Source organism: Sphaeramia orbicularis, chromosome 16, assembly GCF_902148855.1.
Source record: "Sphaeramia orbicularis chromosome 16, fSphaOr1.1, whole genome shotgun sequence".
Taxonomy (NCBI): domain Eukaryota; kingdom Metazoa; phylum Chordata; class Actinopteri; order Kurtiformes; family Apogonidae; genus Sphaeramia; species Sphaeramia orbicularis.
Window position 1 is genome coordinate 33,115,391 of NC_043972.1, and position 139,604 is coordinate 33,254,994.

The 139,604-nt window shown below is 37.9% G+C and overlaps 16 protein-coding genes across 25 annotated transcripts in view; 6 read left to right on the forward strand and 10 right to left on the reverse strand.

Moving 5' to 3' along the window:
• Positions 1-68, forward strand: part of zbtb32 (zinc finger and BTB domain containing 32) — a 13,175-nt gene extending 13,107 nt beyond the window's left edge. The window contains exon 5 of the mRNA XM_030157163.1: positions 1-68. This exon is cut by the window's left edge and continues 966 nt beyond it. The gene's annotated coding sequence lies outside the window, so the exon portion shown is untranslated.
• Positions 69-5,233: 5,165 nt separating this feature from the next.
• On the reverse strand, positions 5,234-11,593 carry kcnj20 (potassium inwardly rectifying channel subfamily J member 20). 3 transcript variants are annotated; one of them, XM_030157162.1, is made up of 4 exons: positions 11,455-11,593; positions 9,515-9,800; positions 8,095-9,121; positions 5,234-5,732 (listed from the first exon to the last, which is right to left on the reverse strand). In XM_030157162.1, the coding sequence occupies exons 1-4, from the start codon at positions 11,478-11,480 to the stop codon at positions 5,350-5,352; spliced, it is 1,722 nt and encodes a 573-aa protein (XP_030013022.1). In that variant the 5' UTR covers positions 11,481-11,593; the 3' UTR covers positions 5,234-5,349. The 3 variants fall into 3 exon arrangements, with proteins under 3 accessions (XP_030013022.1, XP_030013020.1, XP_030013021.1); XM_030157160.1 differs by having other exon boundaries at positions 7,897-9,121; XM_030157161.1 differs by lacking the exon at positions 11,455-11,593 and adding an exon at positions 9,964-10,044 and having other exon boundaries at positions 7,897-9,121.
• A 3,263-nt stretch (positions 11,594-14,856) lies between these two features.
• igflr1 (IGF-like family receptor 1) lies at positions 14,857-22,585 on the forward strand. 4 transcript variants are annotated; one of them, XM_030157175.1, is made up of 8 exons: positions 14,857-14,998; positions 15,081-15,279; positions 15,449-15,473; positions 15,568-15,615; positions 17,370-17,433; positions 17,519-17,599; positions 19,720-19,824; positions 22,024-22,585. In XM_030157175.1, exons 1-8 carry the CDS (start codon positions 14,917-14,919, stop codon positions 22,347-22,349), a joined length of 930 nt encoding a protein of 309 aa, XP_030013035.1. In that variant the 5' UTR covers positions 14,857-14,916; the 3' UTR covers positions 22,350-22,585. The 4 variants fall into 4 exon arrangements, with proteins under 4 accessions (XP_030013035.1, XP_030013036.1, XP_030013037.1 ...); XM_030157176.1 differs by having other exon boundaries at positions 17,370-17,424; XM_030157177.1 differs by lacking the exon at positions 17,370-17,433 and having other exon boundaries at positions 15,549-15,615.
• A 3,199-nt stretch (positions 22,586-25,784) lies between these two features.
• Positions 25,785-49,612, reverse strand: kmt2bb (lysine (K)-specific methyltransferase 2Bb). 2 transcript variants are annotated; one of them, XM_030157149.1, is made up of 36 exons: positions 49,251-49,612; positions 47,420-47,492; positions 43,770-47,309; positions 43,475-43,653; positions 43,195-43,311; positions 42,886-43,072; positions 42,115-42,346; positions 41,902-41,969; positions 41,555-41,812; positions 40,756-40,862; positions 39,135-39,245; positions 38,578-38,691; positions 38,277-38,423; positions 38,106-38,198; positions 37,901-38,018; positions 37,681-37,794; positions 37,053-37,237; positions 36,814-36,915; positions 36,468-36,578; positions 36,158-36,234; positions 35,673-35,890; positions 35,458-35,561; positions 35,181-35,318; positions 34,488-34,646; positions 34,276-34,393; positions 34,104-34,182; positions 33,853-34,013; positions 33,585-33,749; positions 30,324-33,498; positions 30,036-30,136; positions 29,796-29,933; positions 29,413-29,665; positions 29,166-29,273; positions 28,974-29,057; positions 26,841-26,970; positions 25,785-26,724 (listed from the first exon to the last, which is right to left on the reverse strand). In XM_030157149.1, the coding sequence occupies exons 1-36, from the start codon at positions 49,554-49,556 to the stop codon at positions 26,449-26,451; spliced, it is 11,646 nt and encodes a 3,881-aa protein (XP_030013009.1). In that variant the 5' UTR covers positions 49,557-49,612; the 3' UTR covers positions 25,785-26,448. The 2 variants fall into 2 exon arrangements, with proteins under 2 accessions (XP_030013009.1, XP_030013008.1); XM_030157148.1 differs by having other exon boundaries at positions 49,227-49,612.
• A 1,265-nt stretch (positions 49,613-50,877) lies between these two features.
• psenen (presenilin enhancer, gamma-secretase subunit) lies at positions 50,878-52,751 on the forward strand. Of its 2 annotated transcripts, none has more exons than XM_030157184.1 (4): positions 50,878-50,956; positions 51,338-51,426; positions 51,676-51,780; positions 52,205-52,751. In XM_030157184.1, the coding sequence occupies exons 2-4, from the start codon at positions 51,366-51,368 to the stop codon at positions 52,342-52,344; spliced, it is 306 nt and encodes a 101-aa protein (XP_030013044.1). In that variant the 5' UTR covers positions 50,878-50,956; positions 51,338-51,365; the 3' UTR covers positions 52,345-52,751. The 2 variants fall into 2 exon arrangements, with proteins under 2 accessions (XP_030013044.1, XP_030013043.1); XM_030157183.1 differs by having other exon boundaries at positions 50,893-50,956; positions 51,319-51,426.
• Positions 52,752-53,528: 777 nt separating this feature from the next.
• hspb6 (heat shock protein, alpha-crystallin-related, b6) lies at positions 53,529-55,391 on the forward strand. Its single transcript, XM_030157182.1, has 4 exons — positions 53,529-54,073; positions 54,154-54,316; positions 54,739-54,861; positions 54,958-55,391. The coding sequence occupies exons 2-4, from the start codon at positions 54,161-54,163 to the stop codon at positions 55,114-55,116; spliced, it is 438 nt and encodes a 145-aa protein (XP_030013042.1). The 5' UTR covers positions 53,529-54,073; positions 54,154-54,160; the 3' UTR covers positions 55,117-55,391.
• Positions 55,392-55,476: 85 nt separating this feature from the next.
• On the reverse strand, positions 55,477-61,346 carry proser3 (proline and serine rich 3). The gene is made up of 13 exons (XM_030157158.1): positions 60,842-61,346; positions 60,657-60,765; positions 60,304-60,551; positions 59,376-59,506; positions 59,149-59,252; positions 58,565-58,650; positions 58,349-58,485; positions 57,969-58,198; positions 56,845-57,329; positions 56,629-56,749; positions 56,102-56,273; positions 55,798-55,879; positions 55,477-55,624 (listed from the first exon to the last, which is right to left on the reverse strand). Exons 1-13 carry the CDS (start codon positions 60,850-60,852, stop codon positions 55,573-55,575), a joined length of 1,968 nt encoding a protein of 655 aa, XP_030013018.1. The 5' UTR covers positions 60,853-61,346; the 3' UTR covers positions 55,477-55,572.
• Positions 61,347-61,363: 17 nt separating this feature from the next.
• On the forward strand, positions 61,364-65,287 carry lin37 (lin-37 DREAM MuvB core complex component). 2 transcript variants are annotated; one of them, XM_030157180.1, is made up of 9 exons: positions 61,364-61,816; positions 61,993-62,068; positions 62,146-62,196; positions 62,328-62,357; positions 62,499-62,584; positions 62,730-62,890; positions 63,408-63,542; positions 63,626-63,699; positions 64,901-65,287. In XM_030157180.1, exons 1-9 carry the CDS (start codon positions 61,783-61,785, stop codon positions 64,986-64,988), a joined length of 735 nt encoding a protein of 244 aa, XP_030013040.1. In that variant the 5' UTR covers positions 61,364-61,782; the 3' UTR covers positions 64,989-65,287. The 2 variants fall into 2 exon arrangements, with proteins under 2 accessions (XP_030013040.1, XP_030013041.1); XM_030157181.1 differs by having other exon boundaries at positions 61,368-61,816; positions 63,411-63,542.
• Positions 64,897-67,692, reverse strand: LOC115435005 (chemokine-like receptor 1). The gene is made up of 2 exons (XM_030157172.1): positions 67,587-67,692; positions 64,897-67,109 (listed from the first exon to the last, which is right to left on the reverse strand). Exons 1-2 carry the CDS (start codon positions 67,594-67,596, stop codon positions 66,031-66,033), a joined length of 1,089 nt encoding a protein of 362 aa, XP_030013032.1. The 5' UTR covers positions 67,597-67,692; the 3' UTR covers positions 64,897-66,030.
• Positions 67,693-70,006: 2,314 nt separating this feature from the next.
• Positions 70,007-71,886, reverse strand: LOC115435006 (chemokine-like receptor 1). Its single transcript, XM_030157173.1, has 2 exons — positions 71,818-71,886; positions 70,007-71,497 (listed from the first exon to the last, which is right to left on the reverse strand). Exons 1-2 carry the CDS (start codon positions 71,825-71,827, stop codon positions 70,419-70,421), a joined length of 1,089 nt encoding a protein of 362 aa, XP_030013033.1. The 5' UTR covers positions 71,828-71,886; the 3' UTR covers positions 70,007-70,418.
• A 3,793-nt stretch (positions 71,887-75,679) lies between these two features.
• LOC115435004 (chemokine-like receptor 1) lies at positions 75,680-77,775 on the reverse strand. Its single transcript, XM_030157171.1, has 2 exons — positions 77,718-77,775; positions 75,680-77,166 (listed from the first exon to the last, which is right to left on the reverse strand). The coding sequence occupies exons 1-2, from the start codon at positions 77,725-77,727 to the stop codon at positions 76,088-76,090; spliced, it is 1,089 nt and encodes a 362-aa protein (XP_030013031.1). The 5' UTR covers positions 77,728-77,775; the 3' UTR covers positions 75,680-76,087.
• Positions 77,776-91,802: 14,027 nt separating this feature from the next.
• Positions 91,803-94,298, reverse strand: LOC115435010 (chymotrypsin-like protease CTRL-1). The gene is made up of 7 exons (XM_030157179.1): positions 94,231-94,298; positions 93,985-94,088; positions 93,808-93,887; positions 93,203-93,284; positions 92,900-93,080; positions 92,623-92,753; positions 91,803-92,154 (listed from the first exon to the last, which is right to left on the reverse strand). Exons 1-7 carry the CDS (start codon positions 94,274-94,276, stop codon positions 91,993-91,995), a joined length of 786 nt encoding a protein of 261 aa, XP_030013039.1. The 5' UTR covers positions 94,277-94,298; the 3' UTR covers positions 91,803-91,992.
• Positions 94,299-98,253: 3,955 nt separating this feature from the next.
• LOC115434996 (heat shock cognate 70 kDa protein-like) lies at positions 98,254-102,991 on the reverse strand. Its single transcript, XM_030157159.1, has 9 exons — positions 102,397-102,991; positions 100,879-101,083; positions 100,572-100,777; positions 100,268-100,420; positions 99,632-100,187; positions 99,315-99,517; positions 99,016-99,214; positions 98,685-98,917; positions 98,254-98,487 (listed from the first exon to the last, which is right to left on the reverse strand). The coding sequence occupies exons 2-9, from the start codon at positions 101,081-101,083 to the stop codon at positions 98,293-98,295; spliced, it is 1,950 nt and encodes a 649-aa protein (XP_030013019.1). The 5' UTR covers positions 102,397-102,991; the 3' UTR covers positions 98,254-98,292.
• A 277-nt stretch (positions 102,992-103,268) lies between these two features.
• On the reverse strand, positions 103,269-115,102 carry LOC115435000 (TBC1 domain family member 15). 2 transcript variants are annotated; one of them, XM_030157166.1, is made up of 10 exons: positions 114,612-115,102; positions 110,203-110,388; positions 108,960-109,075; positions 108,094-108,197; positions 105,241-105,308; positions 105,008-105,154; positions 104,603-104,693; positions 104,345-104,493; positions 104,102-104,243; positions 103,269-104,023 (listed from the first exon to the last, which is right to left on the reverse strand). In XM_030157166.1, exons 1-10 carry the CDS (start codon positions 114,820-114,822, stop codon positions 103,861-103,863), a joined length of 1,377 nt encoding a protein of 458 aa, XP_030013026.1. In that variant the 5' UTR covers positions 114,823-115,102; the 3' UTR covers positions 103,269-103,860. The 2 variants fall into 2 exon arrangements, with proteins under 2 accessions (XP_030013026.1, XP_030013025.1); XM_030157165.1 differs by having other exon boundaries at positions 108,960-109,078; positions 114,612-115,101.
• Positions 114,765-118,950, forward strand: LOC115435007 (uncharacterized). The gene is made up of 9 exons (XM_030157174.1): positions 114,765-114,843; positions 115,698-115,873; positions 115,959-116,327; positions 116,418-116,444; positions 116,541-116,582; positions 116,682-116,778; positions 116,933-116,998; positions 118,236-118,317; positions 118,398-118,950. Exons 1-9 carry the CDS (start codon positions 114,821-114,823, stop codon positions 118,470-118,472), a joined length of 957 nt encoding a protein of 318 aa, XP_030013034.1. The 5' UTR covers positions 114,765-114,820; the 3' UTR covers positions 118,473-118,950.
• A 6,979-nt stretch (positions 118,951-125,929) lies between these two features.
• Positions 125,930-136,472, reverse strand: LOC115434999 (sialoadhesin). The gene is made up of 10 exons (XM_030157164.1): positions 136,365-136,472; positions 135,133-135,202; positions 134,630-134,983; positions 133,105-133,395; positions 129,878-130,129; positions 129,483-129,743; positions 129,315-129,402; positions 127,134-127,223; positions 126,929-126,998; positions 125,930-126,844 (listed from the first exon to the last, which is right to left on the reverse strand). The coding sequence occupies exons 2-10, from the start codon at positions 135,179-135,181 to the stop codon at positions 126,800-126,802; spliced, it is 1,500 nt and encodes a 499-aa protein (XP_030013024.1). The 5' UTR covers positions 135,182-135,202; positions 136,365-136,472; the 3' UTR covers positions 125,930-126,799.
• Between the last annotated feature and the right edge of the window lie 3,132 nt (positions 136,473-139,604).

Sequence of the window (139,604 nt, forward strand, 5' to 3'; positions counted from 1 at the left end):
TGTAAAAAAAAAAAAAAAAAAAAAAAAAAAAAAAAAAAAAAAATTAAATTATAAAAAATTTTTAAAAAGACTATCTATGAACTGTTACAGAGAAATTACTCTTTATTTGTAATGTACCTATATCAGTATGGACCACCACAAGTTGTATATAACACTGTGTTAGTATTAAATACATTAAATAAATCATTGTGATTATATCTGACTTGTTATTTTAAAGAATAAGTCAACATTTTGGGTGATGCATAAATGGTAAAGAGTCGTCCATGTGTTACTATGGCAGCCTGTCCAAGTGTTACCACATTCTCATGTCAATAAAACAGAGACTTTTCAGTATTTTACTCCAAATTTATTTTCAGCATAGTTGAACATAATATCCAAAAGGTTTTGTCCTACTTGATATCAATTTCTGTCGAGAACCGCATGTTTTGAATGTTTGCGTAAAGCTTAAAAAATTTAAGTCCACATGTTACCAAACAGTAATTTGACATTTTTCACCTAAAAATTTTATCTCCCCAAATTTTGTTATACATAATGTTAAAGTGCTTATAAATACCTACTCAAATATGTATAATACATTCATATAAGTTACTCTGCTTACATGACAGAGACTGTTGAACACCAAATGTGTCCAGGTGTTATCGCTTGATCGGACCCTGTTGTGGATTTCACAGGAGACGTGAGCTCAGGCCTGTTGGCGTTTAACTCAGACAAAAGCAGATGCAGCAGAGTGGAAAAAGAAGAGTTTTCTACAGCTGACTTTGGCTCCCAACAGGGTAGAAATATCAAGTTAGGCTAAAGGAGGGGTGTCAAACTCATTTTAGTTCAGGGGCCACATTCAACTAAATTTGATCTGAAATGGACCGAATCAGTAAAATAATAACATAACAATATATAATTAATATCAACTCCAAACTTTTCTCTATGTTTTAGAGAGAAAAAAGTAAATTTACATTATGAAAAGGTTAATATCTACAAACTATCCTTTCAAAAGATGTGAATAACATGAACAAACTGAAAAAAATAAGTGTAATTTTAACAATATTCTGCCTCCGTTTATCATTTACACGTGTTCATTATAACTTATAGATACAGTGGATCTACAAATACGCAAAACATTTAATATCAGGCAGAATATTGGTAAAATTGTACTTACTTCTCTTAAGACATTTCAGGTTATTCATATTTGTTCAGGTTATTCACATTTTTGCAAAACTATACTTTGTTTTAGTGTAAATACATGAAAATATTTACATTTACAAAGAGGGAAATTTGGAGTTGTCATTATTTATATGTATTTTACTGAATCCTGCCCACTTGAGGTTGAATTGGTCTGAATGTGGAACCTGAAATAAAAGGATTGTTCATATCCTCTCTCTTTAACCCCAACTGGTCAAGGCACATGGCCATCTTCCAGGAGTCTGGGTCTGCTCGAGGTTTCTGCTGTTAAAGGGAAGTTTTTCCTCGCCACTGTCACCAGCCACAAGTGTTTGCTCCTGGAGGATTCCGTTGGGTTTGTCGTGGAAATTTACCGTTCAACTGTTACTCACACAAAGAAAAAGGGAGAAAGTTAGAGTTAAAATAATAAATGCATTTATTGAGAAATCAATCACAGACAAAGCTCTGTAAATGAAGTCTGCCTAAACAAGAGAAAACTAAAGATTATATAGAACCAAATCCAACCCCCTCAAACTATGCTGTCATTCCTTACGTACATCGTACCACCCCATACTACTCCTTCTCTGCTCCGTGAAGAGGTCATGAGGACCTCTTCACTCTAACCTTGCTTGAATACAGGCGCCATCCTCTATCTACACATTCAGACATTTAGGTGTTTGGGTTTCAACTCAAGGTAAGAACTTCGTCCCCAAGTCGGGGTTGCTACAGAGTGGTAAACATCACACATAACAATGACTCAGCATGTACTTAACAGTATAACATATTAAAAGAGTATAAAATATAAAAAGTAAATTTTTCCACCACAGGTTTCTGTAAATTGGCTTAGAGTCTGGTTCTGACCAACTCTATAAGTAAATTGTCATGAGATAACTTTTGTTGTAATCTGGCGCTATGTAAATAAAATTTGATTGATTGATTGATTTGATTAGTTTTCCCCTGTAAGTCGCTTTGGAAAAAAGCGTTTGCCAAATGCATAAATGCAAATGTAATGTAAAATGTAATGTAATGTAAAATCTTAGTGTAATTTTTGCATTTCACAAATTCATCCCAAGGGCCAGACTGGACCCTTTGGCAGGCCGGATTTGGCCCCCGAGCCACATGTTTGACACCTGTGGGCTAAAGTGTGCTTATTTGCATCACTCATAATAGGGATGATTGTGGGTGGGCAGTAAAGAGACAAAGGCAAAGACAGTGGAAACAGTGGAGCCTTTTCAGTTCTAACTATATAAGAACTTTCCTGCTACTTTTCTTTTAAACCTACTTTTCTTTAATATTCTCAGTAAATTTCATGCAAACCAATGCCTTCAGTTTAAAGGCGTAGTGTATGGATATATGCCAGGGGTCACCAATCCTGGTCCTCAAGGGCTGGTATCCTGCCTATTTTAGATGTTTCCCTCTTCCAGTACACCTGATTCAAATGATAAGCCTATCATAAAGTTCTGCAGAAGCCTGATAATGACTGTCTGGTGTGATGGAAGAAGGAAATATCTAAAAACATGCAGGATACTGGCCCTCGAGGACAAGGATTGGTGACACCTGATACATAGAGTTGCAGAAAAAAATTATTAGACCATCAAAAGTCATCAAAAACAATGGTTATGCAATCAAGTACTAACTCCTGTGTGTATCAAGAGACTAAAACTGACAGAAAAGAAAACATGGAATCCCTTAAAGTACTGTTTTTGTCAGTACAATGCCATAGATATTGATGTAAGAACTTAAATGATTTTAGTTATTATCAAGAAAACATGGAAAATGGATAGAAATCAGCTCTGAAATTAAACTCTTATGAGCTATTTTTGTTGTTATCATTATATTTGTCCAAACAAATGTACCTTTAGTTGTACCAGACATTAAAATGAACAAGAAATTGAAGAAAACAAGGGTGGTCTAAAAAAAAAAAATTCCCGCAGTTGTATATAAATAAATAAACATATATATTAAAGGTTCATATGAAGCTGTATCAAGCTATATATATTTGAAAAAAACACCACAAAAATATATTACTGATTTCCTTTCAGTCCTTATATTTATATATGTGTGTATGGTTACATGTTGCTTTCTAGAGAGGCTTTCAGCAGCTTTGGGGATAAAGGGAGAAAGCTATCTGTTGATTTGTACAGCATTACGTTAATGTTCACAGGATATAAAATAAATAAATAAATGCTTAACACATCCTTCATGGGCTCATCTTTCATTAAAGGCTTTAATGGCTCGATATACCATGTTGTAGACGGCTAATGCACCAAGTATTAAACTACAAATGTTGGCCATTGTTTGTTATTTCGACACTAACAGGGATTGTAAAGGTAGTGAAGAGGATTATAGACACTTTCTCTTTTTTCTTTTAACATTTTTTTCTTACCCGAATTAGATAAATACCCAGAACTTATATTTACTTAACAAAATTTGCAGTTTTTCCTACTTTTTTTTTTTTTTTTAATCATTCATGATGGTCAATGTAAGCCAAGTGAAGCAAAGAAGAAACATCTTGACGATTTTATTAGAGCTGTGTGTTGCAAAGTCTGACATACATATAATGTATACAGTAATCACACATAATCTGATCCATCAGTAACATACATTCCTATAACTCCATGAGTCAGCCCCAGCAGGTTTTGTCCTTCTGAACAGGAGGACATGGCCGGTGGGTTTCAGGTACAAGGATCCCTTGAAAGTACATTTCATTGTACTGAACCAGGAGTCAGAGTTACATTTCTGATCCCTGTTTGAGCTGAGGAGGTGTGTTAAGTTGTGTGTATTGGGATTTCTGTGTCTGCACATGATCAGTATATATGTCACAGAGAGCGGTAATCCACTTTGACAGTAATCTATTTAGGCATTTATCAAGAACCTGTTATGTAATAAACAGGCTTGGACTCAGTGGTGTTATATAAATAAGAACATTGTACTTTAGTGAACATTTGAGGTGCTTGTACTTTGCTTGAGTATTTCTGTTTTGTGCTACTCGACTTCATGTTAAAGGTAAATATTGTACTTTTTACTTCACTACACTGACAGTCTTATATATCAGTTACATTTTACATTTCAGTGCTTAATCACTGTCCTGTCCACTGTCCAGTATCTTCACAGTGACTTATTAGTTTAGTTCAGTAAAGTATCCGAGTACTGCAACATGTCACATATTTTGACATGGTAGTGGGAAAATCACACATTTACATTGTCCTGGTTGAATAAATAAATCTATTGTAATGTACATCAGTGAGTATATTAACCCTCAAAGACCTCAACAGTCGCCAGCGACTAAAAGCATCTACTGATCTAAAATGTTTAACTTTTCAAACACTAATCCTTTCAATAACTTGAAATAATACCAGTACAATGTAGTTTTGCGGTTTTTCACTGGCATCAGAACATTTAGACATTTAGACATCCAGAGACTCCACAATAAACATAGAAACACCATCATCTTCGGCAACATCCACTCATGTAGTTTGACAAACAGCTTTGGTACACACTTGTTTTTACATTCAATAAAAAAGTCACTTTTTCTTTAGTTTTCTACATTTTGACATAATAACCTATCAAATTTCTCTGACCTTGTATAAACAGCTGCATAATCAGTGAATTAAATACAGGAAAATACCACATTTTTACTGGAAAAATTGCAAAATGCAGAAGATAATATGATTTTGAAAAAGGTGATAAATAATTTAGAGAAATTTATCACAGAAGTCGCCACAAACTAAAGTAGTTCCAGGTCTTTGAGGGTTAAATCCAACAACAAAGGCGCTAATGAGAGTCATTATTAAGTATTAGTAACACGTCTTATATACTGTGATGTGTCCAAATATCCTCCTGAGACCCAGTACATAAAAGATTTCACTTTTTACATTAAATAATTGCCTTGATTGGAAACAGCATGTTCCAACAGGTTTTCAGACATGTTATTTATTTATGTATTTATTGATTGATTGATTGATTGATTGATTGATTGATTGATTGATTGATTGATTGATTGATTGATTGATTGATTGATTGATTGATTTAATGGAATGTTTTTGCAATGGACAAGTTTTTTTTGTTTTTTTTTTTCAAGTGAAGTTGTGAAACTCTTGTCCACTACAGAGGCCCAAAATGCCTTGCTGGGTCTCAGGAGGATATCTTGTGTACAAAGTACACCCATAAATTCTTTGTAGATGAATTTAAGAATTATTTCAAACAACTACTGTCTGCTGTGATGAGGAGTTTTGTCTGCACTTCCTCACTTTCACTCCCATCTCTCTCCTCCTCAATATTATCAAAAGGGAATCCCACAAAAGACCGTTGCTTGTCTTTGTCCTCCTCTTCTGCTCCCTCTGCCCAGTTTCTCCAGTCATTGCAGGCTTTGGGGTCTTGGAGTTTACAGTCTACCAGAGACATGAACCGCTGTGTCTGGCTGGCGCTGCAGGAGGGCAGTGGAACCTGGTATGTGGCGTGGAAACGACGCAGGTCCACTCTGAATGCACCCTTCTCCAGCGTCATGCAGGGTTCGAAACGAGCACCCCACTCAATCTCTGTCTCAATATAGGATGTTTTGGCTTGACACATCATACCTGTGAATGAAAGGATCAGACAGAAGTAGATGTTAGTACGGATGCAGTACTCAACTTTTACACAGGGTGTCGCTATTATCCTCAGCCCATCAAGGACAATGGAAATGCACTCAGTATATTAACTATATTTGGAGAGATTACTGGATCAACATCATAATCACAACTGAAAAATGATCTACAATTTAGTTTTTGGGGATCGCTGAGTAAGGAAAACAGGAAGCTGACAAGGGAAGGAGGCATGTGTGTAAAAACTGGTCTTCACAAAGAAAAGGAAAACAGCTGTTTCCTGAACTTTTTTTTTTTTTTTTTAAAGTCACTGAGTTTTGGGGTTTTTTTTTTGCTGAACTGCCTTTTTCTTCCTCTCTTTTTTCTGATTTGTTTAAGCAGTAATATTTGCAAGGTTGCAGTGTCCAGTGTCGTTGTGCTCCATAGGGTCACATTAATCTCTTCAGAATCTTCTAAAGTTGATCCAAACAGGATATAGGTGTGACGCAGCGCCCTCAGCAGTGCTAGTAATTTATGTTTGTTGGTTTCACTCATTTCCTGTTTTACTGTGGTGAGGGGTTTTATTCGTTTGTGTGCATTGTGTCAGTCTTATCTGCGTCCTTCCTGATTGTCTTCACCTGGGGCTCATTACCTCTCTACCCTTTACATACCCTCCTCTCCTTGTGTCTGTTGTCAGTGCGTCATTTATGCCATGCCAAGACAAGTGCTCCCTTGACCTTCTCCCATTCCTCTGTGCTGCTTTGGAAGATTTTTTAATTCCACATTTTGCGAAGATCTTTTTGTTATATTTTTTGATACCTCATTTGAGAAGATTTTTGTGTTGATTTTTGATACCATGTTCATGAAGACCTTTTAGTTAGATTTTTTGATGCCTCATTGGAGAAGACCTTTTTGTTAATGTTTTGATTCCACGTTTGTGAAGAACTTTGTTAGATTTTTTTTTTGATACCTCGATTGAGAAGATTTTTGTGTTAATTTTTTATTCCACTGTTGTGAAGATATTTTTGTTCCTTTATTTTTGAGTGATAAATACTCAAACTAAGTTGCTGAGTCTGTCTCGTGCATTTGGGTCGAAGCCTTGTGATTTCGTAACAATAGGATAAAAGACACTTCCTAGTTTTTTTTTTGGCCTTGTGGTCTGAGAGGAAGTGTCCTGCTTATCCTTTTAACTCTGTTTACAGGGTGAAGAAAGTTTAGGCCATGACAGAACATTTGAGAGGATTTTGGCTAATTGCAGTGTCTTTTACATAGATAAGGGGATTAAACATGCGACTGACAGCTTTAATTTCTGATCGCTGTTTGGCTGTTCTTCACAGTGGCAGAACCAACTTGGCTGTTCCTGTAACAGAAATGTTTTGGTTTGGCTTTTTCATAGTGGCTCCAGGTCATCAAGGGTTATATGAAGTCTTTTTATTTGAAGACAGCTGCAGAAGCAAAATGTGTATTTTCTAATTCTGGTGAAGCACTTTGGGTCTATTTTTAAAAAATAAATATTTACTGAGATAAAAGAAACTTTTTCAGATAAAACACATTTTTAGGTCATTTTTATATTATTTTTATACAAGAATCCATGTATAACATGGTAAAAAGGACACAAAAATTATGTGCTACTATTTTATGAATATCTTTTTATTCTCTCACATGGGAATTGAACTAATTATGCAAGGCAGAGTGTTTCACAAAAATGACCGCTGTTCCAAAATCACTTGCGATTTGTGTTTAAATGGGTAGGATCTGCACGTAACACCAGTGGACAAGATGGGTTATCTGCAAAACCTGGAATGAGAATGCTGATTCATGAAAAAACTGCATGTCTGGATTAGAAAATTCACTAGGATCGTCACATTTACCACAGTGTCTTTATAACAGTATATAAGACCATTTCAAGCCATGTGTTCCAGATCAAATGCGCTGACACCCAGGTAGCTTTTCCTGTCCAAGTTTTGGCCCCAATATTTAATTAAAAATTCATTAATTTTGAAATGGCTCAGAGCAAGAATATAATTTTTTGGCATTCATCTGAGGTCCCCATTAGGTACATCCCGGGGGGAAATATGTCTAAATTTCTCTTTTATTATTGGGTCTAAAAAGCCAGCAAAGTGCCAGGTACCAAATTGAACCCAGTTTCATAGAAGCGCCCATATATATTATTACTCACCTGTGGCCTCCACAACTCCTTCTAAGATAACAATTATTTCAAACTGTTGTCGTCTAAGCTGTTCAGGCCCCAGTTCCCAAAGAGGACTGTTAGAGTCAATGTTGTGCTGAATGACTTGAGGCTCCACCAAGAAGAGTCGGTCTGACCCGGATTCATAACCGAGGTTGATTTCCGTCTGCTCCAAAGGCAGGAACTCACCCTCAGCAGTTTGGCGAGACTTGATTAACTTTGCACGGACCTTTGCATCGACCATGTGACTTTCTCTCAGATCCCCCAGACGGAACATTAAACACAGCTGGTCATCACGGTTGGAAATGACACATGTGCGACTGAAAAGCAGTGTCTGTGCTCGCTTTTTAGGTCGGGATATTTTGACAAACATGCAACCCACCATGAGTGCATCGATCATGGACCCTACTATACACTGCACCATGACCAGCAACACACCCTCGTGGCAGGTGGGGGACACAGTGCGTGATCCATAACCAATTGTACGCTGAGTCTCCACTGAGAAGAGCAGAGCTGATATGAAGCCATCTATACCTATATAACAGGTCCTTTGGTTTAGATGATCTGATGTGGGGTGTTCCTCTAGGTCTAGGTCACCTCGGAACAAAGCATTTAAGAAGTAAAGCAAAGCAAACAATAACCAGGTGGTGATGTAGCACATCATGAATACGAACAGAAACCAGCGATACTGGAGATCCACAAAAGAGGTGAAGATGTCAGACAGGAAGCGGCTCCTCTCGGAAATGTGACACAAGTTGACACGACACTTTCCATCCTTGGAGACGTAACGAAGCTGTTCTCGAGTTTCTGGGGGAATGGTGGGGGTTTGGTCATAGTCACTCTCCAGGAGTTTACTCCGGGCCTTGGCCAACCTCTCCATCTCCCTAGCGGGGCTGGTAATATTGCTATGTACAGGTGAGAGTGGGGTGCTGTGAAGTGGGCTGCTGTTGAGGAGACAAAGTGGGCTGGTGTTGCCCATGTTAGGCACACTGAGGGCATGACGAGCATAGCGTGAGACCGAGGGAGGATCTCTGAGTGAGCAACGGCGCAACAAGGATTGATCTGGATCTGTAAGGCCCATGGCAGACGGTGGAAGCAAGCTAAGGTTTCCCCTGAAAGGAATATCTGTTGTACTTTTATGACGTTTCTTGGCTGTTGGGAGTTCAGAAAAAGTCCCTGGTATGAAGTCTGAAGAAAGGGTGGAGTCTGTGGTTGTCTGGGAATGGGAGAGAAAAGAGTCCCTTAGAAAACTCCTTCCAAAAGCATTTTCTGAAGTATGAGTAATCCACATGATGTCTGAACTTCAGGAAGAAGGTTACATGAGGTCTTTAACCTTCTTGTGTTCAATGATTCTATTATTTCTATTTGCTTACCATTTGATTAAATATCTTAAACATCTGCCTGCATTACATTAGCTTACAACCATTGCAAATATGAACTTTAGAGGCTAAACCAAACACCATCATAGTGTTATTATCATTTGCTGTATAATACAATCAATCAATCAATCACCATTAGGACTGTTTCCAGTGTTAAAAATATTACATTAATACGTTACATTAATGTTAAGGAAATAAATATTCCTTTGAAATTAAACTCACCACCTTACATTTATAACATAGCTTTCACACTGAACGTTCTCTCCAGTGGGGGTGGAATGGACAACCATGATAGATTTCGGTTGACTCTGAATTGACGTTCTTCGACTTCTTGTCACATCCTGGGTGGATCCTGGAGGTTCCATGGCTCCAGATGATCCGGGGGGCCCTCTGTTGTCGAAGTCCATTCTAGTACCAGGATGCATTAGTGGAGACGTGGCATCAGAAAAACAAAGACAACACACTAGAAGCAGAGAATGGGCACCGCAGGCCTCATAGCTCGTCAACTGATGGGACCTGAGGAGACAGATTATATCAGACCCATAAATAAATATACAAATATAATAATAATAATAATAATAATAATAATAATAATAATAATAATAATAATAATAATAATAATAATGATAATATTGTAATTATTGCACTATTGTGACACCTGCTGTTGTTACTGTCATATCTGATGCTGTTCTGATCCATTATTCACTTCATAACCGTTACTGTTTTGCACTACCGCTGCTATTTTAAATAGACTTATACAGGTTGTATTTAAAAAAAAAAACTATATATTTTGAAAAATTACCCCCAGTTCTGCATTTAATAATTTTAGGAATTTTCTTTTATGGGCGTCGGTAGGTAGGGGATTGGTGGATATTTGTCCAAATTTGCAGACCCAGGTTTTCATGCATGAGTGAGCAGGGGCAAATTGTGCAATCCAAGTTAAAACTGGTTTGTGCAAAGTAGCGGTGGGATTTAAATCCAATCAAAGGTCATTGGAGGGGCCAATGGGCATCCATCTTGTTTTCCACAAAGTTTCCAGGTTACAGCATTAATACTTTGGCCACCATGTCAATTCCATTTCTTTACCCATGGCAGCTGTTCCTGCCTTTCAAAGTTAATTCAACTTGTTTAGGCCTGAAAATGTCACTGAGGACAGACTAAGTTAGGGTTAGGGTTAGGGTTAACCTTAACCCATGACATGGTGGCCAAAGTGCTGTAACCTGGCAGTTTTGTGGAAAACAAGCCCATTGTCCCCTCCCATGACCTTTGATTGGATTTAAATCCCACCGCTACTTTGCACAAACCAGTTTTAACTTGGATTGCACAATTTGCCCCAGCTTACTCATGCATGAAAACCTAGGTGTGTAAATTTGGACAAATATCCACCAATCCACCACCTACTGACGTCCATAAAAGAAAATTCCAAAAATTACCAAATGCGGAACTGGGGGTAATTTTTCAAAAAATTTTTTATACACTTTATATTCTATTATAGTTTATTCTTTATACCACCTATTTATTCTTATTCTATATTTCCTTTCCTTGTTTTTTTTTTTTTTTTTGCATGGCTTTTTAATTACCAGGTGAGAGAGAAACAATTTGTCAGTTCTCTGTATGTCCTGTGCATCTATTGAATTGACAAAATAAAAATTTTTTTTAAATACAGTCAGGAATGTATTATTAAAACAACAGAAGTTCATTGTAGCCGAATGTATTAACTACATGTAAAATGAAACATGTTAACCTTTACATTTGTTTGTAGTGAGTTAATCGAAGTAGAAAATGCACTATATTGCATTGTGTTTTTTTTTTAGTTTCAGTCACGTATTTACAAGTTATAAACTATATAACCCCTATGGATTGGTAAAGTCTATTTTTATTAATTAAATAACACAACTTTCCACATGGTAACAAAATTGTGGAACAAACACAATATGTGGAAGTTAAATGGGGTATGAATCAGACAATGACAATGAGTTATCATCAAATGCTGTGACACAAGACTGAAAATACCACATGTTCCTTTTATTCATTTGGCCAATAATTTGCGTCAAATAGAGAACAAAGATGAATGACCTCAATATCATGGGAGTACTTGCCAAAAATTTAGGTTTTAACCAATGTGCCACATAAGCAAGACAAAGAAGAAGAAAGTCTGAGATGAACTAACCTGAATGCATGGTCATATTCCTTCATTCCACACCACACAAATCACCGATAACATAATATTAATGAAAAGATGTTAGCCTTCATACTGAAGCAGGAGCTGAGCAGCCAGCACTACAAGAGAAAGATTTAATGGAGATTTTCTCTGTGGAACTAAGCTCCATCATCCTGCTGCATCAGCAGAACAGGCACCGTATCCTGTGGAGTACAATAGACTTAGCTGCTCTTACAACTGCCGTTAAGATGTAAGGTTGTATAAATACGGAAAGTATAATACTGGCAAGGTCTGCAAACAGGCCACATGTACTATGTGATTTATGAAGACCTGAAATACATCTTGTACTTAACCCATAAAGACCCAAACCTCCACCGTTCACCAAAAGCATCTGCTGATCTAAACTGTTTAATACCTGTTGATCCACTAATCCTATCAATACATGTAAATAATTGATGTAAAATACAGTTTGTTATCTTTTCATGACATGGCTCAGACTGAAGGGTTGGCAGTTGGAATCCCGCTGGGTCCATGTGCTGCTGTGTCCTTGGGCAAGGCACTTCACCCTCCTTGCCTCCAGTGCTGCTACTCACACTGGTGTATGAATGCGTATGAATGTTTCATGGTGGTCGGAGGGGCCGTAGGCGCAGATTGGCAGCCACGCTTCCGTCAGTCTGCCCCAGGGCAGCTGTGACTACAGATGTAGTTTACCACCACCAGAGGGGGAATGTGAGAGCGAACGAATAATGGATCCTCTGTACGTGCTTTGAGTATGCGTTCATAGAAAAGCGCTATGTAACTCTAATCCATTATTATTGTTATTCATCAGATATGACCCATTTGGCCATTCAGAGGCTCTGTAGTGAATGTGGAAACACCGTCATCTTCTACAACATTGATTCACCAGTAAAACCCATGGAGTTTGATCAATGACAGTGGATGGGCATACTCGGTTTATGTTCAGTTATTGATATCTTTGGTGCAAAACTCACTTACCTTTAATAACCTTTGAATTAACGCTGAGTTTTCATGACTATCTAAATCAAATAAGGGAAACTAAATATTGGAAAATACGCGATTTACAGTGAAAAATGCAAAATATAGAGTGATAGTATAATAAATGGTTATAAATCACTTAAGAAAGGTTAAATAGAGAGAAAAATTCATCTGGGAACTTCCACAAAAGTAGTACTTGGTCTTTATTTTTTAATTTAAGAAGAATTATCTTATCTCAGCATAATTTGAATCTCTAAATGAAGTCATGTAGAGCTGCAGAAGATGGTTTATTTGTGAAATTCAACATGAATCCATTAAACAAGTGGTTAAATTGAAGAGCGTCACAGAACAGTATTTAAACCTTCACGTCTTACTTTATTGAATATCTGGTTATACTTTGTGAAATCAACAATAGAAATAACAATGCTGCATTTCTTTTCTCCCACTTCTTTAAAATAAGATGAGTAACAAAGGGAGGAGACGAAGACATTTAGACAACTGCATTGTCTATGTTTCTGTCTGCACTTTGTTGTAGTTACAGGATTTAGTGTTATGTCCAAGACACAAAGATGATGATTTTGTTGGCAGTACAAAATATGCAACAGTAATATGATAAATGATATGTGGAGTCATTTTCATTCATTAAAACACAAGAAGAATGCTCTCTGAAAGACTATAAAATATGGACCAAGACAAAAACGATGCAATACTACTACTACTATAGTGGTGGCTGCTCGTCTTTTAAGAGAGGGAAAGCTCATTGTCGGCTTACATCAAAAAAATGTCAAGTTATTTAAACATAAATTCGGCCCTCCGTTCCTTTTTGAGAAAATTCTAAGTGACCTCATCGTGCCAAGTAAACAAGAAAACGCTGAAATTATGTTAAATTGAAACAAGGAAGTACAATGAGTGTGTTTTATTTACAGTGCAAGAAATGAATGTGTAATTTCGTAGTGGTTTCTCTCTCGATTTCACAGCAGAATGTGCGATGGTATTAAACTGAACTGTGTCAAGTGAAGGAGTAGATCTCAAAATAGCTGTCAATCAAACGGGATTCAGCCTTTCAACTGATCCTCCAATCAGCATGCGGAAGGCTGGCGTCCAGCCCAGCCGAGCTCCGCCCACAGCTCCATTCACCCCAGAGACGCTGAGCGTCCGGGGGCGGGACAACATCATGGCATTCATCCAATTACCGTCCAGTTTTGAGGCAATGACAAAAACTGTTCCACTCAGTCCCACTGAAGTGCATGGACGCTGAGCGTCTACGGGCAAATGCACTGAGCAGAGATTGAATGAGAAAACAGCGCAACGGGAATATATGAGAAGTGAACAACATCGAGTCCGTTAATTTGTGATAACGCTGATTCTGAACGAACTCGTCTGGGAGATGAACGTGTTCTAACACATTTGTAGTCAATGAAATGTCAACACAACCGTACATATTTAACCATTTAATTTTCATGATTTTAGGGGAAGCTGAGCTTCACTTGCAGTCTTTGAGAAATCGCCACTGTACTATTATTACTACTACTACTACTACTACTACTATTACTATTACTAATATTAATATTGATAATAATAATAATAATAATAATAATAATAATAATAATAATAATAATAATAATAATAATAATAATAATAATGATAATGAAAGTAAGAGTAAAATTACTCTGCATTGCGATGTCTCTTTTATACTGCGCCTTGTTCATTTTATACTATAGATTTTGTACTGAGTTTGCTCTATTTTTTTGTAACTGTGTATTTATTCCTGTTCTTTATACTAGGATTTTTTTTTTACCTTGTTAGTTTTCTTTATATCACCACACTTCATTGCACACAACTGTGTGATGACAATAAAAGTCTATTCAATTCAGTTCAATTCAATTCAGTTCTATTCTATTCTATTCTATTCTATTCTGTGGCAGCATTATTAGGTGTAAGTTATGAATGAAGACGGTTGATATTACCCAAGTGGAAGCAACCACATCAGGTGATGTTATCAATATGTGCGTTCAATGAAAATGTGCTATCAAGAACAACAGCCAGATTCTTGACCTGAGGGAAAGGAGGAACTATATCGTGAAATATATAAAATCCTTTTTTGAGGAGGTCTTAAGTTGACAAAGCTTGAGAACCACTCTGCTCTAGATCATATCACTGCATGATGCAGGGATGGTGTTTATTAAATTACACACACACACACACACGTATATATATATATATATATATATATATATATATATATATATATATATATATATATATATATATATATATATATATATATATATATATGTATATATATATACATATATATAGCCTTCTTTTCATATGAAAAGTGTCCACCAAAGAGTAGGCAGGGGGAGGTTTTTGGGGTTTTTTTCAGGAAACTACTGTTGGTGCACTTCCTTTCGTAGGAGGTACTGCTGTTCACTTACTGTGAACTTCATTAGTCTGTAAAGGAGTTCAGCAGCGATGGGGTACTCTCAAAAATGTCCTGACCAGACGACCTATTTTGATCAGAGAAGTGGAAAATGTCTGGCCTGTGCCAAACCAGGTTATGTTATTCTATTTTATTCTCTTCTATTGGAACTGTCATTATTAGTAGTAGCAGCAGTATTTACCATTATTGTCTTTAGATAAGGGACGGGAACTTTCTCCAAACTGTGGAAGGAGTGACACAGGAGGGAAGCATGAGCCGTCGACAAGACCCTGTCCTCACAAAACCTTTAATGATGGCAAGTATTTAATGTGCCAGACGTGCACTCAATGTCAGACAGGTTTCATCACTGTCAGCAACTGCACGACAACTGCTGACACCAGGTGCTTGGATCTGAGGTAAGAACAGCTGATAGATCCTGTTTATAGACACATCTACTTTATCTGATTATGGACCAGTGCAACAATAAAAGGGAAATGGAGGAAACGGCAGCTGTTATGAAAAACTTCAAGAATTTATCTATACTTTTACTTAATTATTTTTTCTTTTTGTTAATATATTTTGTAGAAAGACAACCCAAGTGCCTGTGACAGTGAGTAACCTTCCCAAATGTAGTCTTTTGTAACTTTAGAGATAAAATTCACATTAAATAAACTTCATTTCTTAGAGGCTTATTTTCATTCCAGGAAGCAACAGATGCTCAAGATGTGTCAGCCTTCACCAAACCATCAACGGTAATTTAGATTACATCACTTAATTACATCACTTAAAGAACATTTTTTTGTGTCAACTCTACAGCAAAGTCAGACAGGAAATTAACCTGTAAAATCCCCCACCTCCAACCCCTACTTGAGTTTAGTCATGAGTTGAATGCTGTTATATGATAAATTGACAAGTGATATATTATGATAAAACACTGCAAAAGCAAAGAGTTAAAGGGGTCATATTTTGCTAAACTCACTTTTATAAGTCTTTGGTACATTTATTTGTGTATTTGGACCCTAACAGAGGTGATTTCTCAAAGACTGCAAGTGAAGCTCAGCTTCCCCAAAATTATGAAAATTAAATGGTTAGATATGTTCGGTTGTGTTGACATTTCATTGACTACAAATGTGTTAGAACACGTTCATCTCAAAGACGAGTTTGTTCAGAATCAGCTTTATCACAAATCAACGGACTTGATGTTGTTCACTTCTCATATATTCCCGTTGCGCTGTTTTCTCATTCAATCTCTGCTCAGTGCATTTGCCCGTAGACGCTCAGTGTCCATGCACTTCAATGGGACTGAGTGGAACAGTTTTTGTCATTGCCTCAAAATTGGACGGTAATTGGATAAATGCCACGATGTTGTCCCGCCCCCAGATGCTCAGTGTCTCTGGGGGTGAATGGAGCTGTGGGTGGAGCTCGGCTGAGCTGGACGCTGGGCTTCCATGTGCTGATTGGAGGATCAGTCAAAAGGCTGAATCCTGTTTGACTGACAGCTATTTTGAGATCTACTCCTTCACTTGACACAGTTCAGTTTAATACCGTCGCACATTCTGCTGTGAAATCGAGAGAGAAACCACTATGAAATTACACGTTCATTTCTTGCACTGTAAATAAAACACACTCATTGTACTTCCTTGTTTCAATTTAACATAACTTCAACGTTTTCTTGTTTCAGTTACAAAATTTAATCATTTCTTTAAGTTTAATATTGTTTTGTAGATAGTTAAATCAGTCATACTGTTGGCTAGGCTGGAGTGAACTAGCTATCTAGCAGGGTGCACATGATGGCAGATAATGCTAATGGAACGGAGAGCCGAATTTATATTTGAATAACTTGACAATTTTTTTGATGTAAGCCAACAATGAGCCTCCCCTCTCTGAAAGACGAGCAGCCGCCACTGGACCCTAATAGTTCAAAAAGTTTAAATTTGAACCCTCCACGTGTTGCAAATCTATCTTTATATTCATTCCGGCAAAAATCAAGTGGATTTCTCCAACCCGTTTCAATTCCTGCTTAATTTGTTATGTTTTATAACTAGTTACGTCATGACATTTGCACATATAAGGTCCAGACTTCTGACGAACATTTCTCTGAGTACGACATAACTGTTTGTCAGCAGCAGCGGTTGTAGTTCATAGTGGCTGAACAGGACAGAGCAGCACAGTCAACAACCTGGAGGAGGTGGGGCATGGAGTGGCTAATTTGCATTTAAAGGGCCAGCGCTTAAAACGACCTTTCTGGTGTCATTACTCAGAAATAGGTTTGAAGATGGACCTGTGGAGTTAAATTAATGAAGAATTCAGACCCAAGCATAGCATTTACAGTTTATGTAGACCTCAGGGAAATGTCTTAAAATGCATAATTCCATTTAAAAAATGCAAAATATCACTCCTTAAAGATTAACATATTTGTAGCAGAATAAAATTAAAGGTACAGTTTTACAAAGTAAGTGCAGAGTGATCATGAAGTTGTACTGTTTTCACTCACTGTTCATTTTAGGTTTGGACACCTCTGGCATCTGACACATTACCAACGGCCCCCCACCCATATCTAAGTAATACATGTACGTGAAATACTCACTTGATCAGAGGAAAAAGGCTTATCGACTCGAAATGTGACTTAGAGTTTCCTGATCTTTGTTTAAACAGGGATGGTGCCTTTAATCCTTGTAATCTGCATGCTGCTTGTTGTGCTGTCCACTTGGCTAATCTGCAGGAGGAGGAAAAGAGGTTTGCATGATGAGATTAACACAACAGTAAAGCCTACAATAGTCATAAAAAGTTTTTGGACACCATTAAAATTTTACACAATCTCAAATATCATCATGAAATATTTGCAGAAAAATCTTTTTTGTGTTTCAAAAGGTGTGATTGTATCCGACACATACAAATGCTTATTAATTTTGTTTATTGTTAAGAAGAAAAAATAGCAAAACTAAATTATTGACAGTTTCAACATGTCATGCCCTGGATGTGTTTCCTTATCTGCTGAAACATCCAGTTTTAACTTCTATGGAACAGAGCATGTGCAGTAGCATGTAGGTTTGGAGAATGGAACAACACTTGGCAGAGTTCAATGACTGAAGAGGGATTCTTAAGGAAATATATGTGGAGCGGATGGGTGTTGATGTGGGTGTGTAGTCTGTTACATGTTTTAATGCAGTCTTATTAATTGGACTGATGGGGGAGTTCCCAAGGGCCATTTCATGGAAGATAATAATAATAATAATAATAATAATAATAATAATAATAATAATAATAATAATAATAATAATAATAATAATAATAATAATAATAATACATTTTATTTGTATAGCGCTTTTCATAGAACTCAAAGACACTTTACATACAGCAGATAAAAACAGAAACCAAACACATTAAAAACAGATAAAAGCAGGTGCAAAAGGCAGGTATATGAATATAAAACAATTAAACATTAAGATTAAACATTAAAAGCAATCTTACATAGATGACTTTTTAAAAGGGATTTAAAGGTGTTGAGGCTGGAGATGTCAGGTTGTTGTAACAAACTGTATGAATGTCAGCTAAAATCATCTACATGTTCTACCCTCTGTCTCCCTATGTTCACAGTACAGTTTCACATGTTGTGTATTATCATTTTTATGTTCACTTATGTTATAATAAGAAGATATGGGGTGAAGTTACTTTCAAAACATCTGTGTATGTACATGTAAAAAATATACATGCACTAAAAACATGTGCATGTTAGTTTACAGTTGTCCATAAATAAAAAATTTTGTAAACTCTTCTTTAATCAAAGCATAGAGTATATAGTGTATATTTTCTCTGTGAGAATACAACTCATAAAGTTACAATTTTACTGAATTACAAATACAGATTGCAGGTTTATGGGTGTGTTTTCTCCGTTATGGACATGAATCTGACAACTGTGACATCACTGTCAAAACTATATTTTATATAATATGGTGTTTATTGTTTTTGGGTTTTTTTTTAATGAATGTAAACACATTTTATAGTGATTAACAACAGCACAGGTGTCAAACATGTGGCCCGGGGGCCAAATCTGACCTGCCAAAGGGTTCAGTCAGGCCTGCGGGATGAATTTGTGAAATGCAAAAATTACATTTTAATTCAGGTTCCACATACAGACCAATTAGATTTCAAGTGGGTCAGAACCAGTAAAATATTATCATAATAACCTATAAATAATGACAGTCTCAAATTTTCTCTTTGTTTTTTGGTGTAAGAAAGTAAAATTACATGAAAATGTTTACATTACCAAACTATACTTTTACAAAAAATGTGAATAATCTGAACAAATATGAACAAATGGAACTGTCTTAAGAAAAGTAAATGGAATTTTATCACTATTCTGCCTGGTACTAAATCTTTTGTGCGATTGTAATGCGCATGTGGAAATGATAAACTGATAAACCAAGTCATAATATTGTTAAAATTGCACTTGTTTTTCTCAAGACAATTCAAGTTGTTCATGTTATTCAGATTTTTAAGGAAACTTTGTAGATGTAAACCTGATCATAATATAATTTTACTTTTTTCACTGTTATTATTTCACTGGTCCGGCCCACTGGAGATCAAATTGGGCTGAATGTGGCCCCTGAACTAAAATGAGTTTGACACCCCTAAACAACCGTAATGTTATTTGTCTGTGATGCAACACTCAATACAATCTAACACTGCTGAAGAGTTAAAATAATATCCACTTCAGTCTATTTTAACTCTGAGGGTGTTATATTTGTGATTTCTGACTGCTGTCAAGTCTCCTAACATGACAGATTATAATTTTCCAGTTGGATTAATATACTTAACTAGTTTGTTTTTTTTTCTTTCTTGTTTTGGGTGAGCAGGACAAAACATGGTGTTGAATTTTGTCAGAAGATCATCACTCATGAGTGCAGGGTTCTCTCCCCTCTCTGCTCCAGCTGCTAACAATGATCTAGAGGACTTTCTGAGTGAGTGGAAGTGTTCACTGCTTCTTCTAACTATACCAGACATTTTCTTTAGTTCAATACATTTAACTTACAATAGTGTTTAACTGACAGCAAGAGAATAGTAATAAATCTGCAATTCCTCAAAAAATTGTTTGTATTTTCTATGTTTTAACGATCGTCTGTGTAACTGGGTAAAATTACCTTTCCTACAATAATCATCAGTTTATTTTGTGAGGTCTTTGTGCCAAGTGTCCAAACAGGTGCGAAAAATAATGCATGTTTAGCCCTTTCATGCGTAGTGGTCACTACAGTGGACAGCTGTTCAAAGGTGTTCTCGTCATATTCATGGATTTTGTTGTTTTAGTTCCATATCAACCAACACAGGGGATGCGTATGCATTATTCTTTTGTTGTTTAATTGCACCCATTTTATGTACAGCACTTTGTGATTTTTAGCTGTGAAAAGTGCTTTATAAATAAACTTTACTTACATCAGATTAGCTGCTTTAAAAATGTTTTTATATCATAGTTTTCACACAATATATCAGTAAATACTTGTTTCTTTGCTTCTAAAATTAAGCAAATGGTGTTCAGCTGAGTGGACATTTTTGTAACTCCGTGAAAAATTAGTTCATAAAAAATTCAATCACATTGTTTTTTTTTCATGCCTAAAGAGGAATAAAAACACTCAGGAAAAAGAATCTCAGTGAAGGTTCTCATAATTCATGCATGAAAGGGTTAAAGTCCCCAGACACTTGATTCATATCCTCCTGAGACCCAGCAATGTATTTTTGTCTTCTGTAGGGGACAAGAGTTTTACAGCTTTACTTTACTTAGAGGAGACTGTTTTATTGCATTCAGACACCCATCATTAAGGCCTGTTCTGATTAGTACAAAAATTAAAAGTACGGTAGGCTACCATGCAAAAGTCTTTGGAGCCTTTAGATTTGTTGTTTTTGCAGAGTTGTAATGGGTGTGTGTCTTCCCTTCTTACAGGAAATCTGCATTAAATATGTGCACAGTATTGAAACAAACAAAACCAGACCTATAGAGCTTCTGCAGATAAAGTCAGTATTTAATGTGACCTCCATTTGGATTCAGTAAATCTCCAACTCACTTGAGTCGACTGTCGGGATGTTTTCTTAAATAATCTTGTGTTATATTAGACACCTTCAGAATGTCCTGGAGGTTTTCAGTCTTTAATCCTCCTCTCTGTCCAGATGAACCCATACAGCTTCTACAATAGTTACATATCTGAAATGCATTGTGAAGGAAAATCAGTTCACTAGCAAACATGTTAAACTGTCACTAAACGATTGGCATCTTAAAGACTGTTAGTTATCATTTTTAAACATTCAGCTGCTTGCTGTCAATCACTTTACTGCTGAAGACTGAAAAAGAATGCTGAAAAATGCATCTGTCCGTGCTCATTGTAAAGGTCAAACCAGATTTACTACCATCATGTAACCTTTGTAGAATGTATTTAAGCTGGACTTCAGCCAGCCCAGTTTAGATGATTTACAAGGTTGCTCTGAGTGCTTGTGTATTGTCTCACTTTGATTCTTGCAAGAAAAACAAAGTATTTTTTGTGATCCCTCAAATCAGAGTGTAGTGTTTTTCTTTGTCTAAGAGTGCTATTGAATCCATTACAGCATAACCACACATATTCATTTATCAGTCTTTGTAGTAATATTATGCAAAAATGGAATATGAAGCAAATATGTAAACAGTATTAAAAACAAAAATAACATCTCAGGAAAAAATCTAAATATTAGAGAAGTCATATGGGATCATCTGGACAGAGACGAGGACAAAAGACCATGAAAGCCTGTTAAATTTTGCACATTTCCTGCATATTTCTTAAGACACTAAAGACAAGTGTCCATTATGAAAATGCAAAAAACAGCAAATCGAAAAATTGCATAAGATTTCTGCACAGTACTATACCTTCCTCCAGCCTGAACTGAACCTTACAGGTTTGATATCAGTGTAAAGTTTGTATGCAGTTTTATGCAATATTTTATGCAGTAATATTTAATATTTAAAATAAGAGTACAATGATCTGAACAGAGAGCAAAATATAGTTATCCACTGTCATCGCATATTAAAATAGACAGTAAATCATTGTATAGAATCACCGAGCTCTGAAACATTACCAATAGAGATAAAAACACTATACCTGCCAAACACTTGATAACAGCCACTATCCTTTTATCTTTAGGTCCGAATATATTTTCAGCCCCATTGCAGTCCGTGTTGGACAACCTTGACGTCCTGGAAGAGCTGGTCATTTTGTTGGACCCCGAGACCCAGGGTGTGAAGAACACCAAACATTTGGCCTCCCTCTGCTCCTTCCCCTTCACTTGGATTACATACACCTACTCAATGAGGGAAAGCAAGAGCCCTCTGAAGGCTGTTCTGGAGGGCGTCACCAGTAGACACCCTGAGTGGACAGTGGGACATCTGGCAAAGCTGCTCTGGCAAATGGAGCGCAATGATGCCATCAATGTTCTCACTAAACTGAAACAAAATGAAACAGATGCATAATATTCCTTTCACCTTCAGTGCTGAGCCTGCAATTGCAATTTGCACAATATAAAAGTTTGTCTCTGCAAAATGTAGATTTCAAATGTGTTAGAGTGAACACTGGAAAATGTGCACTTCCTAGTTCACAGGTGTCAAACTCATTTTAGTTCAGGGGCCAGATTCAGATAAATTTGATCTGAAATGGGCCGGACCAGTAAAATAATAACATAATAATATATAAATAATGTCAACTCCAAACTTTTCTCTATGTTTTAGAGCAAAAAAAGTTAATGAACATTATGAACAGGTTTACATCTACAAACTATCCTTTCAAAAGATTTGAATAACATGAACAAACTGAAAAAAATAAGTGTAATTTTAACAATATTCTGCCTCAGTTTATCATTTACACATGTACATTATAACTTACAGATCACAGTGGATCAACAAATGCAGAAAACATTTAGTAACAGACAAAATATTGTTAAAATTGTACTTGCTTCTCTTAAGACATTTAAGGTTATTCACATTTTTTGCAAAATTATACTTTGTTTTAATGTAAATACATGAAAATATTTACATTTACAAAGAGAAACATTTGGAGTTAGAATTATTTATGTTATTATGGTAGTATTTTACTGAATCCTGCTCACTTGAGATTGAATCGGTCTGAATGTGAAACCTGAACTAAAGGATTGTTAATATCTTAGTATAATTTTGCATTTCACAAATTCATCCCGAGGGCCGTACTGGACCCTTTGACGGGCCGGATTTGGCCCCTGGGCCGCATGTTTGACACCTGTGTCCTAGTTGAGCAAGAAAGTACAAAAATAATCTAAGAATAATCACAAGGGGGGAGGGGAGACACAGTGGTGCAGTGAATAGCACTCATGCCTCACAGTAAGAAGGTCCTGGGTTCGACTCCAACATCAGTCAATGGGAGTGGGATCTTTCTGTGTGGAGTTTGCAGGTTCTCTCTGGGTACTCCAGCTTCTTCCCACTATCCAAAGACATGTGCTGTTAATCTAAATTGCCCATAGGTGTGAATGTGACTGATTAGTTGTTTGTATCTATATGTCAGCCCTGCAATGAACTGGTGCCATGTCCAGGGTGTGCCCCACCTTCACCCATAAGTTGCTGGGATAGGCCCCTGCGACCCTTGTGAGGATAAAACAGGTTCAGATAATGAATAAATGACCACAAAGAGCAGGAAAAAACATTAGGCCTGGCAGGGTGGTGCTGCTCTATTTTTCTTCCACAGGTTTATGTTGGAGGTGATGTAACAAAACCTGCCAGCCTAAGCATGTTTATTTGAAGTTTGACATCTTGCGAGACAGACATAGTATGCTTTCCTTTGTTGCGAAGTCCATTTGCTTGCAGCTATCCAAGTTTAGTCTATCGTATGTTACCGATATTATCCAAGTGTCAAGAAAACAAGACTATGCCTGTATTCCAGAGGAGTATGGGCACTGGTGCATATTCATTTCACCTAACATCTGGTTGTGCAATCCTCAGGTTTGTTTATGCTGAGATTTTGTTCCTCTTTAACTAGTTTGTCATGAAATACTGAATAACTTCACATTCTAAAATGTAAAAAAAAATAAAAAAAATAAAACCTGTTAAACGTTCCAGTCAATGTCTATTTTTTCATGAACATTACGTATACAATAAAGAATGGAATTCCTTTGAACATCTTAACATCTTTATTAAGCAAATAACATTATAAATAAAAAAAGTGCATAGAAAAATTAAACAGGTTTAGAAATATGTATACAAATATTTACAAACCCAAGGTTTATTTGTACATGGTAACAAAGACGTATATTTAAAGATCACATATTTTCTCATTTTTATACTTTACACTTATTTTAAAATAACCCTACTTTATATATATATATATATATTTATATATATATATGTATTTATTTTTATATGTGTGTATATATAACATACAGCTTTCTGAACAGATTCTGGGAGAGATGGTCGTGATAACTTCAGGTTGTGACTAGTACTTTGCATCCTTCATTGCAAACACACCCACAAAAAAAGACGCACTCACAAACACATACATACACACATATATACACACACATTCACATGCACACACCAGCTCTGTAGGACATTAAAACCAAGCTACTCTTAAATTATCAACATCCTCTCTTTTTGCATCAGTATTCCCAAACATCTGTCTAAACAGCTGAGGTAGAATCCTTGCAAGGAGTTGGGAGTGACTCTGTTCTTGTTGTCAGCAAGGTGATTGACACAAGTGTATCTGGGCTCCATCCCAGTGATTGGACATGCAAGAAGGAAGGGGAGGGGTTAAGATTAAGACAAAATAAGATCCTATTTGCTCTGGTGAATTTGGGAGACGGGGGGGAAAACAATAATGGGCTTGGGGAGGCCAAACAGTGTCATTCCTGCGGCGGACTCGTAAGACGGTCAGTTACCTGCCATAACAAAAAATAAAATGATTTGTTAAAAATACCTGCTTTGGAACAACTTCTGTCATTAAAGGCATAAATGAAAGACAACTGCCCGGGAGGGAATTCAAGTAAATAAAAGAAACACAGGGCAGGACTTGTAAACAAAATAAAATAATATGAAGGGGAGATCTCCTAATATACTAGACCACCACCGTTTGTACAAAGCACAACCGTTTACCATTATTAATATAAATCAAACAGGAATAAATATAACTACCAATCTAAACAGTGTGTAAATTTGATTAACCTCATTAATGACAGCACTGAACATTGACTAAGAACAACATCAAACATTATTTTAAGGTGCCGAGTGCATTCTCTCAGCTCCGTTTCTAGCACGACACCCTGCAACCACATTTAGAAACAAGCCTGGTGCAGAAGCTGAATGCACACACACTCAGTGGCGATGCTTTTTAACAAGTGCTCTCCCTGATTAAGAGATTAACTGTAGCAGATTTCACAAAACGAACAGAATCATATGTTTCTTGGTTATGTGCAACTGCAGTCTTATTGCAATAGACAGAGCATCTGCCATAAGAGTAATAAAATATATATTTTAAAAAACTGTTATCCACCATTTCAACTCTTTGTGTTTGGCTTGGGTAGTGTTTGCTACATACACTGTACATCAAGCAAAAAAAAAAGGAAGAAAAACAAACTGCTGAAAGACACACATCTGTCTATAAATATGACACTATTAGTAATTAACTGAAACCATTACATCACTATAATGTATTTTGGATCAACGTGGAAAGAGGGAAGTGAAAAATAGACTAAGATATCAAGTGTGAAACTAGCAGACACTGACATTAAGAGTACTGCTTGAATGCATAAATTGAAGATGCATGTTCTCAGCAGGGTGAATAAACAGCTAAACGGTTCCTGATGTGCAGGACGTCTAAGTCCAACTAAAGACATCAAAGACCTTGCAAAGCTTAGCACCATGGTTGTCTTGTTATTTAGATTAAAAAAAAATTAAAAAGAAAAAAAAAAGAAAACACCACATGAGCAGTTCAATAAAATATAAAATAATAAAGGTTGGGGTGAATGTATGGCTCAAGATCAGACTGCACAGATGGGGCTAAAGGTTCCCATCACTGGAGGATGGAGCAATCGTGACGAGTGTACTACTACAGCAACCTGTACCCAGAAATAAATGAAAATGTACGGAATCTCTCAAAGCCTAGTAAGAGGGTTTTTAGCAATGATTCAAACAGGTAAGGCTTGACGTGTGTATCAAAGAAATGTTGTTGGTGTCATCCAAATAGATCCAGGACCTCTCCACAACTTCTACAAATGGTTTAACAGTTTCTTACTTCCTCTTCAGCATTTACTCTTGTGGTGACGTTACTGTGCCAGCTATACATTGGTACTCTAGAGGAAACAGTACCTTGTGAACATATAAACTTCTCAAAAGTTCGCAAATTTTTGTGCAGGATTTTCTCTTCTTCTTACTCGCTGTTCCAACCTTGTCCACCTATCCTTTCTGACCAGCCAAGTGTTATTAACCATTCTTATAGTGGCGAAATCCCCCATTTTTTTATGGACTTTCAGCCACCTCCCCAAGCCCAACTCAGTGCCACCTTAATTTAAGGCTTACTAGTAAACAGATTTATCCCCTTTTCAAGAGGGATCTCTCAGTTGAGGAAGCGCCGACATCTCCGGGCCCCACAGTTACAGCTGAGTTTGTTGCTGGCATCTTCAATGGGAAACTTGTAGTCATACGTGAGCTCCTCCCCCCTGTAGATCTTCCTTAGAGCAAAGATAACGATATGCTTGCGACCCTCCACGTTGATCACTCTTGAGTAGCAGTTGGGTTCACAAGAGTGATTGATGAATCTTGCTGCATTTCCATGCATGGTGGCGTCCACCACGTCAAAGTCATCAATGCGGAACATGTAACAGCCAATACCCTATGGAAGAAAACATTTAACACATCAATATCTTTAATACTTGAATTTTCAAAACTTAATCCCTCTTACTGTGGATGATTAGATGAAAATGTGTAAAAAAGACAGAACAAACCAACCTTGCCATCGTAGTACTTTTCTCTTTTGTCAGTGAGCACTGAACGGATAACAATGCCTGCATATTCAATAACCATCTCCCCTGCTTCAATGTTCCTCTTGCAGAAAAGGCCACGCCCATGGATAGCAGACCTACAACACATGTACACAGGTCAATGTTGTACAGTGAAAAATCAGGGTTCTTACACCAGTAAACTCAAAACACCAACAGTGATAGATTAGTCAGCAGTGTGATGGCGGCACACATTCTCTAGATCTAAGGGTAAAACTTGAAGGTGCTTTTGTGACCAATTTTTCATCAAATCTGTAAAACCTCAGTCATAGCCTAAATATCACAAATCTGGAAGTCTTTCTGTGATTACTCACCTGAATCTCATGCATCACAGTGAACAATTTTGAAGTGTCATCCACCATAAACAATCCATGTGTTTACAAACAGAGCCGGGAGGTAACTCGGGCATCTTTGGAATTTTGTCGCAATGTGCATTGTGGGACACAGAGGTTCGTGCAACCGCGCAACCATATGCTATTATATGGATGAAACAAACATGATGCAGAAATGGCTGAAACGCGGAAACGGCTGGAGGAATATGCATAGAGGGAAGGGAGCTTCTGCCATTTCCGCATCATGTCTGTAGCAGCTGCCGCTGCGCGAACCTCCATTTCCCACAATACACATCACAACAAAATTCCGAAGATAGCCGAGTTACCTCCCGGCTCTGTTTGTAAACACACAGTTTGTTTATGGCGGATGGCACTTCGAAATTGTTCACTGTGATGCAAGAGATTCAGGTGAGTAATCACAGAAAGACTTACAGATTCGTGATACTTAGGCTATGACTGAGGTTCGACAGATTTGATGAAAAATTGGTCACCAAAGTCTCCCGCAGCTTTAATAAACTTCCCTCAAAAAGCTTCCTATGATGAAACGATGATATTACAGTTTCAAAACTTCTGGATGACTACATTTATTAAGTTTTCACTGCATTTCCTCTTTGCTTGAACATCATCCCCTACATCCAATAATGACCAATTATGGGCAGTTTGCTCTGTCATGTACATTTGGCAACTATTCCTGTGTACTCTTACGATTTTTTCACATGCAGTCTTGAGTAACTTAAAGGTTACTGGTATGTTTCCTATTCAACTTTGGTTCTTTTTTGGGGGTGGTTCACAAACAAGAATCAAGACAGAATACTAACACACCCTTTACCCTTATTTGTTGAATATCTTTCATGTTTTTGCATTTATGGGTTACATAAAATCACCTCCAACACATAAGCACAATTTTAGGAGCAATTTTATACTTTACTTCAATTCAACAGAAATATCCTATGAAACTATCTTATTCATGTGTGTAGTACCAGTTGAACATGTTGACCATGGTAAAGGGGCTGTGTTAACACTCCTGTTGTTTACAGCTTGTCATTGCTGTCTGGCAATTACCAGCTGTTTCTTTCCCACAGTATTTTACATAAATCTGCACCTGGGAGACAGCTGTGATGCAAAAAGTACCATGTTTCAGTTTTTTTTGTCATACAAAAGAATTAATTTATCTATGAACCCCTGCTAGGTTATCTTAGGTCTAATCAAATTTATTTAACCTTTATTTATTCAGAAAAGACTCATTGAGATTAAAAATCTTGCAAATTATAAAGAGCGTCCTAAGCAAGATAATCGGCAATAAAATTTACTAAGTTACACACAGGGTAGTTAATTTGATTGAGGTTTTGCTTTCTGCAAATTGTAGACAAAAGCCTATATCATAAAATGTAAGATTATTCCTCAGGAGAACTTTATGGCTGAACAAAAACTCCAAATGCAATGTTGTAATATTGCTATTTTAATGTTTTAAAAAAACATATTTTGTGTAATATACACAAAATATTGGGATTATGTCAGCCAACTGTAGGTCAGCTCTCCTGAATGGACAAAAACTAGTTTTGTTCAAGTAGAATTCTTTGGTCAAATTATATCAAATTATTCAGATGAATCACCTTATAGAATTACAACACAAATGTCTCTGAGATGGTTTCTTCCTTTTTCCTGAGAAACTTTCTATCATAGGTTTGTCAGTTCCGTGAAGATAAGAGTGTAAACATTGCACAAATGGTTCTGAGTAACTCTGTGCAAACCTGTACACGCCAACAGCCTCCTTGGAAGTTCTTTCAAGATGTCTAAACCGCATAGCCATGGGCAACTCCAAACTAGTAGCCCGCCTAAAAGAAAGAGGTGATATTTATTCACTGTCTTGTTCCATAAAAAGCACAAAACTGGAGAACGGCATCTGCATGACAAGAAAAAAGTGACACTGAGTGAAGCCCAACCTTGTTGACTTCAAAAGAACCTCATCTTCTTCATCATCATAAGGTCCAATGTCAGGAAGCTGTCGATGCTGAGATGCCAGGAAGTTAAATATATCAAATGTTGACTTTCTGTTAAAGACAAAAACATACAAAAATTATGAGTAAACACAGAAACACCAACACCTGTAGTCTCTCCAGCAGTGTTTAACCAAACAAACCCTGGAACAGCATAATAATAACAATGATAAACAGTTCTTGGTATTTATACCTAAGGTAGAGCTCAGAGCGGGCACAGCCACTGGGGTTGACAGGTAGGTCATCTTCCTGGGAAAACTGTTTGAAGAACCGGAAGGTGTGGCGTTGACAGCGGTGTGCTCCTTGAAGTTGCTCCAGCAGAAACACCACTGTATCATGGACCAGCCCCAGCATACGGTCACCAGTGATCCTTTGAAAGGTAAGAGGCCTCAGCCTTGCAATTGCTCGTGCTTCCTGCACCCCATCTATAACTGCTTTCCAAGCAACTGAACAGAGATAATAAGAAAAAAAATTAACAGAAAAGCCAGCGCAAGAGGAAGTGTAATAATTTGGTGAATATGTCAGATAAATTGCATTTTAAGGAAAAATTTATTTTTAACATAATGTCCAGCTCACCTTCAATACTGTCGGCCTCCACACTGAAACCATCGTCGCTGGTTATTTCAAATTTTAAATGTGGCTGGTCCCTGCTACTGGGATATTCAACATCCTCATCTGATAGTGGTGGTTCATCATCTGAGGTAGATGCAGCGCCTAAGAAAAACAAATATTGAATTTTTTAAATTAACTTAGTCACTTAATTGTCACTTAATACTTGTAATTTCATGCCATTCAAATAATGTAGCTGAAGAATACCAGAGTATTTCTTCCAGTCAGTCAGAGTACTGTGTCCCACAGGTTCCCAAGCCTGCTGTTTGCCTTGTTCACCTCGAGACATATAATCCCAAGGCTCAGACCTGAGAAAGATTAGTAGTAGAAGAGCAATGTTATTAACAATGTCACTTCATGCAGGGATTTTAAAATCCTGTCTTGATGACACAAAGGTGATTTTGCTATATGAAATATTTTTGTTGTTTTTGTGTGCAATGCTTATGTTAATACAAATGAACTTGAACTGAGAATACTTGTTTTATAAAATCTTACCCTGAGCTACCAGAATCACTGAAATGGTCCTCCTTTATGTCATCCAAGTTCAACACTCCTTTCACAGTTGGTGTCTTGATGCGAACTCCTGAGGCCCTGCTAGAGATGCTTGGAAAGGTAGGTCTACGGTGCTCTTCAATTTCACTGATGGGTTCTGGTTGCAAGAAGTCAACTTTAGATTTCTTGGTGACAATGCGGTCTGACAGTGAAGATACTCTCTTCATACGGACGTGGGTACGAGGGCGAGTTACAGGTACAGGGGTGGATGCTGGTGCTGGTGCAGGTGTTGGGGAGGGAGGTGACACCGATGGTTCTGGCTCAATTAACAGTCCAGGAGGCAAAACCAGCGAGGATGGGCTAAGTGTCCGAAGCCCACTCCACTTTGGGGTGTAGTTACTTGCCATGGCCTGATTGATAATTGCTTGTGCACTTTCAGCTGGAGTCATGGGTGGATTCTCTGTTGACAGAGAAGGCAGCCCTGTGGCCTTGGCTGACTTGGATTTTCTTGATGAACTGGATTCCTTCTTTTTCTTTGTTTTTTTCGACTCTGGAACAGGTTCATCTTTTGACGCTTTTGTATTCTTTCTTGGCTTCTTCACATTAACTGATGCCACTGCACCATTGTTATTGTGTGTAAGGAGCTGTGTAATTGTGGTGGGATTCTGAACTGCAGGTGTGACAGATGGAGGAGCTGCTGTTGCCACGTTGGCCCCAGGGGAAGGGGCAGACATGTTACCAGCTGCTGCTAATGTGGCTGACAGTGCATTACTTTGCAAAAGGCTGGCAATTTGCGTAACACAGTTATAGGAGGGTGAGTTAGGAGTGGGAAGTTGGAAAGTGTTGCTCTCTGGGTTCTTTACAAAGATCTGCCCAAGACGATTGACCAGAAGGACATGTGGCGTAGGATCTACATTTGGACCTCCCACCTCTTTCACTGTTAGAATGGCATGGCCAGGTAAAGCCTGGGGTACCACTGGCTGTTGAGGTTCCAAAGCGGGCCTGGGTGCAGAAAAGTTTATGGAGATTGTATGACCAGATGTAGCATCTTTCTGCAAAGATGTGGAGTTGTAACCATTTAAAATGACAGGGGCTGAAGTTGTCTGGACTGACACCGGAGCTGCTGAGCACTGTGTTACCAGTCCAGAAAGCGAAGATACTGAGGCAGATGAGGAAACGATGGTGACAGCTGCAGAACCCAATGGTTGTGTCTGAGGGGAGTACACTGGTACAGAGATAGTACCAGTAGTTCCTGCAGTGGGAAAAGTGCCTGATGTTGCTGAGAGCACAGGGTCATTTTGAGGGGGAACATTGATTAGTGCTTGTGTTATGTCTCCAACAGGAGTGAGGGTGGTTAGTTTAGTAGACAAAGGGTCTGATAGAGGAAAGGTTGTAGACTCTTGTGTGGTTGTTACTGGCTGAAGTGTGATGCTTGTTAAAGGAGGCTGACTGAAACCTGGCAAACAGGAATACATCTGCAGAGAGTTTACAAGGCCTGGAGAAGGGTTTTGTGCATCAGGAGGTATTAAAGGGGAGGGCTGAAGGAGATCCAGGAGGGGACCCTGACTACTATCAGCAGAGGTGGCCAATGAAGGCTCTATTTCATTCACTGTTAAGTGGTTCATTAAGAGACCAGATCCCTCAGCTGATGTGACAAAGTGACCACTGTCAGGTTCTGAGTTCATAGTTTTTGTCAATGTCCCAACATCAGACTGTTGGGTCTCTAGTGATGAATCTGCGAGCAATGGAACAATCTCAGCTAAATGGGAATTGGTGTCACATCTTTCAAGAACAAGAGGTGTTCCAGAAGCAAAACCCAAACTGGAACCCTGGAATAGCTCCTCTGAATGTGATGTCTCAGGCACCTTTGTGAGTACGTTAGGCAGAATATCTAGAGTAGGAAGCACAGACTCCTGATCAAGTAAAGGAGTTGCAGACTTTTGCTCTTTCATTGGTAAATTTGTGGAATGTTTTGGAGAGACTAATTCCATACTGGCCACATTTGAATGCTCATAGGACTTCCGTATATCTTGATGTGAAGATTCTATCGTTCTGCTGGCTGCTGAGAGGGTACCTGATAGAGAATCGGTGTGTTTATCATTGGAAGATGTGTTAGGGCTGATACTTGGAACAGTCTGTGTGCCATTTTCAGATTCAGGGCCTTTTTTATTGAGCTGGTTTTTGGCTTGTATTGAAGTTTGATTATTGCCCTCAACTTTCTGAGCATCGTCACTGGTGGCTATACTTGCATCGCTCTCTGTGCCATCATCCACACCGTCCAGTTGAGCCATAGGTCGGGAAGAAGGAGAGGAGGGAGACTTGCAATGATCTTTTGCTCCTGGGCGGCTTACAATTGTCCGTGAAAAGTCAAAATAGTGCTCCATATCATCGTCAGAGGAGGTGTTTCCCAAATCATCTCTGGTTGAGGCTGCAGACCGAGGAAGGTTAGCAACTAGAGTCTTTCTCTTGTGTACCTCTTGGGATCTTTCCCAAAACTCCTCCTGATCATCGCCTTCCACCACTATTTGGCCCCCACAGTTCATTGCCACACCTTCATTAAGGAGTGTCTCTTCGATCTCCAGTTCTGTCCTCATCTCTTGGCCTAGAGAAATATTAGAATCCTTGTGGAATGAATTGAAGGAAAATTCATCTTCCTTCTGTTGGTCCCCCTGTGGTGATGTACCATTCGCAGGTGAGACATCTTCAGGCTCTGGTGAAGCCAAGAAATTGTGTGGTACCTCAACTGAGTCTGACTGGCTCAGATCAAATGATAACCGGTTTCTGGGCAAATGCTGTATAGATGAAGAAAAAGACAGACTTGGAGATGAAAAACTTCCTTCACTATCCTGCCAGGGGGACTGAGAGAAGAAAGATGAGGTACAATGAGTCATTGTATTTCCGTGGCATCGGACTGAGGAAGCACTTCTACCTCCAACTGGGCGGGACGATGGAGAATTTATTAGGTTTTCTGTAGCACCAAGCGGAAACAGTGGGGAAGTAGGTAGGGGACTTTTTCCAGCACGTAAAGGGACTGGTCCGGCCAGAGGGCCCAGTGGAGGCGGCGACATGTGACTGCGGAGGCCTGTTGTCTGTGAATGTGGACTGTGGCGACGGACCCTTCGAGTCTCCTCCAGATCGCTTATGGTTAAAATGTGGTGGGGTTTTAACTGGGCAATACCTAGAAAAAAATTAAATCAACTTTTTAAGATCTATGCACTCTACATTGGAACCTTTTTTAGGACAAAAATTCAGGGTCTTATTTACCTGGGGATGGCAGAGGTCTGGACAAGCCTCCAGCTGGCCTTCTGGCTTGGGGATAACTGGGAATCTTTGGCCTTGCTCCGTGATCTGACTTGAGGGGTTGGACTGGTACAAACGTTTCCTCCAAGTGGGGCTGCGAGTCTGTATCAGTCTCTTGATCTTCAGATTCTGATAAATATAGGTTTGTGAGATAATTACAATTTGCATCTTTCAGGTTATCAAGGTTAATGACATCCCAATGCTTTTCTGTTTTCAACAGCAGGACACTTACCAGGTGGTGGACAGGGGCTGTGGACAATAGTTTGATTGTCTCCTTGGTTTGGCATCTCTTCAACTGGCTTCTCAGGGACAAGGGGTCGAACTTCTCGGACAGTGCAAGTGTATTTACAACGGCGCAAGGGATTCACTGTGCTCCAGTACCAGCGAGACGATCTATAGAAGACACATCCAAATTTTATCAATATTTCATTTAAAGTTCATAATGCTGTTTATGATCTGAAAAGAAGGTAAAGTACAACTTACTGAAACCCCACAGGAAATAATTTTCCTTTTCTAGCTGAAACTTCTGTCAGCACACCAAGTTTGTCAATCTGTAGGGAACCTGTAGTCACAACATGGATGCCTGTTATTAATTTACCTTAAGTAAATATTGCTAAGTGAAAAAAAAAAAAAAAAGAAAAAAAAAGGTTCTTACCAATCATCACATTGATTAATTCTGGTTCTACTCCGGTCAAGAACTTTCTACGGAGACTGATTCCCTCAAAATCCACATACACCCTGCGGTTGACTTCAAACTCCTGACCAGTTATCATCTTAACAAAAAAATTGAACGTTCATAAGTAATTTTACAGCTTTGAATCAAATCAACTACCACACCTTTTAAGAAGTAGAAAAAGGCAAATTTACCCTGCCACTGATGAGATGTCTGTGTTTGTAGCAATAGACCTTCTTGTCATCCTGGAATACACACTGACGAGAGCGGGCGCACATGAAGTGATAGTTGCTTTGACATGAAGTCAGGCAGCAGCCCACTGTGGCCCCCGTCTGGTTGCAACGTTCACAGCGCTGACAGGGGAAAAAGTTGGTGAAATAAGAACCAAACCGAAAATGAAACGAAAAATAATAATACACATAAAATATTTTTAGACATAAATTATAGGAATTGATTATTACCCTCTGAGATTATTGGATCCAATAACTTTTTTTACACCATTTTCAGTATTATTTTGAAAAAAAAAAAAAAAAAGAAAAAGTAAATCTATCTATATTATAAATATATCAATATATTTATAGTAGTAAGAAATGCTGCTGTTCAAAAATGTAAAAAAAAAAAAAAAAAAGTGTCAATCTTAGTAATCTTTTATTCTAAATTGTGCTTGAACACATTTTAATATTTTGGGTTGGAGTTTTTGTCACAGCAAATTTTGATACCTAGACTTTCCCCATTTACTGTAAGTGTACATCACATTCAAACATTGGATATCAGGCTCATTAATAACTAATAATTGGTTGTAGCCCCAGAAGAACAATGATCATTTCGTAATGATTTATGTTATTGACTTTCATTGAGTTAATTTATAAAGTAAATTCATAACCAACCATCAAGCGGCCTCTTGTGACAGCACTGTGCACATGTAGTAGAGAGCCATTGTCCTCCTCAAACACCTCAGCTGACCATAAACAGCAGTTCACATGAGCCCACTCGTTCTGGCCCAAGTACAGCAACCTGCCCGCCTCCTAAAACAAAACACACAAGACTATGTAAGGCCCCCATAATTATAATTTGCGTAATGTACAACTACAGCTCAATAACCACATACTGGTATAATTTATTTTGCAAACTCTTTTTAATTTTCAACACTATGACATTTCTTACATTTGGCTTGAGGTCACCATATTTCTGGCACAAAGAGCACTGTCTTTCATCATCTGTCGACCATCCAGTGTCAAGATCGGCTTTTGAAAGCCTCCCCCTTTTACCTACATATATGGAAATAAAATGAATACTTGAGGCATAAATACTGTGAGCGAAAAATTGTTGTGTACAAGGAGCCAGTTGTAGTAAAATCTCTCATGCATTTCCAACATTACCTTTGAATTTGAGTCTAACAGCCCTGCTGGTTTTGAAGTGGTTTATTGATTCACCAGACATGGTGGAAACCAGCTCTTCTTCCTTCACATCTATGCTTTGACCATTTTCCTCTTGCAAGAGGCCTAAAGGAACTCTGGAAGTGAACTCTTCTCTCTCATGCCACTGAGCATAAAAATGCTCTGTTGTAGGCGGATAAACAGCGTTGGACAGCATCCCCCTATTAATAAAAATTACAACATTTCTCATGGGTGATATACTAGAACAGTGCACAAACACAATACCCTTATAGCATTCATACAGCATAAATGAAAAGCCTGGACAGGTAGCTGAAGGTGGAATACTCAAATATATAATTAAATCATCAGAGCATTTAAAGCCATCTTAAATCTTCTAAAAACATCTACATTCAGCACTATTTTTGACAGATAAAAGCAAAAATATTGTCCATTTATATGCAAGCCATTGAAATGAGGTAATTACTCACACAGGCAAGTCTTTGGTACAAGGGTTCCAAACCTTTGGGTCTTGGCTGTTGAACCAGTTAAATACTTCCTCAAGGAGCTGAGAAAAATCAGTAAATACAGTAATTAATTCTGAACTCATACAAACCTATATGCTAGCAAAACATGGCATCCCTTTCTTAGATATTTGATTACAAACACAAGTTAATAACACTGATTACGTGTTTTGATTTAGTGTGTGAAACACTTCTAAGAACTAAAATGTGAATCAATAATAATAATTATTATTATTATGTTTAGAAATGTTGTTTTTACCCCTATATATTACAGTACCTTTAAGTAGTAGGAGCGTGCAAGGGCAGTGGGTCTCTGCTCCTCTGGAAGATCGTCCTCCTGCTCAAGCCTCTTCCTCACCACCTGAACTACATCTTCATGAAACATTTTCTAAAACAAAAAAGTATTTTTAGCATTTTTTTTTTTTTTACTTTGACTTGTGATGAGTCGAAGCATTGCCTGCCTTATCACATCCAACAACAGAAAGATGACAGTGTTTTACCAAAACAGAGTATAATTGTTTATCAAGTCAAACCATTACATTACTGGGCATCTCAAACATTTACAGAAACATTACTATTGAAAGTGTTTTTAACAGAAGCTGAATTAAAGGTTGTACACTCACCAATGTAGTGTAAAGGCCTTTGTCAAACTTCTTGCCTACAGAACGGAGGTCACAGGCTGGCTGTCCTTCTATCCCACTGTCAGGATCAACCAGCTTTTCACACTGAATCAGAAAAATCAGGGTGTATTAGACATGTTCAGAAACATTACTAACTCAACTGAAATAGTTCACAGTGAAAAATATCACCGCCTTTTAAATATTTAATTCATGAGATGAGAAACATAAAACAAGTCTCCTACCTGTGAGCAAGTTACAAGGTGCTGTGTGAGTGTAGAGGAAAGTAAACAGGCCAGCACCTTCTCCACTCCGGCTCTGAGCTCAATATACAGAAGCTCCCTCCAGGCACTGGGCTGCGTCACACTGCATGGCCGACATGAGTACACTACACTCTCCGGCAAACTGGAGAGGATCTCATACAGTTCATCTGCAATCATTATAAAAGAGAATCACATTTAGAGGAGATGAAATGAATGCATCTCTCCAAACATGAAGTAGTGAAGACAACAACAGAGAATTCTTAAAAATCCACTGAATCACTGTGGAGCTATGCACCTACTGTATTTCCTGTCACACAACGTGAAACAGATTTTAACACGTTTATCAAATAACACAGAAGGAATCAACAAGTCAATCCTGAGTTGTTGTTTTTTTTTTTATCTCTGGTCATTATATTTTTTGGTATTATATGTCATTTGTTAAACTTTAACTGGTGAATGAGAACCTGGGAATATAAACAATTGTACATTATAATTAACACTGACATTGCTTTGTGGCTCCAACATTTCCACATGTTGATGAGTATGAAATGTTATGATATTAATAAAGGGATTCAGAATGTATTCTCAGTGGACAATGTATCAACGTTACCTGTTAGATCCTCACACTTGGCATGAACCCAGTGGTTACAGGTGCCACACTGCATCATCTGACTGTCATAGTCATTGTCCTCATAGCACTTGAAGCAGATTGGACAGTAGTTACCTTATGAGAAAAAAAAAGATATCCAAGATTAGCAGCATGCAGAAAGAAGGGTAATTATACAGGAACAAAAAAATCACCACAACAAAGAAGTAAGTTGTCCCCTCACCCTGTTCATAGAGTTTTGAACAGTCTGGACAGAGTCCTTTATCGTGGTTCCAGTCAGTGTCCCAACTTTTCCCTGGCGTGACTCCACAACTTTTACATCTTATGCATGTCATACAAACCTGCACAGAAACCATGAAATCAATACTGGCAATAGTCCTTTTACAACTTCAACATACATTTTCTGAACATTCTGACTGTGAACTTACCCAAGCTTTCCTCTTTTTGTTTTGTTTCGGATAGTTGGGTCCCAGACAAGATGCATGGTAACAGTTCTGACACCGTTCACACTCCAACAGGGGCTAAAAAGGCAATGCTTTATTAGTACACTACATGCATCACAAGAATTGAAAGTATAGAAGGAAGGTAAATAACTGTACCTTGGATTGTTTGTTTTTCCTACCACACACATGGCAAAACTTGCAGCGACGACAGCACCAGTTCTCCTTATTCTCTTCAGAAGGGCGCTCTGCTTGGTCAAGGCAAAACTGGTGGAAAGGCTCACAGCATACTTGGCAGTACAGCATCTGCACAAATAAATGCATAATCACACCTTTTTCATAGTGGAATGGCAGTGAAATAATTCTCACTACAATGATATTTATTGCTAAAGTAACACTGTAGCAACAAAATTTAAGATGATACAAGATATTTCAATGAATATTAAGGAAAATATGTTACCTCATGTTGCCCTTTACTGGCACAGAGGAAGCACACATATGGTGGCATGAGCGGCGCAGAGGTCAATATACTTAAACCACCCATATTCCAGACGTTTTCCAGGGTACAGTCCTCCTAAATACAAAGACACAAATATATGGTACACATGATCACAGCTGGAAAAAGACTCCTCACAGTAAATTTCATCATTTTGCTCCCTCTGCTGGATATTATCAGAAATGTTTCAAATATTTATAGTGTTATTCCCAGGCTATGGTTTGTCACTAGAATAGTCAGCTGCAACACATTTGTCAGGAGCCACTCTTTCAGTGAAGAAGGGAATTCAATGTGGAATTAATATCCATTGTTTTTTTAGAGCATAAAGAGCCTTTGGCATAAAACAATTGTAGTTGTTGTATTAGTTACATACAGTATAAACATGTTCTCACACTACATTATTACCAAGCTTTTTTTAGAGTACATTTCACCAGTTAATTTATTTACACTAAATATGTACAAATATATCATTACTTGAATTTTAGCGAACTAGTGATGTACAGGGAATACTGAAAATATACCTTGAAGTCGACCCTGATTTTGTGAGTAGGCTTAGATGACTCTGTGTCTCTCTGCTCAAATCCATGAGCCAAGGCAGCCAGGACACTGGGAGGAGTTTGCTCCAAAGGACCCTAAGACAAAGAGAACATATGTACAAATGTCAAAACAATACCAAATCAAACATGCACATTAACAACATAAGAGCTAAGCACATGACAGCAATGAAAACGTCTGAGGTTTGAATATCTGGTTTGTAGTTTCTTTTTGCAAAAATGGAACTTCATGGCCTGGATTTTATAAAAAAGGAACAGGTAGTGCTCCATTTCTCACAGAACTTGCTCAAAGCAGACCATTCCCTCAAAATAGTTTATATGAATTATAGATTTCTTTTAGCTGGTTTATTGTCTATGCTCATGCTACAGAGCCTTTAAAGACACACAGAGACACTGCTGAAGGGGACGTCATCTGGTGTACATCAGGACAGTGTGCATATTCTGGCCATTTGGCTTTAGTAAATTTCTACACAGCCTATCTACTCTCTTTGACATGTCAGTGACTGTACGAAAAAGAAAGCAAAACATTAAGCTGCCAAAAGCTGTGTGTGTGTGTTAGGGATGTCATGAGAACCAATACTCACGATACCATTCAATACTATAATAAAAAAACCCTGTCCATACTCATTCTTTTAAGAAACAGATAAACCGATCCCTGCAGAAGAATCGGTACCATCGGTAGGCTTCTACTCTTCCAGAACTGATGGGGGCAGTATGCGCCAAAAGTACACATGCAACAGGTAGAGCAACTTGTGAAAGAACAGCAACAGTTGCCTCAAATGCTCCGACTTGTTTAATGGACAAAAAAGGGGAGAAAAGTCGTGTGTGGAAGTATTTGGCATTTCAGGTAGACGACCATGACGTGGTTATTGACACACATGAGCCAATGTGTAAACACTGCCACCACGGAATTCAAACGAAGGGGGGGGATACCATGAACCTAGCAAAGCAACTTCAAGACAGGAGCCAGATCTCTTAAAAGAATTCAAGGTGAGTTCCGTTATTCAGCATGACATGCGATATCATCAGGGCTCGACACTGGCACTGGTCCAATGGCCCAACGCAGTTTTTACACCCTGGCCCATTCGGGCCACCATCGATGCGAAATGTTGACAACAAGAATCTATACCAGCGGTCACTAACAGGCGGACCGCGGTCCGGGTCCGGACCTGGAAGCCATCCCGTACAGACCCGGACCTACAGCCGGTGGTAGAGCGCTTCTATTTTAACCAGCTCAGCTTACAGTAGAGTAGATGAGGAAACGCACAGACCAACCGCATGCATGTAGAGCCATCCCACCTGATACCACTCAGCCAATCATGTCTGTGCATTCAAAGCAGTAAACGATGTGACTGACAGTGCAGACAGATGAGAGAGTTAGAGACAATAGCAATATTCATTTATATGCAAATACTTAAAGTATTTCTTGTTTAAGTTTATGGGTTCTTATGATTTTTTTTTTTTTGACGTAGTATCGACTTTGGTACCGAGAATCATGTAATTTTAGTGGTATCGGTATCAATTCCTGAATTTTTGGTATCGTGACATCCCTAGTGTCTGCCTAGCAGAGCCTTAATGACAAACTCACCTTTTCAGATTTCCGTCGACCAGTTGGTACACGATGTGAACTGGATTTACGATGTCTAACTTCATCATCTGAAATGTCCCCAAGGAATCCATCCAGTGACACAAAGTCTGTGACAGAAAAAAAGCAGGATTTTGTTTTGCTTCACTGGAATATCACAAGATTTCCTAATGAACCTAATGCCTGAAAAGGGGACGGGGGTGGACAATGTGCTGGACGTCCACCCCACCCCCACTCATGGACCTCAATCCTTATACAATCTGGACCTCAATACATAATTCTACAAGTAATGCAACGGACCTGTATGTGGAGGATGTGTCGATAAAGCTGTGAAAAGTTAAAGTGAGGCCCCCTCACCTTATCATTGGTTATCCCCCCCCCCCCCCCCCCCCCACACACACACACACACACACACACACACAGTTGAGAACCACTAGTCCACGGCAAAGTTTTTGCACATATGGATGGACAGACAGACAGATGACGAACTGATGACAATACCCTGCGGCAAGGGCCGAGGGTAAAAACTATTATCTACATGAAAAAAAAATCTGGGTAAAAGAGAATTTCTCTGTAACATGTAAGAATATGTAATTGTTCTTGTGAAAAATACTACCATAACTAAAATATGATAATATTTAAGTACATGAATAAAAGTAGAAATGCATACAATTACATTGATTAAAACTAAAGTGTTAAGATTTGTTAAGCGGTAGAACAGCCTCAAAGTGCTTCCTGTTGAGTCAAAAGGACTGAATGAATGAAACATGTTTCTGGTCTGTCTTCGAAGTGTTAAGTCTACCTTCACTGAAACGTGGTCCAGGGCCTCTCCTCCTGGCTGGTGAGGTAGAGCTCGAGATAGCCTTGTCATCTAGATCTGAGTCATAGTCCACCAGATCAAAGTAGACACGGGGTTTCACAATGCGCTTTGGCTGCTTTCTAACGGATGGACTGTGACCATCACCATGAAGACCTGATGGTGAGTCCGCAGTACCTTCATTCCCTTCATCATTACTTGAATGGCCACCACTGAAGGACGATCGCCGTCTTTTAGAGGCACCTTAAAAGACAGAAAACAGTTCAGATGACACACCACATACTATGCAGTTATTACAGTTAGTCTTCACTTTTGCTGACTTAAGAAATTACCTTTGGGCACTGTTCTTCCACTTAGTCTGCGTGCTTTTCTCTCTTCTATTTGGTCACATCTCTTATACCTTGTCATTCAAAAGTAAAAAAAAAAAACAAAAAAACAATTGGTTCTTAATACTCTGCTGTGATAATCTACATATACACACACACACACACACACACACACACACACACAAATATATACATAAAACTAAATGAAGGTCAACTTACACACAACACTGCCTCTTGGTGTTAGGACCACCAAACTTGGGTTTGTCAAGGCAGTTCATGCACTTCCCACAATCATCCTCGTGGTTGCAGCCTTTGCATACACCACATCTCCGAGAGCGGTAACCAAATGGCCCAAGTCCTTTCCGTTTCACAAAATTTGATGGCTTCTTGACCTTGGTGACCTTTTGATCTGACAGCCCAGGACTGTCTGATTCTGACGGGGACCCAACATCTGCAATGACAATGGACAACATCTTAGTTTGAGTTTATCCAGTTTTGTAGGTTCCAAGCTGGATTAAGACTTTTTGGGACCATTATAAATACAGTTTAAGAACTACTTTACATCTCATCATGCTAGGAATCTTCCCCCTGTGAAGACAGTGAAGGCAGGTGTTTGCTGGAGGTTTTTTACAGGAAGGTTTTTTTCCCAATTCGAATGCAACTTAATACGCAAATTCTTAAATTATGGGTGTTCCTTCACAGGTTGAGGTGAGCTTCAAACATATTTTCCAAAAGGCTTCGACCAAGCACTACATCTACACAGTTTTAACAACCTTTCAAAAATCACATTTAAGACATCTTAATGACTAAAATTCAGGATATTAGACTTTTGACTTTTAAGACTCTAAGAACCAACATAAACACATAGTCTTCCATTAGCAAGTTAAGAGCACAATAGCTAGTATTATATCACACATCTGGAATAGTTAGGTTAATAAAAGTCATATTCAAGAGCGCATGTCCAGAACTGGTCACTCATGCCACATCTACCTTTAGTGACAGCTGAAGGGGAAATGCCAGTTCTTTCATGAAGAGGCAAAGCACTCAGTCTGGGAATGTCATCTGGTACCAATGCTCGAGGTTGCCCCAGCACCACAGATGCAGCACGGCAAACATGCTTGATCCGTGGACCTCCTGCTCTGCGGAACTCCTGACATAATGGGGAGATGAGCTGTGGCTAAAAATGAGAAAAACAGAGGGTGGAATTGACTAGCAGCTCTGTTACCATTAACTACAAACACATCAAACCAGATTTTTATTTTATTTTTTTTTTTAATTGAGGCTTTTTTGTACGCTTACTTGTTGAGGTGGCTCTGTTTTGACTGGAACATCAGATTCAAGCTGAACCCTCTGCTTCCTCCTTTGTCTCTTTGAGCTCACATCTCTAGACCTGGCACCAGTTGTACCAGATAGTAGCTACAGGGTGAATGAAAATGAACATGACAATCAAGGCATTAATAGAGTTCAGAGGTTATAAACAGGTCTTTTTAGAGTTATATTTCTTTGCAAGTGCAGATGTTTTTAAGTGTCAAGTGACTTAATAATAAAGAACTTGAATCAGGAATGACTGAAAACTTACCCCAGATGATTTAAGCTGTTTCTGTTGGTCAATTTTAATGAGCTGGACCTTGGCTTTCCTGAGCAGATTGAACATTCTTTTATTTGCACCAGTGAGACGCGCTCTTTGTGAAGCTCCTTTCTCCACAGACCCCGGATAATCTCCACCACCACCTGAACGCTGCCCTGACTGCAGCTCTCCTGTTAATAAAGGAATATATACCAATCTCTACTGAATATTATCACCTTGAGGTAAAGGTTTTCTGCTGAAATTAAAAGAAGTAAATACCTTAATGGTAAGTTATTATTATGTTTACCTGAGTGAGGTTGGGCAGTGTCTTTCGCCGCTGAATGTTCCCCTTGACTACGCTGAAATGCAAGAGACTTGGAGTTCATAGTCCTAACACACACGGCAACTTTTCTCACAACTCCTGGAGTATTGAGGTCTTCTATCTTAAGTTTAGATTTGTCTTTCTCTACATCTGTATTCCGCTGTCTTAGGCTAATGCTCATGGCCTCATCATCAAGTCCTTCTGCTAAATCAACAGGCGTCTGAAGAGGCTTAGTAACGCTGTCCACCTCTGTTGTGTTTTTGCTCTTGGGAATTCCTGTATGCAGTTTCTTAAGCCTGTGATAAATCTTGAGGTGAGCAGTTTGTTTACTAAATTTAGGGGAAGTCTTCTTCTTCTGGACATCATGGAGGTGTGTAGAAAGTTCTGTGGGCTTATCAATTGGCGGAGATAAAAACAAATCCTCACATTTGTTCTCTGGTGTATTGTCCAGTGTATACACTTGCTCGCTAGACTCTTCAGGCACATGCCACTTGAAGCTGGAGTTCTTAAAGAAAGACCTGCTTTTTTCACTTTTGCCACTTTTACTGTCAGAAAACAGGCTTTCAGCTATGTCAGTGGTGTCGTCTAGGTCCTGAGCTGAAAACAAATCAACATCCAGTTGTGCTTCACTCAGTATGTCCTCCTCATCAACCGGCAGAATAGGGGATATTGCTCTGACTGCACCATCATCTCGTTTCTTTGCTGGACGTATTTGCAAGCCCAGTTGCACACCCTTCTTTGGAGAGCTTCTTCGAGGCAGTACTGACATTCCAGCGTCATCCATAAACCTTTGTGGGGTCTTGATCACACGTGAAGATCTGGCACTTACAACAGGCATGATGAAATGTTTGATATTTTTCACAAACTTTGATTTACCAGGCTGAGCATCGACTACATCTGTCTGTGCCCCATCAACTAATGTGTCACTTTCTTCCTGCTTTAAACTATCCTTGTCTATTTCCATTTCCATCAGCTTAGAAATTATTTTGGATTGTGGTTTGGGTCTTTTAGAGCCAATGAACTGAAGGCCTGACTGTCTTTTTTTGTATTTTTTTTGTACTCCAATTAGTTTAGGACTTGAGGCTGGTGTGGTAGCCACTAACTGGGTGGAAATTTCACTTTCCCCCTCAATGATATCTTGACTTTCTGATGATTTAAGTGGCGCAAACTTCCCATCTCTGCTCCTGTGCCTGTGCTTCTGGCGCTGCCCAATCAAACTTTTGCGTCTCTTCTTAACCTTTTTGAGGGATTTCTTTTGTTGGCATGTTGATTTTGGATCACTAACAGGAATTTCTGATACTAGTGGCTGTTGACTGTCAATTAGCTGAATTTCTGTTTCCTCTTTTACAGGAGGCTGGATCTGCTCTTCTACTGATACAATGTCCGGTTGTGCCTCAACTTGAGTGCAATCTTTTGTTTCTGACTGACTAACCTCTTCTACTAAAGGCTGACTATCTTCCTTTTGCACAGACTCTGTGTTAGTAGCTTCAACTGTGGCCACTTCTGTAATGACAGCAGTTTCAGGAGTGACACTAACCTTCTTTCTTTGTACAGTCCTCTTTTTCCCTGAATTATTATTTCTACATCTTTTAGGTTTAGAAGGCACAGGTAAAGGTTTGGCCTCTTTGATCTGTGGTTCTACCTCATTCTCCACCTTCTGTGGAAAAACTTCACCTGGCACCTGTGCTGGTTCCTCAGTGTTTTCTGAGGAAGTCTGATCAGGAACTTCAGCCGGCTTTACACTCATCTCCTCAGACACCTCAGAGGAGTCTACAGCCAAAACCTGACAAGATGTTTCAGGAAGAACGTGTGAGCTGGAATCTTCAGTTGAAACCTGAGAAGAATCTTCAACATGAACCTGTGGAGCATCTTTTTCCTGTTGATTTGTCCTAACCCTCCGTTTCTGAGCCGCCACTGGCTTTTCACTGACAGATTTTGTTTGTGGAGATTCAAGGCTTGATGTCCTCCTCCTAAGTCTCCGAGTTGGTATGACTTTTTCATCCTCACACGGTGGCTTATCCATATTAGCTTCACTTGGATCTTTCTGAACATCCTCTTTCTTTTCAGGCACAGGACTAACTTTTTGTATTAGGAAGGATGGCTTTGAGCTTTTATGTTTACCAGGGGAGGAAACTTTTTTAATTTGAAGAGGTGGAACTTTCCCACAATCCAATTTAGTGATTTCTTGTGGAGACATTTCAGTTACTTGTTCCAATTCAACTTCAGCCTGTATAGGAGGCTTCTCATTAAATGAGACATCAGTTTTATTTTGGGAAGCCTTCTCATTACTGTCCGTATCCTTATTACTCTCCTCTGGTGCCAAGTTATCCAGTGTTGGTTTCTTATCTCTTCCCTTGAAACTCTTGTTGCCACTAGTGTCACACAAAGTGGACTGATCCACCTCACTCACAGTCTTCTCTGCTACTTTGACAATATTTTCAGTGGCCTGCATCTGACCTCCTCCTCCTGCTCCTCCTGACTTTACTAATGTTAAAGTCCAGATATATTTTCTCCTTTTTTTCTTTCGAGTTGAATTCTTTCCACTGGACTGTGCATCATACTTGGGGTTTCTAATCTTTATCAACTTTAAACTTGGAATCTTATCTCCCTCGTTTTTCAAAGGCAAACTGGGCTGCACATTTGTGTCAGTCGTCCCTATTGATGATGGAACATTGTCTTCTGGTAGTGTAGCATCCTTATTCAGCCTTCTGCTTTGCCTTCGCCTCTCACTTCTTGCTGGTGGTTTGGCCTCCTCAGATCTAGAAACATCTAACTTTGACTCCGCCAGAACAGCTTCATTACTACTCAAATTCTCTGGTTCAGCTGCAACATCTGGTACTTTTCTGGAGAGTGGGTTGGTGACTCTACTACTCCTACGAGTCACAAGCTGATTGCCCTCAGAACCTTTTTCTGATGCAGTGTCCTTATGTTTTGCTTTCTTTGCAATTGTTTTTGCCGCTTCAGTCCCACTCTCCTTTACAGTGTCAAGCTGAGTGACAGATTTCTTCTCTTTTGGTTTTTGGTCGTCCACCACTACTTTGGTGTTAGTCTGGCAGACAGGCTCTGTTATCTTAGAGGCAGATCTTCCACGCCTTCTTGCAGGTAATGTCCCTCCTCCCTTATCTTCTGCACCATGTCTGTCATCATGAGGTTCAGCTTTTAATTTTACATGGGCACTTGAAATCTGGTCATCCTGAATGTCCTTGGCTTTAGGCTGATCCTGAATACCTTTCACCTTCAACTTCTTTGCAGATTTCTTGTCAGGTTCCTTTACAGTTTTCACTTTCTTTTTGGCCACCAATTTTATAGTAATCCTTGGTGCTGCTGATGAGGCTGTGCTCTTTGTGGATGCTCGATCCATAGTGTTTTTTCCTTTCAAACCTTTCCTGCAATCCTTTATAGACGATGCCTCAGGAGATAAACGAAGTATCTTGTCCACAGGTTTTTCATCTTTTGCAAGATCAGGCACTGCATCCACAGCGGGTGGTTGCTTCTCGCTTGGTATTTTAGATTTGACACCTTCACCTAAGGTAAAAAGAAGGAAGTAAAACCATTTGGGTTTAGTGCAATCTTCAACTTATGTATTGTTTTATAATTATATTTAACATTTTTTATGGTAGAGAAAAATAAATCACCTTTGTAAGGGTTTTGTCGAGGTCCTTTCGAACCTTTTCTCTCCGCTTCAAATCCTCTGAAGTCATCATCACCCTTGAAGCAAAATAGCAAGCATTAAAATTGGAAAAATAACTCAAACAAAAGCACCGTGAAAAAGACTACAATACTATCAGTAAATAATGTTATAGCCCACTATACACACTGAATTCTAGACACTGATAGCAATATTAGGCTAACTACACAAAGTAAGTTAATAGACTCATACATTATCAGTACAACTTATACTACTGTGCAGTTCTGCAGAAGGGCTACACATACAGACTACACTGACAGTGGGCAAAAGGCATGGGACACCCTGGGCAGTAACTATTATCATGCATGCTTACATTGACAGCTATTGGCCACTTAAAAGTGGTCAAACAGCCTAACTAAATGCATTTGGACTGTTTGTGTGGTATGGCCCAGAGCCCTGCAAAAAATCTATGCAGACATGGGAGAAATAAAAATACTAAGTCCACACAGAAATGCCTCTACAACACCATGCAGCTCTAATTACAACATCTTATGAACAACTGATAACAAAATGGACAACGGCGAAAAATAAAATAATGCCCAACATATATGATTCACCAAGTCACTCAACAATTCATACATATCTTAAGGGCTAAAGGCTATATCTAATTTTTTTTTAAATATCAAAATGACAGATCACTATTTGTATTTTATGCACTCAGAGTAAACATAAGTTCCAAGAAAACCCTTGAAAAGTGTTTGTATGAACGAAAATACACCTGCACAGATGCATACAGCTTTGTGCATAGCCTTGGCAAACTTTTCAAGATGTAGTGACAGAATCAAAAACGTAAACTAGTTTATTTACCACCTCTAAGACCAGATGTAAAACTTTATCGCCAGCAGATTTAACACTTTAACGACCTGCATACTAAAGCGAAGGTGAGGTGAGTACGATTCCCACACATGACATTATATCGTAGTTATACTATCACTTATGCCCTGAAAGTCAACGAACACTTCCGCTGTTGTGTTTCAGCGAGTCTCGAATCTTAACCCGAGCACAAATAGTTTTTTGCAGTCATTCACCACCTTTAAACCTGTAGAAACGTATAATATTGTTAGCCGTCCTCTTTTTAAAAGGCAATTCAACTCACATCTGTCTACCAAACTTACCTTACGTTACGTTAGCCGTAATATAAGGTGAATAATCTGAGGGTCTAATAATTGAATTATGCCGGCAAGTAGTATAAGCAATGCGTAGGAGATCTCTGTTTTGTCTGTTTTAATGTAGCTAACCCTGTCCACATCTGGACAGTATGGATACAAACAGTTAGCTGTTAGCCACTATACAGGGTACAGAAGCGCTAGCCTACTCGTTCTTTGTGTTCGCTACTACTAGCTAGCTGCTACTCTGGCCCATTATAATGAGCGGGCCAGAGATGAAATAATTGCGATCACCGCTTACAAATTAATGTTTCTCACCTCTATCTTAAAAAACACATAATGTACAATCTTCTGTTACGTGAACACTAATTTAAGCAAATTGGAATAATGTTAATGTTACTTAGAGTACTCTACTGCTTTGGTGAAGTGATATTTTGTGTTGCGACTGTTCATTAAATGTCATGGAAAGCTGCACTGTGCTAACATTAGCCTCTCAGTTAGCCCCGAAAGCTAAAGTTAACATTAGCCTAGCAAAAGGATGTTGACATTTCACCATGGCACTAACCAGTCACACTGCTGCGGACAGCATTCATTCATGAGCATTTAACAATCATACGAAATGTGAAAAAATGAGATAAAGATACTAACTCCTGGGTGGGTTTGGGACCTCACCTCTTCGCTCCCACTAGAGCTGTATCCAGCCTGGCCAAGGATCTTGTGGCTCGCCTCTATCCCAAGTAAGCGCAAGTGAGACTGGTCTTCGTTTAACGATAGAACCAGGTTTGTGGGCCTTTGGCCTCCATTCGTCACATCATCAGCTTCTAAGCCTGATCGTCCGAGTTGCCATCGCTTCTCAGAGCGCAAACGACTGCGAGAAGACCAAGGCCGACCGGGAAAACGACCTCTGGCAGTAACGGTTCCACCTTGGCCTCCTACGGCAGCCGCGGTTGCTGATCCGCATCCCGCTGCCGCCATCATTGCTTCAACAACAACACACACCGATGGCTAGCACTTCGAGGAGAGACAAGAGGGAAGGCGCGAGATGGGAGGGGGGAGCCGCAATGCTGCAAGGGAAAGCGAGTTTTTTTCCGGTGTGATTCTGACTGGACTCCAACGAGAAGGCAAAAGTGGGTCGACCTCTAGTGGTCGTTATGTGACAATTCATCATGCAGAAATACACTACCCGGCCAAAAAACAGTCACAGGCAATATTTCATTGCACCACCTTTGGTTTTGATTACAGGAGACATTCAGTGGAACATCTTTTTTGCCACATAATGCTTATGTAGTGTCACAATGACATTCATGATATTTTTTTCTGTCCATTGTTACTTTAATTTTTTTGTTTATTGATGATGGACAGTCAGAGAGAGAATCATCAAGTTCAATCTTTTTGAGGTTAAAGACATGAGAGGGTACTTACTGCATCAGTTAGAGTTAAATAACCTGTTACAGCTGAAACATTATTAACCACTGCAGTACTTAACCATGGAAGGATCTGAATTATTTGTTTAGTTAAATCCAGGCTGTTTATTTAACTCTAACTGCAGCAAGTAGCCTCTCATGTCTCTAATGTCAAAAAGATTGTACAATGCCAGGAGTGATCAGGATCATCAGGCTTGTGACAGAATGGTTCAGGGAGAGTGAGATATACTTTTCATACATGGATTAGCCACCATAAAGTCCAGACTCTAATTTGGGATGTGATGAAAACTTGATGCAGGTCCGATACTCCATCATCAATAATCAAAAATTAACACAACTATGGATGGAAAAAATATTATGAACCTTATTGTGACACTACATAAGTATTATTTAGCAAAAAAAGATGTCACAGTGAATGTCTCCTGTGATCAAAACCAAAGGTGGTGCAGTGAAAAATGACATGTGTGACTTTTTTTTTTTTTTTTTTTGGCTGTGCAGTGTATATTGTTGTTTATTAAGCTCTTTGGCTTAAGTCAAAATGAGTGAAGCAGTTGAAACAATTCTAATTGCCAGTAATAAGCTTATCAGACAAAAGAATTACTTCTCATAAACAGCTGACCTTTGTAAAAAAAAAAAAAAAAAAAAAAAGTGACATGACTTAAGGTTTGACAAAAGGATTCGGATAAACAACCAATCAACAAACATGAAGTTCCTTTCCATTCCTCGAAGAGGAGCAACGTTGTAACCATACCCTGCATATAATAAACAATTGGTCTTCTCAACACATCCATGTTTTCGAACGCTTATTATCACAAACTGTACAATAGGGGGCGGTAGAAACTCCAGCTTTGGTTTGTACAACTCAAAAACCACCGACGAAGAAGAAGGAAAAACTACGATACAGAGGAAGAAAGAGGAAGTGTTGTTTCTAGAGCTCGACCTCCCAATTATTAGGTAAGTTATATTATTTCAACGTATAGCATTCTTTTAAACTCAGTGTATTATACAGTAGCCCGATATAGAGTGAGAACATGGATGCTCATAGCAGCTACTCTTGTAATTAGCCAAATTAATTGGAGTAAGCTAACGATGAGCTATGCTAACAAAGTGACAACGATAGCATCAGCGGAATCAGCTGACCGTGTAAACTGTGTTGGAGTTTGGCATCAAACCCGGACACGAAATATTATATGACCATTCATTATTGGGATCTGTCCAGGCATTATGGCGAGTCACGATCATGTACACTCGACCTGATTCTGTTTGTCTTCGGGTTTCTGCCTCAACTAGGCTCAGTAACCTCATTTTTCTTTCAATTCATTCTTTTCAAGCAGGATCGTTTTCAGAGCCACAGAAATTCACAATGAACCTGGAACGACTGCCCAATGAAGAGAAACTCAGCCTATGCCGAAAATATTATTTAGGTGGGAACACGACTAAAATAATTATGACAGCACTAACGCACATAGATTAACAATCTTACCCTTTCCCTTTGGTTTGTAATGTATGGATACATGCATGTGTTATATGTGAATGCCTAGTGTATAGTTAAACAAGTGGAAGCTTTATGTGAGCTAATGCATGAGCAGTCTGCAGTAAATTTGACAAGGTATTTACTCAGTGGTATTACAGACAACAGTTTTCATATTTATTTTATCCTGTTTTTCTTTCAGGTGGCTTTGCATTTCTTCCTTTCCTGTGGCTTGTGAATGTAGTTTGGTTTTTTCGGGAGGCCTTTGTCAAGCCAGCCTACACTGAACAGCTTCAGATTAAAACCTGTGAGTAATACAACTGTATTGCGTAAAACAGATTTTAAAAAACATAAATATAACAGGAAAACTATAAATAAACCCAGGAAATGTTAGGAAAGCCTGTTATCCAGCAAAAGTTGCATTTGAGTAAAGAACTTACATTTCACATTTACATAATCAGAAATCTGTTGCCGAGGCATGCTTGTTCTGTTAGTGTTGCCAAAGATATTGACAATAAATCTTACTCCTTTTTATACTGTACCTTTCATAGTTGTTTAGTGATGTTTAGGGAATGTAACAGAGGAAAAATCTTGCCAGCAGTGTTCAGAAATTGTTCTTACTAATAAGTTACTGAAGTGTTGTACTCTCCAGTCAACAAAATATTGTAGTTACTGTGTGACATGCTATGTCACTTTCTTGATCTCTCTCTCTTTTTTTTTTTTTGGTCTAGATGTGAAGCGGTCAGCCTTTGGATTGCTGTTATGGGTAGCAGTACTCACAACATGGATAACCATTTTCCAGCACTTCAGAGCAGAATGGGGGGAGGTGGGGGACTACCTGTCATTTACAATTCCACTAGGTATTCCATGAGAATGATGGCACATCTTTTTACAAATAACATGATCCATTCTACTGGACCAAAGAATATTCTTTTTTGAACTGAATAGGGTTTTTTTCTGGAACTAAATTCAACACTAACATTCTCATTCTTCTTATCTTTTAAAGACTGTAAATCTAGAAAAGTTTTGTTTACCCAGAAGTTCTTTGGTCATTAGGCTGTGGAATAGGCATATTAAAATTCTATAGCAGACAAGAGTAACCATCATGTACAGTTTATAGGTGTGCAAACGTTACAGCAGGCTCCATTTTCCTTCGTTTTCAGAGTTGTAAGTTCCACATCTTTTCCACTATTGTGGAAGATCATTTTGTGTATGACTGCACCATAACTGTTTTTCACATGTTTATGAATGAAATTAAAAATGTTCAAAATGACTCTGTTCCACCTGTTGTCACTGTATTTTATTTCCTACAATAGTATTTCATTTTATATTTATTTTTAGATCTCTGCACATCAAAATTGTTGACTGGTGACTCATCAGCTGTGTATTGTCAGTTTATATTTATATGTATATGAACACCTAATATTTTACATCCTGGACAATCACTGCCGCCTGTTGTGAAACTCAGTATCTTAATCCCACCAAATGTCCCATCTTTTTTATCATCCTGTATTTTTAGTCACAACAGCCAAAGCTTAAATGACATGTTCTGCATTACAAACAGGGAGAACATGTACCCGCTGTAGATAACTACTGACTTCACTGTTGTACAGTGTGCCAAGAACAAATCGGGAATATCAACATGTACTTCTCAGGATTTAATGACTTGCTTAGTGAATTATTAGGGGGAGAAAAATGAAAAAAAAAAACAAAACTGAATTTTATGTGTCTAATAAGAATAGTGACGTGTGTGTTTAAACTATACAATAGTTTTATCTCAAAATGTCAAAGATGTCAAAATATGGTGTGTTACTTTTCTATATAGTCTATAAAAGAAGATTACAGGACTAGTATTTTTGGGAAAATGAATAGTTAGCCTTGAATGGTTCCATATAAACCAGCAATACTTTCTGTACATTAATGGACAATTAATGATGATAATATTATCAAAGAATATCAAATTGTATTCCTACTTTGAGATATAGTCATATTATACCTCAGCTATGACTTTTAAGGGACTATTTGTTCCATTTACTTCTGTCAGAGTAAAGCACCTGTATGTTTTCCTCAGTAAAAGTGAATGATCTGCGTGGAATTGGCTGATAATCACACGTGCCTCGGCATGTGTTTGGCACGACCCGCTGTCACTGTCTGTCTCTGCAAATCACGGCGTCTTTTGAACTTATTTTTGGACGGATCTTCCTGACAACCGACCTTAAGCATGTAGTCTGTAACAGGTCAGAACTTCACATGCACAGTCTGCTCGTACTGCGACTCATATCAGCAAATGGTAGAAAAGGAATGGCGCTCTAATCTCAGTAATAGGTAATAAACACACTGATTGGCTTTAATCCTGCAACAGCTGTGTCACTTCCAAAACACTTCTCTGTCAGCCACCATGGCTCTGCCCGAACACCCATGTGGAGGCTACTCATAACCCCAGAACAAAACAGAGGCAAGGTGCCCCACTGTGAATTCCCCACTCATTATGCAACTGGAGTATAAAGCACAGCTCACTGCAGTCAGGAGATCCGGAGACAGTCAGACGCTCCAGTTCATCCCTGATCAACGCACTCAGAGATTAACAGGCAAAACAAGAGGTGAGTTAAAGCCAGAGCTGTATCATTTACATGCAAAATACGAGCTCATACTTTATTATTATTTTATTTTACATCTGTAGATCTGGAATGGATTTTATTCTACCACCCACCACTCCAGATGGGGGTATCCCATGGGAGAAGTATTTGCCACCTCTTATACCTCGCCTCAATGGGACATATGGACAATACAACTGGAACCCCAAATTGTTAATTCCAGAAAGTGAGAATATCAGCTCTGCAGAGGTAGGTGATGATGTGTTACTCTGTTGAAATATGCAACACTCATGTACATTAATGGTAATTTAACTGTTTTCACAAAATAATGTGAAGGATCATGAGTTTTTATTTATGTATTGTTTTATCAAGCTGCTGTTTTATGACTCTAAAGCCCAAATATATTTAGTGTTACATACCATTTCAATTGTTGGTCATCTTTTTTCTTTTTTTTTTGTTAGATATTTAAGATAAGACTTTATTGATCCCACCCTGGGGAAATTGCAGTGTTTAGAGCAGCTAAATGTAGAAAACAAAGTAAAGAAGACAGGCAGATCATTCAAGAGTGAAATAAGAAATATAGTATCTGCTGTGTATATTATATATATTTATTGTGCTTATAGATCTTGTGTATTTATCCATATGTTGATGACATTTGCCTAATGTGTTAGGTGAACTGCGATGACAGTGGATTTACAGTTCAAGTTGATGTCAAGTACTTCAAACCAGAGGATCTGATGGTCAAAGTGATAGGAGACTTTGTGGAAGTACAAGGAAAGCATGAGGAGAAAAAGGTTGGTGTTCTATAGTGTTGTGGTTCATCCATTCTATTGAAAAGCCATAAACTGTTGAATTCTTAACATGTTTTCTGTCCTGTTTTATAATATTAGAAGGAAGGTCCCGGGTTCACGACAAGGCAGTTTAATCGACGCTACCGAATCCCCAAAGGAGTGGATACCATGGCTTTGGAGTCCGCCGTCTCTCCAGATGGAATCTTGATCATATCTGCGCCTCTGCTGCAAACTGAGAACTCCAGATCCCTGACCTAATCCCATTAATACAAAACACGCAAATCCCTTCCATCTTCACCATATATGAAGACAAATGTAACAGAAGCCGTGATGAACACACACAGGCAGAAAGCAGAAATAGCTTCAGACTCCTACAGTCACAGCAACACTCAGTGCGTGCCAAAACACGAATGTTATGTTCCTGGCACTGTTTTAATATTCCCTGCTCTTGAGGTTTGTATATACTGTTCTGCAACTCATCAATCTTACATAATGTTTCAAGGAAGCAGTCTTTGTACATAGTCTGTTCACAATTGAGGCTGCTGTTTCTTTTTGAGCAACTTTTGTAAAGAAATGCACTGTATTGTGGTTGTGATTAATGATGCACACAGATATATCTCCAGAGTTTTTAACATGGAAATATTTCTTCAGTAATGAAAAATAAAATTTATTTCTTTATAAAAGTTAAAAATTACTGCATCGTGTGAATGAAGTTCAAGTAATCTGTTGCTGATCCAGGAGCCCATGCAACACCATGTCCACTTCACTGTAAGGAGAAATACAGATTATTCTTGTGGTATTTGAAATGTTATGGTGGATAATGAATATAGTAAATACAATTATCAGCTAAACAGGATTTCAAGAAAACCTTGAGCAACTACAACAACTTCCATATATCTTACATTGAGGGTATTGCAGATCAAAATGTTAAAAATTTACCTGATCTGTTCCTTCACCCATTTTCTCTGTTTTCGAAGAACTTGAAGTAATGGATCATCCTCAAACTCCTTTTCATCAGAATCTGAAAAAAAAAAACAACCAAAAACTCAATGTTTTAGGAGGAAATATGCTGTACAAGAATTATAGTAGTATGTACAGAAAGTATGCAGTTATTAGTTGACCATAAAACAACAGCATACATAGAAAAAAGAAGTTCTTTGGGATGTAACTTAACATCCATCTGAATGCTGGGAATGTTCGTATATATGTGGAAGGTTGGTGCTCTTTGGTGCCATTAGCTTACCTTCAGCTTCTTGTAGCAGTTGTGAAATGACCTCCATTGGGTTCTGTGTATTGCACAGGGAGACTGAGGATTGTGGGGGCTCAGAGGTGGTTCCCGGAGGACAGACAGGCAACAAAGAGCTCCTTTGAGCAGGAGATGAATCAGTTGAAGGGAACAAAACTTCAGAAACAACCTGCGAGAGCCAAAGGAGAAAAAATGAAAACATGAAGATATTTCACCTAAAAACACAGGTTGTCAGAATGAATGAATAACCCAATTATATTTGTGATAAATGAAGGAAATTTGTATGATTTTTTATGTAATTATAACATTAATGCCATATTATTTAGATATTTTTCTATATCACAGTAAATCTTGTCAAGAGGTCTGGTGTTTTGTTGTGCACTAGTATGACATGAAGTCTAGGTTTTTTAAATGTGATAAACAATAAAGACCAAATTCTATGATTGAACAAATTATTTTGACAACATAAAATGAGATATTGTGCAGGTTTTTCAACCCTCTTGCATCTTTGCACATGTGCTGACCTCTCCTAAGGCACTGTGGATTGGAGATGGTGGTGGTGGATGGTGGCTGTTCTGACTAGAGGAGTCTAGGTATCTCTGCAGTCGCTGTTGCTCCACTGTCGTTATGACCTTTTTGGGAACTCTTTGACATGAACAAGGATAAAATAGAATATATACACACGCAGAAAAATGTATCATAATAATGCAAGTTGACATTTGTGAAGTGCACTACTGTACCTGGTTGATTTCTTCTGCTCTCTGGTAGATGTCGCTGCCTTCCTCTTATCCTTTTCTGAGTATTTTGTTGGGGCTTTCACTTTCATGTTCATTTCAGTCTCTTTGGGATGGGGAGCTGATCCTCCCTCTATACCTCCAGATGAGGATGGTTCTGAAGGTGACATGTGTATCCGTTCCAGAGTTTGAGCAGCTGGGGTCTTAACTTTTGTTGACGGACCTAACCTTTGTGAAATGTTTTGTTGCATGTTAGCATGAGAGGACTGACTAGGACAAGGTAAAACATCACAGAGGAAATGCATGTGCGCAGGAACATGGGTTATAGCCTGGGGATGAGAGATTAAAGAGCTGGAGGCAACAAAGGCAGGGGAGGGAGTGGAATTGGGTGATGTAAGACAGGGTTGTTCTCTGGTTTTGGAGTGGGGAGCATCCATGTGTGCGTAGGTTGCTCTTTGTGAGGATTCAGGAGTTTGAATACTCTGTTTCTGCTGAAAGTTAGACAACAAAAGGGAATTTAAATGCTTTTTAATATAAAATTTTTTTTTAATGTATACAATATAAATTTATAGTACTGTGCAAAAATTTTTGGGAGGCCTTTAGATTTGTTGTTTTTGCAGCGTTGAAATGAACATGCATGTTAATTTCTCAGTCTCTTTTCTTCAGATACAACAAGAAAATACAGAAAATATGTGCACAGCCATAAGACACAAAAAAATAGAACTAAATGGGTTCTTAATCAGAAAGTGAATGCCAAAAATTTCATACTGTCTGAACTAAAGGATTAGACATGATAAGTATAAAAGGAAGGTCAAACTAAATATGACCACTTTGGTTTATAGAAGGTGCTTTTTTTCAACTGAAACTTTCGTTTTTACTGCTGTACATACTACAGTAAAATATGAACAGTAAGCAGTTTGGTTTTTACTGCTGTACATACGTAGTTCTGTTTTTATGTCTTTTAAGGCTGTGCACATATTTCCTGTATTTTCTTGCTGTATCTGAAGAAAAGAGACTGAGAAATAGATATATATATGTTCATTTCAACTCTGCAAAAACAATGAATCTAAAGGCTGCCTAAAGCTTTTGCCCAGTAGTGTATATATAAAATAATACATTATGATTTCGACCTTGTGAGACTGTTCTGAAGCTGGGAGATTGTGGACCTGCCACTGAAATGCAGAACTGTGAAGACTGGAGTGCGAAAAGGTCTGGGCCGATTCCCTGGCCTTTTCCATCTTTCTCCGTAAACGCCACTGGAACAGGATGTCCTCTTCTGGGCGGTTGGGGGGAGCCAAAGTAGGAATGACAGCAGATTTTTGGAAGGTCACAGCTTGAACCAAGTCTGTGCCTGTCTTTGCTGTAATCACATTGCAACATAACACTGACACAGCAATGTGGCTTGCATGAAAAAGAGGAATCGCTCTTAAAATTCATTGCATAAAAATGTCGTTGTGAAAGTTTGTGTAAAAAAAGTTACAAAAACAGTTGTTCTCTACATGTGACTTACCATGTGATGTACATGTTAATAAACTAGGAATAAAGGGTCTTCGCACAGGTTCATCTACACTGACTGGAGAAGAGAAATCTGAGGATCCTAAACCCGCTGAGGTCACCGGGATAGATCCATCACTGAGAGTACATTCACTGTTATAAAGACAAGATTTTATACATAGTTAAAGGAATGAACTCATTAATGATGACTATTATTTGCAGGTTTTCATACCCTCTTTGCAGAAGTCTGCTGGCCTTTTCCTGGAGATGTATTATCTCTGAGTCTTCAAAATCACCTTGAGAAGTGTCTGACAAAATCTAAAAAAAAAAAAAAAACATCAGAAAACTAAGGCCCAATATTATTCTGAATACTATCACAATGAACACATCTGTCTAATTAATTGTTTGGACAACAATATTTACACTCTTTTTGTTTGGCCTTATGTTGCTAAGACATCTAATGAGTTATATGTTAAAGATGATTATATATTTGACACGAGCAGGCAGAACAAGCCATAAAAGTATCAAATATGGGCACATAAACAGCAGTACCCAAGGCATTAAGTAAACACAAGAGATCTCCAAAAGCACATGTGGTGTGCTGCTGAAATACAAATATTTATAAGTACACTTAATAAGCTGACTGCTCTTCTGGCTGTCTGGTTTCTGGGCATTCAGTCAAACCTTCCATAAACTAAGGCAACTATATCAAATGATCCATAACAGCACAAGTAAATAATAATTAAAAAAAGTGGAGAGAAGGTAAAATTGCAGTAATGTGTCTCATTACCAAATACAATCCAAATATGCACTCACAGTAAGGGATCCTCTATGTGGGGAGGGGCTTCTGTCACTGTAACGCTGTCCAGCTGGCTTGAAAACTGCAGGTCCATGATCGTCTCTCAGAGGAGGGATAATATCTGAGAGAAGGAAAGGTTTTCAAGTAAATGGTTTGTTTTCTCTTTAGGATTTTGAGTGACTAGAAGCAGTTATATAATATCTTAAAATACACTACAGTACATCTATGAAAAGTGACAATGTGCCTCTGTTCGTTGATTTACTGGATGTTGAACTGGGGGGTAAAGATGAAGGTGTGGTCCACCAGAAAGGCAGGTGATCCTGTTGGCGCTCTTCCCGACTTTGTGGCTGACCATGGCGAAAACGTTCTATGTACCTGAGGGACAAGGTCAATGTTGGTTAAAAGTCCCAATTAAATTAAAAATATGACCTACATCCAAATCTTATCTCCTCAAAACACAGTTGCTTTGTTGTGTATATTAATGCATTACATTTGGCACATTTTCATGCTTTTCCTGGAAAAAAAAAACAAACAAAAAAAAAACAGTACATAGGGTGTAGACCAAGGGTAGGTAACCTGTGGCTCCAGGGCCACATATGGCTCTTGGGCTCTTTTCCAGTGCCTCAATGTAACTTTGTCAAAAACCATATGAAAATGAAAAACACTTTTTTTGTACATATTTTACCATTGCAATAAAGTAATTCTGACATTATGCAGTTGTAAAAATATAGACTTTAATCCAAAGTTTAAAAAATATACACAGTAATAGTAGCTAAACTAGACTACTTTTTAATTTTATAACACTGAAGGTATTCATCTGTATTCTTCATTGCAAAGAAAGCCTTCATTTACCATTTGATACCATTTTTACCATTTTGCATCAAACAAAAATAATGACGAATATCACTGTTTTCTTTAGTTTTGTCACTTCTTTGTAGTTCTGTAAATGCACTGAAACTTTGATTTATTCTCCATATATTCTGTACAAACTAATCCTAAAGAGCTTCTTAAACAGTCACCAGTTTGAGGAAAGGTATAAGGGTATCTTTTGGCTCCAGACAGTTTTCTTTTTCTGTCCTAAAATGGCTCTTTAGATTGCAAAGGTTGCCGACCTATGGTGTAAACACTGCTGTATTCAAGCATAATGTACTAACTGTGAAAGTGAGACATACTTTGCCAGCACTGAATCCGGCTGGACATCCACTTCAGAATGCCTTCTTATATTGGCCTCCATGTCAGAGGAGGCTGTATTGCTGATAGGGGATGATCCACATTCAGTAGAAGGCCAGATCTCTGAAAACACAGGCTCTCCATCCGTGGTGTCACAATGGCCATCCTGCCTCTTAACCTGCCGCTGGCTCTTTGGGCTCACTCTGTGTGATTTTGGATTGTCTCGGTTTGAACGCACAGGACTCAAAGTCTGCAAATTAGAAATCATTTGCTTGTTTATGAAAACTTATAAAAATAAAATGTGAATATCATTGAACCTCTCTTGCAGTCTATAATCAAGTGTAGTGAAACATACAGTTTTTTTCTTTGTCTTTGACAGGGACTGGCCATGGGATGAATGGCAGTGTGTCTTTCCCACCATTGGCTTTGACTGGAATGGATTCTGCTTTGTGAACAAGGAACCACTGTAACAAGAATACACATAATACGTGTGAGTTACATATTAGGGTTAAAAATACAAATTTGCAGTTTAGATCTTACCTTGAGTTCATAATACCTAGAAAACAGGAGGTGTAGAAGATGTTATAGTGTGGTAGTGGTTTATGTCTGGTCCTATTTGAGCTCTCTGACCCCACGTTAGAGGTGGGTCTGCATGTGTGACTGTCTCATTTACTAATGCATTCATATAAATACACTCCACTTGGCATGTGGACATAAAAGTTACCACGGAATCAGTGAATCGTACCCTACAAGTCGTTCACAGAAGAGTCACTAGAGCCACAGTAGCGGGTCCGTTGATCATCAGTCGTTTCCCGAGATCTAACTTTTCGATATAGTTTTTAAACTGTAATATTATCACTGCAACGACTGAAACCAGAAGAAAGCGTCATATTTTGAGTCGATCGTTATTTACTAAAAGACGTATAGCCAATAAGGACCGAGTTTACCAGGACTGACATCTCAAACACCCAACCATATACACAAACCTCTGTCCTTAAGAACCAATCAGTTTACAGGAAAGGGGCAGCGCGCGGAAGAGGAAAGTCTCCAAAAGCCTATGCGTTGGTCAAAATAAGCTAAGTTAGCAAAGGTAAATTTAGCTAGTAGGAGCTAGTCACGGTTGTAATGAAAAGGACAAACTACAGTAAATCTCAAGTGGATAAATAAATGCTGCGGGGGATGAATATTAGGTCTTGCTAAATGTATGTTACCGGTAGATTTTCTAACGAGTATAGTCAAATGATTAAAGCTAAGTAACGTTGAACTGCTACGTGGTTACCGATCGTAACCGCAGCTTGCTAGCTAAGATCAACATTAGCAAGCAAAGGTTCAGTAGCAACCTTTTGTTAATAACGCGTGACCTTAAAAACGTCATCATCATTAAAGGCACTGCTTTTCGGCAATCAACTAGGAAACTAGGGCGATTTAAGGAGGGTGCGTTTTTCTTTTACTTTGCTGGATTAACAGAAGCTTTGGAGACAATGCATCACGTCAAGATTAAAACCGAAAGGCCAGGTAAGAGGTGTCATGGAACATAAACATGGTTTGGCACTTTTCATTTGGTATTACATAGGTTGAATTAAGTGATGAAAAATGTAGTAACCTCAAATAGCAGCGATAACTCCTCATTTGTGGCATTGAGTAATCCTTTTAAAATAAGCGTCCACTGTTTACTATTCTTACCATGACAGATCTGGAGTTGACGGCTGGACGCAGCAGACTAGAAGCTTTGTTGAAAGGGCTGGTGGAGAAGAGTGAGAGTGAAAGGTTGGGAATATCGATTATTAAATTCGTCTAACATTTGTAGGTTTGCAGGGAAATTAATGTGTTTTTGTTTTGAACAGGGAGCAAAATGAGGGTGACGCTGGAAAAATATCGGCGGACTCTTTAAACAAGTATGCATCAAGAATTTATTTTAATTTCTGATGTTTTTGACTGCATAAAAACTTACTGTGTCAGTGATTTTCTGTAGTATTGATACAGCAATTAATACACACTGAAAATGTTTGAAATGTGCTTTCTCTAGGGATTTGTCTCCATCATCTGCTGGAAAAAGGTAAGTGTTTATATTGTTTTAACAGCTGGCAGTAGCATTAATGTCACAATGGAAGCTTGCATGAAGTGAAAGATTTCCTGTAGCAGAACATTTTTGGAGTCTTTTTGGACATGTTGTGAAGTCCTTGTGTTATATTTTTAGGCCATCTGCACGATTTCCTCAACATCGGAGGAAGAAGCGAAAAGAGATGGATGAAGGCATTCCAGAGAGTAATCAGCATAAACAAAGTAAATGGTTAAATTTTTGAAAGTAATTCAGCAGAGTATTAACCTTTTTGTGTTAGTGGGTCACTTTACATTGCTGTATTACTTTACGTTATTCTGGAGTTTCTTACCTTTTATCTTCCCATCTATGTTCTTCTCCACTTGGCAGATGCTTACATTATTAAGCTGTTTGATCGCAGTGTGGATCTAGCTCAGTTCAACACCAGCACACCCCTGTATCCTATTTGCCGTGCCTGGATGAGAAACAATCCATCTGTTCGAGAACCAGCTGCTTCTCCAAGTTCACCACACAGCATGGTAGACGATGAGGTAAGGGAATGCATTTGTGCTGATTTGCTCATATTTTACTGTATGAAACACATCCATAGCTATATCCAGGTTCTGGGTGACTTTGCAAGTTATTCCTCTCTTTCTCTGCTCTGTTTCTTGTCACATCACCTACTAAATAAATGCTTGTAAAATGTCCCGAAAGTATTTCTAAAGTGATATTTCCCACATTGCTTGTTTTAGTTGGTTCCCTTGTTGAGTACAGTAACTAAAGTTGGCTTGCATTATCTGCTAAAAAGTCTATAGCAGTGGTGACCCAGTTTTAGTTTAATATGACAATTCAATTTATGATAATTGGCATCTGAATGTACTGCATTCTTTTGAACAAGTGAGGATGCATGTATTTGTAGAAAGTTAGTGTAGAGTTTGCAGATGTCACTACGTAGTACTTTGTGTACCTCAAAATATCGTTTCTAGCTTTCAAAGTGAAAGGTTAAACAGGAGAATCAACAGCAGTCGTGTACTGCTGCACATCAGATTTCAAATATCTTTCTTCTGGCAGGTCACAGACATTATAAATGGAAAAGGTCAAAACGTGTACAGACTTCCTCCCCCGACCTCTTGTCCAGTCAGTCCCTCTGGTGAACCGGTCAATCTCAGGATTCCACAGACTGAAAAACCGGCTGTTTCCAAGGTTCAGTACAATGTCTGTGTAAGATTAAAGGACACAAATGTTACTTAAACTCTGTAACTTAACAATATTTTCTCATTGCACAGTCAGTAGATTCAGCTCCTGTATCAGGATCCCTCATATGCGACCACATGGAACGCTGGAAGAAGATTCGGCAGAAGTATGTAACTTAAAAACCAAACAAAATTTTTGATGCAGTCCGATGCCAGACTTGCATGCATGGCTGTAAAACTCACTTGGGGAAAAATTCAAGAACGAAATAATTTTCAAATTTAAGTTTTTGCCTTATTTTGACCAAAGCTAACATTCACTTTCACCTAAATCTGTTCATTTTGATAAACCTAAACTGAAACACTCATTGGCTTCCAAATTATTCTTTGTGCATTCTGATTGGTAAATTTAAATTTAAAGCAATTAGTTATAAGGGATAATATGTTTAAGTTGTAACCATGTTTTTACTCATTTTTACACAGTTTTAACTAAAATTTGACATATATGTTGATGTTAACACAATTTCACTGATTTGTAAATGATTTCCTTGCTTTCACTCGGTAAAATGGTCTTTTAGGTTCTGCATTTGGAACTGCACATCACATAGCAGTGGTCTGTTATACAGAAACAACAGACTGCAGAATGCTACTATTTATCAATTAGAGTCGTGTAATGAATTTGGATATTGTATGTGTGTACAAAGCAGCATGGAAAATCTGCAGTTCTTAGTAACCTTTACAGGTTTAATCCATAAAGACCCAGCACTACTTTTGTGTCAGTTCCCAAATGAAATTTTCTACGCATCGAACCTTTCTTAAGTGATTTATCACCATTTATCATATGTTATCTTCTTTATTTTGCATTTTATCAGTATAAATCAGGTATTTTTCTGTATTTAATTTACCGATCGTAGATGTTCATAAAAGCTCAGATTGAAGCTGATGGTTTTTATATATTAAAAACAGAAAAAAAGACTTTTCCAGTAAAATATATCATTAACTGAACATAAACCAAGCATTTCCATCCACTGTCATTGATCCAACTCCATGGGTTTTACTGGTGAATCACTGTTGTAGAAGATGATAGTGTTTCCACGTTCACTACGAAGCCCCTGAACGTCCAAATGGGTCATATCTGATGACCATGAAAAGATGACAAACTACATTTTACATCAGTTATTTACATGTATCAACAGGTTTAGTGGATCAAGAGGTATTAAACAGTTTACATTAGTAGATGCTTTTGATCAGTGATGGATATTTGGGTCTTTTAATGGGTTGAATAATCATTTTGTATATATGTTTATTAAAAGCCAATACTGCATCAACAAGTTAGTAATCAGAATTTGTGAATTTTTTTTTTCTTCCCAGATGGAAAGAGTGCTCTAACAAGAACCAGTTAAGATACAGTGAGAGCATTAAGATTCTTAAGGAGATGAAGGAGCTGTACGATCGCTAACGGGCCGCCTTACAGCTGTCTTCTACAGAACTGATTCTATGCAGCTGGAAAACAGCCATACTGTCGCAGTCACCATCAGAATACAACTGTCATCCATGAAATTGGACTCACAAATACACGTTTAACAGACCCCTGAGCCTTAAATAGATCTGATTTCCTATGCATTGTAGTGAAGAGTATCTTACAGGAGTTAGTGAAATTTTTCAGCAGTTTCATTTGTGAGAATGTTTTCCAGTGATGTTGGACTGTTTTGCATAATTTGAAGTGTTCAAATGCTCAAATAAAAGAACCCACTCTTCTTTGTCTCATGAGTAACCTTGTATCCTCAGCATTACCAAGACTGATTAAAGTCCTGTTCTTTTCAGTAGTGACATTTGGCTGCTTATTTTAATACACACCTGCTGGAGAATGAAGATGAGCTGGAAGAAGCTTATTGTGTATATGTGATTTCCACTGTGATTTGGGCTAAACTTCAATAAGGAAAATGTCTGGAATTTCTTTTTTCTCCCAATTTTGTCTTTTTTTTTTTTTTTTTTGTCAAACCAAAATGAGCAAAACATCCAAACTGATATGTGCAGTGTTTGCATATCTGTCAAGATTGTATCTCTCTCTAGTCAGATAAATAACCCTTCAGTTTGTCTTATGTATCCATTTCCAATTTCGAAAGAGGAGAATGGTTCTTCAGTATTAAAGATTTATTGAATAAACTGTTGAGTCAGTAATTCATCCAATTCAATAAGCTGGAAAGTAAAAGATTAAGGTTCTGGACAAAGGCATTGATTTATTGAGGGATCATATAATCAAAATATTTTACATTGTTACCAAAGATGTTTCATATTTACATGGTGCATCATACCTACTCATCTGTTAACGATGGAGTCAGTCAGCTACATTTTAAACTGAACAGCAAAGTGAATAAAATTAACTACCAATGAAAAGTAAAGCCCAAGTTGTTTTTTAATGCAAATATTTCTTTCAAAATGTAATTTTCTCCATTTGTGCTTTAAGCTCCTCAGGGTCTGATTCCAAAATGTGGATTTGGTTACTGTTCGCTGAATGTGTCATCAGTGATGACCACTTTGTTTTCTGTGTGGCATAAGGAGGAGGCAGTATCCTTGGTCTCCACAGGTTCAGCAGTTTCAGACTTCCTTGTATTCCGTGAGAAATGTGACGACAATGAGCGAGATGACATCAAAGACAAGTGTTCCTCTGCCAGGGCGCTTTCTAGGACATGGCATATAGACTGCTTGAGCTTCTTCTGGAATTCCTCAACCATAAAAACGTACAGAAGAGGGTTCAGGCAGCTGTTCAGAAAGGCCAGGCATACACTTAGAGGACCAATTTTACGGACATTACTCAAGACTTGATTGTTTTTAGACAGTAATTCTATAAGCTGACAGACATGGAAGGGCAGCCAACAGATGAAGAATGCAAGAATGACAGCAATTATAATTCTGCGAGATCTCTTGTTTCTTTTTCTCTGTAGGCGTCTTGCACGAACATATATGGCCAAGTAAGAAACAAATATTCCCAAGAATGGGATGAGGAATCCAGCTACAAAGCGAAAAATTGCAAGAGTGAAATATTCTTTACTTGTGGGAGGCACAGAATAAGTACAGCGATTCACGTTGTTTATCTGCAAAACCTCACGAAAAGTGGCATATGGGGTGCTGCAGGCTACAGCAACGGCCCAGATGACAGCACATATGATCTGGGCTTTGCGAACTGTGCGCTTGTTTTGTGCCCACACCACCACCCAAGTGGCCAGGCAACGGTCCAGACTTATGGCCAGCAGAAGAAAGACACTGGCAAACATGTTGACCACAATTACAAAGGTGTTGAGCTTGCACATGACACGTCCCAGATTCCACTGGTGATCCTGGGAGGTACTGATGATTGTGAAAACCAAGAAGGCAGTAAAGAGGAAGTCAGCCAGTGCCAAGTTGAGAAACCAAACAGAGTTGACAGTTTGTTTCATCCTGAAGCCTGTCACATAGATAACTAGACCGTTGCCCATGGTTCCAAGCACACAGATGATGCAGTAGATGACCACAGACGCTATACGGACATTTGTATCCCAATCCGACCCAGCAGGTTGACCTGCAGCGGAGGAGCTTTTACCTAAACAACACAGAAATGACATTTGTACTTCAACACATCCTGCATTATGCAATGATAAAACAGAGCAAAAGAATCTGCATCTGGAGATTTTCTGTAAGACTTTATAGTTTTGTGCACATTTAAATCCTTCAATAATAGCACTCAGCACTTTTTTTACAGTTATTTTACGGAATGAATGGTTTGTAAATATCAAAAGGAGACATGAAATTCATGGTAGTTGATGATTACTGCATGACATTGTTCTTCTTTTACAAAGGCAGGGTTGTGGACCTTCAACACAACTGTGTTTTTAGCAGGAACATGTCCAAGTAACTTTCACAATAACACAAAAATGGGTTATAGCAGTAGTTATAGCTTACATTTTATTAATTTGCAAGTTGAGTTTTCTAGTTTTCCAGCTCAGCTTCTTTCTACAAACCATGACATGTCATATTTTTATTTTAAAAAAAACAATAGAATTAAATGGTTATATCTTACCGGTACTCATTTTTTCAGGTGCAGCAAGACTGGTTCTTCATTCTCTCCGGACCTGTGACTGAAACTGCTTAAACTCAGTTTGTGTGTTTATGATCACGCTTCCTCTATCCAACAAGCTGCCAATGACACTGAACTTCTGCAATGACTTCTCAGTAATGATTAACTCATAAATACTATAAATGTGTTCATAGTTTTTCTGAAACCCTGAACATTTATTAAATTTCAATTCATGTTATTCTGCCAACTTCCTTATACTTACTTAAAAGCCATCCAATAAACTAAACTGACTTTTATATCTTCTTAAACTTGCATCTACATTTTAATCTCTATAGATGCTTCCTTGTGGTATAGTACACACCCCTATCACTGCTTCAATCATAACACACACAGACACCACTACAACAGAGATTAACGTTTAATCCACTATGACACGAATTTAAAACAATTAAAAACACATTTTTGGACATTTTCAGAGTATACTACATTCATAAGATCCCAGGTTCCTTCTGGACAGAAACAATCGGTTGAAATGTCCTTGAAAAAACAACTTTTTGCTTTTATTCTTCACATTCAGAGCCTGTCCATTTTTACTTTTACTGCAGGAAAGAAAACAAAGCAGTACTTCTTTTTTTTTACACCAGCATCTGTATTTTCAAGCAAGTAAAGAAAATGTATACTTCTTGTCCATCTGTTAGTTAGGTATCTTAGCCTCCGTTTTAATTAATGCACAGTAACATTAACTTTACTTAAGATTCGTTCAGTGGATTATTTGCTGATTTTCAAAGTCCTGCCCAAAAGATTAACCCATAAAGACCCAAACAGCCACTGGTGACCAAAATCATCTACTGATGTGAAATATTTAATAACTTCTGCACCACTTATCCTATCGATACATGTAAATAATTGGTGTAAAATACAGTTTGTCATCTTTTCATGGTCATCAAATTTGACCCATTTGGACGTTCAGAGGCTCCGTAGTGGAAACACCATCATCTTCTATAGCATTGATTCACTACTAAAACCTACAGAGTTTGATAAATGACAGTGGACGGAGACACTTGTTTATGTTTAGTTAATTATATATTTTACTGCAAATGTCACTTTTTCGTCAGTTTTCTCGATTTTTGATATAATAACCCTTATCTTTAATCTGAGGTTTTATGGACATCTATATGATCAGTAAATTAAAAATATAAAAAATACCAGATTTTTTATTTAAAACTGCAAAAAAACTGAGCATAATATTAGAATAAATGGTAAGAAATCACTCAAGAATGGTAAAAAATAGAGAAAATTTAATTTGGGAACTGACACAGAAGTAACACGGGGTCTTGATGGGTTAAGATGAATTAACAAATATAATTTTTTTTCTTGGTAAAACGTTTTTAATATCTGTTTATGTTTATTAAACTCATTCTGTGGTTCTCCTCCTCTAACCAAGAAAAGAAAAGTTGTACCTCTTAATGTTGCAATCTTTTTTAATATGTATCCGCTCTCAATGCAACGGTGATATCATTACCGATCTATATAGTTTCTACTAATCAGTGATCATGACCGGCTATAAAAATCCCACTCGGAGCACCCATATTCTATTTAACAATGTTTCTTGGGTATCAAAACCAAAGTGCACAAGTTATTACATGCAAATGGCCCCATACAGGGTGGGGAAGCAAAATTTACAATGAACATTTAGTTGTTTTTTCTCAGCAGGCACTACGTCAATTGTTTTGAAACCAAACATATATTGATGTCATAATCATACCTAACACTATTATCCATACCTTTTCAGAAACTTTTGCCCATATGAGTAATCAGGAAAGCAATGGTCAAAGAGTGTGTGATTTGCTGAATGCACTCCTCACACCAAAGGAGATTTCAAAAATAGTTGGAGTGTCCATAAAGACTGTTTATAATGTAAAGAAGAGAATGACTATGAGCAAAACTATTACGAGAAAGTCTGGAAGATACTATTAAAGAAGAATGGGAGAAGTTGTCGCCCGAATATTTGAGGAACACTTGCGCAAGTTTCAGGAAGTGTGTGAAGGCAGTTATTGAGAAAGAAGGAGGACACATAGAATAAAAACATTTTCTATTATGTCAGTTTTCTTGTGGCAAATAAATTCTTATGACTTTTAATAAACTAATTGGTCATACACTGTCTTTCAACCCCTGCCTCAAAATATTGTAAATTTTGCTTCCCCACCCTGTAAATGGACTCTATAGAGGTTTGCTTGCAGTCAAATGGGTAGTGTTTGCATGTCTTTGCAACTGTGGTTATTGACATGTTATCTGATTGTCTTTCTTACTTTCTCAGTTACACAGGGAGTAGCACGTACATCACCTACATCCTGTCAGATAAATACCCCCTGAGTAGTAACATGTGCTTATATTTGTGGTGCAGAAGGAGGACAGTGACTTCATCATTTTTAAAGGTGTCTTTAATAAAATAAAAAGTCATCTGTCAAATACAGCTTTGTAGGCAGTAATACCTAATGATCAATGAATGGATCAATAAGGTAGAGGCTCAAAAATAAAGCTTAAGAAACATTAAGAAAACATATTACTTCATTGGCAGATTATATCACATGAATAAACAAGAAATTAGTCAAAAATATTTTACATTAATTGTTACAAGTGGTACAGTTACAACTAATACAACATAGCGTGACATATCCACAGTAATGGAGTTCTTTCACCAAAAAAGAGAAATAATGTACATGCACACAAACGTTTTGCTCAAATTTCAATATTATTTTCTCCTTTTGCTCCACTTTTTCATGTTTCAGTGGAAAAATGTGGATTCATTACAGTTAACTGTTTGTTGTCAATGTTTTAACCAGTGCTGAGAGTGTCCTCGGTGATGACCGCTTTGTTTTCTGTGTAGCACAAGGAAACCACAGCCTCCTTAGTCTCCCCTGGTGCCGCAGAGTCAGACCTCCGTGTCATTCGTGAGAAATGTGACGACAATGAGCGAGATGACATAAAAGACAAGTGTTCCTCTGCCAGGGCGCTTTCTAGGACATGGCAAATAGACTGCTTGAGCTTCTTCTGGAATTCCTCACACATAAAAACGTACAGAACAGGGTTCAGGCAGCTGTTCAGAAAGGCCAGGCATACACTTAGAGGACCAATTTTACGGACATTACTCAAGACTTGATTGTTTTTAGACAGTAATTCTATAAGCTGACAGACATGGAAGGGCAGCCAACAGATGAAGAATGCAAGAATGACAGCAATTATAATTCTGCGAGATCTCTTGTTTCTTTTACTCTGTAGGCGTTTTGCACGAACATATATGGCCAAGTAAGAAACAAATATTCCCAAGAATGGGATGACGAATCCAGCTACAAAGCGAAAAATTGCAAGAGTGAAATATTCTTTACTTGTGTGACGTACAGAATAAGTACAGCGATTCACGTTGTTTATCTGCAAAACCTCACGAAAAGTGGCATATGGGGTGCTGCAGGCTACAGCAACGGCCCAGATGACAGCACATATGATCTGGGCTTTGCGAACTGTGCGCTTGTTTTGTGCCCACACCACCACCCAAGTGGCCAGGCAACGGTCCAGACTTATGGCCAGCAGAAGAAAGACACTGGCAAACATGTTGACCACAATTACAAAGGTGTTGAGCTTGCACATGACACGTCCCAGATTCCACTGGTGATCCTGGGAGGTACTGATGATTGTGAAAACCAAGAAGGCAGTAAAGAGGAAGTCAGCCAGTGCCAAGTTGAGAAACCAAACAGAGTTGATTGTTTGTTTCATCCTGAAGCCTGTCACATAGATAACTAGACCGTTGCCCACGGTTCCGAGCACACAGATGATGCAGTAGATGACCACAGACGCTATACGGACATTTGAATCCCAATCCGACCCAGCAGGTTGACCTGCAGCAGAGGAGTTTTTACCTAAACAACACAGAAATGACATTTGTACTTCAACACATCCTGCATTATGCAATGATACAACAGAGCAAAAGAATCTGCATCTGGAGATTTTCTTGACTTGATAGTTTTGTGGACCTTCAACACAACTGTGTTTTTAGCAGGAACATGTCCAAGTAACTTTCACAATAACACAAAAATGGGTTATAGCAGTAGTTATAGCTTACATTTTATTAATTTGCAAGTTGAGTTTTCTAGTTTTCCAGCTCAGCTTCTTTCTACAAACCATGACATGTCATATTTTTATTTTAAAAAAACAATAGAATTAAATGGTTATATCTTACCGGTACTCATTTTTTCAGGTGCAGCAAGACTGGTTCTTCATTCTCTCCGGACCTGTGACTGAAACTGCTTAAACTCAGTTTGTGTGTTTATGATCACGCCTCCTCTATTCAACAAGCTGCCAATGACACTGAACTTCTGCAATGACTTCTCAGTAATGATTAACTCATAAATACTATACATGTGTTCATAGTTTTTCTGAAACCCTGAACATTTATTAAATTTCAATTTATGTTATTCTGCCAACTTCCTTATACTTACTTAAAAGCCATCCAATAAACTAAACTGACTTTTATATCTTCTTAAAACTTGCATCTACATTTTAATCTCTATAGATGCTTCCTTGTGGTATAGTACACACCCCTATCACTCTTTCAATCATAACACACACAGACACCACTACAACAGAGATTAACGTTTAATCTACTATGACACGAATTTAGAACAATTCACATTTTTGGACATTTTCAGAGTATACTACATTCATAAGATCCCAGGTTCCTTCTGGACAGAAACAATCGGTTGAAATGTCCTTGAAAAAACAACTTTTTGCTTTTATTCTTCACATTCAGAGCCTGTCCATTTTTACTTTTACTGCAGGAAAGAAAACAAAGCAGTACTTCTTTTTTTTTACACCAGCATCTGTATTTTCAAGCAAGTAAAGAAAATGTATACTTCTTGTCCATCTGTTAGTTAGGTATCTTAGCCTCCGTTTTAATTAATGCACAGTAACATTAACTTTACTTAAGATTCGTTCAGTGGATTATTTGCTGATTTTCAAAGTCCTGCCCAAAAGATTAACCCATAAAGACCCAAACAGCCACTGGTGACCAAAATCATCTACTGATGTGAAATATTTAATAACTTCTGCACCACTTATCCTATCGATACATGTAAATAATTGGTGTAAAATATAGTTGGTCATCTTTTCATGGTCATCAGATTTGACCCATTTGGACGTTCAGAGGCTCCGTAGTGAATGTGGAAACACCATCATCTTCGACAACATTGATTCACTACTAAAACCTACAGAGTTTGATAAATGACAGTGGACGGAGACACTTGTTTATGTTTAGTTAATTATATATTTTACTGCAAATGTCATTTTTTCATCAGTTTTCTTGATTTTTGATATAATAACCCTGAACTTTAATCTGAGGTTTTATGGACATCTATATGATCAGTAAATTAAAAATATATAAAATACCTGATTTTTTATTTAAAACTGCAAAAAAACTGAGCATAATATTAGAATAAATGGTAAGAAATCAGTCAAGAATGGTAAAAAATAGAGAAAATTTCATTTGGGAACTGACACAGAAATAATATGGGGTCTTTATGGGTTAAGATGAATTAACAAATATAATTTTTTTTTTCATGTTTTTTTTTCATAGTGCTTTTAATATCTGTTTATGTTTATTAAAGTGATTCTGTGTTTCTCCTCCACTAACCAAGAAAAGAAGAGTTGTACCTCTTAATGTTGCAATCTTTTTTAACATGTATCCGCTCTCAATGCAACGGTGATATCATTACCGATCTATACAGTTTCTACTAATCAGTGATCATGACTGGCTATAAAAAATCCCACTCGGAGCACCCATATTCTAATTAACAGTGTTTCTTGGGTATCAGAACCAAAGTGCACAAGCTATTACATGCAAATGGCCCCATAAATGGACTCTATAGAGGTTTGCTTGCAGTCAGATGGGTAGTGTTTGCATGTCTTTGCAACTGTGGTTATTGACATGTTATCTGATTATCTTGCTTTTCTGCTGCTGACAGACTAACAAATCCCCCTGTGTCAATAGCACCTGAACTTCACTCTGCCAGGGCCTGCAATGACTTTGCTTTGTTCTTTACAGAGAAAATTCAGCATATTAGACAGGCCGTGAATTCCTCAACACCAGGTTCAGGATCTGTGCTTTGTCTGTCTAAAAACCATTTAACCACCCTGAAGCAGTTTAATCCAATCAATGACAAAAAATCTGGAGAACATTCTACACCAACTGAGCTCTTCCTACTGCTGTCTGGATGTTTTACCCACAGATTTTTTCAAAAAAGTTTCACACGTCATGGCATCTGATCTGTTACAGGTTGTAAATGTGTCCCTAAGCTCAGAAGTCTTCCCACAGACCCTGAAAACTGCTGTTATTAAGTCGCTCCTAAAATAGAACAATCTAGAAAAGACCTCAATGAACAACTACAGGCCCATATCAAATCTTTTTTTTTTTTAGATAAAATCATTGAAAAGGCTGTGTTCCAACAGCTAAATGACTTCTTAACAGTCAACAGCTGCTTTAACGTCTTTCAGTCAGGTTTTAGACCACATCACAGCACTGAGACAGCTCTGCTCAAAGTATTTAATGACATTTGCTTAAACACAGATAATGGCAGATCTTCAGTTTTAGTGTTATTGGACTTCAGTGCTGCATTCGACACAGTCGACCATGATATATTACTTGATCGACTGGAAAATTGAGTGGGACTATCTGGCACAGTTCTTGATTGGTTTGCATCCTACTTAAAAGGCAGGGATTATTTTGTGTCAATAGGTAAGTTTAAATCTGAGCAGACCAAAATTACATGTGGAGTCCCTCAAGGCTCCATCCTGGGGCCCCTTCTGATCAACATCTACATGCTTCCACTTGCTCAGATCATAGAAAAAAAACAAATAGATTACCATAGCTATGCAGATGACACACAGCTCCACATTTCAATGTCCCCAGGTGACCATAGCCCCATACAGGCACTGGGTAAATGCATGGAGCAAATATCTGAATGGATGGGCCATAATTTTCTTCAGTTAAACAGAGAAAAAACTGAGGTAGTCGTTTTTGGACCCAAGGAGGAGTGTCTTAAAATCAGCATGCAGCTCCAGTCACTTCAGTTAAAAACCTCAGACCAGGCCAGGAATCTGGGTGTTGTCATGGATTCAGACCTGAATTTTAAAAACCACATACAAACAATTACAAAGTCAGCTTGCTATCACCTCAAGAACATTTCTAGGATTAAACGACTGATGTCGCAGCAGGATCCGGAAAAACTTGTCCATGCATTTATCTTTAGTCGAGTTGACTACTGTAATAGTATCTTCTCTGGTCTGCCTAAAAAGTCTATCAGACAACTGCAGCTGATCCAGAATGCTGCTGCTCGAGTCCTCACTAAGACCAAGAGAGTGGACCACATCAGTCCAGTTCTGAGGTCTCTACACTGGCTCCCTGTCTCTCAGAGAATAGACTTTAAAACTCTCTTGCTAGCATATAAAGCACTGAATGGTTTAAGCCCAAAATACATCAGAGACCTTCTAGTCCATTATGAACCATCCAGGTCTGCTCTGTGTTCCAAAAGTCAGAACTAAACATGGAGAATCGGCATTCAGTTTCTATGCTCCGTATATCTGGAACAAACTACCAGAAAATATCAGGTCTGCTGAGAGTCTGAGTTCTTTTAAGTCAAGGTTAAAGACTCACCTGTTCACTGCTGCCTTTGACTAAAAGGCTTTTTACTTTTTAAATTTTATATTCTCTTTCTAAACTGTGCACCGCAACTCTTATTTTATATATGTGTTTCTATGTGTTGTTTTTTTACGTGCTGTTTTTAATCACCTTTTACATGTTTCTTTTATAATGTTTTAAATGTGTTTCTTTTTCCGTTGTTGCATTTCAGTGTCCTGTGTGAAGCACTTTGAATTGCCTTGTTGCTGAAATGTGCTATACAAATAAACTTGCCTTGCCTTGCCTTGCTTATTTTCTCAGTTACACAGTGAGTAACGTGGCGTACATCACCCACATCCTGTCAGATAAATCCCCCCTGAGTAGTAACACGTGCTTATATTTGTGGTGCAGAAGGAGGACAGAGATTTCATCATTTTTAAAGGTATCTTTAATAAAAAAGTCATCTGTCAAATACAGCTTTGTAGGCAGTAACACCTAATGATCAATGAATGGATCAATAAGGTAGAGGCTCAAAAATAAAGCTTAAGAAACATTAAGAAAACGTATTACTTCATTGGCAGATTATATCACATGAATAAATGAGAAATTAGTCAAAAATATTTTACATTAATTGTTACAAGTGGTACAGTTACAACTAATACAACATAGCGTGACATATCCACAGTAATGGAATTCTTTCACCAAAAAAGAGAAATAATGTACATGCACACAAACGTTTTGCTCAAATTTCAATATTATTTTCTCCTTTTGCTCCACTTTTTCATGTTTCAGTGGAAAAATGTGGATTAATTACAGTTAACTGTTTGTTGTCAATGTTTTAACCAGTGCTGAGAGTGTCCTCGGTGATGACCGCTTTGTTTTCTGTGTAGCACAAGGAAACCACAGCCTCCTTAGTCTCCCCTGGTGCCGCAGAGTCAGACCTCCGTGTCATTCGTGAGAAATGTGACGACAATGAGCGAGATGACATAAAAGACAAGTGTTCCTCTGCCAGGGCGCTTTCTAGGACATGGCAAATAGACTGCTTGAGCTTCTTCTGGAATTCCTCACACATAAAAACGTACAGAACAGGGTTCAGGCAGCTGTTCAGAAAGGCCAGGCATACACTTAGAGGACCAATTTTACGGACATTACTCAAGACTTGATTGTTTTTAGACAGTAATTCTATAAGCTGACAGACATGGAAGGGCAGCCAACAGATGAAGAATGCAAGAATGACAGCAATTATAATTCTGCGAGATCTCTTGTTTCTTTTTCTCTGTAGGCGTCTTGCACGAACATATATGGCCAAGTAAGAAACAAATATTCCCAAGAATGGGATGAGGAATCCAGCTACAAAGCGAAAAATTGCAAGAGTGAAATATTCTTTACTTGTGTGACGTACAGAATAAGTACAGCGATTCACGTTGTATATCTGCAAGACCTCACGAAAAGTGGCATATGGGGTGCTGCAGGCTACAGCAACGGCCCAGATGACAGCACATATGACCTGGGCTTTGCGAACTGTGCGCTTGTTTTGTGCCCACACCACCACCCAAGTGGCCAGGCAACGGTCCAGACTTATGGCCAGCAGAAGAAAGACACTGGCAAACATGTTGACCACAATTACAAAGGTGTTGAGCTTGCACATGACACGTCCCAGATTCCACTGGTGATCCTGGGAGGTACTGATGATTGTGAAAACCAAGAAGGCAGTAAAGAGGAAGTCAGCCAGTGCCAAGTTGAGAAACCAAACAGAGTTGACAGTTCGTTTCATCTTGAAGCCTGTCACATAGATAACTAGACCGTTGCCCACAGTTCCGAGCACGCAGATGATGCAGTAGATGACTACAGACGCTATACGGACATTTGTAGCCCAATCCGACCCAGCAGATTGACTTGCAGCGGAGGAGCTTTTACCTAAACAACACAGAAATGACATTTGTTCTTCAACACATCCTGCATTATGCAATGATACAACAGAGATTAAGTAAAACATGACTCAAGACAGACCTGTTCTGCATCTGTAGATTTTCTGATAGACTTCATAGTTTTGTGCACATTTAAATCCTTCAATAATAGCACTCAGCACTTTTTTGTTTTTACAGTTATTATACAGAATGAATGGTTTGTAAACATCCAAAGGAGACATAAAATACATGGTAGTTGATGATTACTACATAACATTGTTCTTTTACAAAAGCAGGGTTGCATTGAAGTAAAGGACTCTCACAACACAGCAACACAAAAGACTGAATAAAGATGTAGTTACAGAATACATGCAACTAATGTGCAAGTCTCCTTTTCCATTTTTTAAACTCAATTTGTGGTGTAATCAGAAATAAATCTGCAAACCATATCAAAGCTCATCTAAAATTCTTGCACATCTATTTTATAATAATTGAGCAAGAAATCATGGTAATCCTGAATTTGTTAATGCAGTAAAGTGTAGTGGAATTGAATTATCTTACCAGTACTCATTATTTTTCAGGTGCTGCGAGAGTCTGTCTTTATTCAAGGCTGATCTTTGTCTGATGCTTTAAACCACATACGCTCTCTTTTTGACTACACCTCTTTGTCTGCCAGTGACACGGAACTTCTGCAATGTCTCAGGAAAACGTTTCACAAATGCACAAATGTGTGTTTTTCTGCTGCCACTGACCTAAACCTTAAGTTATGGCACTCTCCTAAAGTAGTTCATGATTTTGAATATGCTCTGTTCTCCTGTAGTTAACTAAATGGTCTGCTTCTGTCATTCCTGGATGTCTACCATGTCACTGACAACCCTTCTAAACATAAAAACGTTGATATGGACGACACTGATATGGTGGCAAAACTTAACTGCAATATCTGAGTCAGTCTTTTTACATGAATAAATTGAAACTGTGAATAAAAACAGCTAGTACCTACTGTTTTTACAGCGGAAAAATAATCAATCAAATGTTAGAGAGAGGGAGAGAGAGAGAGAGAGAGATGGAGGGGGAGGGAGGAAATAGGGGGAGACACATGGATGCTCTCATCACTACTCCAAATACAAGTACTAACAGTAAATATACGGGCTGTTGGAGCCAAGAATAGAAACCTCTAGCATCTATGTAACTATATGATAAACACTATCACAACTATATGGATAAATGAATAATGATGATGGAGGCGGGAGAGACACAGGAGCACAGCAGCGAAAATAGATAAAGGTTTTTAGTTTTTGTTAGTTTTTTTTTAGTACATTAGTGTTTGATTTATTTGTGGATGGGGGTTAGTTTCCATTATTTTGCTTTTTTATCCTTAACCCATAAAGACCCAGCACTGCTTTCGTGTCAGTGCCCAAATGAATTTTTCTTCATATCTAACCTTTCTTAAGTGATTTATTACCATTTATTGTAATATTATACTCTGTATTTTGTATTTTATCAGTATAAATCAGGTATTTGCCTGTATTTAAGTCACTGATGATTAAATTTTGTCACATCCCTATCTACTCTGCTCTCTTTTCTCTCTCTCCCTTGGCCACACCTCTTCATTCTCTCTTTGCCGCTCCGGCTAATCAGCCTGACCCATTCCACCTGTGGTTGCAGCCGCGGCTCATTAGCTGGGGGCGTATATCCAATCCAGTCCAATCCAACTTTATTTGTAAAGCACTTTAAAACAACTGCAGTGGACAAAAGTGCTGTACAGAAGAAAAATTAAAACCAAAATAGAAGTATAAAATACAGAATAGATTTAAAGACATAGAAACTGTACAAAAACAAACAAAAAAAAGTGCTTTACAGAAGAATAAATAAAACCCAAATAAAAAGAATAAAATACAAGAATAGATTAAAAGCATATATATATATTCACCCTCTCTGCTCTTGTCATTTGCCAGATTGTCTCACCTAGTCTGTACTCTCCAGCATTATTCTCCGAGCCTGTTTCTTGTTCCTGACCCTGCCCGTTCTGACCCGACCCTTCTGCCGCCTGGATTCAGCCCAGCTTTCCTGCCTATCCTCGTCCCCCGGTAACGACCAGCCTTTGTTTCACCTCACCTCTCCGCCTGAGCCCCGGATGTTCAAACTGCCTTCTGTCCCCGACCACGTCCTCACCCTGCGCCCACCTGGTTCTGACTGGAATCCCTGGCTCCCGACCTACCGCCTGTCGCTGACTCTCCTGCTGCCTGCTCCCTATCTGTTTAAACTCTGTCTGTTAATAAACTGTTTAAAGACTTTAATCGGTGTATCTGCTTTTGGGTCCTCTGTACTACCCGTGATAAATTTACGTTAAAACTCAAATTAAAGTTGAAAATTACAATATTAAAAACAGAGAAAAGTGTAGAAAAAGTAACTTCCAGTAAAATATATCATTAACTGAACATAAAACAAGTGTGTCCATCCACTGTCATTGATCCAACTCCATGGGTTTTACTAGTGAATCAATGTTGTAGAAGATGATGGTGTTTCCATGGTAACTACAGAGCCTCTGAACGTCCAAATGGGTCATATCTGATGACCAGGAAAAAATGAAAAACTGCATTTTACACCAATCATTTTTACATGTATTGATAGGATTAGTGGATCAACAGGTATTAAACAGTTTACATCAGTGATTGATTTAGGTCGGTGATGGATGTTTGGGTCTTTATGGGTTAATACAGCCTGGATGGAAAGTGCATTTTTTCTTCATTGTTTTGATGAAGAAAGAGTCAGTTAAACATGCAGATATGGATGATATGCTTAAAAAATGACATCTCAGTTTTTTTCAATGTTGTCAGTGATATTAGACAACTAACTTCCTGCTACATGAAATGAATACAAAATATGATGCTTTTTCTACTAATACTATAAGCCATACCTGATTGTGAAACACATTCACAACTAATATATTATAAGAAGTTAACTGGTTGCATATTGATTTTTTTTGTTGAGCAAGAAAAGTCTCTAAAGGAATAACCTGCAATTTAGGCATTTTGCATAATATTCAGAAAGCAAATGTTCTATTAATTGAATTAATTCAGTATATTGCTTAGGCTTACTTGTAGATATATGGTAAATTTGGGTTCTGAGTAGATGCCAGATGTCTCTTATGGGTCTTAAAAAGGCTAAAAAAAAATCAAGCATTTTAGGAAATACGACCACACTTTGTGAAATAGATGATTTCTACTTCTGTACTTCTTTATAATTTTCTTTACAGGGAAAATATTGTTTGCGAACACAATCCATAGTGTATAGTCCATGGGCCAGACGAGATGTCGGTACCACTCAAGGTGGCAAAGGTTGCTTATACTTTTTGAAACAATACATGTCTGTAGTCAACATTTCGGCATGATAACCTTTCTGGAGTCACAGCTAAATTACTGTTATCTTTCTGTTAAGTCACCACACCCTATTGAAAAAATGCATTTTTGACACTGGTGCCTATCTTGGTATTGGCCCTGATTAAGGACATATTTCAATGTTTAATATTAATTTGTTTGGTATCATTTTAAAGGGGACACTCTGGGCTTTCATTCGAGCTGTTTTGTGAATACTTTTGACAAGTACAGTAGACACTGGAGCTCTTCAAACTTTTAGTCACAATTTTTCCTACCATTTTTGCCTAAACCAGCTCTTTTCTTTTAGTCCTGTGGCATCAGGAAGCATCAGAGATACAAAATACAAACACTACAATACTGGTATGACTCTAAGGATTCAGGAAATGTATAATTTACCCATATTATCTCATTGTGGGGGGTGATTTTCAGCCAAATGTCAGGCAGACAGTTATTCTAAGACAGCAGAACAAACAGTAAGATGGGGCTTCCGATCCTGTCAACTGACATGGCGGCAGCTTGTTAGTGACGCATGTAGCGTCGCATTGTGTAATAACGATGCAGTATGTAATAATGTAATACTTTTTCACCTCATTATGTAACAATGCCACATTTTGTAATAACATGCCGCATTTGGTAATAAAATTTTTGAACGCATTTTGGAACAAGAAAAGCACTCGGAGAGCGCAGACCTCCACTAAGACAGATTGGCTCCCCCACCCCCCCGATAACCACCAAAATTCAATCATTTGTTCCTTGTGCCAGTATCAACATTTCCTGAAAATTTCATGGAAATCCATCCATAACTTTTTGAGTTATCTTGCTAACAAACAAACACACAAAGCAAAGTTATCACAATACCTCCTGGCGGAGGTAATAAACTTTGCCGCATTTTGTAATAACTTATTACACATTGCATCAGTTATTACAAAATGCAAGTGTAACACGGGAAAAAAAGTAATAATTTGGTGCATTATGTAATAAACCATCAAAAAACCACTGAAATTGATGCCTTAATTGGAAAAACCATCATACCAGCAGAAAAACATTAAGTATTCTAGGTTAATTAGAATTCAGTTTAAAAAACACAAAGAAAGCATAAAGATAATATGGACTCTAAAATTGAGCAAGAAATAAAGATAGTTGAAAATGAGACTGATAAAATATAAACACAAGAAATACAGAAAAGGCTTGTCTATCTCAAGTAGAGAAACTGGGAGACTGGTGGTAAGACATCCAAACTATTGGCTTATAGGTTAAAGGAAAAACAAGCTGTTAGTACTCTCTACAAAATAAGGGATCCTGTGACTAAGATGATTGAATACCAGCAGGAAAAGAATATGTTTGGTATCTTTCTATCAAAAACTACACTCCCAACAACAATTCAACAATGACTCAGAAATAGACACATTTTTACAGTCACTCAATTTGCCAAAAGTCACAGACACCCAAAATAACATTCCTAGAGCTGAGGCGACTGTTGAGGAAATTACCCGGGCTATGACAATACTATGAACTGGTGGCTTCCCTGGCATGGACAGTTTTACCACTGAATGGTAAAAAAAATCTAAGGGATAAATTAGTGCCCAGACTGATAAAAATGTATAACTGGGTTCATAAAAAATTTGAAATTCCCCCATCATGGAGGGAGGCAGTTGCTTCTTATTCCCAAGGAGAGGAAAAATGGACAAGAATGTGAAAATTTAAGACCTATAAGTGTACTGAATGTAGACTACCGAATATTTACATCTACACTAGCAAAGACAAGGCCCCCACAGAGTCAGGTGTACTTTACTCTGCGGACGTCCGTGCATACTTGAGGCGGACCCAAAGCAGACATCCGAAAGACACGCAAAACTCAGTTTTTACGACTGCGCGGATTCTGCGTACTTGGTGTCACATAACAGACTGCTTGGCAGGAAGTCTTCACATCGACCTGTTTTAAAAGTGAAATTGGTATGCTTGACTACGAAACCTTAAACATCCGCAGACAGTGCACGCGGAGTCTGCACCGCTCACAGTACGTGCACAGTACGCCCAACTCTGTGGGAGCCTACACTATAAAATTTTCTACCAGTCAATATTCGTCTTGACCAGACTGGATTTATTAAGCAAAGACAGACACAGGATAACATAAGTAGAACATTACATATTATACAACATGTCACAGAAACTAATGTTGAATCAGCTTTGATTAGCCTAGATGCTCAAAAAGTGTTTGATAATGTTCATTGGAACTTCTATATAAAACACTGTGAACATTCAGATTTCATGGGAACTTCATTAAAGTGATTCAAGCTTCATACAACAAACCAACAGCTAGAATCAAAGTGAATAGGGATCTTACTACCTCCTTTTCCCTACAGCAAGGATGCAGACAGGCATGTGCTGTCTCCCCTCTCTTATTTGCCATATTTGCCATATTACCAATCTGGCTTCAAAATCGGCCACTCCACTGAAACGGCTCTGTTGTCTGTGACAGAAGCCTTGAAAGAGGCTAGAGCAGCAGCCAAGTCTTCAGTACTCATTCTACTCGACTTATCAGCAGCATTTGACATTGTCAATCATGATATCCTGTTATCCATACTCTTGAACATGGGCATCACAGGCCACGCACACTCCTGGTTTCAATCTTACCTTACTAGTCGGTCCTTCAACGTGTCCTGGCTAGGGCACACATCAGCAGTTCACCGCCTCACCACGGGGGTCCCCCAAGGCTCTGTGTTGGGCCCCCTCCTTTTTGCCATATACACCACCTCACTCGGTCAGATCATCCACTCACACGGCTTCTCATATCATTGCTATGCTGATGATACCCAGCTCTATCTGGCATTCCCACCTGATGACTCCACAGTCTCAGCGCGAATCTCAGATTGTCTCTGTGACATATATGCATGGATGAAAGCCCATCACCTTCAGCTGAACCTGTCCAAAACTGAACTGCTGGTCTTCCCAGCTAAGCCAACCATACAGCAGGACATCTCCATCAGTATTGACTCCATACCTCTGGCTCCTACCAGTGTAGTACGTAACTTGGGAGTCATGATTGATAATCAGTTGACCTTCACAGATCACGTTGCCTCCGTGACCCGATCATGTCGTTTCACTCTGATCAACCTAAGAAAGATCAGGCCATACTTAACCGAACAGGCCACCCAGCTCCTGGTGCAGACTATGGTTATCTCCCGCCTTGACTACTGCAATGCTCTTCTAACGGGCCTCCCAGCTTGTGTTGTCAAACCACTACAGATGGTCCAGAATGCAGCAGCGCGTCTGGTCTTTAATCAGCCCAAAAGGGCACGTCACCCCCTTACTCATTGAGTTACACTGGCTACCCATAGCTGCCCACATCAAATTCAAATCTTTAATCCTAGCCTACAAAATTCTCAGTGGATCTGCTCCTACCTACCTAGGTGGACTGATAAAAGCTTATGTTGCTCCACGACCGCTCCGCTCGTCTGGGGAACGTTGTCTGGTGGTCCCCAGACCTTGTACAAGACAATCCAGGCTCTTTTCATGGGTCGTTCCACGTTGGTGGAACGCTCTGCCAAGTGCTACAAGAACAGAGTCATCCCTGCCTATCTTCAAGAAGCTCCTGAAGACCCAGCTCTTCCGAGAGCACCTCCTATCCTAGCACTTTCAAACACTCCTTTTTAAATATTCTAATAATGTTTGTTCCCTGGATTATCACAGATTCTTCCAGGATTATCTCTGGACCTGCTGCGGTGGTCCTGCCTCTTCCCTGCCCTCATCATCACCACTCACTTATCCTCATCTGCCTCCATGTGTCACCCCCTACTCCCCCCTTTCTCCCCCTCTCCCCCAGTCTCTATCTCTATCACTCTCTCTTTTTCTCTTGCTTTACCCTCTCTCTTTAACCCCAACTGGTCAAGGCAGACGGCCATCCTCCAGGAGTCTGGGTCTGCTCGAGGTTTCTGCTGTTAAAGGGAAGTTTTTCCTCACCACTGTCACCAGTCACAAGTGTTTGCTCCTGGAGGATTCTGTTGGGTTTCTGTAAATTGGCTTAGAGTCTGGTTTTGACCAACTCTATATATAAAGTGTCATGAGATAACTTTTTTGTGATCTGGCGCTATATAAATAAATTTGATTGAGTGATTTTATTGGTTTTCCACTGTAAGTCGCTTTGGAAAAAAGCATCTGCCAAATGCATAAACATAAACATAAACATAAACACTTATTGAGCCCTTAAGTCCGTGGATCTGCCAAGACCCTAATATTAGAGGAATTTCAACCATGGGCGGTGAACAAAAGATCACACTTTTTGCAGAGAATATCTTAGTATACTTAGAACAGCCCATACACTCTTCACCCAGATTGATGGATTGTATGGGAGCACACGGCCCAATGTCTGGCTACAAGCATAATATATCAAAAACACAGATTCTTACATTCATTTATGAACTCATCAAAAACATTATTCAAAAATATCAGCTAAAAGGGGAAGATGACTCAATAACATACTTGGGTGTGCACTTACTCAAAGACGTATGCCTCAGTCACAATGCCGTTATGAACAGCTACAAACGCCATGCAGATGATTTATGGACCATTCCGTAGGACCTTCTCAAGGTGGACTTATAAGAATGGAGTGTTCGTGGACCGTTTCTAAGTTCGAAGCCAAGTGGATGATTTTGAGCAAGATTTTCTACCAACACACAAGGAAGTCCCCTTTTGTAGGGTGCACTAATGAATGCCTTAGGAACAACCTAAGAACAACGCACGACATTCGTGGATCAGGAGGCCTTTCCAGAACCCACATGTTCTTGCGGTGGCCACAAGTAGATCAGAAGAACGTATTATGTTGTTATTAGGGGTCCATTAAGGAGTTCACATAAACAGACGTACAGACAGAGATTCACATGTCTTTCTTAAGGTGGACGTAAGGTGTTTCTATAGACAGTAGTGCATTATTGGTGCATCATTCGTGGTGTTCTTAAAGGGGGTGAATGACTGGACTCAAATACACGGTGCTGAAGGGCAAGTGTTCTATTAACAGAAAGAAGAACATGAAACAAAACCTGGAGAGAGTTGATGTACAGTCCGCAGTCTACAGGGACGAGGATCAGTTAGGGTTTGGTACCTGGTGTTGAACGGTTCATGTTTTTAATGTTCGCTTCCCTCTATTATTCTTGTGTATCTTTGTTTTATTCTTTTACCTTCCACTTCAAATTTCTTAATTTGACATCTTATTGTGACTCCTAATTTTTAAAAGTACAGGTCAGTTTTCCCGCAGTAATGTGTGGTTCAGCTCCATGGACAGTGCACAAACCCAAACACTTAAAACGCACATTCAAATTCTAAGATGCTTAATGTAAAAAAGCTTAATGTAGTTTAATGTCTGAAAAGAGCATCAATCATCACCAAATTATGGTGGACATCTCTAATACTGGGATAGGCTCCGCCTCCATGACTGTCTGGAGGATAAAGCGGTTCAGAAAATGAATGAATGAATGAATGAAAAAACAATACTCTCATGCCATTTTTCCACTACGTGGTACCGGCTCGACTCGACTCGGCCTTTTTGCTTTTCCATTACGAAAAAGGACCTGGAATCTGGTACCTGGTACTAGTTTTTTGGTATTGCCTCTGCTGAGGTTCCAAGACTGGGGACCAAACATGACATGTAAACACTGCAGACCACTGATTGGTCAGAGTTGTCTCTGTGACCCACCCTTTTACAAAAAACAGATGTGGAAGTTTACAGTAAATATAGTGGTAGGTTAATCCACATGATGACAGCCTGTAAAACTACACCATGGTTGGTTGAGGAGATTCAATCTTTGGTGGCCAACATAAGAATTCAGCATAAGTTTGATAGGACAGCACACAACAAGTGAGTTTATCAGCAACTCTCTGAGTAGACAACACGGAAGTAACACACCGCATCGCTACGACGTCCAGGTACTGTAAAGTGGGTAGTATTCTGTAATGGAAACGGTCTCCAGGAATAGTACCTTGTATCCGAGTCGAGCTGAGCCAAGTGGAGTCTTGGCGGTTCCAAGTAGTGGAAATGCAGCATTAGATTAAACTATGTTAAGTTTTTTATGCAGAGGTGAAAGTGGACACGACTACAGATGTCCACACGAACTTTGGTGATGATTGATCACTGTTCTAGGGCATTAAGCGACATCAACCTTTTTTTTACATTAAGCGTTTTGGAATGTTCCTCTTCTTCTGCTGCTGCGGCCACAACCACTTGATCTTCCTTTTTTTTGTCTTGCATCTGTAGAAGTTTCAGTGTTGTGAGCATTATTACCATCTTGAATGCGATAATCATGACACAGAACTTTTAGTACACGGCCACTGTTTATATACCAATCTAAATATTCTGAAACAGCGTAAAATCTTCCTACCAGTGCCTGGAGAGCACTGTGAGTTTCACATAGGGGAGCCATACATTCACCTTATGACAAAAAAAAATTCGTGAAGTGGCCGTAGGTATGATGTAGGAAGGTCCCAAGGCACCCTTACGAAGAACGACACAAAATCACGCATTTTCTGACGGAGGCCTCAAGTTGATCTTGTGTTTTGAACGGCAGCTGTACCAACTTCATAATACGGCTGTAAGAAACTACTGATCCTTCCACATATGTCTACTAATGCCAGATCTCATACCAACCGGGAGATTCGTACTAACTCATCGTTCATAAGAGGCATTGTGACTGAGGTTTAACAGACTTGTTGAAGATGGGAAGTTATTCCTTTATTAAATCTAAGCTCAAGGGTTGAATCCATTAAAATGAATATCCTGCCAAGGATACTGTACCTCTTTCAGACATTACTTGTGAAGGTTACAAACCAACAATTTGTTGAGTGGGATAAGCTCATATCTAGGTATATATGGAATGGCAGGAAACCAAGGATTAAGTATAGAACTCTACAGCTCAAAAAGGAATATGGGGGCCTTCCATGTTTATTAGTACTACTATACAGCCCAACTACAACCTCTTATATGCTGTTGTAAGCCTGGGTACTTTGCCTGGTCGAAGGAACTTGAATTGGCTATGTCTTGGATCCTACTCCAAGCAATAGCATCAGATGACGTACTAACCAAGTACCTCCTAGACAGGGCAAATCCATTTATTCACTTATCTTTGAAGATCTGAAAGCAGAAGTTGTACAACAAACAAACAATGGCAAAATTATTGAGGTGGTGTTCTTTTGACACCAATCTGAATGATAAAAGATTTAGGATCTGGGCAAAATGCTTACTGCACTCTGATACACACGGGGTCATTGAAGACTTCCAGACCATGTAGGAAGAATACAGTCTGGAACATCAGGATTTGTACAGATTCCTCCAAATGCGCCCCTATTTTGAAGTACTTAAAAAAGATGTACACTTACAGGAGAACATAATAAAAACTATTTATATCTGCATGTAAATCTGAATGCAACACCAAAACAATATCTAAGATATGAAATTGTTTCTCAAGTAGAAAATCAGGAAAGTAATTTTACATCAAGGAGAAATGGGAGAGAGAGTGTGGTGACATTCTTTCTAAGGATGAGTGTATACTGTTTGTCACATACAGTGGAAAACTACAAGTTCTTTGACTTGGAGGGAATTTTGAAGGAAGTTGGTTCGTTTCTTTATCACCCCCCCAAAAAAAAAAATCACAGCAGCATTAACACAGACTGTTGGAGACAATGTCAGGCCCAAGGTTATAATAGTTTTGGATTTTTAATTATAGTTTAGTTTTAATTAGTTTTGACTTTTTTTTCTCTTATTCAGTTAGTTTTAATTAGTTTTTAGAGCAGGTTTGTTAGTTTTTATTAGTTATCATTTTTTTCTGAATGCTTAGTTTTAGTTTAGTTTAGTTTAGTTTTAGTATTAGTTTTAGTTATTTCATATATTTTATCTTCCTCATCATCCTATTCAAAGAAATTAGTGAGGCGTGGATATGGGCTACCCTGGACACTTTATTTGGGGGTCGGGTTAGGGCGGCTCATGGACTGAGCAGAGACACAATGTACCGTACAATGTATAAATTCCCTATAGCAGGTTGAGGTGGGGTGCAATCCATACACAAGGTCACTTACGTGAAACAATGCGAAGATGTGCAAAGCATGACAGGAGATGCACAATGCAGCCAGCAGTTAAAGCAGATAGAAACATATATAAACCAGCTAACCAGCAGTTAAAGCAGATAGGAACATATATAAACCAGCTAACCAGCAGTTAAAGCAGATAGAAACATATATAAACCAGCTAACCAGCAGTTAAAGCAGATAGGAACATATTATAAACCAGCTAACCAGCAGTTAAAGCAGATAGAAACATATATAAACCAGCTAACCAGCAGTTAAAGCAGACAGAAACATATATAAACCAGCTAACCAGCAGTTAAAGCAGATAGGAACATATTATAAACCAGCTAACCAGCAGTTAAAGCAGATAGAAACATATATAAACCAGCTAACCAGCAGTTAAAGCAGATAGGAACATATATAAACCAGCTAACCAGCAGTTAAAGCAGATAGAAACATATATAAACCAGCTAACCAGCAGTTAAAGCAGATAGGAACATATTATAAACCAGCTAACCAGCAGTTAAAGCAGATAGAAACATATATAAACCAGCTAACTAGCAGTTAAAGCAGACAGAAACATATACAAACCACTTATAAACATATATAACCCAGTTCCTCATCAGTAAACCACACCTTAGCAGATATCTCATCTCTTAATCATCTCCAGTTCCATTATTAGCCAACTTTGCTTCAGTTCAGTTCAGCTAGCTGTTGCTAGTACCATCAAACGTTTTTTAACATTATAACAGGTTCCATACCTCTGTAATTGGATTAGTTTTCATCCTCCTCTTTTCTCCTCTTCTAAACTGTGCAGTTCAGGGCTTGGAAGGCCTTTTCATGGTGATAAACTGTCCAGTTTTAACCTGGATGCTAGTCCTGTTTGACTCTGTCCTTTAGCTCAGCTCTGTCTGTCACTCACGCGCACACACACGGTACGCCAAAAAAAAAAAAAAAGAAAAGAAAAAAAAAAAAAAACCGACCCATGTATCACTACAGTAAACCCCAGACAGGACTGTGCTGCTTTGTCCCAGCTTTAGTCTGTATGTTCCAGGTAGAGTGGGGACCAGAAGACCACTGGAAACCACCAGTGACCAGACATGACAGACTGTGTAGTGTCGTATGGTGTCACCAGCTCAAACTGCTGAAGTGAAATAAATTAATTTCATATCAATCCGACATTGACAGAAACGAAAACGAAGGGAATTGTATCCATAATTTTTATACGTTTTAGTTAGTTTTGTAAGCTCACAATACAGTTTCAGTTAGTTATCGTTTTTTTCTTTTAATTAGAGTTTTTATTTATTTCAGTTAACGAAAATGTTTTTTCAATTTTAGTTTTCGTCATTTCGTTCGTTTTCGTTAACGATAATAACCTTGGTCAGGCCAATGATGTAAATGACCACCATATATTCTGGCTGCTTTTTTTGTTAGGGCTTATTTTCCAAGTTTGACCCTTGTTTGGCCTAGCCCAGCACAGAATAAACCCCTCCTGGGCTAAGTTCAAGCACCAGTTTTGGCCCACAGTATAAAATGGGCTATTGTAGCCTATGTCGAACTACCTGAACTACATTCAAAATACTCAAAATATAACATATGTGTTGAGTTGGTATATGAGGTACTTCAAAACTTAAGAAGACTTCTATATTCATCATATTTGGTCTAAAAATGTCTGCCTTATATATGGCTGAAACCCCCGTCAGAATTAGATAATATGCGTATATTATTATTAAACTGTATATTATTTTCTGAATCCTTACTTGTATAGCTGTAACCTCACTGTGAGATAAATGATTATCTCGTATTGCCATTGATTTGAACCAATGCATTAAATGAATGTAATCTTACTGACTTTGGTCTGCTTACTGTTGTTATGCTTTCTTAGAATAACTGTCTGCCTGATATTCGGCTGAAAATCACTCCCCCACAATGAGATAATATGGGTAAATTATACATTTCCTGAATCCTTAGAGTCATACCAGTGGACATCTCGTCTGGCCCAAGACGAAAACGAAGGGAATTTTATCCATAATTTTTATACGTTTTAGTTAGTTTTGTAAGCTCACAATACAGTTTCAGTTAGTTATCGTTTTTTTCTTTTAATTAGAGTTTTTATTTATTTCAGTTAACGATAATGTTTTTTCAGTTTTAGTTTTCGCCATTTCGTTCGTTTTCATTAACGATAATAACCTTGCGGTCAACAACATGGAGGGGGTGGGGTCATGTGTATGTAAAAGGGCCAGCACTCAAAATGACCTTTCTGGTGTCATTACTCAGAAATAGGGTTGAAGATGGACCTGTGGAGTTGAATTAATGAAGAATTCAGACCTAAGTATGGCATTTACAGTTTATGTAGACTACAGGTAAATGTCTTAAAATGCATAATTCCATTTAAAAAAGCAAAATATCACTTCTTTAATACAAGATTACATGAATTTTGATTTCATCTTACTGTATGTTAATTTCTCAATCTACATGACCCAGTGCTACTTTTGTAGCAGTTCCCCAATGATTTTTCCCTTCTATATTTAACCTATCTTAAGTGTTTTATCATCAGTTATTTTAATATCTTGTTTATTTTGAGTTTTTGCAATGTAAATCATGTATTTTCCTATATTTAATTCACTGATCATGTAGATGTTAATAAAAGCTCTGTGTAAATTCAAGGCTATTATATCAAAAACAGAGAAAACTGAAGAAAAAGTGAGTTTTTCAGTAAAATATATCATTAACGGAACATAAACCAAGTGTGTCCATTCACTGTTATTTGTCAAACTCCATGGGTTTTACTGGTGAATAAATGTTGCAGAAGATGTCAGTGTTTCCATATTCACTACAAGGCTTCTGAATGTCCAAATGGGTCATATCTGATGACCATGACAAATAACAAACTGCATTTTACACCAATTATTTACATGTATTGATAGAATTACTGATCAACAGGTATTAAACAGTTTAGATCCGTAGATGGTCTTGGTCACAAGTGGCTGTTCGGGTCTTTATGGGTTAAATATGTCTCGAAATATACCAATTTCTATTATTTTATTACTTTCTAAACTGTACATTATTTACATTCCCATCTTTTATCTATATAAATTACTCTCTTACTACAATGTGTCACTCCCTGCCTATGTAGCACACACACTGCAGTGAAGATGGCATGAATGCAAAACACAACACAATTCTGCACAGTTTGTGAAGAATCATCTTTATGCAGGACTTTTTACAAATGCACCAAACATTGCAGTACATGTCAGTCATTACTGCCATTAATAAACAGTAGAAATGTTTTTGCGGCAGCTAGTACTGATGTCAAGTAGAATACATCACTTATCAAAAAGACACCACAGGATGACAAGGCTGTGGTAAACATGTAAGCATATGTATGTTGCAGGTTGTATTTGTGCATATTAGTTGGAAGCAACAGTCTGGTCAATCCATCTGCGCAAGTAGGACACACGGGCATACACAGCAGGGGCACGTACGTTGCAGTTAGAGGTGCCCCAGGACACGATACCCACAAGGGACCACACTCCGCCATTTTCACACACCAGAGGGCCACCAGAGTCACCCTAAAAACAAACACATACATAATGAGTTACACAATATGCTAACCATATTAAAACCTTTCATTGCACTCTTGATATTAGTTAATGTTTCACACTGCCAGTAAAAGCACAAACAGAAAGGGAAAGATCGCAACTCTAGCTTACAGGATGTGGGCTCTGTTGAAAGTTTGTTATGAATACGAAACTCACAGAACACCATTGCATTAGACCACTTCACACCTAGAAAAAGATACAATCTATTCGCACCACTGGTTTCTTATCAAATTTCCCAGCAAATTTGCAAACAGGTTATAATGTATACGTGGTTCATGTACAATCACATTAACAAAAATTTTCTACCTACCTACCTACCTACCTACTTACTTACTTACTTACTTACTTACTTACTTACTTACTTACTAATTTGAAGCTGATGGTGATCTTATTTTCTTGCAGATGTGTTTTTCTGCCACTGAAGCATTTTTTTTTTACCTGACAGGAGGACACTCCAGATGCACCAGCACAGATCATGGCATCAGTGATTCTGTTGCTACCCCAGTACTGCTTGCACTGAGCGGGGCTGAGCAGGGGCAGGGCAGTCTGCTGGAGAAAACGTGGGCTTGCTAGATTTGGATAGGAAATAGAAACAAAAAATTAATGTAAATAAACTGAACGTGTCTGTTTCGAGTCTGTATTTGACATTTAAGCAGTGCATTGACTAAATTATTAATACAGGTTCCATTTTTTTGTATGTCAGTTGCTAACTCACAGGTCTGGCCAGTCCTGCCCCATCCAGTGGTGACACATCTAGTTCCAGAGGGGATGCTGGTGCTGGAGGAGGCCAGGCACACAGGAGATATGCGAGATGACATCTGAACTGGGGAGGACAGCTTCAGGAGGGTGATGTCATTGTTGAAGTTCTGAGTGTTGTAGTAGGGGTGAGTGATGGCCTAGACAGAGAGAAGAGAATGAATCATAAGCAAATGGAACCACACATCTACCCTGAAAAAGTATTGAGGTCTTGATGTTTTGTCAAAAAGAAAAAGTTTCAGTGTTATCTGCTGCAACTTACCCTGGAAATAGACTTGACCTGAATTTGCTCGCTGTTGTACTGACGATCATGCTCTCCCAGGATGACACGGTGGCTTCTAGGACTGAAAACATAAGAAATTAATGATTAAAGAGATCATGTCTTATCTGTGTGTGTTGATGAAAACACACTTAAACTCTGCTCCTAAAACACATCCTTGTCTGAATGTGCATACTAGCTACTTTAGCACCCTCACTTTTTTACATTAAATTGTAATTTCATGTTGTGAATATCCGTTAATAATGGATGAAAGGTGACAAAGACACCTCTAATTGAAAGTATGTATGACTATTTAACCTGAGCTGTGTTTGAAGTATGTATTATTTTGTTTTATTTATATATATTATATTTATATATTGGGAGGTCTCTATACCTTGTATTTGTATTTTAGGTACAGTGATCAATGTGTATGTTTAATATATGTATATATATATATATATATATATATATATATATATATATATATATATATATATATTATTGGAGTGATGCCAGTTGACAGGTTATATGTCACACAGTTTCATAATAGGAACTGTGTGTATTTCATGTGATTCTTCTCTTGCTGGGCACAGTGGAAAGTTACTTACGACACACGGCAGTGAGCAGCAGTGACAACCCAGTACTGGTTGATCAGGGATCCTCCACAGAAGTGGAATCCCCTGCCATCCTAGAAAACAGATTATGCACTTAAAATCTGTTCTTCTGCATTGAAGTTATAGAAAACACATTGTGGGTAAGTAAGTAGTTTGTATTTTTAAGTCTACCTGAAGTGAAACCTGCCAGGGCCAAGACCCAGATACAGCAGTTTCTCCGTTCACAATCTTGTTGTATCCGGACACTTGGGGTCTGATAGCAGGAACTCCACACCCTGTGATCCAGTCACATGATAAATAAATATAGTAAGTCTGTATATTATCAAAAGCACTTATCACACTCAAATTTAACTAATGACAATGGCAAATGTTTCCACTGAGTGGACAGCTTGGTGGGGAAAACCCCCAGTTACTCACCCAGTGCAGACACCACAAGAGCGAAACAGCTGACAAGCAAGAACATGGCTGTGTCTCAGTTGTGTTTGACTTCCTTGACTCCGTGGTTCTGTGGGACACTGGCTTTTATATGTATCTCATGCATTTGATCCATGTGGAGCACTCCATACTGCAGACAACCCCCACCCCCAGTGTGTCTGATAAGTATGGGAGAAAAACATCTGGTGATAAACACCTGAGATAGGTAATAGCTGATGCACTCATCTATTTAGCCTTATGGTTGAGTTTACCCAGTTCATGTGCACATGTATCGTGCTTTTTTGCAAATGAACTTTTGCATAACTATTGCACTGGAAATAAATAATATATAGTCTTTATTCTATTTGTACTTTGACTTCTATTGATCAGTTTTCTTGAATGAATATTGGGTATATAATTCAACAACAGTTGATTTGTTGTAAATAATCCTTTTTCAACACATCTATATTATAAAAGGGGAGTGGACTCCATTTTCCGTGTGCGTGTGTGTATGGGTGTGTGTGTGTGTGTGTGTCGGGCATCACACAAAATCCAGAAAGAGCTGACCTCTGCAGTTTGGCATACTTATGTATTTTGGTCAAGGAAGAGACTAGCAAAAACACCAAGTTGATAGGATCAATATTCTGGGAGATATTAGTAATTTTGGAATACAATAGCCTTCCAGTCACGTTGCTATACCCATGATGGTTGAAGGGAAGCGCAGTACCATGCTGCATGATGGGAAATGAAGTTAAAAACAGGAACGTTGCATTTACTAACTTCAGTCCCTAAGATATCAGTATTAATATATTAATTGTCATTTAAATTTTAAAGAATGACTTACTAAACAAATTTTATGTCAGTACTTATAAACTATAGACTAACATCTAAAGTCAGCTCTCCCCAGCATAAAAACAACCACATCTCAAATATATTATATTGGTAATAAAAAAGTGCAACAACAGCAAAGAGATGGTTTGCAAATCATTTCTGAACACAGCAGCATTTGTTAATGTCAGCATTTCCTGAGTAAAACTGGCTCAGAGTAACAGGAAAAAAGATAGAGATCAAAGTTTTGATGAGTTACTAAATACAGACAAAACTGACATTGCATACCTGCAGCATATTGTATACTAAGCAATAAAGAGTATCACAAAATTAATTGGACACCCCAGTTTTTCAAACGTAAAAAAAACACATGGCAGTGAATTAAGTAACGTGCATGATTTAGAAGGTATCTAGCATAGGTGTCACCTATAGAAATATAGATCACTTCAGTGGAGGTGGTGGGGTTGGGTGGAGGCAAAATGGGAACTCCCTTTTGTTTTGCAGCTGCATACGAGTAGTGCTACATCAATTTCTAATTCTAGTTTCTCTTAAATATTAGAACAAAAGATACTGAGTGAACTCTAACATCACTTTTTAGTTCATTGTAACTAAAATGTGTCATTTGTAAGTTCAGCGCACAGAGACATCGTTCAGCAGTGGTTCAGGTGAATCAGTTCACAGGCTCTGCTCAACAGGTTTGAAAAAGACAAATCAACAAAATGTGTTTGGCAGGTTGACCAGAAAATAAATTTTGAAATGAGAGACTGTATGAAATTTGAACTTTGCGTAATAAAATAAGAATATTCCATTTGAATGATCTTCCACTATTTGTCTTCTTATAAGAAATTAACAACTGCTGTCATAAAAAAAGCATATCTAAGAGAAATGGGAAATTCACTGGAATTGAAATTAATTAATTAATTGTTTTAGGAAATAAACTATTTATATGAATATAATTATATAATATAATTATCATCTATATCATAATAGTGGAAGGTCTCAAAGTGTCTGACTCAAAAAAATAATTAGTTTGTATTTACTTAACAGTGTTTTGTCAAGTGGTTCCACGAAACTTTGTTAATCATTCATTCATTCATTATCTGAACTCGCTTTATCCTCACTAGGGTCATGTGGGTCGCTTGGAACCTATCCCAGCTTACGGGAGAAGGCGAGGTACACCCTGGACATTTCACCAGTTCATCACAGGGCTGACATATACAGACAAACTATCACTCTCACATTCGCACCTATGGGCAATTTAGATTAACCAATTAACCTATCAGTGCATGTGTTTGGATGGTGGGAGGAGCCAAAATACCCAGAGAGAGCCCACGCAGACACAGGGAGAACATGCAAACTCCACACAGAAAGGTCCCACTCCCTGTCGACTGGTTCTGGAATCGAACCCAGGACCTTCTTACTGTGAGGCACAAGTGCTATCCACTGCACCACTGTGTCACCCTTTGTTAATCAATCAGTCTTTATTTATATAGCACTTTTCATACATTGAGGATGTAGCACAAAGTGCTTTACATATACCAGATGGAGCAGACCCCTGTGAAGGACGGCGCCACAGCTACCAGAGTCCACACCTGCCCCCCGGCGGGGAGCACTCCCTCTGATGAAACACTGGAGAATATACATAAGAAGCATTAAAAAGATACAAAGCATTGATTAAAAGAATCTAAATGTAAAACATATACATAAATATAATATAAATATTAAACATTAAAATGATAAAACAGAAGCATTGGTTAAAAGAATCTGAATATGAGACATATATATAAAAATATAACTATAAAACATCAAATGGATAAAACAGAGGCGTCAGTTAAAAGCCAAATTAAAGAGGTGGGTCTTGAGCCTGGTTTTAAAAATTTCTACATTCTCTGCGGCCCTGAGGTTCCCTGGCAAGCTGTTCCATAGGCGAGGAGCATAATGTTGAAAAGCTGCCTCGCCATGAGTTTTTGTGTTAGCTTTTGGAACAAGTAAAAGGCTGGTGCCAGAGGACCTCAAGGTCTGTGAGGGTTCGTATGATAAAAGCACATCTGACCCCCACCTGGTCACCACCAAAATGTAATCATTTCTTCCTTGTGCCAGTATCAACATTTCCTGAAAATTTCATGAAACTCTGTCCATAACTTTTTGAGTTATCTTGCTAACAAACAAACAAACAAACAAACAAACAAACAAACAAACAAACAAACACGCAAACACACAAAGCAAAGTGATCACAACACCTCCTGGCAGAGGTAACAACCAAAAGTAAAGGTCTCCTCCTCTTGGTTCCGGCCAGGGCAGGGATCTGAGGCCACGCCCCAGCTGATAGCTTCATAATCAGTGTGTGTGGGAGGGGCAGCCCCCACAGGGTCTAAGGTTGCATGGGGTCTCCAAAGCCATTCCTAGGGGATAAGCACTTTTTTTCTCAAGGGCTGTCCATTGTAGGTAACACAGCTGCGTTAACACAACTTAGAATCCCCATGTACACATGACTTTGCAGACTTTCACTTTCAGACAATGCAAGAGACTTGATTTAATACAACAGTGACATTTCATTTTTTTGAGTGTGTGTGTGTGTGTGTGTGTGTGTGTGTGTGTGGGTGGGTGTGTGTGTATCTGCACAATTCTGAGAAATTCAGATGTTTTTAACTGGCCAATTTGGTACCTACAGTTGAGGAATAGCCCCATCTCCACATTAAATATCTCAGCAAGTTGATAGGACCAATATTTTAGGAGATATTAGTAATTTTGGAAAACAATAACCTTACAATCACGTTGCTCGGTTGACCAGAAGTGCAGTACCACGTTGCATGATGGGAAATGAAGCTTAACAGAGGAAGGACACATTTACTAACTTCAGTTCCTAGATATTGTTGTGATATAGGGCACTACAAATAAAACTGAATTGAAGTTGAATTGTAAATTGATATTAATACAACGTGCTAGTTATTTACAAATGCCGAAAACCACACCACTTTTTTACTGCAAATCCAACTCCTGTTAGTGATCTGTCCTGTTGTAAAGTTTTATTATCACAGAGTAAAGACATGGTGTATGTCACAAAGAGGTAAATAATGGAGATGACAGATTTTAAATACTGAAGTTTTGTGGATTGTGATTTATTTGTTTTGGCTATTAAATATTAATATGTGTGATGGGTGTTTTGGACCAATAATATAGAAACAACGTCAACTGATGTCAGTTTGTTTATTAGAATAAACACAGTAGATGGAGAATTTAGTCCACCTCCTCGATGGTTGGACCAGAGGAGGAGCCACCTCCAGCTCCACCAGGGAAGCCACCAGGCATTCCTCCTGGCATTCCTCCTGGCATCCCTCCAGGCATTCCTCCCTGGTACAGCTTGGAAATGATGGGGTTGCACACCTTCTCCAGTTCTTTCTGTTGGTGATCATACTCATCCTTCTCCGCCGTCTGTGAAACAGAGAAAATACATGGTAGATTATTATGCGTATGGTGGTTTGACTACTTATAAAATGATGTGAAAGAAACATAGGGTGATTTCTTCACATTAAGTATAAAATATGAATACCAAACATATCTCAGAACAGCTGCCAACATGAGACTTTTGCTGCTTGTCATGAGCTGTGGATCACTCTTTGGATTTTTACCTGGTTCCTGTCCAGCCAGGCAATGACTTCATTACACTTGTCCACAATGGTCTTCTTGTCTTCAGGGCTGATCTTGTCCTGCAGTTTCTCATCCTCCACAGTGCTTTTCATGTTGAAGGCTAAAGACTCGAGGGAGTTCTTGGCTGTGACTTTGTCCCTCTGGGCATCATCCTCAGACTTGAACTGCTCGGCCTCCTGCACCATGCGCTCAATGTCCTCCTTGCTCAGTCGTCCTATGGGAGGGTTACGCACAGTCCAAAGCATTATAACTCCTGTGCAATATTTATTCATTCATTTTGTCTATTTTTGTGGAATTTATAAAAACATGCACCTTTATCATTAGTGATGGTGATCTTGTTTTCTTTTCCAGTACTTTTGTCGACTGCAGACACATTAAGAATGCCGTTGGCATCAATGTCAAAGGTCACCTCAATCTGAGGGACCCCTCTGGGAGCAGGTGGAATACCAGTCAGCTCAAACTTTCCAAGTATATTATTATCTTTGGTCATGGCTCTCTCACCTTCATAGACCTGGAAAAAAATACTCAAATCAAATTCTTACAAGTCAATGCATTCAGGAGATATTGTTTTAACTATAATCTGTCAGGAAAGACATATGAAGTTGTTCTACCTGAATAAGCACACCAGGCTGGTTGTCTGAATAGGTGGTAAAAGTCTGGGTTTGCTTGGTGGGGATGGTGGTGTTCCTCTTGATAAGAACAGTCATTACTCCTCCAGCAGTCTCAATTCCCAGGGACAGAGGGGTGACATCCAGCAGGAGCAGGTCCTGTACATTCTCAGACTTATCACCAGCCAAGATGGCAGCTTGTACAGCTGTAAAGAGATCCCAAAACGTCCAACAATGTCCATGATGAGTCAAAATATCTTGTGTGTTGAACATAAATGAAAACTGAAATGTCCAAAACCAGTGTAAATCTGAAACCCTACCTGCACCATAGGCCACAGCCTCATCAGGGTTGATGCTCTTATTGAGGTCACGGCCATTGAAGAAGTCCTGCAGCAGCTTTTGAATCTTGGGGATTCGTGTGGAGCCCCCAACCAAGACAATATCATGGATTTGGCTCTTGTCCATTTTAGCATCTCTCAAGGACTTCTCCACAGGCTCAAGGGTTCCACGGAAAAGATCTGCATTGAGCTCTTCAAAACGGGCTCTGGTGATGGAGGTGTAGAAGTCTATGCCTTCAAAGAGGGAATCGATCTCAATGCTGGCCTGGGTGCTGCTAGAGAGGGTTCGCTTGGCACGCTCACAAGCTGTGCGGAGACGACGCACAGCTCGCTTGTTGTTGTTTATTTCCTTCTTGAATTTGCGCTTGAACTCAGCTATAAAGTGGTTAACCATGCGGTTATCAAAGTCCTCACCACCCAGGTGAGTGTCACCAGCTGTGGACTTGACCTCAAAGATGCCATCTTCAATGGTGAGGATTGACACATCAAAAGTGCCACCCCCAAGGTCAAAAATGAGGACGTTACGTTCACCGCCAACCTGAAGGACATATAATAATTACTACAACTATACAAATCAGGTTTGGGGAGACAGGTTTAGATTTCAGCAGCCAGACTCACCTTTTTGTCCAGGCCGTAGGCAATGGCTGCAGCAGTGGGTTCATTGATGATGCGCAGCACATTAAGCCCAGAAATGGTCCCAGCATCTTTGGTTGCTTGACGCTGGGAGTCATTGAAGTAAGCAGGAACTGTGATAACAGCATTGTTCACAGGCTGTAAAGACAGGAAGGTGTTAGATTCAGACACATCTGAGATAAGCTGTCTAATTTTTTGGGGAATGTACCAGAAAACGTAATCCATTACTGTACAACTTTTCACCTTTTCCTGGCTGCTACAATATATCTATAACATTTACTGGGATTACCTTGCCAAGATAAGCCTCAGAGATCTCCTTCATTTTGGTGAGGACCATTGAGGAAATCTCCTCAGCGTAGAAAGTCTTCACTTCTCCCTTGTATTCAACCTCCACCTTGGGTTTTGTTGACTCATTGACAACCTTGAAGGGCCAGTGCTTCATGTCTGACTGCACCACTGGGTCGTCAAATTTACGACCAATCAGTCGCTTAGCATCTAAAACATAACACAAACAGTCATGTTAAATTCATATACAGTAAATGTGAACATAGTTGAGAGGTATTTGTTTTCACTACTGACTGAACTGTTGGCCTTACCAAACACAGTGTTGGTGGGGTTCATGGCAACCTGATTTTTAGCAGCATCACCAATCAGTCTCTCAGAGTCTGTGAAGGCCACATAGCTGGGTGTTGTCCTGTTTCCTTGGTCGTTGGCAATAATCTCCACTTTGCCATGCTGGAATATGCCCACACAGGAATATGTGGTGCCCAGATCAATTCCCACTGCTGGTCCTTTAGACATCTGGAATAAAAACAATAAAAACATTGTCTGTGTGCACACACATAACATGTTATGTGTGTAAATGTCATTATTGTGAAAAGGGTTGCAAAGATTGGCTTTAATGTAATTTGACAGAGATTTGATATTTTATTACTTTTCACATGATCCATTTGCACATGTATGTTTCTTAGACAAGTTGACGTCTGTGAATGGAGAGTCCCCTGTACCAAGTGTTATTTATGTAAGATGAAATGTATAGCCACGTGAGGTTCAGGTGGGGGTTAGGTGTCCCCATAGCATAGTGGCTTTACACATTTCCTGACACTTAAAGCCAAATGACTGGAGTACCAGCATGTCACATTGCCCTTCTGTCTTCTCTGCTCCTCTCCCTCTGCTCCCTTAGCAACATAACTAGTGTCAGAGTCAGGCTGGTGAAATGTGATTTACTGACACGGGAACAGTGATCAGTGTGTCTATTTTCCGACAGCTGGCTCCAAATAGCTTGCAGTTACTATTATAAGTATCAACGTACCTACAGGGCAATGAATGGAAGGCTGCTATAGAAGCAAGGATCCTTTATCAATGACTAATGGCCAAAATGCACGGTTCTTATTAAAAAAACAGGCTTACCAGACAGTATACACAAAACCAGAGTTTTGAAGAAGGTTATGTATTTGATTAGCAGAGAAGTCAACAAAAGCCTGTTGTTGCCACATAATTTGGGGCTGTGCTTTGACAAAAGTAGCAGACTGAAGCAGAGAGTAAAACTCTTAAAGCAGAGGAAATCCAAAAACACACACTAAACAGATAGTAGATTTTCTATTCTCTCTTTTATTGGTTTTCCAGGGGAATTTTGTTCCATGCCATGTCTCAACTATTGAAACTAGAACAGCTTATTGAGTTATCTTGTTACGCTGTTGTGTAACAAAACTGAAAATGCTGACATGGCAATGTTACTTCACTGTTCTAACCTCACTTTAAAAACATGTCTTATGCAGTGTGAAAACATGTTGACCTTGTGAACAAGGTTTGCATTAAATTCAGTCATAGATTTATGATCTATTTGACATAAATCACTAGTCTTCTAATTTGTGAAGCAGAGGCAACAGCCAACTGACATGTTGCAACATGAAAATAAATCGGTTAAATTATAAATAAAGCACTGTGGTTGCTGACATATATTGCATTAACCTCTGTGGTTTTTCTTTGAAATTCTGGTCAAGCCCTTCATGCATTTCTCACGTATTTTGACTTCATGGTTAGGTTTTCAAAGCAACAAGCAAGACAGACTACGAAGCCAGGCCGAGTGCAATGCTTCTCACAGAAGGGGTTACCTTGAGCTGTCAGATGTTCAAGACTTGAGACTTTACTGAGTTTAAGTGGTGCTATATGTTCAGCGAGCACACAACAACAGCGCCTGAGCTCCTCTCCAGCTCTCCTTCCCCTCTCCTGGTAGGCGAAATAAGAGGACGAGTGTCTCTGCTCCCCAGTGTATATAGAAACAGGGAGACCCTCATGGTGTCAGGTGACTTTACCAGGAAAAAATCTAGGCCCACGTTTCTGCTCACTGACTGCTGGATTCTTAAACACAACTTGTTCTTGAGCAAAAAAACAACTTTTATAGCACCTGAACCTCTATAATACAAATGATTTGATGCAAATTCAACAGTGCATGATCACCACTTCCTGTTGTGGTGAGAAATGAAGGCACTATATGTTTATATGCTTAAAGAACTTAATACATAATTAATTAACTGATGTTCCATATGTATTTTATATTGGAGATATTTCATGAACTGGAATTCAGTAGGAAAACGACACTTGACACCACTATCTTTAGTCTGAAATGTAAAAGCACAAAAATGTGAATTTGTTTTTATTAAACTGGTACTAAGCTTGATTTTATGAACAAGAACAATAAATCTTGGATTATTTATTTGTATTAAACTGATGAATATGAATGAATGAATGTATTTTGGTATTAAAAAGCATTGTCTAAAATATCAAAACTTTAATTTTGTATCATAACTATATTTGTGTTTTTATAGTTGTGTGGAATTGTCCCTGTTGGAAGTTTATACTGAAGAGTACACACTATAACAAATAAAACGTCTTTAAAATTTCTCTGAGCATGTGCTTCAATCTTGGTTTCAGAGTACATATTGACTCCTGGAGTAATATTTAATAGTTATTTGGGGATAATTTTAAGTAAACCAAGCAAATGACATTAATATATTTATTTATTTATTTATTTATTTTTAAACTGTGTAGGTGTTTTATTCTTTATTTAATACATAGTTGTGCAGTGCAGTGTCTTAGCACATGGTCCCTCAACCAGTTCTCACAAAGTGCATATCTATTCTTGTTACACAGGCCTCTCTGACACAGAAGCCATCTGACATTAAAAATAACTGCAGTTCGTTACAAACACCACCTGTTGCGACACACCAGATCTTAGTATTCACACGCATTTGTCAAGTACAAGTAGTTGTTTTCCTCTAGCAGTTAAGTATTGCATAACATATAAAAAAAGGTGTGGCTCTGAGGTAACAAGGCATTGTCAGTCTCTGCAGTTCAGTTGAAAAAAGGAAATTATTCACTTTTTCATCTACTATCAAACAATAAATACTATACATTCATTTTTATATAACCAGCAATTACTGAGGAGTAGCCATCCATACATTAGTGTTTCCCTCAAATAAAAAAGTCTAAAAGGATGTGCCATTAAACTCAAATAGGGATTATGTGTCCCTTGTTTCAGATTACAGTTACAAAATGTTTAAATAGCAGCTATCATTTTAAAAAAATAAACTACGGAGCTGATATAATAAGTCATATTCTTTGGTCGTGTTCTGTCTATAAAGCCTGTTCATATAATCCCAAGCACAGCGCTTGCAGTAGTTGTAGAACAGGTGCTCTGCTTTCTTCAATGTGCTGTTCAGGTCCAGAGTTCCCTGAAGGCTGCACATAAGGACAAAGCATTAATCAGCACATTTACATGGATTCAAACATGCACAATCTAAGCAGACCAACACACACCTGCTTGCAAAATGGATGAGCTGCACATCGTCCTGGCAACTCAGCAGAGACATTCTGTTTTCTAATAAAATGGCTGCACAGATGAAAAGCTCAAACGTGAAATCAGGGTTGACGGTTTGCAGTTCTGACTCTGAACTGTCATCTGTAAGCAACACAAGAAAAACACATCAACATAGATGTAAGACATTTAAACAAACGTGGATGAAGTTTTATTTATTCTGACACTTTTACTTCTGGATTCACCTGAGCTGAATTTTCTTGCCAGCCTTTCTTGATAACGGGCTTTGTCTACTTGTTGGGAAACTAGCTCTAGGTGGTCACAGCTCAGGATCTCAAACAAACGTAGTGCGTCACTGTGTTCGAACTCCCTCTGGAAGCCCAGCAGCAGCCATCTTAAAGGAGGGAAACCCACATGTATCCAAAATTATATCACATATATACATTCATCTTGTCCATACAGGGGATAAAAACACATGACGGTACAGTGCTACTCATGTTTACCTGTGGCAGAAGGTAAAACTCTCCATATTATCTGTCATTAGATGGGAATAGAGCTGGGGGTCTAGTTCCTTCAAAAGAGCCGCCTCCAACTCTGAAAGACATTCAACACCTCTTTTTTCATGCTTAAGAAACTGATTTGACACTGTGTTAGTGCTTGTTTTTGTTGTCAAATACTACAGTTTTTTATATAAATTACAAAAACAAATGAAAACAATGGCCAAAGACAAACATGTACACAAACTCCCTGCACTTTAGAAAGATAAATCATTACATTTAGGCATTGGCATTTGTTATTCTGAAGAGGAATTTGCAATATTATAATTCTACCACTAGAGGTCTCACCTGTTTGTTTTGAACACAAAGGGAAACAAATGGAATTTTCATTAAATATATCTGTTGCCTTACCTATTTTTCTGTGCAGACCATCAGCCCTGAAGTCCTTGGAAAACTTCTCCATGTAGCTGGAGAAGCTCCAGAAAGTGTCCACCTCACAGTCCAGAACCTCTAGGAACCGGCTGCACAGATCATTCATTCCCTGGGCGTAACTGACCTCTGGATTACAATAAAAATTACTCAAAGACTCAACACCACCATCTAATGTCAATAAACCCTGACACAGGCTCATTGACAACATTTACCTGGATGAAAAGCAGCATAAGTGATGAGGATATCTCTCAACACCAACAGGTTGCCTGAACCTTGGCCCCTGCAGATACAAACATTATTTTAATGACCAAATTCACCAGAATTAACTCTAAAACTGCAGATATGTTGATGTGTATTAAAGAGGGTACTGCAAGGTGGTGCATCAGTTTAAAGCATAATTTATTGACACAAAATAATATTTATTACTGCCCTTGTACAGTATTCACTTGACAAGGAACAATGCTATTACACTTTCTTTAAATTTGTTTTCTTTAGCAAGTTGGTCCAGTAGTCAGTAATAATTCATTATATAATGCTGTGATTAATTATTAGAAATTCCATATAACAGCTCTTTAGCATGACCTTTTCAAAAATATAGAGCTCAGGATTGACTAAAGAAAATACTTGTTTAAAAGACTAGGATCAATATTGGTAGTTGAGATAAGGACATGATTTACCTGAATTAAAATTAAATATGTATTCTCTTCTGTTGTATATTTAGCAATGAAAAAAAGCATTGAATTTTTTTTTTTTTTTATGTTTGTTTTCTTGTGGAAACATTGTGTTAATTGTAAATAGGACTAGGCAACATAAGTCTTTACTTCAGCCTAAACCCTTTCAGTCACATTGTATATGAAACAATGGCTATGTTGTTTTTGTTTGTTGTTTAAAGTAATTAACAACTGAATACACTACTACTACTACTACTACTACTACTATTACTACTACTAATACTACCTCCTTAAATATTTGTAGTGCCCAGAAGGCTTTTCAACATCAGATGTTCTTAATTCATGCGCTACTTGTTGCTGAAAAAAATTGGAAATTATGTTGCTTTTATTTTTAAATTTATTTCTTTGGCAAATTTGTGAAGCAACATTTTAACATTTGCAAGCATTTTATGTGTGTTTTGACAACTTTATATTTGACATTTGCAAAGCCTGTTGGATTTACAAGACACATTTATGACTTATGTTCACCTTAGTCACAATGGTCTAATAATTATTTCCAAAGCTGCAGTGATAACAGCCTTTAAACACCTCTTCAAGTTGGGCTTTCTAATGTACGCTTATTTGATACTAAATGGCATTGAAAAGGCATTATTCAACCAGAAATTGTTGACTTGTAGACAATGAGCATCAAAAAATAGAGCTTTGTGAAAATGTTTGTAGAGTAATGGATAAATAAACACAAATCAAGACCGTTTCCAGACATATAATGGCTGTAATTATCATGTAATTTTAGATGTGAAAATGCAAAACAATGTCACAGCTGGTATTGTGTATGACCACCACTGGCACCAAGCAGAGTATTTCCAGTGTGAGTCTCAGCTGCCAGGTGGATGGAGTCATCCTGAATATGAGTTGTAACACGTGGCCATTGTGAGGTCAGTCTCTGGTGCTGCCGGTCTGTCTGTGATGTCTATTTAGCCTTGATATAGAGCTGTAGTGAGCTCAAAAGTGCTACAGCTGTCTGTCCTGCAGGCTGCATGCCAATGGTCTGCACATGTTGATTTGGACTTAAGCGTGGCATGATGACTACTGGTCATCAGTAAGTGTTTTCACCCGGGTTTTTATAGAGGGTATGCACATGACGCCACAGATAGTGGAAGTCACCGCGGCTACGCCCACTGAGTGGCAGAAAGAGGGAGATGAGTGGCAGCATTGGCTTCAATACTGTCTAAACTTAAGAACAATATTTAACAGAAAATGGGGAAGAGCTTTTGTGCGATTGATTGTACGAAGAGGTTTGAAAAGCAGTCGGTGCTATCGTTTTACAGGCACCGAAAGACAAAGAAAAGAGAAGTAGATGGATCCACAAATCCAGGCAACCAAACCTAGATTTGCGGTTCCCATTTCGTGTTGGGTAACATTAATTTATACTGTATTTTTGGGTAAAATCATACTTTAAATTATATGTTGTTTTGGCAAATTTTACTTCTTAGTAAAGCTCTTGGTTTCATGATCAGATCTTTCATGGTTTTTGTCTTCATTTTGTGATTGTGAACCTTATACTCTACATGATTAGCAAACTAACTTAAACTAAGGCTAACCTAGTTTTTCCAATACGGGGGTACTCAAGCATTAAGCTACAACGGCGTATTAGGGCCACATAAGAAAATAAAAACACTTGTCACTAAGAGAATAAAGTCATAAAACATCAATATAAAACCCGTAATTTTATGAGAATAAAGTCAAATACAAAAAGAATCATAATTTCATGAGAACAAAATTGTAGTTATAAAAACAACAACTCATAATTTAACAAAAGTGTCATACGGTTATGAGATTAAACACCATCCAATCATTTTAACCGGCCCGTCAAAATGATTGAATGGTGATATGTCTATCAAATTCAACTGCCATTTGCCCCTCCCCTCTCTGCCGGTACAATCAATACAATGGAGGCGTGACTTTGGGGGGAATTCTGAAGAAAGGGGTTTGGACTTTTGAATTGTGTATTTTCAAAACGTAACTTGCTCAAACCGTTTTTCCAGGATCTCCTACCCTACCTTTAACCCTGACTTTGAAAGCATGACTGGATTTCATACAAACTGAGAACAGATTAACTTTTATGGTAATAGTGACTGTTAGATATTTTTGAACAGTTACACAAAATGTTTTACTGTTTTTATTATATACTCAACTTAATATTGCATATATCTTGTCCCTGGTAGATATTTACATGAGATTCATAATGTGCTCATCAGACAAGTATGTATTCACAGGGTCAAAAAAGTCTGTCTGTTTTTGTATTTGTACTTTCTGGAATTATTCTTCAATGAAGAGGTTAAACCACTGCAATCCTATCTGTATCTACTGAGCAGAAATCTGATAATGACTCACTTGTAATAGCTCAGGTCTCTGTTTGTTCTTGGCACATCTTTGTCAATGATTCGTGTGGCTTCCCGCAGCTCCTCTCGGTTAAATGTAATCCGCTCAAACAATATCTGACAACAAATACATAGAGAATATAAATGACCACTGCTATCTGTGCTGTCAGTGTTAATATTAGAAAAGTGCATTGAACACACTGTAAAAAAATACTCGGAATAGCATCAGCACTTAGAGCATCATTCCTCTGGTAAATACACCAATGTATTAGCTGTTTCTGCAGGTCACACATACACACCTACTAAACACACAGCTTATAACAAAAGACATTTCTCAATCCAAAACACAGAGCTGAAGCATACATACACCAAAGTACATCTGTGACATGCTGGTCCCACATGAACCATCTCGGACCCTGAGAACCTCAGGGACTGGTCTTTTGCTGGTCAGGACTAAACAGGGTGAAGCTACGTTTCAGTTCTATGCAGCTAAACTCTGGAACAGTCTTCCTGATGATGTGACACAGGCCTCTACTGTGACAATGTTTAAGTCCAGGCTGAAAACAGCTCTGTTCAACTGTGCATAGAACAACTGAAAGAGTTCTATCTGCACTCTGACCTTTTACTTTCTTTTAATTGATTATTATTTATGTTTTATTGATCATGTTTAAATTGTAATTGTGTGTTTTTAACCTGTCTCTTTTCCATTTTTGTAAAGCACTGTGAATTGCCCTGTGTATGAATTGTGCTATACAAATAACTCTGCCTTGCCTTGCCTTGCCTTGCCTTACAGCATACAGAACAGAAAAACAGGACTACAAATACAAACGGAAAATATATGAAATAGAATAATACTGATGGGTATTTTAATAATCAAACCTGTGCCTGTAGCTCCAAAAAAGCCAGCCTGTCCGTGACGTCCTCCCTGTAGTCCTGGATCTGTTGCTGGGCCTCATTCTGCCTCCTGTTAAAGTACCCAACTGCTGCCACCAACTCTGCTGAAGAGCGTTGATGATATTAAAACAGAGAGAAGGGCAGGAGAGAAGGGAAAGTAACCATCAGATTTGGCAGAAAGATTCAGCGGACATGTTTATGAATAATGTGTGCCATTTACTAGTGGGATTTATTTATGCGGTTGCAAAATGTAATTAATACTAATAATGATACTAATAATGATGGATTAGATTTCTATAGCGCTTTTCAAGGCACCCAAAGCACCTTACATTATTGATCCATTATTCATTCGCTCTCACATTCACACTCTGGTGGTGGTACACTACATTTGTAGCCACAGCTGCCCTGGGGCAGGCTGACAGAAGCATGGCTGCCTGTTCGCACCAAACGGCCCCTCCGACCACCACCGAACATTCACACGCATTCATACACCAGTGTGAGTGACACTGGAGGCAAGGTGGGTGAAGTGTCTTGCCCAAGGACACAGCGGCACATGACAGAGCAGGATTCGATCCGCCAACCCTTTGGTTACTGGATGACCTGCTCTACCTTCTGAGCCATGACCACCCCTAATTAAATGAATACTCATAGCCTCATACTTCCCCTTTCAATTCTGTAGGAGAACTTACAGTGGCTGCTAAAAATATAAAAATGAAAAAGGCCCCCTCCAGAGCCAGTACGTATCCAAGGAAAGTGGTTGAATAAAATGGTAGAATCTGTGAAGGAGTTGAGCTGTTGGGATATGGGAGAGGTTTTCCGGGGCTTTCAAGTCTAAAAAGAGACTATTTTGACGCAAAATATGATAATTTTCCAAAAATAATCTCCTCAACTGTGACTGAAAACTGAGAAAAAATGTAAAAATGAAGATACATCCGTAGTTTCCCCTGGGACACAATCCAAACCTCCTGTGTCCTCCTCTCTAGTCCTGTCTACTTCATCCACAATGGACCAACATGTGTCCTTTTGTTGTACTTTTTACTACCTCATGTGACTTCCTACAGCCTCAATGGGACACCAAATTTCTGCAAGAAAGACCCAAAAGCTAATCCCAGTACTATCCCCTGTAGATTTCATTCTAAGGCACTGAAAACTATTCTTATTTTCAGGTGATTTGACACTAATGACCAACATATTCCACTTCTGCTCTCAGGTCCCCTTAGAAATTTACCATCGGTGCCGTTGAGATGGATGCGCACTGCTGAAGGAAGGAACTGCTGCCACTTTCTCTTCATGACCTGGTAACGTACGACCAACTGCTCCTGCAGCAGAGGGCGCTCTAAAGCCGTTGAGCTGCATGGGTACATCCCAAACAAGAACCGCCACACAAGGCCTCGCTCAGATGGCAACACACCACCTGAAAAAAAGATAGAAAATTGTGATCTTTTGTCCTGGTCCATGCAAAGCCAACAGGTTAGTTTGAGCAAAACAAATCCTGAACCCTTCAACACATGAATAACTATAGAGAAAAGTCTCAGCATCAGTGGGAATCTTTAGGAAACACACTGACCCAAAGGTTTGGTGAGGTATAAGAGGATTTAAGCCGAATGTTTTGCACTGCAGGTCCTTTAATCTTTCATTGGAGGGATGGAATGTGCTTAAAGGTCAAAGGGCAGAGGCTTAGAGGGGTGAGTTTCTACATTCCTGCTCACAGATGACAAATTCAGAGTGATATTAAGCAGAGTGTGAGTTCATCTACATAGATATTTATTGTCTTGAGCCTGTTTGACACAAAAACCTTAAGAAACTCAGCATTTTAATAAACCACCACCACCAGCTAACACATTCATATACGACACTGGGGCCTGCTCAAAAACAAGTCTTTTGGTACCTTTTTTTTTTTATAGCAGTGTTTGTCAAACTGGTGTGTGGTGTGTGTGTGTGTGTGTGGGGGGGGGGGGGCACAAATGCTTGCCAGGGGGGGCATGGGATCACTCCCGGGTGTTTTTTTCTTTAATGTTTTAGCGTTGGAGCACCCTGGATTCATTTTATGCATATACAACAAACAAATCTACTGCCATGGTGATCTATCACTAGACCAGACAAAGACTTTAGGATTGGAGAATGGACGAAGATTTGACTGGAAAAGAAAACTGTGCAATGTTTCTGTTTTTGCACATTTTGTACAGATTGCACTTTAATGTTCTGAGATGTGCAATGTAAACGGGTTCATTGCAGCCACTGATATTGTTAAAATGATCATCTTTGTTACCAATATTTCTTTGTTCTTCTACAAAAAGTAACTTTATTGTCATAGTTGAAAGATAATTGTGCATTTCTTATTTATATTTGGAAAAATATTGTCTCAGGGAGCAGTCTTGTTGAGTTTATTTCTATTATTCAAGCAAAAATCTAAGTTATTTTTAATTTGCACAACACATTATTCAAGGAAAAGCAAAAAATATTATTACAATATTGATGTTTCATTCAGTAAAAGTTAGAATTGCACCACTGTTACAATGTGGTTAGGGTTGAGGGGGGCCTGGAGATTTTTCGTCCACCAAAGGGGTGGCCCCACAGAAAAAGATAGAGAACCACTGGATTAAATGAACCTTTAAGGTTCTTGAGTCTCATGTGATTTCTTCTTCTCCTCAGAAATGTTGCCAACTCTCTAAATTGTATCTGTTGTTTTTATCCCAGAAGTCACACTGGGCATCGTTTTGCTTGAGGGGATCCAACACAAAGTCAAATGTTAGACTCAGAGAACAGCTCCACTGTGGGTCAGCTGCTCTACAAGCATCACTTGACTTCTTCTTTGTTTGACCTTCCTCACAGCTGATCATACTGGAGCAAAGCCTACATGCTTGTAGACACGTCTTATTACAAACATTCTTGTTCAACATTTTAGTTTAAAACATATCCTCAAGGGCTAAATCTTCTTTTCAAAATAATACAAATCATTAGCCTCATAGAATATTTGCGACAGTTATATTTTTTCAGGACATAGCCAATGATGTAAAATGAGGCAGCAGTGTTTGGAGAGTAAAGTTACACAGATATCACAATTTGGCCAAAAATATGACTTAATCAAAGAATTATGTGATGAGGCTAACAAAATGCAATATAATATACTTTATGTAGCTTGTGCTTCATGCAAAAATACCAGCACCTGCTCTTTCCTGCCATGCCACACTGAACAAAACAACACATGATGAACAAATAAGTCTTTACACACTGGGTTGTTAAAGATTTGCGATCTCTAAAAGGGAATTATGGAATTATTTCAGATTTTAGTGTCTCTGTTGTGATCTCAGAATCAGTTTATCAGAGTTAATGGAACAATGTAAAAACGAGTTACTGACAATGATGTATGTCAACTATTCTTGAACAAAAGTACATGAAATCATTGAAAATTCATAGTTTTCTGCATCAGTTGGTCATATAATGTGGTCTGATCTGCATCTAAGTCACACACACAGACAAACCACAAAAACATTATCCCCACAGTCACGTACAGTAGAGGGAGTGTCATGATTTGGGGCTGTTTTTCCTGATCAAAAATCATCACTATGAGATGAGATGCTCGAAGAACAAACACTTTATCTCAAGGCCTCATTTATGCACAGATAAGAACTCACACAGCAACCAAGCATGGTCGGGGTGTGAGGAGACATCTGCCAACCATCCAAAAGGAAAACACTTTAAAACCAAAAGTTACAATGCCAGGTGCTTCGTGCATGCATTAAACATATGATAACAATAACAGTTCACACACAGGATTATGTTTAGCATACAGGATGACATCTTAAGATCACAAAGCCCTCCATCACCACCACCCCCCACACACACACACCTCATCAACCTACTTCAGCCCCATGCCCCTTCCCGCACCCTCCAGTCCTCCTCTGCTCACCTCCTCACCCCACCATTAAAAGCCAAGTACCAAACCTGGGGGGGCAGAGGTTTCTCTATTGCTGCCCCAACCCTCTGGAACTCCCTCCCAGCTATTATCCAACATTGCTCCAACCCCAACACCTTCAAATCCCTTTTAAAAACTCACTTATTTAAGATTGCTTTTAATGTTTAACTGTTTTATATTTATATGCCTGCTTTCTGCACCTGCTTATATCTGTTTTTAATGTGTTTGATTTCTGTTTTTTATCTGCTGTATGTAAAGTGTCTTTGAGATCCATGAAAAGCGAAATACAAATAAAATGTATTATTATTATTATTATTATTATTATTATTATTATTATTATTATTATTATTATTAAGATGAGAAGTAATCTTCTTGATACAAACATCACACTACAGGACATACAAAAATCAGACCAGATTAGCACACATAGAAACACTAACTAGTGATAAGAACACAACAGGCACACACTGTCATTTTTCTATCAAAATCCAAGGGTCCATTTAATTTTTTCCAAAAGTATTGTGAAGGTTTAATAACTGTAGTCAATAAAAAACATGAATTATTTTAAATATTTGTGTGGTATTACATCTTAGATAGAGATCAGACCACATTTTATGATCAATAAATCCAGAAAAGTAGGACATTTCAAAAGAGGTCACATACTTGTTTCTTGCCACTGTCAATCATTGACACTTGAAATCATGTCAGGTGTGGTTTGAGAAACAGTCTAAACCCATAAGAATAAGATCATGAGATAGATAGATAGATAGATAGATAGATAGATAGATAGATAGATAGATAGATAGATAGATAGATAGATAGATAGATAGATAGATAGATAGATAGATAGACAAGCAAATTGTAATCATGTAATGTTTGTCTTCGGGTTCAAGTGAAGATTTTACCCAATTAGATGCAATCAAACATAGAGCTATAATACAGAGAGCTACATGAAGCCACACATTATCGCAATGTAATCCAAAACTCCTGGATCAGTCACACTAGGCATATTTATGGAGCAGCTTCATGTGCACAAAACACAATAACATACAAACTAAACATACAGTAAGTAAAATTCCCTCCACTATCTCCACTATTCCTTCCTCACAATTTACATTCTTCTGTCATATAAAAACCTGTGACTTGTTGTGTCACACAGATTTTCACCTTTGGTCTCCAAAATGTAATTCATCCTTGTGTCTAAGAGAACATTTTGCCAAATGTGAAGTAATTCTGTCCAGCTGTTCCAGAAATAAGACCTAAAAGTATTTGTAAGGAATTTTTCCTCTGCTTTTAATATCTCCTAACTCCATTTTTCATGTGTTGTCCTACAAAAGAATAAAATTCTTCAGCAAAAATATACAATTACCTGAACATTAAAAAAAAAAAAAAAAAAAAAAAAACATTTATCAAATTAGGTGAGTTTTATTGGTGAATAAATGTTGCTGAAGATGATAGTGTGTCCATGTTCACTACTGAGCCTCTAAGTGTCCAGATGGGTCTGATGAGGATGAGAAGTTGAGAAACTGCACATTATCTGAATTATTATTCTATGTGACATCCTCCATCTGTGTGATAGATAGATAGATAGATAGATAGATAGATAGATAGATAGATAGATAGATAGATAGATAGATAGATAGATAGATAGATAGATAGATAGATAGATAGATAGATAGATAGATAGATAGATAGATAGATAGATAGATAGATAGATGTACCGTTTTTGAAGACATGCATCCTCAGTCTGGACTCGTCGACCCTCCCCTCTGCGTCCATGACCCCCGGTAAGGTGAGTCGTGCGGTGCAGAATGCGGGAGAGCTGACCGCTGCCACCCCCCTCTGGACTTGGACATCTGCATCCTGACTGTCCAATGACCTCGTCTCCCCTCCCGCTGACCGTCGCGGACTTCTTTCACTCAGATCTTCCATGCGTGTCTGCAGTATGCACAGGTAAGTGGAGCTTATCCGGTGCGGTGCGTTCACGGAACCCCAAGACGCGACAAACAATCATCCTCTTCTTTGAGCAACACCTCTTTTCCAGAAGCCCATGTCACTGTGTGGCCTGGAGCTGCACAACAAGTCCTGTTTTCTTCCAGCAGAGTTGACTCCAAGGCTACAAAAGTACATGAATTAATTCCACAGAAGTGCTTCTAACTGTGTTGACTCTGATTCAACCAGCTGGGAGTCATATGACCGCACCTTGAGGTCTGAGTTAAGGCCCGCATTCCAGGTGGAGTCTGGAGTTCAGTCCTACTTTCACATAGTGGATTTCACTAGGGAAAGATCTCACTCCACCTAGTGGTTTGATTGGGCATCATCCGACCTTACAACAATTCATGTGACTTCCTAGAATGAGCTGAATTTTTAATACCTGACTCAAACCACACTGTGGTAACAGGTTCTATCAGATTACTTAGATAGGTCTGTGCAAATGGAAGCTATATATCACTAAATATACGAACAGCTGAATCCAGTTTTTGGCCTTCAGAAATGTAACTTAAATAGTAAACTGAGGGATAAAGTATAAAATAGTCTGTCTTTTCTATTTTTATTCAGCTTCTATTCTCACACAGGCCATGGGAACAGCATTACTATTCATTCTCAAGACTGTTGTTGCATACAAATAACTTTTGCCTTTGAAACTCAAGCGAAAAATATAAAGTGTGGTCTTGACTTCCTTTTTTTTTTTTTTTATGAAGTCACTACCAAGTAACAGGAAACACACCCAAGAATCACATAGCAAGATCTAAGACATGTTGACAAAGCACAACACAGCACTTACCTCTGGTGGGTCATTTTCACAGTGAGTATATACTTTACAGAAGACGATTAAAGGAACAACTTGCTGTGAAACTGGGCTTCCTACAGTGTGAGATCCCAGGACTGCACTGGAGGACTAACCTCAGATCATCTTTCTTGGATCAGATGGGTTTCCTGATTGAGCTAAGTCTGATACTGCTCCTGACCTTTATCTCAAAAGGTGAGTTTATGTGCTTGTTTTGCATTTCATCTCAAATGTCCTGTACATTAATAACTAAACAATTTTTGGATTTCTCTTTACACAGGTCACACCTGGAATATCAGTGTCACTAAACACTTTAATGTCACATCAGGCTCAGATGTGAATATACTGTGTACTTTTTCCTATCCTCCAAAATACCACAGTGACAATGTTCAGATTTTCTGGAAAAAATTTTCTAAAGAGAAAATCACTATCAACGATGTGGACAAACGTCCATTCATTTTTCATCCAAATGAGACGTATATTATTGAGAAGTACAGACATAGGACTAAGCTCATTGGAAATGTAAAGGAAGGAAACTGTTCCCTCAAGATCCAAAACATCACAGAAAATGAACCAAAGATCTATTTGAGAGTTGCAGTAGCTGATAACTACAGTTTCGTCGAAGATTATGTCTCCATTTCAGTGTCTGGTGAGGATTTCTTTTTATTACATCTTACATATAAAAGTTTGATCACAAGGATTTTAACTAATTCTTAATATGTTTGTTTTCTATAACCAGGTGTGCCACCAGTCATTATTGATCAAGGTATGTCCTTTAAATTTGTATTATCTAACTCATATATGAAATAACAGAGTTGTAATAAATAACAGCTCCTTAACTTTTTTTTTTTTTTTTTTGCAGATATTCCACTTGTTACAGCACCCCCCAAACCAAGTGAACAGTGTGAGTTTAATCTCCCCAAAGTGTTTCCAAAGGACAGTTTTCAACTAATATAAAACTAATATAAAATTTCCCAAAATCTGTTATTTATTTTCTCCACAGCTAATAATATAGTGATGTATATTGCTATCTTCGTGCCACTTGCTGCAGCTCTGATCATTATTGTTGCTACTGGAACTGTCTGTTTCAAAAAACACAGGTGAGGTCATGTTTAATTGACTTGTAAACCATGTGTAGGGCAGACAGTAAATAGATTTCATTTTTATGTTTGAGCCTAAATTCTTTGTGTTCGTAAGTGTTGTGTTGACATGACATGGCATGTATGAGTCTAACAGCTATAACCTTTTTCACAGGTCTCTTAGCAGACGGGAATCCAGCTACTACGTCAATTTTAAAGTTTCATCAACCCCAGCCAAAAGGTTAGTTTCCTGATGCAGTATTTTAACCCTCAAAGGCCTAAACATCCAAACAAACAAAAACATCTGCTGGTATATAATGTTTAATAACTTTTGGACCACTAATCTTATCAATACATTGAAATAATTCAGGTAAAATGCAGTTTCTCAGCAAACCCATGTAGTTTGACAAATAATGGTGGCTGTAGACACTTGTTTTTATGTTCCGTTAATAACACATTTTGCTGAAAAACTCACTTTTCCTCAATTTTCTCAGTTTTGACATAATAACCTTTGAATTTACTCTGAGCTTTTATAAACATATACATGGTCAGCAAATTAACCCTTTCATGCATAGTGGTCACTACGGTGGACAGCTATTCTACAGTTGTTCTCTTGTATATTCATGGATTTTGTTCTTTTCGTTTTTTGTTTTGTTTTGTTTTGTTTTTTTACGCATATCTTTATTAAAGTTTTAAGACATTACATATCTTTTCTGACATGAATTGGTAAGATTATGTAGATCTCTCCTGAGCATAAACCCCCAGAATCATAAACCCTCCCCATAGTTTTCATACAATTTATCAGTAAATACAAGTTTCTGTGTGTCAAAAATTAAACACATGGTATCCAGTTGAGTGGACATTTTTGCAACTTCATGAAAAATAGGTTCATAAGAAATTTTTTTTTTCATTATTGTTTTTTTATGTTTTTTTTTTTTTTTTTTTTTTTTTTTTTTTTAGAAGAAATTTTTAAATCACATTGTTTTTTTCATGTCTAAAGAGGAATAAAAACACTCAGGAAAAATTTTGATTAAGGTTCTCATAATTCGTGCATGAAAGGGTTAAATATAGGAAAATGCAGTGTTGCTGAAAACTAAAAAAATCACTTCAATTCAATACTTTAGTCTTATTGTAAAACAAAAACCAAACAAACAAAGACCCAATAAGATAATCATTAACCATTCTCCAAACTGGCATGGCAATACAAGCGCAAAAAAATGAAAAAGTGCAAAGACCAAATACTGATTTGCAGCAAACATGAATGCAGAAGATAATTCTGGACAAAAAAAAAAAAAAAAAGAAAAAAAAAAAGAAAAAATCCTTCAGAAATCACCAAAAAAAAAAAAAAATCAATTCTATGTCTTTAAGGGTTTAATACCATACACATTAAGATAATGCGAAAGACTCATTTGATTCTAAATGTTGTTTTACCTTTTTGTCAAAATTTGATCCAAAAGGTTTGTTTTTTGTCATTACAGAGAAACATCTTTCAAAAAACAAGACAATAAAGAACTCCCTGAACAGAAGGTCATTGATGACCCGGTGTACATCAACCTTGAGGTACGATACATGCACTCACATGAGGGTAGGTCATAGTTGACGAGTCTTTTAAGTCTTTAACACAGTGATTGTTGTTGCAGGTTAATCCAGGTCAGATGGATCAAAGTGTGGCCCATGCAGACAACATATATGCAAATGTGGATTACACACAGTAGCAGAGAAGTTACATCTTACATTTATGGACATAATACTGTATCATCTGTCTTTCTGTATTATATAGTATGAGTGCTAATGCCATTGTGTGTTGCAGAATACATGTCAGCATCACTCAAACAGCTCAATGTACTGTACGAATCAAACCTAAAAGAAGGACAACATGACAGATGTCAAGAAGCAAAAGACAAGATTTTTTTTAGAACATCTGGAAACATTTATTAGTATCTCAACTCTTAAGTAGGTGTAGACAAGACCAATCCACTTTCTAGGCTGGTAGAATCAGTTTTGCTTTAACAATACACTGAATATTTTTTTACAGATACTTAACCTATAAATACCCAAAACCCAGATTATCTAGTCATTTAAAATGTTTAACACTTGTTGATCCTCTAATCCTGTCAGTACATGTAAATAATTGGTGTAAAGTGCAGTTTTGTCATCTTTTCATGATCATCAGATATGACTCATTTAGGTGTTCAGAGGCTCCGTAGTAAACATGGAAACACCGTCACCTTCAACAACATTGATTCACCAGTAAAACCCATCGAGTTTAATAAATGACAGTGGATGGACACACTTGTTTTATGTTCAGTTAATGATTTATTTTACAGAAAAAGTCACTTTTTCCTCAGTTTTGTCTGTTTCTGACATAATAATCATCAATTTTAATCTGAACTTTATTGAATATTTACATGATCAGTGAATTAAATATCGGAAAAAAACAGATTTTTACTGAAAAACCCCAAAATACAGAGGATAATATTCCAATAAAGGATGATAAATCACTTAAAAAAGGTTCAATACAGAGAACAATTCAATTTGGAATGGCCACAAAAGTAGCACTGGGTCTTTATGGGTTAATAAATTCCTGTGTATATAGAAGCATTGGTTAACTCAGTTTGAAAACAGTATAGAATGCAGCGATGTACCTTAAATAAAGCAACTTCATAAGCAAAAAGTGTGAAGATCATGGCGCAGAACAAGCGTATGGTTTGTGAATTTCACATCATGTAAGTGATCTGCAGTTAACATTTCCCTGTACAACAGTTTCTTTCACCAAGTTCTTTAGTTGCCTAACTCTGGCCACATGCTGGTTGCTTCAACCTTGGGCCTTCCTTATGTTGCCACATACAGTAGATATGACAAAATGTTGCAATTTAGAAACATTGCTGATGAATAAAGGAACAGGGACTGAAAGCTTTCACTGATAATTCATTTTCAAAATCAATAGAATGATCCGTCTCTTATTTACTGTTGGCAGACCTGCTGACCTCCTTCACTGGACATGTAAAACTGAGTCTTCATGATGGGGAGCAAAGAATATCATGTCATGAATGTATCTTTGTAAACCACTGAAAGTGTAGGGGTATGTTGCACCTCTAAAAGAAACAGGAAATTATATGTAGCATTCAGCACAACAGGTTTGCAAACTGTGTTTAACACCTGTCATTGGACATCTGTGTTCTGGTGACTGCATTCATGTGCTCTTAGAATGTGACCAAAAGTATGGGCTGAATGACTGAACCACTTATTATTTATTTCTAATCTTTCTCAATATGTTTGTCGGTTCACTTGCTGTTTTATCTGTGCTGAAATGTAATTTTTTTTCTCTTTCTCCTGTTCAGAGACTATTTATGATGCTGATATGTCAGTTATTAAGCTTGTTTAGAACGTTATCCCTTACGTTTCCTTTTCCAAAGCCAGTTTTGTGGAAAAAGTGGCAGTATTTTAGATCATAAATGCTGGTTATTGTGCTGATGTAAATGTGTGTAAAATGTTCGTTAACTTATAACTTTCTGTGTGACACATCACACCAGAGGAGTAACTGTACTTTAATGTGTTACTGTGTGTGTCTGTGAGAGAGGTGTCAAATATCACACCAATTTCAAAGCTGCAACTTCCTTAAATAAAAGAAAATAATGCACTTATCTGGGGTAGGTTTTCTTTTTTCATTCTTATTCTGCTCATAGACATTGATGAGGGAAAGGAAATCAAACCACCTAAGGCCTGAATATGAAATGCATATACTGTTTAGAACACCATTTCTAATATTAAAGTATTTAAAAGATATGTTGACTCTATAATTTTACTTCATATTTTTACAAACAAATGCTTCCTTGTCCTCTAGTCTAATCAGACTCAGACTGAGCTATGAAAGGATATGCTTTTATATAACGTGCACTCTTTTTTTTTTATTTTTTTATTTTTTTATAAATTTCAAGATCTGTTAAATGTAAGTAAATTTATATGCACATAATCTGATCACTGGTTTAGCTCCAAAATGTTGTAACAGTATGTCGTACTTTGTTGCTGTATTTAAATAGAGTTTTCAGGTGTCATTCTAACCTTGACAAGTTAAAAATAGACTTGTTTTTTGTATATTTAATGCATTTGAAGAGAGTTTTTAATCATTCTTATGCTACATCATTATGTGCCGACTGATTTCAGCATAATGCATGAGACAATAACTTATTCCTTGGTGTATCCATTAGTTCAAATATTACATGTGACAAATGTAACAAGGCCAAAATAAAGATAAAACACGTAGACTGGACCACAGAATGTATCATGATATTTCGATCTCAAGCAAATTAAATTTTAGTGTTGTATTCAGTAAGCCCATGTGTGAAGTCAGCTTTTGTAAAAATATCTGAGTAGAAAGAAGTAGAATCTGTCCTTTTTGTAACATAAATTTTAATACTTCTGTTGAGTAGTGTGCACTTTCTCCACCTATCTACAACACACATTAACCTAGTCAGAAAGGATTTATGTAAACAAAAAGGCTTTTAATTCGTGAGGTTCATTAGGTTTACGATGACCATGCGTCACTGAATATTCTGTGGTGGATGTGGAAATGAAGCATGAGTGGACTTTTTCTCTCTCGGTTGAGATGGTAATGAGTTTCCTCTTCTTGTCATTTCACTCACTTTGAGGCCACATATAGGGTTTTCCACAATGACCTGAACCCTCACAGGTGGTTTTGCTTTTCACTGATTTACTATTGACTGTTCATGTATGAGTTGGGATGCATTCAGGTGTGTCGCTTTCTTAACCATATATGCATTTTCTTACTGCGTAACGATATAATAATAGCAGTGGTGGCCAGTAACCACTCAGTTATGTAATACAGTTAAAATTTCATGCAGCCTCCACTCCACTGCACTCAGAGGCAAATATACTTTTTACTCCACTTTCTTTTAATCTTTAATTCTTTTGATTTTGAATGTTTGTGAGAAACTGAAGGATTAAGTGTTACTTTAGGGAAATAAAATATCTGATTCTCACTGGACAGTAATGTTGTAAACACATGCTGATTTCCCAGAATATGATGAAATTCACAGGTTAGGTATTGTATTATACTGTTTGATTTTCAAAAACTAAGCCCACAAATACCTTTTTAAAAGCCCCCATGCTTTCACTGAAACCATAGCAGTGATGTTAAGGAGAGCAAACTTGATGATCTTAGTGGGAAAAATCTCAAACACAGACTACATGAAAGTGGCAAGTGTCCTTCTTGTTTTCTTTGACAACAAAAATGTGAAATTACTAAGGGTGGGAGGGAAACAAATTAAGTTAAATCCCCCCTCTTGTCAGTCTTTCTTCCTGTTTAATAGTGTACATTTTTTCCTAAACAGATAGTGGGGGTGTGGTTAATAGTCTCACGTATTTATTACCAAGGCAACCAGACTGCCATTCTCGCAAGATAAACAAAATCAGCCACCTCTGGTGTCGAAAACTGAAGCCAATGCAGAAGTGCACAAAACTGCAGTTCATCGTGTGTCCACTTGAGGTTAACTCAAAGAGACCCAGGAGTCACATACACACCCCATTCAAAAATATCTGTTTTTACAACCTGATACTAAAAGCAATTTTGGTCTGATTAGTTATTGTCTTCATTAGCACACACTGTACGGGGGGGGGGGGATTTTTTTTTTTTATAACTCATCCATTTTGATTTTATGAAGGAGTCAAGTTATGCATAGTTTGGCACGTGGCTGACTTGATTGATGGACAGGCACATTTGTCAAGAGGCTTAAAACACGCCTCAGTTCCAGCTCTTAGCCTGTCTACAGTCTATGGATAAATATCACTAACATGAATTGGCAACAGCATCAGTATTAGCATGAGTATTTGCAGTGAGATTTGCAGTGCAAATCTACCGTAAAACAAATAGAATTAATCACAATTATTGATATAAGTGCATTGAAAATGTTACTACTTTTTTGACAACTTGTTTTAACCACACAAAATATTTAGAGACTGAAACAGTACCTTTAGGTGTGTCCAAGCATGAAAAGGTTTGGGAACCCCTGTTCTAGAGGAAGCCATCTCAAATGCTTGCACTTCAGAATCCCATGTGATTTTAAAACACTGGTTTTCGCCTGTAATTACTTTTTTAATATATTTTTTGTATATTGTTTGTTTTTTAAGCTTTTCCCACAGGAACCAGCAGTTTGAATGTGTTGCAGAGCAGTGGCCAAGGTATACCTTTAGTTAATTAGAAGCACTCGGACAGCGCAGACCTCCACCAAGGCTGATCAGTGCCCCCCCCCGTGGGCCCCCCCACCCCCGATCACCACCAAAATTTAATCATTTCTTCCTTATCCCATTTCCAACAAACCCTGAAAATTTCATCAAAATCTGTCCATAACTTTTTGAGTTATGTTGCACACTAACGGACAGACAAACAGACAAACAAACCCTGGCAAAAACATAACCTCCTTGGCGGAGGTAATAAGCAACTTGCATATGGTGCCATCATCCACTTGTACACAACTCGTAACTTGTTTATTTTGCACATATGTAGGTCCCTCCCTCACCAGCACTCCAAATGTAGGTCCCTCCCCCATCAGCACCTCAAAAACAACTCCAAGCACTCAAAGTAAGTTGGCATCTTCATCATGACCATGCAAGTGTCAAAGTGAGAAATGAAATTCTGGTCTTTTGAAAAGGGCATGAACCTGGAAGGACGCGTAATTCATGCGAAAAGAAATATACAAAATTACAACTGTGAAACTGAAATAAGTATTTAATTTTGTAAATATTTAATTTTGTAAATCTGGTGTTTTTTGACATCACTTTCAGAGTTGTGAACATTTCAGAGTTCTAAAGAGTTCTCTGAGGTTCTACTGTAATACACCAACTATTTTTTTTTTTCTTGCTTTTTGATATGAAAAAATAAATTAACAAATTTTCCATGTGCCATGTTGCTAGCAAGGCTTGGCAATGCATCAATATCGTGGTACTAGATATCCTCCTAGATTTTGAATATTGCTATATTCTAAAATCCTAAAATCTTTTCCTGGTTTTAAAGGCTGAATTTTCTGAACTTCTTCCACTTACTCATTTATATCCGTATAACTGATGATTATTTATCAAAAATCGCTTTGTAAATATTGTGTAAAAATATCTATTTATTTTTTGTTTACATCACCAACCCAAGTTGCCAAAGACAGGAAGACTATAAAAGAATGACTAATTACAAATTAATTGTGTATTCTTATGTTTTAGATGATTCCTGCATACCACCGTATGTGAGGTCCTTCTTTATGAGGCTAGACAAGATGGCAGATTCTCTCTCTACCATAAAGGCCATTTTAATGAAAGATACAAGGTCTATTGACCCTGAGATTGAAGAGCTCACCAGTCCACTAAAGACTGTAGTTGAACTTGAAGCAGCTTGTGAAAAGCTAAGTGATGCAGCTCACAGAAAGAAAGTGGCATGCAAACAGATGTTGCTGTATGTGCATAACAGCCACTTAGATTTGATCACTTGATTGAATCACAGCCAAAGATTTATGTACTTAAGTCATCTTGCAGCAATTTGCTTTTCAAGGAATAATGATCACTTGCAATTATTTCATTCATTCATTCTTCTCTTCTCAGGTTGATTACCTGTCTCTGCTTGGAGGTACAACACCTGGTGACTCGGTCAGACAAATTATGCGAAAGATCGGAACCAGTGCTCTGTGGGCAAACTACAGTTTGAAGGGTCGCAAGAGGAAAAAAAAAATTCCAGGACCTGGCAATATATCCAGTCATAATCACTAAGTTTTTTTTTTTTGTTTTTTTTTTAATTATAGTTTTTATGTTTCTACTCACCTAGCTGCAATCTTTTGAGACCAAACAAAGACCTTTTAACTTTTGATGACTATATGACTGATGGATTTAAACAAACCATCAATGAGAAGAGTGCCTATTTGTACATACCACACAAAAAAAATATCAGTGCTCAGGCAGAAAACTCGAGGCCTGTGTTTATGTGCCATGGCACATGGTGCACTGCATGACCAGAACTCAGTGCGTAGGGGCCATGACGGCAAAGCTTTGGTGTCTTGGTGACAAGATAGGCGTGCATTTGAGATCAAGGTGAGATAGAAGTCGGTGTGTTAGCAGCTGGGATTGACCTCTACACCTGCCTAGAAACACTCAGGAATACTTGTACTTTTACTACTGCTCATTTCTACTAGTACTGCCACTACTACATTTGCACTTTTCTTTAAATTTGTTTGATTTTAAGACATGAAGAAATGAATGGCTTCCTCTTTAAAGTGAATGGGTTGATCTGTAGATATTCAATCTTCTACATCTACTTCAGTTGTTTTGCCTACTGCTTTTAATTCTTCACTTAGTGGCTCAGGTACTTCTAGTACTGTTCTATCAACAGCCACAGATGAAGCCATCTTGAATTGCCTGTTTTCAAGATGGCAGTTCCTTGATAGATCGTTGGCATAACACTTTGAGCCAAAATCAACCTCTGTCTGTCTTTATCTTTAGAGGCCTGCCAGAAGAACCACTCCAAGACCCTGCAGAAGGCAACTGAAAGCTGTGCATCAGATACCCTCAGATATGCTCCCCACAGAAGGACTGAGGTCAGTGTAATGCATTTGTTTCATTGGGAAAAAATTACATGCCTTTAATTACACAGTAAATACTGGAAATAACTAATAACTGTAATAATTGTAATAGCATTACAATGACTGTACTATATAATATTCAAGTAAACAAGACAGTCAAATAAAAATAATGGCATGGTCTCTTCATGCTGGCTTTAGCTATGGATATAGTAAGTTGCTAGGTGTGTTGAATGTGAACAAAGTGAGCCTGCATGGGGAGTCATGCAGTTATTTGACTCTGCTTTGTTTACTTGAATACAATATTATCCAGTACTTACCAGTACCAGTTATTGTAATAGTATTACTTGATATAAAATCTATTTTACTTTGAAATTACTTAATTATATCCAGTAACTAATTAATGGACTATAATTTAAAGGTTTACCCAAAAGACTATTGATAATTTTCAAATTATTGTGATTTTAGATACTGTTTTTATTACAGTGGAGGTGGATAATGCCAGTGGACCATCAGTGACTGAGGACAATGATGCAGGTAGACTGAAAACTGAAAATACAGCAGCACTTGATGGGAGCAGAACCCCCACACTTTATTCAGACTGAATTAAGATAGTTTTTCTTCATTATCACGTTATTATTAGACATTTCAAGGTGGGTGATATGAAAATGCATATCTTTTTTTTTTGTGGCAGAACATTAATTTAATTAATTTTTAAATACAAGCTACAAGCTTTTGTGTTTAAAAATAAAGAAAAGAGCTTACGACATCTGTTTGAACTTTTGTTTCTCCTGCCTCCATTTGCATTTTCAGATTTCTGCTTTCAGGAGTTGCGTGAAGTTGCTTCTAAAAAGAAATTGCATGCAAACACTTTTAGAATATTTTTTACAGAACATCCTAAATCTTTTTGGGAACAAAAGACACAGCTGAAAATATTGTAAGTACATTAGGGCATAATATTTTAGCAATGTTTTAACTTAACATTTTCTGAAGGTGAACCCAAAATATTTTCATAATGTTTGCAGAGAACATTATCCAGGATAATTCTGGAAACGTAAAGAAAACTTCCCGCTCAGAACATTTTAAGAACATTAGGGCATAATGTTCGAACAATGTTGTCACCAAACATATTAAGAAGGATACCACCAAACATTTTTAGAATGTTTTGAGAGAACATTATCTTGGATCATTTTGGGAACGTAACAAAAACTTCTCGCTGAGAACATTACAAGAACATTTTTGACCACATTCTCAGAACATTTTGAGAACAAAAATTGCTAGCTGGGTTAATACTGATTTTCCAAAACACATAGGGACATTTATTGCAAACACAAAAATATATTAATGACACTGTTTTTGCATGAAGCATATATACACAATAAGTCTAGAAATGAAAATGTAATATATAAACTTTAGAATAGTCACACGTTTTTACAGGCAGACAACCAGCTGTCCATCCAATGAGTTCCAGGTCACACGTTGGCGTATATGGCGTCATCATCTGGTTCCCACTCAGTCTGTATGAGAAATAAGATTAGCTTTTTTTTTTTTTTTCCTCTCATGTATATGAACATTGAAAATGAGAGAAAAACCTCATGTACCTGCATGTTTCCATATAAATGATCATTAGCGTAAATGCCGGGGTCATGTGCATCGTTGTAGCCCTCTTTCCTGTGAAAACATTGCAAAGACTGGTTTGAGATACTTCACTCAGTGCACCATTCATGATCATGTTCTTTGTGATATTTGAAGAATTAAGGAAGCAAAAGTTTTGTATAAAAGTAAAATGAGGTGAATATTTGAAACCTGGCTGTTGCAGCGTACTGTGGGAGCTCCACTGCTTTGTGTATCTCTTTGGTCTGTATGTGAGATGTTGGTGAATCAGGAACCTGCAACCTGAAAACACAATTTGAGGAAATGGTATCATACAGTAAAACCACTGCAAGCCCTAGTGGTGGTAAACATGGTCAAAGAATGCATTTCCACATTATTATTAAAGATATGGTTCCTCATAATATTTTCTTCACTTTTAATGCTTGAATTTCATGTAATCTGTTGTGTTTTGCTTTGGAAACCATCCTCCACTGTGTCTGCATTACTTTTACTTCTGGCGTTTGTATATTTTTTTTGTGGGTTTTTTTTTTTTTTTTTTTAACCTCCAATTGTAGTCTCAGTTGTGTTGGTGATCAGTCCTTCATCTGTACACTGATCAGCCATGACAGCATGACCACTGACAGGAGAAGTGGTAATAATATTGATTATTTCATTGCACGGGCACCTTTCAATGTGTTGAATGTTCCTGGTCTGCACTGGTTAGTGTGGTGTCAGAAACCAGTATTGTAATCAAAAGTATTCAAAAGTATTTAACCTGTTTTCATTTGCATGCCAGAAGTTATTCTTAGTGTAATGTGAAGATTGTACCAGAGAAGCTGACTTTTTTTCCTGGGAGAATCACTACAAAAAGACATGTGCGCCTATGGAAAGTTTTCAAAATGTGGTGGACAAAAAAGTACACGTGAGTGGAAATTTTGGACATTCTGGGAAATAATTTACATATTCTGGGAAAAAGTTACATATTTATATGATAAACTAGCACTGGGAAATAGTTGCATGTTGCCCAATCCAGACAGACACCAGTTAAAACTTACCCTATTGGAGACGAAGCCAAGAAGGAGGGCTTCTGACGTGGCCTGATTAATGTTCAAAATATGATAAAAAGGGAACATAGGGGTATGGTCTATACTTAAAGCCCAACCTATTTTTGGTCAAATAAAAGTGGTCTCCCAGAGCAAAAAGTCAGTTGTTTCTGCAGATGTCAACTCAGTGTTTAATTTGTGTATGAATAAACACTTTATGTGGCTCGAATTCTGCTTGATCTCTGAGTTTGTCTTTGGTTCTGTGTGACTGTTACTCAACGTAGCTCCACTACATAGATGGGAGTAGAGAGACAGAAATATAACTGGGGAAGACCATCAAAGAGACCTGAGATGTCTCCCACTTGCGGTCGTAAATTTTACACAACATTAGTAACTTGTAAAAATGCACTAAGGGAATACATCCCAATCTCAGGACCATTGATCATCTGTGGGAGGTGTTGGATAAATAAACTTGACCCATGGAGACTCCAACTCTCTACTTCCAGGACTTCAGGGATCTGCTGCTTATGTCTTGGTCCAGATACCACAGCACACCCGGGTCAGAGCTGGTTTTGTGTAAAAAGTTAAACCTACACAATATCAGACAGATGGTAATAATGCTCTAATTCCATAGATCAGGGGTGTCCAATCCTGGTAGTCGAGGACCAGTATCCTGCATGTTTTAGATGTATCCCTCTTCCAACACACCTGATTCAAATGATAAGCCTATCATCAGGCTCTGCAGAAGCCTGATAATGACCGTCAGGTGTGCTGGAAGAGGGAAACATCTAAAACATGCAGGATACCGGCCCTCGAGGACCAGGATTGGACACCCTTGCCGTAGATGCTGGATTGGTTAAGATCCAGTTGTTCTTTAGACACTTTTGGAAGGTTTGAACTACTTTACACTTGGAATGAACAACAAGAACTAGAGATGCTCTGACCCAGTGATTTAACCATCACAATTTCTCCCTTGTCAAAGTTGCACACATCCTGACTCTTGCCATTTTTCTTGTTTCCTACACATCAGCTGTGACAGATAAATGTTCACTAACCCACTGACAGATCACATTGTAATGAGATAATCAAAATTAATACCAATTAGCCTGTCAGCGATCATAATGTTATGGCTGCTGGTGTATATTCAAGTCTTTTCCCTTTGGAGCTGACAGTTTATTATGTTCTCCTGCTTTTTTTTTTTTTTTGGACTATTTATTCTGGACTTCCTAGTTTTTTTCTGATACTTAGTTTTGTAGTTTATTTTTGATAACTAATTTGTTTTTTTCATGCTTGGGTATGCATTTGGGAACACTCACATTAGGAAATTGTTATATGAAACCAAACCACATACCTTTTTTTCACCACTCTCACTACTAGCAGTATCACCAAAATCACTACAGCAGCGGCAACAGCAATGACGATATAGATATAAAGATTTCCTGCCAAAACAGAAGCAACGTGATGTAAAACAAGCCAGAGTTGTATTATCATGTTATTGGAATTAAAGAAAAACCCTTACTGTCTGCTGGTAAATGCAACGTTAGATGATCTTTGCCCAAAGTGTTGTTGGCCAGGCACTGAATAACCTCAGAAGCTCCTAAATCAGCCTCCAGAGTTGCAATAGTTACAGACCCATGACGGTCTGTTTTGATGTGTGGCAGGACCTTGTTAGAAACCAAAAAATGGACCATGCTCGGAGGCTGTGACTCTGCAATGCACACACACTTTATCATAACCCCTTCAGAGGAGCATGAGGAGGCGCTCTTGATCTCAGGAGCATCTGTAAGGGCATAAATGACCAAAACCTGAATTATGAGTCTCTTATTATTATTTTTTTTTTAACTCTTTTTATTTTTTAACTGTATCTTTTAACTCTAGACTCTTTTTAAAAATTTTTTTACATTGTTTACTTACATATGACATTGAGCTTCACAGGGCTTGATTTGTTTCGACCGAGTGTGTTGATGGCTGTACAGTAGAGGGCTCCTGTGTGTCTGGAGGCGTTTCGCAGCATGTAGAGTTTTCCCTTGTGGAGCTGAACATCAGAGTCATTGTGCCACTCGTAGCTGTTAGCAGGAGGCCGTGCGTCACTGGAACAGTTGAGCAGCACAGACTCTCCCTCTTTTACTACTGACTTCTGCTCTACCTTAACATTCACAGGGGCATCTGCAAAGAAATAAACAACGTGATATCATGAAATTGCGTAAATATACATGCCACTTTTAACTGGTGTTAACTGGCATGTTATCTGTACACATTATAACCTCTCCGCATGTATGTTCACGCCACATCAAATACCACGCACTAAGGGTTAGGGTTAGGAAGCGGGTTAAGATTAGAATTATTTTATATTGTAGCACACCAAATGCTGTAAGAGCTGGCGTGACATACAACGTAATTCCATGAGATCTGTCTCAAAATAAACCGTCTTTATCTGTTTAAAAAAGGTGGTTTTACCCACGTTATGCAATCTTTAGACTTTAAATATTCAAGCCAAACTTAGCACTTAAGAATAAACATGAAAACTTTGAAAACTCAACATGCATGAAGTGAGACAGATGGACATATATTTCTATTTTTCCAACGCAAATTAATGCACACGGATTTTGAATCCATATACAGTAGCCAAACAATAAAAACATCTTCACTTTTCTCTCTGTTAGTCAAATTATTACTTAACACATAAAGACCCAAACATCCACCAGGGTCCAAAGTCTTCTACTGATCTAAATAGTTTAATACCTGTTGATCCACTAATCCTATCAAAACATGTAAATAACCGGTGTAAAATATAGTTACTCATCTTTCATGGTCATCAGATATGACCCATATGAATGTTCAGAGGCTCTGTAGTGAATGTGGAAACACCGTCATCTTCTACAACATTTATTTACCAGCAAAATCCATGGAGTTTGATCAATGACAATGGATGGAGACACTAGGTTTTATCTTTAGTTAATGAGAGATTTTGCTGAAGAGTCACTTTTTTCTTAAGTTTCCACTGTTTATGATATAATAACCCTCAACTTCAATTTAAACTTTTTTGAACATCTACATGATCAGTAAATTAAATATAGGAAAAGACATGATTTTCACTGAAACAATACAAAACACAGAGGACAATATTACAAAAAATGGTGATAAATCTCATCAGAAGGGGTAAATTTAGAGGAAAAAAATCATATGATAACTGCTACAGAAGTAGCACTGGGTCTTTATGGGTTAAAAAAAAATCCCAGACATGTCAAAGCAGCAACAATGACGTTCATGCAGAACTACTCACACTAACAAATGTATAATCAAATGCAACATAACTTAGGAGAACATGTTGCTTTCACCGTGTTTTTTCTTTGAATCTTCATTCAGGTACAAATACATTTACAAGTGGTTCAGGCCTGTTGAAGGAACTGTGTGCAATTTGTTTCCTGTAATCGTAACTTAGGCGTTTCTGTAAATTTGCTGTTGTAGTAAAATTTTTCTGTGATTTCCAATGCTACACAGGATATTACCATAAAACACACCCTCTCACATTATTAATTTTGTCACCCCAAAAGTGTTATTTAATCGTACTTAGATTACAAGTTTGGTTACCCTACATGTTCAGTCTAGCTCAAGTCAACCACAAAAACACACTTCATATTTAAAATTACAGTTTAGAATTTATTTCAACCTTATATAGTCGTATATTAGAGCTGCAGCTATCAGTTATTTCTGAAACCGATTGCAATGAAGTCTTCAACAAATTTGTATACAATTTACTAAAAACTTAAGATGTAAGTAACATACAGCCTTGTGTTGATCCTGGCGTCATGTGCGTTACAATAAGCACCTGTGTGGAGAACCAGTGTTGTTGTATTGTAATTGTGTGTATTGTATTTAGCATGTGTTGTTTGTATTTTGTTATAGGTAGTATCCATCTTGTGTGTAATTTTAGATTAGTTTATACAATATGATCCCTCCCTATGATCTGTCTTTATTTTAGGTCATATTATAATTACTAGGCCTCTTTTATAGGCCTACTTATTACATATCTTGTTTTTGCATTTTTGGGTATTAAAAAAACTACATTTCTGTCACTTCAGTCGTCCTTCTTCGTTGCTATACTGCTTGATCCATAACAATTTCATTACCTTGAAGTGAACCCTATACACTAAATCATTTGTTACCTACACCAGGAGGTATTGTGATCACTTTGCTTTGTGTGTTTGCATGCGTATGTGCGTGTTTGTTTGTTTGTTAGCAAGATAACTCAAAAAGTTATGGACAGATTTTCATGAAATTTTCAGGAAATATTGATACTGGCACAAGGAAGACATGATTAAATTTTGGTGGTGATCGGGGGGGCAGATCTGTCTTGGCGGAGGTCTGCGCTCTCCGAGTGCTTTTCTTGTTGACATTGCGTCTGACGGAGCTGGTGACATTCATCCTGTTTATGCAGGTTTTCTACCCTTTTCTGAAAGTGCAGCTGACATGTCACACTTGTATGAGCCCATCACATTAACTCATAAAGACCCAGTGTTACTTTTATGTCAGTTCCCAAATGAAATTTTCTCTATATCTAACTTTTCTCAAACGATTTATCCCCATTTATTTATAATATTACCCTCTGTATGTTGTGTTTTATCAGTATCAATCAGGTATTTTCCTATATTTAATTTACTGTAGATGTAGATGTTCATAAAAGCTCAGATTAAGGTTGCGGGTTATTATATCAAAAACAGAGAAAACTGCAGAAAAAGTGACCTTTTCAGTAAAATATATAAATAACTGAACATAAAACAAACATTTCCATCAACTGTTATTGATGCAACTTTATGGGTATTATTGGTGAATCAATGTTGTAGAAGATGATGATGTTTCTATGTTCACTACGGAGCCTCTGAACATCCAAATGGGTCATATCTGATCACCATGAAAAGATGACAAACTGCCTTTTACACCAGTTATTTACATGTGTTGATAGGATTAGTGGATCAACAGGTATTAAACATTTTATGTCAATGGATACTTTTGGTCAGCAGTTAAGGTTTGGGTCTTTATGGGTTAAAAACAATAAGAGAAAGAGATAATAATAAATGAATGTTCCTGGATTAAGGCTATTGTCGTCTTACAACCTCTGTAATATGGTGGCATACACTTACATTTGACTTTGAGGGCCCTCTGTATTTTCTGCTGCTGTCCTCCCTTGTACCTCACAGTACATTGTAAAGGCTTGTTGTGGTCAGCGTGAGTCGGGTGAAAGGTGAGCGTGGACGTTGCATTCCACTGGCCGTTGTTAAGGCTCTGTTGCTGTGAATGTGTTTGTCCAGAGTGTATCCAGGTGAAGACGGGTGGGGAGGCCGGACAGGAGTGAGACACGGAGCAGGTCGCAGACACAGTCTCACCCTCCATGACGTCCTCTTTTTCAGAGAAAAGGATGGGATTTACCTCACCTGTAAAGACAAAAAGATCAGCGAAAGACAATTACAAGCACATTACAGTCGTAGGAGCACATTTAGTTAAAAATCACCCACTGCTTAGTCATTTACAGTGTTAGCGTGAAGTTTTTTGATTGTAAAACTAGAAACACAACTGAAAATTATATACACAGCACAAATAATTTCTAAATTATGAAGCAGGGAATATGGCTTTAACATACAGAAATAAAAGGTATTTGTCATGTCTCTCTCTTTTATGAGTCAAGTGAGGTGATGCCTATTTTCTCTGTTGGCCAAAAATAACACATAACTTGTGATTAAAGCCATATGTTAGAATAGGAAGCTGATTCTGATGACAGCTTAATTTATGCCTGGCAAAAGGTACCATTTCCCTTTAATGAAAAATCGAGAGAAATGAAACTGTTTTGACCTGCTTAATAATCTAAGCATTTAGTAATAATAAGTAATATTATGATTAATATTAAATATTTGGAATAAGGTTGTAAAATTGGAAATATGGGGGAAAAAAATAGGGTGGTTTTTGAAACTGGAAAACAAGAATTTAGCTTGTATTATCAGGGGACTTTGCTTACTTATAAATTCAGTTTCTCCAAAAAGGAAACTGAAATAAGTGAGGGAAACACTTGATTAGTTAAAAAAGTTACTATGAATCTGATTATTTCTATACTACTACTACTACTACTACTACTACTACTACTACTAATAATAATAATAATAATAATAATAATAATAATAATAATAATAATAATAATAATGACAGTAATAATAATAAAGATATGAGGTTTATTTGTAAATTCGTGTTATGTATCTGACGGCTTCTACTGTGCACAAATGGTTGTCAGGATTGATTTATCAAAACTCATAATATTAAAATACATATGTTGATAATATTTAATTTTAAATTCTAATTCTTTATTTATATAAATACCAAATCTCTTATTTTTCTCTTTATATTTTCATTTTCACTCATTTGTGGTTTTTCTACCAGTCTTTTTCTCACTACTTGCTTGTTGTATGTTACTGCTGTTAACTGTGAAATTTCCCCACAGTGGGATAAATAAAGTTTTATCTTATCGTATCGTATCATATCGTATCTCATCTCATCTTATCTTATCTTATCTCATCTCATCTCATCTCATCTCATCTCATCTCATCTCATCTCATCTCATCTCATCTCATCTCATCTCATCTTATCTTATCAGGACAGCATTATAAGAGTCTTACTCACTGGTCACTGTAATGGAGACTGTGTTTTCTTTGTAAGAGTACTTGTCATAGTCTTCAATTTCGATCCTAAAATGAAAAGGCCCTTGGTCACTTGCTTGAAGCGGATCAATCATCAGTGAGCAGTCCTTCTGTCTGAGGTCTCCCAGGAGCTTCGTCCTATTACGGTACTGCTGCAGCATTTTAGACTTGACTGGGTGATAAATGACATGACTGGTAGCATCGGTCCAAATCCCAGTAAACTCAGTGACCTGCTTTCCTGGATCAGGGTAGTTAAATGAGCAGGGAATGACCACACAGGATCCAAGAAGACCTTTAACTGAGGAGGGCACCTGAATTGTCCAAGAAGAGGCTTCACCTTTAACAACAATAATAAAATGCAGAAGAAGTCATTAACTGACCTAGTTTAAACAGAAAAGTCATTACCATGGGTCAGTACAATAACACTCACTTAATGTTTCTTTGTAAATTTTGTTAATGGTAAAATATGCAAACACTAAACCATACCTGTATAGCAAAGACCCAGAAAAAGCAGAGACCATTTTAAAACGTTCATCTTATCGTCTGAGGGACTGGCCTGCAAATAAAACCCCAAACATTTTCATGCTCATGTGGTGCTGCTGCCATTTCCGTCTTGTGAAACATGACTTCCAGTTTCCATTCCACTTTTGATACACCCCACTGTGATGCCCATGCAAACCTGTCTCATTACACCTTTACTTCACTCAATAGTCAAATTAATATCTCACATTAATTTTCTCACTAAAAACCTGCAGCTTTATAACTCTGTCTTCCTTTATGTGTTCATCCTATAGATCCATTCATGTCACTACCTACCAAGTGTCCAGTGAGCTCTGATAAAATTCATGTTTTTACCTCAGATGTCAGACTTCAGCCTCGACTACAACACTTTTCACACTGATGGTCATTCACACTTCCTATTTTGAGCATTAAAGGCTGCTGTATTTTAGTTTACTTCTCTAATTTTATTTTTATATGGCATGTGAAGCACTTCAAGAAAAACAAAAGCACTGGGGCTTGTTACCGCTGACCTGCAACAAACCCGAGGTGGCTTATGGTAAATATTATGGTTACTGGTTACTATCAAATTGCAGTGAGCATCATGAAGAAATAAGCAAAAACCACATAGTCCGATGGTGGTTTGTATTTGGCAAAGACTACTTGGTGTTGTCAAAGGTATTTCCACAACTGTATGGTATCCAGTATATTGACATGACTCATGCTACAGTGCACATGGAAGTCACAACTCTTATCTTTGCGTGTTACTCTATTCTGAGTTTCATTGAATTATTTGAGGTTTAAGGCACAGGAAAATACAATTACTAACATCAACTGATTTCAACTGATGACAATTTTAGGAAAATTACCTTTTGGCCTTATTTTCCTGACACAGAATGAGAAAAAAACAACAGAATATAGTACATGATAAAGATTAATGTATTCAACTTGTTGTCAATATCCTCATCACAATCACCCACCTACATTTGCATCTGAAGAAGATATTAAATTATACTGATAACAACAGTTTTGTACTAAATGAAAATTGCATGTTAACTTACTAATATATTGATGTGCATGTAATTTGCATTTTTTCCTGTTGCAACAATTTCAACAATGAACATGAAATAAAACAGTTCAGCAATGGAAAAGAAAACACACTTCCTGGGTGTCACATGTGTGAAAGCTTATTTTCCATCTATTAAGTAATATTTCTGTACCTGACATTCAAGTGCTCGTCACAGATGTGAACAGCTTCGTTCAGTCAGATGAAACACACATTAAGGCACAGGATGTTCAAGTCACTGTGCAGGTGTCTTCCACTTGCCTACACCATTACCAACTGAGAACAAAAAGAGTTATTTTTACTCCCTGTGAACAAAAACCAAAAGCACACCCACTGTGGTATCTATTTTACGAAGTGAGAATCTGGCTTCACATCATGTTCATGAGGTCAAAACTATGAAGAGAAGTTATGTCAGTTTCAGCTCCCATCAAATTCAGTGACTCTCATGATTAACACAGAGGTTGGTTAAAGTTGCTGTTGGACCCGTCCTCGTATTGGTGAGAAGTGAAGGACTGATAGTCAAAACTCCTGCTCCTCAACAAAAAACGGGTCCAGATTGTGCCAACGTCTGTGAATCTCTTGAACTTTTAGGTCAACATAATATTTATTTACCAGTAGACTCTGTTTGTGTTAACTCCAGAGATCCTGTTGTGTTTAAAAAAAGAAAAAAAAAAGTCTAGTTTGTCTGTGCCCTTGTTAAAACTGTTTGTATTTAAACCCTTGGGTAACACACTGAGGGGAAACCCTCATTTTCAACGGTGCTGAGGTAAATAGAATAGAATAGAATAGAATAGAATAGAATAGAATAGAATAGAATAGAATAGAATAGAATAGAATAGAATAGAATAAGATGCCAGTAACAACTGTAAAACTTACCACAGTTGTACAATGCTAAAATAAAGTAAAAATAAATAAATAAATAAATAAATAAATAAAAATAAATAAATATTCATCTGGTCCCAGAACATGTGTGTATGTTGCTCCTAAACTTGGTGATTGGTGATGTGAGACTATTTTCTGTCCTTATGTGAATGGATCATTTTCACTGAGTTGCCCAGTTGCCTTGAGTGAGATACAAACATTTTGAAGACTCCAGAATGACCATAAAGCATCTGATTATTCTGTTCCAAATGTCAGGTAGGTAACAAAGTTTGGTCCTGTTTAGCCCATTACATGTCAGTTTATTCTTCTCCACCTCTGTGTTTTTCACAGGAACCTTAGGTGAACAGAGTATGAGGACAAACACCACTTGACTATCAGGGTACATGGGGTTCAGCTGCAGGTTAGCCATGTGGGACACAAGAGACCTAGTCCAACAAATATAATACATATAATACAATAGTTTTGTTTTTCTCTTACATGTTAGATTGCAGAAACCACTGGAGGCTGAAAAAAGGAAACACATTATTAGCTACAAATAATTACACATTAGATAAAATACCAATTTAAAGATTTAACACATTAAAAAGTGTTTTCACTGTGAGCTGCTTCCATCCTAAAACTGACCTGAAACTACTGTTGTAAAACCAAGAAGGAATCAAATATCTCATGATGAGATTAAATAAAGCAGTAAGAAAACATGAGTCAGTAGTGATTGCTGGACTGACCAGTCCATTAACAGGTCCTTCCTGTCACAGACACTTCAGCATTTTCCAGTAGATCTTAAACATGAAAAAACTCAGGTCAGTCATCTATATTTTGCTTTAGTCTGTATAGTTTGGAGATGGATGATTGTATTGATTAAATAACATCATTTTGTTTTGAATGTCACATATTTCACACATGCTTTTTTGTTTTTTACTTCTCTTTTTGTTTTTGTTAAGAGCTATTGCATGTCTTTAACTTACTTCCTCATTCTCCATTCATAGTTTGACTGAGTTTTCAGCGACTTCTGATCTAAGCAACTTAAACTGTTCAAAATGACCTCTGGCACTGGACAGTTTGTACAAAACATGAAAGGCTTAAAAAAATTTCAGCAACACTTCCATCAGTTGTGTGTCTTTAGGGCTGTTTATTCGTTTTTGTTTTTTAGCACTGATCAAATATTTCACTTCAGCCACAGTTGATGAAAACTGGATGAGTCTCCACATCTGTTCAGTCACATGAAGAGAAACTAAGATACAGTTGTGAATAATGAAACGACCCTCCCCCCTTGTGGATGTCCATATTACTGCAGGCTTTAAAAATAGACAATACCAAGGCACAAGAGAAAAATATGGCTATTGGTTACTTCACCATCAAAGACCTAAACTGTTGTTGCTGATCAGATATCTACTGATATAAAACATTTAATGACAGTTGAACCTCAAATCCCATCAATACATGTAAATATGTCACATAAAAAGCAGTTTTTCACTAATAAAACCAATGTAGTCTGACAAATAACAGTGGTTGTAGATGCTTGTTTTTAACATATTTTGCTTTTTTCTTCATTTTTTCCTGTTTGGATATTATAACCTTTGAATTTACTCTTTTTATTAACATCTACATGATAAGTAAATTAAATCTAGTTAAATACCTGATTTTCAGTGAAAAATGCACAGGATAAAATTATAAATCGAGATAAATCACTTAGGAAAGGTTAGTTGTAGAGAAAAATTAATTTGGAAATCACCACAATAGTTCTAGGTATTTACGGGTTAAAAAAATAGACTGGGAGCAAAGTCACATGTGATTTTATTGAGTAAAAGTAAAATATGACTAAAAGTATTTTTTCAAAAGTTAATCAAATATACTTAATGCTTTAAACTTCAATATTTATACCCCATTAATATCTGAGGAAAAGCAGATATAAACCTGTTAATATATGCCCGAAACATAGTCAGATTTGCTAAATAGTTGATTAAAAAAAAAAAAAAGTAATACATGCAACTGAAGATTTATTAATTGACATTTAGTGTCACTTTCTTGCCACAATTTATTTATAGCTATCTCCAGTTGTTGTCAGTATTTACATAAATGGTATGAAAAGTTCAGAATAACAGAACATGATGCAGAAAAAACAAAACATTTAATAGTCATTTTCCTACAGACGTAACAACTTTTAAATCATTAAGTATCACTTTCTTCGGAAGATATTACACAAAATGGAACAAAATCAGTCAGAAATTGAAAAATGATTAACAGCAAAATACACTGCATGGCCACAAGACTAAAAAGTAAAATCTAAAATAAATAAATAAATGAATAAATCAGTCACCTCCTGGATATGCAAATAGTTAAGATCCATCCATCAGGTAATTACTTTAAACAATTATCAATTTGTAGAAAACATACAGACTGGGTTTCAATGGAACAAGGTCATGTGGTCTGATGAGTTCAGAATTTTTTCGTATTTCGTATTGTATTTTTTCGATTGCACTATTTCTACTTTGTCTCTTTTAATATTTGTTGC

What these genes read in the sequence shown, in the direction of transcription:
- LOC115434996 (XM_030157159.1), bottom strand. Translation starts at nt 101,083, where the DNA reads ATGTCTAAAGGACCAGCAGTGGGAATTGATCTGGGCACCACATATTCC. An exon ending in AGCCTGGTGTGCTTATTCAG is followed by an intron (nt 99,215 to 99,314) that starts GTAGAACAACTT and finishes ATTTTTTTCCAG; the next exon opens with GTCTATGAAGGTGAGAGAGC. An exon ending in CACCATCACTAATGATAAAG is followed by an intron (nt 98,918 to 99,015) that starts GTGCATGTTTTT and finishes ACCCTCCCATAG; the next exon opens with GACGACTGAGCAAGGAGGAC.
- igflr1 (XM_030157175.1), top strand. Translation starts at nt 14,917, where the DNA reads ATGGGGTACTCTCAAAAATGTCCTGACCAGACGACCTATTTTGATCAG. An exon ending in ACCAGGTGCTTGGATCTGAG is followed by an intron (nt 15,280 to 15,448) that starts GTAAGAACAGCT and finishes TATATTTTGTAG; the next exon opens with AAAGACAACCCAAGTGCCTG. An exon ending in CTGCAGGAGGAGGAAAAGAG is followed by an intron (nt 17,600 to 19,719) that starts GTTTGCATGATG and finishes TTGGGTGAGCAG; the next exon opens with GACAAAACATGGTGTTGAAT.
- LOC115435010 (XM_030157179.1), bottom strand. Translation starts at nt 94,276, where the DNA reads ATGTTCTTGCTTGTCAGCTGTTTCGCTCTTGTGGTGTCTGCACTGG. An exon ending in GCTGCTCACTGCCGTGTGTC is followed by an intron (nt 93,285 to 93,807) that starts GTAAGTAACTTT and finishes TTATGTTTTCAG; the next exon opens with TCCTAGAAGCCACCGTGTCA. An exon ending in AGGTCAAGTCTATTTCCAGG is followed by an intron (nt 93,081 to 93,202) that starts GTAAGTTGCAGC and finishes CTCTCTGTCTAG; the next exon opens with GCCATCACTCACCCCTACTA.
- proser3 (XM_030157158.1), bottom strand. An exon ending in AGCAGACTTCTGCAAAGAGG is followed by an intron (nt 58,486 to 58,564) that starts GTATGAAAACCT and finishes TCTTTATAACAG; the next exon opens with TGAATGTACTCTCAGTGATG. An exon ending in GAGCAGAAGAAATCAACCAG is followed by an intron (nt 56,750 to 56,844) that starts GTACAGTAGTGC and finishes TTCATGTCAAAG; the next exon opens with AGTTCCCAAAAAGGTCATAA.
- LOC115435000 (XM_030157165.1), bottom strand. Translation starts at nt 114,822, where the DNA reads ATGGAAGATCTGAGTGAAAGAAGTCCGCGACGGTCAGCGGGAGGGGAG. An exon ending in TTTTGGAGCTACAGGCACAG is followed by an intron (nt 108,198 to 108,959) that starts GTTTGATTATTA and finishes ATTTGTTGTCAG; the next exon opens with ATATTGTTTGAGCGGATTAC. An exon ending in CTCATCCATTTTGCAAGCAG is followed by an intron (nt 104,024 to 104,101) that starts GTGTGTGTTGGT and finishes CCTTATGTGCAG; the next exon opens with CCTTCAGGGAACTCTGGACC.
- lin37 (XM_030157180.1), top strand. Translation starts at nt 61,783, where the DNA reads ATGCATCACGTCAAGATTAAAACCGAAAGGCCAG. An exon ending in GATTAAAACCGAAAGGCCAG is followed by an intron (nt 61,817 to 61,992) that starts GTAAGAGGTGTC and finishes TTACCATGACAG; the next exon opens with ATCTGGAGTTGACGGCTGGA. An exon ending in AAAAACCGGCTGTTTCCAAG is followed by an intron (nt 63,543 to 63,625) that starts GTTCAGTACAAT and finishes CTCATTGCACAG; the next exon opens with TCAGTAGATTCAGCTCCTGT.
- kcnj20 (XM_030157160.1), bottom strand. Translation starts at nt 11,480, where the DNA reads ATGAAGGAATATGACCATGCATTCAG. An exon ending in GAATATGACCATGCATTCAG is followed by an intron (nt 9,801 to 11,454) that starts GTTAGTTCATCT and finishes CTGTCTCCTCAG; the next exon opens with GTCCCATCAGTTGACGAGCT. An exon ending in AGGAGTTGTGGAGGCCACAG is followed by an intron (nt 5,733 to 7,896) that starts GTGAGTAATAAT and finishes TTTCATTCACAG; the next exon opens with GTATGATGTGTCAAGCCAAA.
- hspb6 (XM_030157182.1), top strand. Translation starts at nt 54,161, where the DNA reads ATGGATTTTATTCTACCACCCACCACTCCAGATGGGGGTATCCCATGG. An exon ending in AGAATATCAGCTCTGCAGAG is followed by an intron (nt 54,317 to 54,738) that starts GTAGGTGATGAT and finishes CTAATGTGTTAG; the next exon opens with GTGAACTGCGATGACAGTGG. An exon ending in GAAAGCATGAGGAGAAAAAG is followed by an intron (nt 54,862 to 54,957) that starts GTTGGTGTTCTA and finishes TTATAATATTAG; the next exon opens with AAGGAAGGTCCCGGGTTCAC.
- LOC115435007 (XM_030157174.1), top strand. Translation starts at nt 114,821, where the DNA reads ATGCGTGTCTGCAGTATGCACAG. An exon ending in TGTCTCCATTTCAGTGTCTG is followed by an intron (nt 116,328 to 116,417) that starts GTGAGGATTTCT and finishes TTCTATAACCAG; the next exon opens with GTGTGCCACCAGTCATTATT. An exon ending in CGGTGTACATCAACCTTGAG is followed by an intron (nt 118,318 to 118,397) that starts GTACGATACATG and finishes TTGTTGTTGCAG; the next exon opens with GTTAATCCAGGTCAGATGGA.
- LOC115434999 (XM_030157164.1), bottom strand. Translation starts at nt 135,181, where the DNA reads ATGAACGTTTTAAAATGGTCTCTGCTTTTTCTGGGTCTTTGCTATACA. An exon ending in GTGAGAGTGGTGAAAAAAAG is followed by an intron (nt 127,224 to 129,314) that starts GTATGTGGTTTG and finishes TTGTGTTTTCAG; the next exon opens with GTTGCAGGTTCCTGATTCAC. An exon ending in CAGTACGCTGCAACAGCCAG is followed by an intron (nt 126,999 to 127,133) that starts GTTTCAAATATT and finishes ATGTTTTCACAG; the next exon opens with GAAAGAGGGCTACAACGATG.
- psenen (XM_030157184.1), top strand. Translation starts at nt 51,366, where the DNA reads ATGAACCTGGAACGACTGCCCAATGAAGAGAAACTCAGCCTATGCCGA. An exon ending in ATGCCGAAAATATTATTTAG is followed by an intron (nt 51,427 to 51,675) that starts GTGGGAACACGA and finishes TTTTTCTTTCAG; the next exon opens with GTGGCTTTGCATTTCTTCCT. An exon ending in ACAGCTTCAGATTAAAACCT is followed by an intron (nt 51,781 to 52,204) that starts GTGAGTAATACA and finishes TTTTTGGTCTAG; the next exon opens with ATGTGAAGCGGTCAGCCTTT.
- kmt2bb (XM_030157148.1), bottom strand. Translation starts at nt 49,556, where the DNA reads ATGATGGCGGCAGCGGGATGCGGATCAGCAACCGCGGCTGCCGTAGGA. An exon ending in ACCAAGAGGCAGTGTTGTGT is followed by an intron (nt 41,970 to 42,114) that starts GTAAGTTGACCT and finishes TTGAATGACAAG; the next exon opens with GTATAAGAGATGTGACCAAA. An exon ending in AAAAGTACTACGATGGCAAG is followed by an intron (nt 26,725 to 26,840) that starts GTTGGTTTGTTC and finishes TTTCTTCCATAG; the next exon opens with GGTATTGGCTGTTACATGTT.